General features: G+C 38.2%; 15 protein-coding genes and 3 long non-coding RNA genes across 29 annotated transcripts; 6 read left to right on the forward strand and 12 right to left on the reverse strand.

Moving 5' to 3' along the window:
* Nucleotides 1-3,116: 3,116 nt before the first annotated feature.
* On the reverse strand, nt 3,117-15,181 carry LOC108816005 (guanine nucleotide-binding protein subunit gamma 3). 4 transcript variants are annotated; one of them, XM_056990490.1, is made up of 5 exons: nt 14,744-15,181; nt 13,218-13,270; nt 13,066-13,110; nt 12,922-12,966; nt 3,117-3,635 (listed from the first exon to the last, which is right to left on the reverse strand). In XM_056990490.1, exons 1-5 carry the CDS (start codon nt 14,921-14,923, stop codon nt 3,224-3,226), a joined length of 735 nt encoding a protein of 244 aa, XP_056846470.1. In that variant the 5' UTR covers nt 14,924-15,181; the 3' UTR covers nt 3,117-3,223. The 4 variants fall into 4 exon arrangements, with proteins under 4 accessions (XP_056846470.1, XP_018444063.2, XP_056846473.1 ...); XM_018588561.2 differs by having other exon boundaries at nt 3,117-3,632; nt 14,744-15,140; XM_056990493.1 differs by having other exon boundaries at nt 13,218-13,287; nt 14,744-15,138.
* Nucleotides 15,182-18,143: 2,962 nt separating this feature from the next.
* LOC108814705 (copper transporter 5) lies at nt 18,144-18,819 on the reverse strand. The gene has a single exon (XM_018587327.2). The coding sequence runs from the start codon at nt 18,746-18,748 to the stop codon at nt 18,314-18,316; it is 435 nt and encodes a 144-aa protein (XP_018442829.1). The 5' UTR covers nt 18,749-18,819; the 3' UTR covers nt 18,144-18,313.
* A 2,861-nt stretch (nt 18,820-21,680) lies between these two features.
* Nucleotides 21,681-22,372, reverse strand: LOC108836398 (uncharacterized). Its single transcript, XM_018609555.2, has one exon. It carries the CDS (start codon nt 22,289-22,291, stop codon nt 21,821-21,823), a length of 471 nt encoding a protein of 156 aa, XP_018465057.1. The 5' UTR covers nt 22,292-22,372; the 3' UTR covers nt 21,681-21,820.
* A 4,721-nt stretch (nt 22,373-27,093) lies between these two features.
* LOC130497425 (uncharacterized) lies at nt 27,094-28,442 on the reverse strand. Its single transcript, XR_008936410.1, has 3 exons — nt 28,121-28,442; nt 27,562-27,885; nt 27,094-27,358 (listed from the first exon to the last, which is right to left on the reverse strand). It is a non-coding gene; the product is annotated as an uncharacterized LOC130497425 (long non-coding RNA).
* A 1,703-nt stretch (nt 28,443-30,145) lies between these two features.
* Nucleotides 30,146-35,509, forward strand: LOC130497612 (uncharacterized). 2 transcript variants are annotated; one of them, XR_008936615.1, is made up of 10 exons: nt 30,146-30,429; nt 30,537-30,934; nt 31,021-31,113; nt 31,194-32,577; nt 32,773-32,922; nt 33,121-33,525; nt 33,608-33,880; nt 34,024-34,100; nt 34,186-34,458; nt 34,625-35,509. It is a non-coding gene; the product is annotated as an uncharacterized LOC130497612 (long non-coding RNA). The 2 variants fall into 2 exon arrangements; XR_008936614.1 differs by having other exon boundaries at nt 30,147-30,429; nt 33,957-34,100.
* Nucleotides 35,510-36,150: 641 nt separating this feature from the next.
* Nucleotides 36,151-38,969, reverse strand: LOC130497496 (uncharacterized). 2 transcript variants are annotated; one of them, XM_056990343.1, is made up of 11 exons: nt 38,805-38,969; nt 38,530-38,723; nt 38,276-38,371; nt 38,098-38,188; nt 37,932-38,022; nt 37,636-37,760; nt 37,199-37,398; nt 36,952-37,115; nt 36,758-36,872; nt 36,516-36,680; nt 36,151-36,442 (listed from the first exon to the last, which is right to left on the reverse strand). In XM_056990343.1, exons 2-11 carry the CDS (start codon nt 38,530-38,532, stop codon nt 36,326-36,328), a joined length of 1,167 nt encoding a protein of 388 aa, XP_056846323.1. In that variant the 5' UTR covers nt 38,533-38,723; nt 38,805-38,969; the 3' UTR covers nt 36,151-36,325. The 2 variants fall into 2 exon arrangements, with proteins under 2 accessions (XP_056846323.1, XP_056846322.1); XM_056990342.1 differs by having other exon boundaries at nt 38,098-38,371.
* Nucleotides 38,970-39,688: 719 nt separating this feature from the next.
* LOC108837102 (uncharacterized) lies at nt 39,689-41,847 on the reverse strand. The gene is made up of 6 exons (XM_018610172.2): nt 41,539-41,847; nt 40,985-41,258; nt 40,820-40,910; nt 40,298-40,422; nt 40,126-40,207; nt 39,689-40,057 (listed from the first exon to the last, which is right to left on the reverse strand). The coding sequence occupies exons 1-6, from the start codon at nt 41,788-41,790 to the stop codon at nt 39,847-39,849; spliced, it is 1,035 nt and encodes a 344-aa protein (XP_018465674.2). The 5' UTR covers nt 41,791-41,847; the 3' UTR covers nt 39,689-39,846.
* Nucleotides 41,848-42,386: 539 nt separating this feature from the next.
* LOC108836397 (protein trichome birefringence-like 16) lies at nt 42,387-46,200 on the forward strand. Of its 3 annotated transcripts, XM_018586895.2 has the most exons (7): nt 42,796-42,933; nt 43,350-43,469; nt 43,646-43,797; nt 44,083-44,166; nt 44,278-44,706; nt 44,879-45,074; nt 45,154-46,200. In XM_018586895.2, the coding sequence occupies exons 2-7, from the start codon at nt 43,450-43,452 to the stop codon at nt 45,980-45,982; spliced, it is 1,710 nt and encodes a 569-aa protein (XP_018442397.2). In that variant the 5' UTR covers nt 42,796-42,933; nt 43,350-43,449; the 3' UTR covers nt 45,983-46,200. The 3 variants fall into 3 exon arrangements, with proteins under 3 accessions (XP_018465055.1, XP_018465056.1, XP_018442397.2); XM_018609553.2 differs by lacking the exons at nt 42,796-42,933; nt 43,350-43,469 and adding an exon at nt 42,387-42,506; XM_018609554.2 differs by lacking the exon at nt 43,350-43,469 and having other exon boundaries at nt 42,782-42,933.
* A 112-nt stretch (nt 46,201-46,312) lies between these two features.
* Nucleotides 46,313-50,193, forward strand: LOC108816776 (pollen receptor-like kinase 6). The gene is made up of 2 exons (XM_018589342.2): nt 46,313-47,905; nt 48,312-50,193. The coding sequence occupies exons 1-2, from the start codon at nt 46,534-46,536 to the stop codon at nt 48,875-48,877; spliced, it is 1,938 nt and encodes a 645-aa protein (XP_018444844.2). The 5' UTR covers nt 46,313-46,533; the 3' UTR covers nt 48,878-50,193.
* On the reverse strand, nt 50,013-51,326 carry LOC108818481 (FCS-Like Zinc finger 14). The gene is made up of 2 exons (XM_018591467.2): nt 50,610-51,326; nt 50,013-50,519 (listed from the first exon to the last, which is right to left on the reverse strand). Exons 1-2 carry the CDS (start codon nt 51,212-51,214, stop codon nt 50,378-50,380), a joined length of 747 nt encoding a protein of 248 aa, XP_018446969.1. The 5' UTR covers nt 51,215-51,326; the 3' UTR covers nt 50,013-50,377.
* Nucleotides 51,327-55,953: 4,627 nt separating this feature from the next.
* On the forward strand, nt 55,954-59,836 carry LOC108816551 (beta-galactosidase). Its single transcript, XM_018589119.2, has 11 exons — nt 55,954-56,174; nt 56,264-56,539; nt 56,635-56,727; nt 56,903-57,241; nt 57,380-57,467; nt 57,546-57,664; nt 57,752-58,104; nt 58,288-58,501; nt 58,589-58,822; nt 58,904-59,115; nt 59,254-59,836. The coding sequence occupies exons 1-11, from the start codon at nt 55,968-55,970 to the stop codon at nt 59,642-59,644; spliced, it is 2,526 nt and encodes an 841-aa protein (XP_018444621.2). The 5' UTR covers nt 55,954-55,967; the 3' UTR covers nt 59,645-59,836.
* Nucleotides 59,837-60,233: 397 nt separating this feature from the next.
* LOC108817134 (20 kDa chaperonin, chloroplastic) lies at nt 60,234-61,811 on the forward strand. 2 transcript variants are annotated; one of them, XM_018589742.2, is made up of 6 exons: nt 60,234-60,392; nt 60,556-60,732; nt 60,832-61,011; nt 61,108-61,263; nt 61,352-61,429; nt 61,533-61,811. In XM_018589742.2, the coding sequence occupies exons 2-6, from the start codon at nt 60,565-60,567 to the stop codon at nt 61,704-61,706; spliced, it is 756 nt and encodes a 251-aa protein (XP_018445244.1). In that variant the 5' UTR covers nt 60,234-60,392; nt 60,556-60,564; the 3' UTR covers nt 61,707-61,811. The 2 variants fall into 2 exon arrangements, with proteins under 2 accessions (XP_018445244.1, XP_018445245.1); XM_018589743.2 differs by having other exon boundaries at nt 60,243-60,392; nt 60,560-60,732.
* Nucleotides 61,812-61,903: 92 nt separating this feature from the next.
* LOC108817132 (auxin response factor 7) lies at nt 61,904-67,486 on the reverse strand. Its single transcript, XM_018589739.2, has 13 exons — nt 66,767-67,486; nt 66,395-66,507; nt 66,210-66,305; nt 66,069-66,125; nt 65,836-65,991; nt 65,643-65,727; nt 65,473-65,563; nt 65,221-65,385; nt 64,941-65,136; nt 64,698-64,836; nt 62,606-64,614; nt 62,343-62,533; nt 61,904-62,250 (listed from the first exon to the last, which is right to left on the reverse strand). Exons 1-13 carry the CDS (start codon nt 66,810-66,812, stop codon nt 62,070-62,072), a joined length of 3,525 nt encoding a protein of 1,174 aa, XP_018445241.2. The 5' UTR covers nt 66,813-67,486; the 3' UTR covers nt 61,904-62,069.
* A 19,654-nt stretch (nt 67,487-87,140) lies between these two features.
* LOC108814731 (pectinesterase inhibitor 3) lies at nt 87,141-88,147 on the reverse strand. The gene has a single exon (XM_018587356.2). It carries the CDS (start codon nt 87,901-87,903, stop codon nt 87,292-87,294), a length of 612 nt encoding a protein of 203 aa, XP_018442858.2. The 5' UTR covers nt 87,904-88,147; the 3' UTR covers nt 87,141-87,291.
* Nucleotides 88,148-89,938: 1,791 nt separating this feature from the next.
* LOC108816224 (uncharacterized) lies at nt 89,939-90,871 on the reverse strand. The gene has a single exon (XM_018588792.2). It carries the CDS (start codon nt 90,658-90,660, stop codon nt 90,103-90,105), a length of 558 nt encoding a protein of 185 aa, XP_018444294.1. The 5' UTR covers nt 90,661-90,871; the 3' UTR covers nt 89,939-90,102.
* A 7,474-nt stretch (nt 90,872-98,345) lies between these two features.
* On the reverse strand, nt 98,346-99,818 carry LOC130497527 (uncharacterized). The gene is made up of 3 exons (XR_008936508.1): nt 99,359-99,818; nt 99,090-99,204; nt 98,346-98,995 (listed from the first exon to the last, which is right to left on the reverse strand). It is a non-coding gene; the product is annotated as an uncharacterized LOC130497527 (long non-coding RNA).
* Nucleotides 99,819-100,749: 931 nt separating this feature from the next.
* LOC108816915 (protein SMALL AUXIN UP-REGULATED RNA 12-like) lies at nt 100,750-102,933 on the forward strand. Of its 4 annotated transcripts, none has more exons than XM_018589476.2 (5): nt 100,753-101,059; nt 101,202-101,234; nt 101,340-101,361; nt 101,978-102,452; nt 102,696-102,933. In XM_018589476.2, the coding sequence occupies exons 4-5, from the start codon at nt 101,987-101,989 to the stop codon at nt 102,728-102,730; spliced, it is 501 nt and encodes a 166-aa protein (XP_018444978.2). In that variant the 5' UTR covers nt 100,753-101,059; nt 101,202-101,234; nt 101,340-101,361; nt 101,978-101,986; the 3' UTR covers nt 102,731-102,933. The 4 variants fall into 4 exon arrangements, with proteins under 4 accessions (XP_018444975.2, XP_018444978.2, XP_018444976.2 ...); XM_018589474.2 differs by having other exon boundaries at nt 100,756-101,059; nt 101,901-102,452; XM_018589473.2 differs by having other exon boundaries at nt 100,750-101,059; nt 101,202-101,361.
* A 2,272-nt stretch (nt 102,934-105,205) lies between these two features.
* Nucleotides 105,206-105,855, reverse strand: LOC108834332 (auxin-responsive protein SAUR76). Its single transcript, XM_018607673.2, has one exon. The coding sequence runs from the start codon at nt 105,775-105,777 to the stop codon at nt 105,394-105,396; it is 384 nt and encodes a 127-aa protein (XP_018463175.1). The 5' UTR covers nt 105,778-105,855; the 3' UTR covers nt 105,206-105,393.
* Nucleotides 105,856-112,340: the final 6,485 nt, after the last annotated feature.

Here is a 112,340-nt window from a genome sequence, read left to right on the forward strand (position 1 = left end):
CTTCCTTCCTAGTTTGGACTCCTCTGCACAGTTTTTTTTTTTTACTCCTCTGCCCAGTTTCTTATCCTCTTGGTCTCATCTCATCATCTTTCGACTTTGTGTGTCTCTCTAACTCTCCCTCTTGCTCAGGGCATTTACTATCTTCTTCTCTTATGATTGGGGGCATTGTGATTTTAAACCATATCTTATTTTATGCAGTATATATATAGTCTAATCGTTTGTACTAGTGATGTCGTCATGTGCTATGTAGCACAAACTGATATTCTGTGATATGCGTGTGCGAGTTATAATAAGAATTCCGAGATCTGTAGCCTAGTAGCTTATACTATTTCTAATGCTGATTGTAGTCCAGAACTAAATCTGATAATATGCGCGTATCATATATGGTGACGGTTAAAAGTTAAAACGAAGAAGAAAACGTTATTTACTTGAACGCAATCGGTATGTTGTTGTTCATATGCATGGCCTGGCCTTCTTGAATCTGCTAAAGATAGGTTGTACTCTGCTAGGTTTATTGACATAAAATATCGGGCCTTAACCCAATTTAAATTAATATATAGACGTAGGACTTAAGCCCAATAAGATTAAATAAACTTAAGACTAACAGGTTTTCCTTGTTTTTCGTATACCTAAAGATTATGTATGTGCAGCACATGGATTTCTAATTCTAACTAAATTTAATAATAATTTGAAAATAATCTAGTTTTTTTTGTCAAACTGAAAATAATCTAGTTAATAATTAATTTTAAACCGTAAATAATAGTGTAGGCTAATAATAAAACATCACAGGCAAAACGTATTTTGAATTGTTTTGTTGAGATTTTTCTTTCCATCTACATTTGTATTAAGCAGACAAAGTTCAACGGTACAAAACCCACACAAAAACCAGGAACAAAAGCTAAATGCCCAAACATGAATCAATGGGCTAAGCCCAAACCAACAAACATAGACGTACCAAACTATTTTCAACAACGAAGAAACACATATCGCCAAATCCTTACATTTTTCTCAACACCAGAAATCTAAGCGGCATATCATCGGAATCATACCAGAAACAGCACATGCACCTTCAGCGGCTGAGCTCCTTTCAACAGAGAGCGTCCATCGAACCTCGTCGAGATCTTATCCAGAGCCACCAAGTCACCAATCACGAAATTAAGAAACCAGAACATACAACTCGTTCATCTTTCTCACTTTAGCTTCATCATCAGAGAGCATCAATCAACCTATATCGAAATCTCATCCAACAAACCAAACCGACCACATGAAGACAAGAGGATCACAGGAAAAAGTTAAAATCATAAAGCCAGCCATGTAGAACTTAGAAAACCTCCATCTCGAGAGTCATAAACCAGCGACAATGGAATTGTAAAAACTTCCACATCTCAGAACCAGAAGAAAAACAAATCAGACCGATTCGGTGACTATGGAAACACACTTCGTCGACCGGAAATATTATTTACGGCGATCTTTCTCTTTTCGCTCTCTGATTTCACCTCTCTCTGTTTCATTAGTATGTATTATGAAACCGTAACTCTCTTTTCTGAACAAAGAAACCATAACTCTTTATTTGTTTCTTTCTATCTTTTTCATTTTTTCATTTTTAATAGTCAAAGATTCTGAAACTAGAACTGTTTTTTGGAACAAAGAAACTAGAACTCTTTATTTGTTTCCTTTTACCCTTTTCAAAATATTTCATTTTTTTAATATTCAAATACTGATTTAGTTTTTCTCATTGGGATTGCCCTTAGAATCCCACAAAGATATAGATATGAAAAAAGCAAAATCAAGCAACCAAGTGAAAATAAAACAGTACTTTTTTGTCAACATAAAACAATACTTACAACCAGAAAGTTACATAAAGAAATGTAAAAAGAATTTTGATCCCAAAAAAAAGTAAAAAGAATTTTACTAGAGTTTTCCATTAGTCTTACTACCAGTAATCATGTTATATTTGTAGTTTCAATAATCAATCAAGTCAAATATTTGAAATATATTATTAAGATATTGATCTGTAAACTCTGAAAATAACAATTCTAAGTTGTAACAACAGGAATGTATAAACACGAGGACAACAAGCGAAAAGTGTCAGTGTATAATTCACAAGATGCATCGAGCCTTTTTTTTTTTTGCATCGAGCCATATATGATAAGTAGAAATTGACAAGTTGCATTTAATAACTCACACACTTTTTCTTTGCAGAGAGGTCCACACCTCTGTATTTTCTCTCCTATCTGACACTTTTGTGTACCCTAAATTTACTCTATTTTCGTTTTCGACCCCTTTTTCTTCCTTATGACTCAGACAACACCTTCGTTTTTCTTTAATGGGACCTCCAAATACAATAAAAGAAGAAGATAAAAAGTAGAAAAGACCTTCACTTCTGACCTCTGATCACCGGTTGGATCCGTACCGTACAAATCCAGAAACATTTGATCAATTATTATGCAAATCTACTCGAGTTTTTATATTTTTCACCATGAGATATATCTTTTTTACCTCTGCTGAGTTATTCTCTCTGACTACTTTGATCAAAAAAAGAATATCGTTTAGCAATTAATAGGACTATCTCTAAGATCTTTTCGGATAACCATTGGATAAAAGATATGAATGACATGTCGGATCCTCTGTGATAGATGTTTCGTCTCTTTTGTATACCGTTGTGACCTACGAATATCGTTACAAATTGGTTAGTATTATTTTGGTATTCATGAGTGCTGATTGAAGCAGAGTGGCAAAAAGTTTTTTAAACCAAACCGTGATGAAACATGATATTATTGTTTAACCGATTTAGCTGAAGATGGACCATGCCAACGTGGTGTGTGTGTATGTGTATATATCGTCCATTGAGCAAACTTAGTTGCGAACTTTAATAACTTGTAACAAAGATTAAAGAAGAAATATTATCTGTTGATCCCAAAATGAAGGAGTAATGAACATCATTACTGTTGAGTTTGGGAGATCAGATACACTGCGGAAAGATAAAAGACAGATCGATCCTTATGTAGCTATTGGTCAGACCATGAGAGTTATGATTGCTTAATATCTTGTTTTTCTCTGGTCAGACATTCACAGATTTTGTATACTGACATATCTCATGGGAGGCTTCCATGGTAGAAACTTAGAAATCATCACTTACAGAAAAAGACATATATTCACAAGTTTATTACAAAAATTAAACAAAAATAAGACTCATATGAGAAAATAGCTATAACAATAATGTCTAGAAAGCTAAACAATAAGGATTAGAACAAAGGTTTTTACAATTGCAAAAACAACAACAAAGGCGTACCTTGGGACATTTGAAACAAGAAGACCATCTGATCTTGCAGTTGCAGCTGCAACATGAGCTCTTCTTATTCAGACAAGACGGTCGAGAGCAACTGCGGAAACAGGTTGGTATGCAGCAAGATAAGTCCGGACACCAACAACAGCAACCTCGGAAGCATGAACAGCTCGGACAGCTCGGTTTCGGGCAACAACAGATATTTGAGCAGCATGACCCGTCACAGCATTTGGAACCAGCGCAGTTGCAACCTGTGCAGTTGCAGCACTTGGGCTTCCTCAGATGGCACGAACATTCGGATTGACAGCAGCAGCAGAAACTCGCTAGGCTCAAACACGGAACACAGCTACTGCATTGAGTTAGTTAATTAGTATCACTTTGTAACATATATATATATATAAGTAAAATACATATATATATATATTATTATTTTCATTCTATCTTATCCAAATCAAGCATTGCCTAAAAACTTGAAGAATAATTACAAGGAGTATCAAATTATTTGACCTCCTGATATTGTATGTCAAACATGTATTTGATATTGTAAGTGAATTATTTTGGAAGAATTATTTTGAAATATTTCCCGATATACATTCAAATTTTTCTTTTATAAATATAAATACTGTTGGGGTCAAAATCGGTCAAGACGAAATCGATGTCCGAAAGTCTCGGAAAAACATGAAAAATGTTAAAAGCCACCTCGAGAGACTAATTGCTAATCGAGAAACCTTAAGAAAAATTAAGTTCGAGATTCACCATCTCGAAATCAACTGTTAGAAACATTTTCTACACAAGGAAAAACCTACGGAAAACTGAAAACGCAAGAAACACGAACACGCCAAAGGAACCGAGCAGCCAACACCGAGCGTGGCCGTGGCCGCCGGGCGGCTAGCCCCGTGCTGGCCGTGGCCGCCGGCGGCTAGCGCCCGTGCTGGCCGTGGCCGCCGGGCGGTTAGCCCCGTGCTGGCCGTGGCCGCCGGCGGCTAGCGCCCGTGCTGGCCATGGCCGCCGGGCGGCTAAGCCCCGTGCTGGCCGTGGCCGCCGGCGGCTAGCGCCCGTGTTGGCCGTGGCCGCCGGGCGGCTAGCCCCGTGCTGGCCGTGGCCGCCGGCGGCTAGCGCCCGTGCTGGCCGTGGCCGCCGGGCGGCTAGCCCCGTGCTGGCCGTGGCCGCCGGCGGCTAGCGCCCGTGCTGGCCGTGGCCGCCGGGCGGCTAGCCCCGTGCTGGCCGTAGCCGCCGGCGGCTAGCGCCCGTGCCGGCCGTGGTCGCCGGGCGGCTAGCCCCGTGCTGGCTCGGGTCGTCGGACGGCTAGTCCTCGTGCGTAAATTCCAAACCTCCGGGTCGCCAGAAATCCGTGTTTCGCGACTTTCCGAGTCCTTGCAAGTAAAACTCCTTTTTCTGTTCCGGGATTTCTGAAACTCCTAAGACATCAACGGATAGGAAGACTTCGTATAAAACGGTGATGGTTATCGTACAACACCATTCACCTCAGCAATGGATCGAAGATCTTCCAAAAGACTCGACATCCAAGTAGGAGCATCCTTTCAGAGAAATCGTAGAAAAACAGCGGAAGCCCGGAATGCGGCCCGAAAGGGACCAACTCCGATCGGACGACCAGTTTACGATTTTCTAAAAGGATAGATGCGACGGTTAACAATTATCTTCGCATGACAAATGATAAACTTCCGAAAAGATAAATGTCAACTTTCCGAAAGGATAAATGTCAACTTTCCGAAAAGATAAATGTCAACTTTCCCGATAAACGCGAAAGCCGACGAAAATGGAAAAAGTCCAGCCCACGGCAGACTCAGCCCACCAAGGATAGACCGTCATATGGGAGTATATAAGCAATGCTAGGAGCAGAGGAAGGGGGATCCGAAATCAGAAGAAAGAAACCAACCCAGAGCAATTTAGAACTTAGGCGCTTATTTCCTTTTTTAGCGAGCTGCGACTCAACTAGGTTAGATCTAGGATTCGAGACTAGCGACGATCGACAGCTCTTGCGGCCGAGATCTCGACCTGTTGTCCAAACGCTCTCCGCAGATTCGGAAATAAGATTCTTTCTTTTTGCTCTACTTATTTTGCGTATTTATTCTCAAATTAGACTTGTCTTAACTCTGTCGTGCGTGGCCCAGCAGATAGCCGGGATCCTCGGGGAAAACTAGGTCAACTTAGTTTTCCTACGTTTTAACATTAACTAAAATCGACAGTGCGAATTTCGGTTCCCACAGTTTGGCGCTAGAAGGAGGGGGATTCACGGCTTTATCTTTCTCGCAACTACGCACGCCCGGTTAAGCATGTCTGTTGACGCGGAAAAAGACAAGCAAACACACGACGGACCAGCCGTCGATGTCAACGCTGAGAAGACTCCTGACGGAAACGTATCGACGGTCACTGCCGAGGCAAACACCGCGATGCTGGACCAGATGAAGGAACTGTTCGCCACCGCCCAGAAACGGTCGGAAGAACAGGAGAAACTAATGGCTTCACTCGCTAAACAGGTCAATACCTTAACAGCGAAAAGCAAACTCCCGCGCGGATCCACCAAGGTGAGGCGTGTCAGGAGGCTGGACTTCGGACCTTCCGAAGACCAAGAAAAAGATGCCCCGAGAAAATCCCCGGAACTCGTCCTTGACGATACCACTCCGACGGGGCAGAAGAAAACGACGGGCAACCTTCCACCTCCCGCAAGGGACAACGAAGGAGACGACGTCGAAAGAATTAATCTGGATGTCAGCGATCAATCGGATCCGTCCGACGAAGACGCCGACATCCACCACCGAAGGACCCGAAGTCAGTCAGCTCGACTGGCGGCAGCCTTCGAAAAACCCATGACGGAAGAGGAAGAAGACCTCTACTGGTCAGAGCAAGAGAGGCTGGCTGAGGATCAGACTCGGGCCTATCGCCGCCAGCGTAGACAGAAGAGCGCAAACGGCGCCAGCGAGATTCACGATCTACGTGAGTACATCGCCAAAACTGCAGCCGAGGTGAAAGCGGTAAAATCGCAGATTCACCACGCGACCACACTGCCCCCGAGATCGACCTGCTCCTCGAGGAGTCGAGAAAAACCCCGTTCACCTCTCGAATCACGGAGGCGCGAGTCTCGGATCCTGGGAAAATAAAGCTTCCCACCTACGATGGAACCACAGATCCAAAGGCACATTTGCAGTCTTTCCAGATTGCAATGGCAAGGTCTAAACTTCCGGAGCGGGAAAAGGATGTCGGCTGCTGTCTCCTGTTCGTCGAGAACCTCAGAGGTGCTGCGCTCGAATGGTTCTCACACTTGAAAAGAAACTCCATCGGAAGTTTCCGCCAGCTTGCTTCAGCTTTTCTGAAGCAATTCTCCATGTTCATGGACAGGGAAACTTCCGACGTGGACCTTTGGAGCCTAATTCAAAAGGAAGACGAACCGCTCCGCGACTACATAAAGAGGTTCAAACTCGTAATGTCCAGGGTAACAGGCCTCAGCGATAGAGTCGCCATCGACGCCCTAAGGAAGAACCTCTGGTACAAATCGAAGTTCCGAAAGTGGATTTCTCTTGAAAGGCCACGCACCATCCAAGATACCCTCCACAAGGCAACGGATTTCATCATCATGGAAGAAGAGATGAAAATCCTAGCGCAAAAGCATGGACCGCCAAAAGCGTCCGGCAAGAAGAAAACCTCTCGTAACGACAAGTACGTCCATCACGAGGGGGAAGACGTCCAAGGCGAACATAATTACGCCGTTAATTCCGAGCAAGGAAGGACCTCCGGAAACACCTGGACGCGGAACTCGTACAAGGACAACTCCAGCTGCGAGTTCCATCAGACGAGAGGTCACTCCACCGCCAACTGCAAAGTCCTCGGCGCTAGACTCATTATGAAGCTGCTCGACGGTAAACTAGCAACGGTCAAGAGCATGAAAGACCTGATCCTAGATTCTGACCGTCCGCCGAGGACCGACGGAGCCAATCCCGATAACGCTCCTGGAACTCAATCGGGCGAAAAACGCGAACGGAGACAAGACGGCGAAGGAAACAACAACAACCGCCAAAGGATCAACATGGTCATCGGAGGATCGCATTTTTACCAGGACTCTGTGTCGTCGATCAAAGCCTACGGACGGAAGGCTGAGACAAGCCCCGGATGGTGCCCGGAGGACGACGTTCCCAGTCACGCAATCACATTCGAGGAACAGGATACGACCGGACTCGATAAACCCCACTACGATCCTCTGGTCATCGACTTGGTGATTCAAGATCTCGAAGTCGGCCGCATCCTCATCGACACAGGAAGCACGGTCAATATCATGTTCCGCGACACTCTGCAAAGGATGAACATACCCCTCGGAGAAGTCATCCCAGAGCCAAGACCACTGACTGGATTCTCGGGCGTCACATCCATGACCCTCGGAAAAATCAGACTCCCGGTCATGGCTAAAGAAGTCACGAAGATCGTCGAATTCGCGGTAGTGGATAACCCGGCTATCTATAACGCCATAATGGGAACTCCTTGGATAAATGCCATGAAGGCAGTCCCGTCCACTTACCATCTCGGCGTCAATTTCCAACACCAACTGGAACAGCGGTAATCTGGGGAAGCCAAAAACAGTCGCGACTCTGCTTCCTAGCCGAACATAAACTTCGCAGCAATCGGAACGCCCCAGTAGCTAACCCGAAGCGAACCAAGAAGAACCTGAGTACCTCCGAGAACTCAGCAAAAAGCAACTCGGATTTGTCCGAACAGGCCACAACTCAGGAAATTGGAAAAATCCTCGAGTCCGTCGCCGAAAAAACGGATGATCCAACTCCCGACGCGACCGCCGACTTAGCTGAAACAGTCAAGGCGCCAGAAATCGTGGAGTAATAACAACCGTGATAGAAGCAGAACTACGAGATGGCTTGATCCTCGCAAGAGGTACGTAGGCAGCTCGTCGCAACCCGACGGGTTCAGCTATCCCCCTCGCCAAAAAGGGGGGGGGAGATGGGAACGGATATCCTTGTACTCCCGCAAAAACACTTTTCGCATATAGTCTACATTATAAATGATAAATCCTTTTGATTCAAATGCTTACTCAACGCATAACATTAAGGAAAACGAAAATCATATCTTTAAGGAACGCGAGACGTCGTTAGTTCCCAAAAGGTCTCGATTCTCCATTTTCCTCCAAACAGTCCATCCGCGACTCTAAAAACTCCACCAAACAGTCCATCCGCGACTCTAAAAACCATTTCCGTCGATTGGCCCCGACGAAAAATACAGAAACGTTTCACTCAATCAAATTCGTAGTCCGGCTTCTAACGAAGTCCTTTTGCATCCGACAAGGATATCATAGCGCGCTATACAAAAATCCAAATTTTGGTTAGCTCTTCGTAAAGGAAGTAGCTCGACTCGTACCCAAACGAATCATATAAGCCGATAAGCACTTCGCAGATTCTAGAACGGTACGAGTCAGGTCAAAATCGCAAACAAGCAAAACGAAAGCCGATTTGTCATCGCACAGCTTCAGTCCGAAAGTAGACCTAGGTCTTGCCCTAAACCCGGCCTTGCTGGTATCTAAGACATCTCATAGGCATAAGTATCCAGAATACGAGATCCCAAAATTTGCCTCTTATCGCTTACAAACCTAACGTTCGCTACGAAGTGACCTACGGACCTAGCGACAAAAAAAAAGAGATTGAATGCGAAGTGACTACGCGTATTCAAACCCTCTACACTTGACGAAAGTATAAATCAAAACGCATAGTTCATAAAAGGCATTTATAACAGGGATTCGAAAGCCACCAACGGCCGATCCCGAAAAACATAAAGTCACGCGACCTCCTAGGGTCGCGACACATACATACAAACGGCCACACTTGGCCTATCATAAATTATAATCAAATGCATAGCAGTCGGTTAGAGATATTCCGAACGAAGAGTCGGGCTGATCAACCTCCTCATCCCCGTCGCCCACGTTTGGGTCCTCGCCTACATCCGCCGTATCCTCCGAGACCTGGATAGGATTCCACAGTTCTCGAATTCTTCCTTCAATCGGAGGAACAAAGGATTCGGCGTTGGCACATATCCTCATCGAGCCATCCATCGTGGCAAGTTCGCCGGAAAGAGAGAAGTTCCCACGTTGCATCTTGCCGAGAGTACCAACCGAACCACGGCACTCGCGAAAATCACCTACAAAGTCCTGAGCATCTTTGTATGCTTCGAACTCAGTAGAAAAAAATTTCGGCCCTTCGGTTCATCTCGGCGGCGGCTCTTCTCCGTCCGCTCCTCTCCGCGCGAACAAGGGCCCGAGCCTGGATTTTGGCTTGCCGGCGATTTTGCTCCTCCATCTCCAATCGATACTTAGCAAACTCCCTTGCCGTTTCCTCCGCTTTAAAACGGGCCAACCGGGCGGTGCGGAAACTCCCATCAATCGATGTATTCCAAACTCTCACGGCCTGCAAAGAAGCCTAGGTCAAAATAAAAAGAAAGAGGAGTTACTCGAGTTTCAAGAACAAACCTCGTTGACCAAGCGAGCACCCTCCGCAGTCACTTTATCCCTTTCCTCGTTGTCCAAAGACTCGTCACGGGAAAACGCCGGAGGAAGTTCGTCAAAGAAGTCACCCGGGGGAGGAACATCCCGACTCTCTGAGGTAAAGCCAGGGTCGTATCTCGGCGTCGCGCCATCTCCCGACGAGGCCTCAACAGCGATCCCTTTATCTTTACGAGGTCTCCGCCTCTGTCTAAAGGGGCAAAAACGTAGGACCTATCGTTGATGCAGGGACGTGTACCACCTCGCGATCGGAGAAGCGCGACAGCCCCTCGAATCCGGTCGAGAGTGAAGGAGTTCCAGGAACAAGGCCTCGACCTAAAAAGATCCCTCCTGACCGCGAGATCGGAAGGAACATGCGCGAGACACCTGTTCTCTAAAAAAAAAAAAAAAAAAAAAAAAAAAAAAACAAACACGTTCGATATTCGCCTTTCGAATGTTAAAAGAGGTAATGCAATAATTTTTACCTCGCTGGTACGACCAGTCCGTCGGGAATAGGTGGAGAAAGCCTTCCTCAACAGACTCTCCGTCTATCCTCACAAAAAAGAAACGATCGACATAATCCTTGGCATGCGAAGTGACTCCATTGATCACCGAAAAATTGGTCCTCGCCTTCATGGAGTAAACTCCATTGATACTCGTCGCCTTGGAGTTCCATAACCCCTCGAAATCGGCAGGGCTGAGATCTATCCCTAACTCATAACTCAGAATCACAACGCCGAGCCAGCTCTCCAAAGCTGACACGTTCAGCTGGCTGATTGAGATTCCGAAACGGTCAAGGGCCTGAACAATGACCCCAGGGATTGGGAACCACAATCGACATTGCGTCAAGAACGCCTCGTAACAAGTAAAATAACCTTCCGGAGGATGCTCCGAACTCTCATTCCCCCGGGGGATGCGGAACACGACTCCCTCCGGAACTCCATAGTACTCTCGCAGAGTTTCAAGATACTCGGGGGATACTTCGCTCGGTGAGTCGATTTCTCCACGCGCCTTCAGAGGTCGCCGGGGAATCGGGATCACGGGAAGGGGAGCATCAGTGCCAAAGACAGCATCGCAGTACGCGTTCCTGTTGATCTCCGAAACCTCAGGCTTCGGATTTTCTTCCTCAGCGTGAAAACTATCCGAGGACGAGCGAGACTGCCTCCTCGAGATTTTCGATCTTGAAGTCATTCTTTTCTTAAAAGCAGAGAGAGAATTTGCAAGAGAGAGATTAACTTGAGAATCTTGGGTGAAGTAAGAATGGTAAAGAATTCACAAGTCTTTATAGGCAAAATTTTTACTATTCACCCCGACCTTCGGCACGATTTCGTCTCCATACTTTCCTCATGAACCATACCGCAAGCTAGGACCAACGAACCCTACGGCTCCTAGCTAGCTGGGGGGCTAACTGTTGGGGTCAAAATCGGTCAAGACGAAATCGATGTCCGAAAGTCTCGGAAAAACATGAAAAATGTTAAAAGCCACCTCGAGAGACTAATTGTAATCGAGAAACCTTAAGAAAAATTAAGTTCGAGATTCACCATCTCGAAATCAACTGTTAGAAACATTTTCTACACAAGGAAAAACCTACGGAAAACTGAAAACGCAAGAAACACGAACACGCCAAAGGAACCGAGCAGCCAACACCGAGCGTGGCCGTGGCCGCCGGGCGGCTAGCCCCGTGCTGGCCGTGGCCGCCGGCGGCTAGCGCCCGTGCTGGCCGTGGCCGCCGGGCGGTTAGCCCCGTGCTGGCCGTGGCCGCCGGCGGCTAGCGCCCGTGCTGGCCGTGGCCGCCGGGCGGCTAAGCCCGTGCTGGCCGTGGCCGCCGGCGGCTAGCGCCCGTGTTGGCCGTGGCCGCCGGGCGGCTAGCCCCGTGCTGGCCGTGGCCGCCGGCGGCTAGCGCCCGTGCTGGCCGTGGCCGCCGGGCGGCTAGCCCGTGCTGGCCGTGGCCGCCGGCGGCTAGCGCCCGTGCTGGCCGTGGCCGCCGGGCGGCTAGCCCCGTGCTGGCCGTAGCCGCCGGCGGCTAGCGCCCGTGCCGGCCGTGGTCGCCGGGCGGCTAGCCCCGTGCTGGCTCGGGTCGTCGGACGGCTAGTCCTCGTGCGTAAATTCCAAACCTCCGGGTCGCCAGAAATCCGTGTTTCGCGACTTTCCGAGTCCTTGCAAGTAAAACTCCTTTTTCTGTTCCGGGATTTCTGAAAACTCCTAAGACATCAACGGATAGGAAGACTTCGTATAAAACGGTGATGGTTATCGTACAACACCATTCACCTCAGCAATGGATCGAAGATCTTCCAAAAGACTCGACATCCAAGTAGGAGCATCCTTTCAGAGAAATCGTAGAAAAACAGCGGAAGCCCGGAATGCGGCCCGAAAGGGACCAACTCCGATCGGACGACCAGTTTACGATTTTCTAAAAGGATAGATGCGACGGTTAACAATTATCTTCGCATGACAAATGATAAACTTCCGAAAAGATAAATGTCAACTTTCCGAAAGGATAAATGTCAACTTTCCGAAAAGATAAATGTCAACTTTCCCGATAAACGCGAAAGCCGACGAAAATGGAAAAAGTCCAGCCCACGGCAGACTCAGCCCACCAAGGATAGACCGTCATATGGGAGTATATAAGCAATGCTAGGAGCAGAGGAAGGGGGATCCGAAATCAGAAGAAAGAAACCAACCCAGAGCAATTTAGAACTTAGGCGCTTATTTCCTTTTTTAGCGAGCTGCGACTCAACTAGGTTAGATCTAGGATTCGAGACTAGCGACGATCGACAGCTCTTGCGGCCGAGATCTCGACCTGTTGTCCAAACGCTCTCCGCAGATTCGGAAATAAGATTCTTTCTTTTTGCTCTACTTATTTTGCGTATTTATTCTCAAATTAGACTTGTCTTAACTCTGTCGTGCGTGGCCCAGCAGATAGCCGGGATCCTCGGGGAAAACTAGGTCAACTTAGTTTTCCTACGTTTTAACATTAACTAAAATCGACAGTGCGAATTTCGGTTCCCACAAATACGAAATTAAGAACATGTGAGAATGCAGCAGTTGCCTGCTCTTTTAGACGGCCCTGACAATTACCCTACATTGGCTCTCATGTGAATATAAATCGCAGTGAAAATAAGATAAACAGGCGGTAAATTCTTACCAGAGCCACTTCCAGAACCGGCAGTGTCTTCGACTCTTTCGTTGTCTATCCATATGAAGAAAGAAAAGGAAAAAAACGAAACTGTAAAAACTGGAAGAGTAAGAGAAATGTGAAGTCGTTGGAGTTAACTAGAAACATTCTTACGCAGGGATCAATGGATCAGAATTTGCAACAACAAAATCAGAGACCCTGCCACAGTAAGAAGAAAGCATACATACATGAGACTCAATAACCATATTTCTTTTCATCGAACTGATGCAATGTTTATAAATTATAAAACATAAAGATCATCTTACTCTTTGCAGCATCTAGAAGCTGGTTGTACGCCTTCGATGAATTTAATTTCTCCCTGCTCATGATGACGTTCTAAATATCAGTTCAATAAAGTTCATTAACTAAATGAAAGTGTAATTTGCTTCGAAAAATAAGTTCACAATGGGACAAAACACAACACGACGAGAATTTCATATTTCGAAAATATTAGGAGAAACCAAAAATATACAGTGTAAAAATGATTTCCTCAAATATTTATAAGATCACAACAGAAAGTAAATCATAAGGGAGATCTATGAAAGAAACATGAAGAAAAGGCGAACAAGGATACGGTCCTTTCAAACGCAAATAGCAATAAAGACAAAGACTTTCACAAATTGTTCTATGTAGAAAAGCAACAAAAAATAAAACTGCAAAGGATACTTAACCAATTCAATAATTTTTTGGTAAGAGCTATTCAGCTTTTTCTTTACCTTTATTTTCTTCTTTTCTTTATATTCTACTTCTCATACTTGCTTTAACTAAACACTCACTTTCATAGTACACATGCACGAACGAACACACACACGCCTCAGTGATGCTAACAACAGAGTAATGGGCGTCTCATCAATCAATTCAAACTACAAGATGATCAAACTTTTTTGTTTTTATATAGCAGAATACTAATTTTTAAAGTTCAAGGAATGACACTTAATTAATTTGGTAATTATAACTATGAAAAAATAAAGTAATAAAAACTATGAAAATAAATGACGTTATGCTGGAGGTTAATGAAGAGCATATGAACCCAATTAGGTTTGTATTTAATTGATGCTCGAAAATAGATCCGTTGAACCCCCTACCTAACAAAAGAGTCAATATAAAAAATCTGTTCAGGATTCAAATCAATTATTAATCAAAACATGCAATTAATTTAAAATGGAAAAGTCTTTGCATATACTTTTTTGTTAAAGGGTTTAAGTCTTTGCATATACGTAGGAGTACTTGTCTGAAATTAATATGATATAAATGTGCCTGATGACATAAATTAATTACTCTATAGGAGTACTAGTCTGAAATTAATAATATGCAATACATCTGTCTGATGACATAAATTAATTACTTTTTTTTGATAGCATCTAAGAGAATAAATAAACATAAATATCTTGATTTCTATACTTGCTGTGAAACATACACACAACGGTCCAGAGTCCAAACCAACCTGGATATAGTAGGAACCAAGGTTTAGCAAATCAACAACCTCTTTTCTCACACACACACACAAACAAAGACTAGTAATTATTTAAAACCCCTATTCAAATTTATTTATACTATAAAACTTAACTAAGAGTACTAATGATTCATTAATTGTGTAATCACAAGCTAGTACAGCACTAACTGCCACTTGTTTAGTTAGGACTAATAAAAACAAATGTATCATGAAATTCAAAATATTCGGACACTTCCTCAGAGTAATCAAAATGTAGCAGATTATAAAAAGACAGAGAGCTCGTAGTACTTAAAAAAGAAATACTAGTAATAACTAAAAAAATAGTATTAATTAACTTGCCTCGAGATAACCAATCTCTCTCTCTAGCATCTGGACTCTGGCCGCCTCTCTGCGTTTCCCGTACAAATCTGGATACTCCGGCGGAGACTTCGGACGAGGCGGCGGTAGAGATGACTTTGCAAGAGAGGAACATGTTTCACCAGTTACTTCTGCCCCGACACTGCCTGAAGTAGAAGCCATTGTCGCCAAAGATGATCTTCTATGGTAGTATAAAGAACAGAGAGAATGGTTTGAGTCAAGGGACAAACATGCAGTGAAGAGAGAAAGAAGAAGATGAAGAAGCGGCGAGTGATAAAAACAATGCAAAGAAAGAAATAGATTAGTTAGGAAGAGAGACTCTCTGTAGAGAGAAAGGAGAGAGAGGGGGAGAAGGTGGCAGGAGCAGTAATTATGGTAGCTGACAAAGGATAATTACTTACCTTCCTCTGGCCTTTTAAGGCTCCGTGTCTCTTTGATATTTGAACTTTTATTTATTTTAAAACCTTTAATTCGGTGGTGGGTATTATATAACAAATGTATACTGTTTGTACAAAAGGCTCTTATGTATATATAATTTTTGTATAAATGATAGCCAGACTTGATAATCTTCGCCTTAGTTATTCCAGTTTTTTGAATGATATAGCTTTTAGGTCAAGATTCTAAATTGCATTACTCAAAATGTGTTAGAAAAGCTCATCGTTTCTATGGAATTATGTGTGCTTCCTTGGATGCTCTAATGGACAAAACAAGAAAACACTTACCCTGCATATAAGGATCTCCAAATCCAATCTATTTTTATTCTAAAATAAAGTGATATGAATTATAAAATAAAAAAATGATTCAATCCAACTATAGATCTCATTTTATAATGGAATTTACTCCAAAAAATAGAATAGTATTTTTTTGTTTGTTCACTACAATAGTTTAGAACGAAAAATAAAATATGATTATAATATTTTTATTTCATACTCTTTGAGGAATAATGAAATTTTAAGTTAGACATATTCTTATGCAAAGACTCAAAAAACTTGTAGATGGAGACAAAGAAGCTTAAACTATTATTTGTGATTTATACATCGTACATATATATACAACTAGAGTTTAATCCGTTCATCCGGGCGAATGTTTGTTTTATTTTATTAATATAGTGATCTTTCTAAACATGTAGGTTATTTGAATATTTTTGAGTTTTTATGAACTTACCCAAATTCAGAAAGATCCGAGTTAAACCATATCTGAAAATTTATAATATCTGAATATAGTAATTTTAAATTCCAAAAAAAATATCTTAAAACATGATATGTGCCAGAACGGATATTTGGATGTTTATGTCTAACTGATCTTGTAAACAAATGAAAAATTCTTTATTAACCTGTTAAAATTCTTGTCGCGAATAAAAAAAAAAATCATTCAAATCTGTAAATTAGTATGGTTAACACGTAAATAAATGAGATTGAATTATTATGGTAAATACAATTGATAAAGAAACTAGAAAAATGTGGGAAAAAGTATAAAATTATAATAAACACTTAAAATAAGTAAGTTATGCTTTGTACTTCTGTAACAAATGATGTCCAATTATTTGAAAAATAATAAATAAAGTGGCTAAAAACTAGTTTAAAATGAACAAAGAAAATCGAAGAAATCAATTTAAAATAAGTAATTATTTTTTTGTATTTCAGTTTTAATAGAATAGATTTTTATTTTTTTGTTTATATTTGTTTTACTTAATTATTTTGTTCTCAATAAATATACTAACTTTCTTCATTAATATATTAGTATCATTTATGAATTTTAATATATATATATATATATATAATTATGTATAAATAATATTAATACTTTAACTTGGTAATTATAAATGATACAAGTATTAATATTATTTCAAAAAAATATTAGTTTTGCATCAGTTAAACTAAGTGACATAAATAAATGAAATCAATTGTTTTAATCGACACTAATATTACTAATATCATTTCAAAAAATTGATGTAAAATTAAGATCAATTTTTGTATCTGGCACATTTTAACATCACTTAAAACAACTGATGTAAATATTTAATATTTTATATCAGTTACTAGTAAAATGATACAAACTATTTGCATCACCATTTTCAGCATCATTCATACTTTTGTTTTTTGTTTATGTTTTCTATGTAAAAAGAAATACTATTCTTAGAAATTGCTCAAAAATTCTTATATTTTGCTTATATTTTTATGTAAAAGTATGATATAAATTATTGATTTAATTTAGATTTCCTTTTAGCCTTTTTGTGATAGATAACTATTGGAGATAATCCATGGTATGACGATTCCCCTTACCATTTCAATTTAGATGATAATTATATCTCCAAGAACTACAGAGGTAGCCATCCCAAAGTCTAACGAAGGTGTATATGAATTCAAAACTGAGATTGAATTGTGTATATGAATTCCAAACTGAGATTGAATTGCTTTGTAAAAAGGTAATAAAACATTTAAAAATAAGTAAGTTATGTTTTGTACTTCGTAATAAATGATGCCAAATTATTTGGAAGACAATAAATAGACTAATTAAAATTAGTTTAAAATGAATGAAAAGGATCTAAGAAATCAATTAAAATGGTAAGTATTGTTTTGTTCTTCAGTTTTAATAGAAAAGATTTTGTTTTTTTTTGTTTTTTTATATTTATGTTATTTAATTATTTTATTCCTAATTAATGTACTAATTTTCTTTCATTAATATATTAGAATCATTATGAATTTTGATATATATATATATACATTAATTATTCACAAACAATATTAATATTTTTAATTAGTAACTATAAATGATATAAGTATTAATATCATTTCAAAAAATAATACTAGTTTTGACAGTTAAACTAACTCACATACATAAATAAATGAATAAATATAGTAAATAGAATACTATAAAATTTATATACAATATAATACATATATAACAAAGGCTCTTTCGCATGCAACATGATGTGTTCAGATGGCAGAGCCATAGCTCAGGTGAGGTGATTCTTACTAGTTACAAGTTCGATGATCATTTCAAGTATGAGAAATATATATTTTCAAACTTTTAGTAATATTCTTTTTTGTTATTTATTATTGGTACTGTGTGTGGTCACTGTACTTGTGGTTGTGGGCATCCATCAGTTTCAAATTTCTGACAAATTAGGTTGGAAAAAAATGGTTTTAACTGTCTTTGTTTACAGAAGTCGTAGAGATAATTGAAGCAGAGAATAATAAATTAACAATAAATGAAAACAGGTAATAATAGATGGAGGAAGATGAAGGATATTAATCTCATAATAATAGCCAAAGCAATTATGGATCAAGCTTTCTTCATAGTCAGCCACATTGCAATACTAAACTATATTCAATGGCGAATACACTTATGTGTTGACCAGTTTGAGAAGACAAGTCTGGAGAATATATAAAGAGCTTAATCATCGAATTAAAGTAATTATACATAAACGCATTTAGATCGTCGATGATGATGATCAGTTTGATGAAGAAGCCAACAAGAAAATTATACAGGATACGTGTCAAAGATCCAACGCAACAAACACAAACCAAATCACAGCGATCTCAGAAATCATCAAGCACATGCGCATGGATTCTCCGCCGCCACGTCAGCACCGTCGTCGTCAGATCTGAAAACGAGGTACCCGACGGTTAACCCGACGACAATCGCGATGAAAACGCCTCCGTTGAAGGACATAGCCGCGAGCATCAGCAAGTAGCCGATCGCGGCGTTGACGCCGAAAAGCAGCACCGACGCGGCTTTGGCGGCGGATCTGGTGCCCGATTTGGGGATAAGAGGGGCGGAGACGCCGGAGCGAGGCGGGGGATTGGGATGGCGAGTGGACGAAAGGGATTTGAACTGGACGCGGCGTTTCTCGAGGTACTGGTAGAAGGCGGCGAAGGCGAAGCAGGCGAGCAAGGTGAGGATGTAGCTGAGCCATGAATCGGTTTTCCAGAAATCGAAGAGGATCGTGGCTTTGATGCCCCAGTAGAAGGTCATGTGCATCATCTTCGCGGCGTTTTTTTTTCCGGAGTGGAGCTAACGAGAAGAAGAAGGAAGGGGCGAAATGATTGAAGTTGGAAGCGGTTTTGGTGGTTGTTAGCTTTGATTAAAAGATAAGTATCCTTGTAGGCTCAGATTATAGTCCAGTGGGCTTACCAATAAGTCAAGGCTTTATATACCTTTAACGTTTCAACTCTTTTACACCAAGAATCTCGAATATAACATGGAGTATTACAATATCTCATAGACAAGGTCTAATCCTTTCTGAAAATTGTGAATATTATTCACAAACTTAGGGATATGACCTTGGATGATGCACTCTTAAGTATTGGATACATCAAAATAACTATACTTTTACTGTAATTTTATTAATATTCATTTCAAGATTCATAAGTGGAATACATCAGTGAGATATATTGCTGGACGGGGAGGCAAAATCATAGAAAATAATATCCGCGAAAACAAAAAGACTAATCTTTAAGCCAGTAAAACATCAACTGATAATCACATATCCAGAAAATTTCGAAATTAAACACGAGAACTAGAGATAAGCATATTAATTGCCCAAATTTTTGTTTATCTATTCTTCTTGATGACAGTTTCAAAACAAGATAGATTTGTGTTCACTTAGAGCTTATTGACATGATAATGAAATAGAGAAAGACATAGCTCATAGAGCTTTATTGTGCAAGAAGTAAATGAAAGGGAAAGACTTTATTGTCACCAAGAGATTAAAGATGTTAGATTTGATATAGAAGATGGAGAAGGAGGCTGCTTGAAACACAGCCAAAGTTACATGAAATGTTAACATAAGAGAAGTATTTATACTTCTAACTAGTATTGTGTCGCTATAACCAGGGTTGGTCGATCCTGAATTTGTCTTCTGATCACTAGTATTGTATATATTTTCCTACTGCCATTTATTTGTTTATGTCTATGATACTTCTGACTGTAAAACTTAATTAATCCGTAACTTGATCATCACATACGTGATTTTAAAATTTAATCAATTAAGGAACAATTACTTTTGGAATGATATGTACAAATCTTGGTGTGTATGTACACTCAAAGATATTTCATGAGAGAGGCTCGAGATACTTTTAACTCAAAAGTTTCCGAAAAATAAAAAAGAAATGAACAAAAAAACATGGAGTTGTGTTTCTACTGAAAACAATTAAGAAACAAATTGAAAATAAAATGTTAAGTTAGAGTGTACAGGAGACGTGAGCAACAAAGTGAAGACTAGGAAGGACCTATTGCGCCACACCAAAAGGAAACTGATGTAAAGACTTGTGTCTCCTCATCACACCAAAGCTGGAAATATCCGCATGTGCCATGCACTCACACATGACATATACATTCATATTTTTGTTTATGCAGATGCATACACATATACCTCCTTTAACTGGATCTAAAATATTGGATTTTAGTCTGTTCTAATTAGGGCTAAGTGAATGTCGTACAAACATTGCTATGGCTAACTATAAATCACCGTAAATGGAACTCTGAAGATGTTAGAACTGAGTAACATACTTACATGCATGAGCTAGCATAATCTATGAGTTTATGCTATGATTTGAGAATGATATGTGGCCTAATGATTTTTTTCTAAACTATCTCTAGTATCCTGGGGCACATGCATATGTATGATTCAATGAAAACTATAGCGTATATAATCACTGAATACTGATGAATTAAAATAACTGCTCTGGAAGTATATACATATTAGTAGATGCCTAGCTACTAGATATTGTTTTATAATCCACAAGTTGTTTTCTAAGAAAATTCTTGAATATGTATAAAATGACATATATTATTAAAGTGTATTTTTATCGGTATTACGTGATCTTTTTGTCAACAACACATTTTCTAACAAGTTTCAAAAAGGTAAAAACCTTAAATACAACACCAATGCTATACGTAACAGAATTTGTTTTTTTCACCTACTCTTTTTATTTCTACGTACGTAATATTCGTGTACTATACATATTGCATGGTTATTGTAATCCCGAAACAAGCCTAGCTAGTTATAGAATTACTAGGTGTTTTCCTGCACAATGTGCAGAAAATATTTTTTATTCAATGTATATTTAGTAATATATATGTATATATATAAAAATTACAATTTTGAAATATTCTTTAATTTATATCTTTTTGTTAAAATATATTAAATCAAATTTTGTAAATGTAAGAGAAAATTTTGTTAAGTGTATAATTATCAAAACATAAAACTAAATAATTTTCTAAAATTTATGGATATTAAAAAACTAATAGTATTGGATTATTTAATTACATTTAAAAATTGTATAATTTTGAAAAACTGTTTTAGTAATAATAATTATAAAATAGAATTAAATTTTGAAAATTCCAAAATAATATTATATTTATATTTATAACATTATATTATTTATTGCTATATTAATGATGATCTATGAGTTATTACCATATTTTATAAACTTACTAAAAATACAAATCAATAATAAATGTAAATGTTCATGTCACTATTTAAAAAATTATTCTTAAAAAAATGCATAGTATTTTGAAGAATTGTTTTTGTAATTAAAATTATAAAAATATAGCTAGATAATATTTCGAAATTTTAATTATTATTATATTTCTATTTAATTTATTATTTACCATATTTTAAAAACTTATCTTAAATATAAATCAATATTAAATGTAAATATATCATAATGATCTATAAGTTATTACCATATTTTAAAAAATTATTTTAAATATAAATCAATACTAAATGTAAATATCCATGTCATAATTTACTTCAAGCCATGTCATCAATGTTAGTGTGCCATGTCATAATTTTTTTTTCAAAATTAATATGGTGATGACACATGTCAAAATCACTTCTCAAATATAGACTAGGGGATTTACAGATTAAGTTGAAAAAAACTTAAGTACTGCAAATCCAGAGATCACATGATCACATAAAATGTGCTTTGGTCATTTACCATTTTATTAATCCACTGATGAAGAAAGACTAACGTCATACAGTACAAAATAACAAATCTTTAACAAAAATTAAAGAAAAACAAAATGCAACTTTACAACTAGCATATTTAATCAAGTAGAGAGAGACGAGAAACAGCTCCCAGATCGGAGAAGCGACCTTCGCGACGCTACGGCGTCGATCCCCGGCAAAGCCCCGCTTGAGCTCGTCCTCGAGGTGGTTCTCCGTGGAGAGCCATCGAGGCTCCGCCGTAGAATCCTTCCAATGACAGCAATAGGATCTTCCTCCTCCTCCTCGGCGCTCCATGAACGGAACTGGTGGCAGAACGTTGTGTGGCGGCGAAGAGCTTCCTCGACGGAGATTCTTGTGGGAGATCGAACCACCTCGTCTTTCACAGCCTCCGCGCAGAGCCCACAAAGCCAGTGTCCCCTGTGGCGTTCCTTGACGCGGTTGATGTAAGCCGGCGTGCACTCCTCGGCGAAACCGCACGTGTCGCACGTGACAGACTCAACAACCGGGAAAGACGACGACGACGACGGCTTAGTCATAGTATCGGTGGCAGATGATGATGATGAGGACATCATGGTTTGTGGAAAATGATCAGACCGATATGTTCTTTTTTTTGTAAGAGTCTCTAGCTTTTCTAGATTTAAGGTTATACTAGATTTTGACCCGCCCTTTAAAGGGCGGGTATATTTTTTGTTTTAATTTAATTTAATTTTCATATTTGTGTTTTTTGTGACTATATTTGTATTTTTCATTGTAATCATATTTGTGTATAGATTTTAATCAAAATTTTATTAAATAATAGCTATTTAAAAATTGATCCGGTATATTGCCGGTCGAACCCGCCAACCCGTGGGTATATTGCCGGTCGAACCCGCCAACCCGCGGGTATATTGCCGGTCGAACCCGCCAACCCGAGGGTTTCAGTTTTGTTTTGGTCAAAAATATGACCCGAACAATCCGCAAACAAATAATTTGTACCGGCACTCGCCCCATTTAATTTTTCGGTTATTTGCAAGTTATAAACTTTTTAAAGCTAATTATTTAATTTAATTAATAAAAAATATAAAACAATATATTTATAATAAAAATATATATTTTAAATTTTTAAATTGTTTTTTAAATTACCATATTTTTTTAAAAAGTGTTTTTTTAACACTTTTCGCGTTGCCGGGTACCCACAATACAAAATCTACCAACCCCACACCCGCCCTGATTTTTAAATGAACATATTCTATCATAACTCATAAGTTTCCTTAAAGTCTAGATTCTAACCCGCCTTTTTAAAGGGCGGGTACATTTCTGTTTTAATTATTTTGAGAAATTTAATTCTATATTTATATTTTCTGTAATTATATTTGTAATTAATATTAATTTAATATAATATAATTTTTGGTAACTATATTAAATATGTCAAGTTACATAACTATATACTTGTGTCATATGCATTTCAGAAATTTTTATAAAACTTTATTTCTAAAGTTTACGACATATTATACTTTCTTAGTAGTTACCTAACATAATTAGTCAAGAATATTCGTACCTAAAAACCCGATATTGAATCGACCAGAAAATCAAAGTCTCATACTCAGTGTTTTGAAACTCGATCCGTACCCGCAATTGAACCGGTAAATCTGGTGACCCAAGATAAATCCGGTTTAGATTTTGTGAAAAACCTAATATTTAAAAACTCAGTGAACCCGCAAAAAATCACTGAAATTCGGTTGCCGGTTGAACTACTGGTTGAATTAAAAGATAACTTTTACTTCTTTTTTTAGTTTTTAATTATGTTTTGAAAATCTATTTTATATAATTTTAATAAAGAAATTAGGTTTTTTATTTTTGTTATCGACAATTTATTAATAACGTTTCACTTTATGGTTTACTTTGAATTTGAAAATATTAGATATATACATGATGACATATGTCTCTGTTACGATATTTTAATGATGACAAAAAATATACCCGCCCTTTTAAACATATATAATTATGGTTAATAGTATTGATCATTCATACACAGGTGGTCTTTCTTGGATGTATATATAGATATATACATGATGACATATGTCTCTGTTACGATCTTTTTTTTTAATTTGAGAAAATTATTGTGTATAATGTTAAATAATGTGAGGTTGGAGGACGATTTGGATTCATGTGAGTGAGATAATGTGGTGAGAAACTTTTTGTTTGTTTCTTAAATTTTGCATGTGGGTTGTGGATGGATAATTATTGAATTTCGTCTAGAGTGAGTAATAAATTCATAAAATAATTATACAATTTCGCGGTTAAAGATATTCGTTTTTCCTATGAATATTAAATCTGATCTTTCATATCGAACAAAATAACACAATAAAGGATGCCAGTTGCACAAGAAAAAAAAAGGGATGCCAAATGGAAACGAGAGTTTGCCATAAACGAATACTTATCTCTTATATAGTTGCAGATTTCATAGTCTCCCTTATGAAATGTATTAATTAACTTCTGCAGTCCAGTGTTTGATGTCTGCCAATATTGAATCCTACTTTATGTGATTTTCATATATACTACAACTGCAAATACCTTAATAATAGCAGAGAAAAGTCTTCCACAGGTTTCGAAATTAGTTTAGACATCGGCCATGATTACTTAATTATAGAAACAAATCTTCGAATATTGCCTATAGGCTATAACTAGTCTAAATTGGTTCTTCTTTTGTGTGTGTGTGTGGGGGGGGGGGGTTAGCTATGAAAAGAATTCACCAAGGAAAAATAAAAAACGGATCGGATCTTCTAATGTTCGATAATTAGAATAATGATATCGAGATTGAATCAATCTATGAGCAAATAGAACAACTTGTTCTGCCGACAGGTATTAATGTGAGGCGATTTAAGGAGAAACATTTGTTACTTACTAATGACTCGACTTACTTCATCAGTTGACACTATAGTGACAATATATGGCTGCTTGAAACCAATAGGTATATAGAAATGTGGACCTCGAATTGAGGTTAACCGTCAATGGACCGATCTGAATGTTAACGGATCAAACACATGAAAAATAAGAGAGGTGGTCCATGTTTTTCAATGGGAATAGCTGTGAAGGTACCTAGTCATTGAAGCAACACTCCACCGGCGAAGTATGTTTTTGATAAGCATCCTATTTGTATTTGTTTCAATTTACTTTTTTTGTTTTCTTTTATTTCTTCTAAATGAACCAAATTTTTAAAATAATAAACAAAAATGAAATATTAATTTATTTTATGTAACCGCAGGTTTTTTTAAACAATAAACAAAAATGAAATATAATTTATTTATGTAACCGCAGATTTTTTTAAATAATAAACAAAAATGAAATATAATTTATTTTATGTAACCGCAAAAACTACGTGCGAAATAATGGAAGCATAAGTCTCTGCCCACGGTTTACCGAGATCCAATCGCACGGCAAATCGATGTTAGCTAGTGTAGGAAGAATCTAGAACACCCTAGGCGTTTTTAAGTAAATAGTAAGCCATATGCGCATTGTACAATATATACAGCAATATCACATGCTGATGCTGGGACCAAATATTCAACAGTGATATGTGACAGCTATATGATAAATAAATCGTATCAACATCTCAGAAGATTGATTTACCTAAAATTTGAGGAACATGCTATGGAGAGGCTTAAAAAGTACTGCAGCTTTGTGTTTGGATAACGATATGTCTTTGGCCTACTTTAAAATCTCTCAGTTTCGTATTCCATTTGCTCTCTTTTCTCATCGTTGTCAAAACTCTTTTGTTCTTTTCACTTTAGTTGTATGTGTGTCTTTGCTTTTTTTTTTTTATATAAATATTTGAACTTGTAGTGAAAGTTTGGTTTTCATATCTAGTTACTTATCCACAGAGTCATACTTTTCAATAATGTTATGAAGTAATCAAGCAAATTAAACCTATTAATGCCCTCGCCATCATAGTTATTGTACAATAGCAAACAAAATTAGTTATCATCGTAGATTATGCAAATTTTAACCTAGATGATAAAGTAGCAATACCAACCATATATACCAACAAAAACTTCAAGTCACCCAACAACAAATCTTTATATATGAAGTTGATACTCTTTTGAAAATAGTTTTAAGAAAAATATCTGATATCTGTGTAAGCGTACGTTGTTAATATAAGGACCAATACTGATCCAGTTTTATCGAGCTTTAGCCTGAATACCTGACACCAGCAGGCGATATTTTGTCTTACAATAATATATTAATAAATTAACAAAAAAGTTTAGACATATAGATAAAAAACATCAACGATGTTTTATATTTATACCACGAAGTCATAAAGAACATATGCCCAAATAAAACAACATTAGTCCTGAATTCTGATAAATGTTGATCAGGGTACTTTAAGCAAAGTTGTCTTGGAGTTTTGTTAAGATTTTCAGACGCCAAAGGAGATTCTAACTAAATCAGACGCTTTGACTTGTGAATTGAATTGAAGGCAAGCTTGTGCATCGTAATAGCATTATTGTCGTTTTTGTTACATGTGTGATATGTCGGTTATAAGTAGATTTTAACTCTATATATTTTGGGTGTGAGATCAGATCATTTTTTCGGTGAGATCTGATGACATACTAATATAGCATGTGTATTTTAAATATGTTCTGCAAGTAAACAATTACGCCTCTAAGGTTTCTTAAAAATTGATTCTGTCAGAAGATATATACTCGAATTTATCATTCCTAATATTTCTGAAAGAGTGATACGCAGAAAAGAGTTAATACAAAAACAAACCATGTACTTCAGTAGAAGATATGCAAAAACAAAAAGATTGGTTACAATGAATATATAGCTATCAAGTCTAGCTAGCAAATCCTTGTTTCAAAATGTAATTTTCAACACTTATTAGATCTTATTTCACATCCAATTTTCCACAGATGATTTCTTTTCTTCACTGCCTTATAATTTAAGGCCTGGCCTGGTTATAATGCCACATGTTATAATTATTTAAGTTTATTTATACTGCGTCACGCGTGTGCTCTTGAGAGATTACTTGCTTTAAGTGTTATGACTGACGGCGGAGATTCATATTGTAAATTGTGTAAGTTACACTTCATTTTTCTTTCGAAAGTTACAAAGTTTGTGTTTATTGGAGTTTTACGTCCAAAACCTACTTTTTGTTAAAAGAAATAGAAGCAAAAACTTGTGATACGTCGTTATGTTAATTAGAGCATCATTATCCTAACAACCCATGATGGGTTGCTTATTTATATTATAATAGTATTTAAGGAATTAAATTTGGTAAGAAACTTAGCTAAGCACCTTGATATTTTTTCTCCTCCATTGCAAATCTCTTATTTTAGGGTGCTTAAAAATTTTAAACAGAGATATTTTATTAGTGTTTTCAGATTCTGCAACATTATACATCTCAAATTCTTGAAAATATTTACTTAAAGCAAAGAGTACTTGCACACATACAAACAACATAAAATTGCCAAGAACACTAACTCATGCGATCGTTCTGATTATATAAACAACAGAAGTGTATGGGAAACTATAAACAAATGCTACACAATCAGAACACTAACTCAGAGGTCTTTACAAGAGAGACAAGAGAATGGCCCGAGACAAAACCTGTCTTGAATCATCCACTCCCAATGCTACACTTTTTAACTCTTCTTGACCTGCAAAAAATGAGCAGAACAATGAACACAAGAACAAGACAGAACAAGAGAATGACCGTGACAAGAAACATTTTTAACATTACTAGAACTACATGAACTCCACTACAGAACAAGCATAAGACAAATGAGAACAACCAAGCATTTATTGCAACATCATAAACTTTAGGGCTCATATAATCACAGCAAAACAGATAGGGCCATACCACTCTGCTGCAGAGCAGATACAAAGGACTCATCACTCTTAGCTCTCGTAAGCTCAAATATCCTCAATACAAGGACATAGGAAGAGAAAAAGAAAATATTTACAAGGGAGCTTCTCCATGAGAGGAGGAGCGACCTCACAGAGGATCCATGAAACGATTAAAGAAATTGCAAAGAGACCACAGTAAGAATCCTTGCGGAACGTCTGCTGATACTAGAAACAGCAGTACGGCAAGCATCGCATGCACAAGCAGCACAGCACGATGCCAGACAAAAATTTGCCCACATCTTTTATCTATTCCTCCTCCTAGGTTTGGTTTTCAATACTGAGAAGAAACAAACAAAATACATATCATAAAACAACCTTCTTCTCATCTTAATCATTACCAACAAAATCCCTAATCTTTAAATTGAAATTCGATGAAATAAGGTGACTTTTCCCCTAAATTGGAGACGAAATCAAAATTGAAATTCTAAACTTCACCCAAAGAATCTAGATTTTTAGTAATCAGAATTGAGCTATGCAAGAAAAGAAACAACCCCAAAAACAAATCAAAATACCTTTGGCTATCAACCGATCAAAACTTTGAGTTTTTCCTCTCTTTAGAGACGAGAATCCGAACGAGAGAGCGGGAGAGAAGAAACGGTAGAAACACCGATTTGCTTTCGTAGACGAAAGAGAGAAAGGAAAGAGAGAAAAAAACGCTTCAAACACCAAACCATTCCTCTACCCACTCAGATTTTGCCACCTGTCCAAGAAGCAACGTTGCTTCTCGTGCTTAATTAAGCGTCGGCCCTTCTGCTTTTTTCTATTTTTGATTTTCTTTTAATTGTAATTATGCTAAGCGCCCTCCTTAAGCTAATGCGATAAAGATGCTCTTAGGCATTACCAGGTAACTATCTGTTTTAAAGTTTGGAAGAGTCATAAAGAAGTATATTAGAAAGATAGGATTAATGCCGATTCCAGTTTAGCATCATAACTCTAAAGAAAACAAGAAATAGTTGATTTGATAAAATCAATCATTAGATTTCATAGTTAAATTACGTTTTAGAATCGTTGTCTTAAAGCATGGTGGTAACCAATCATAAATAGTAACGTTTTAGAATCGTTTTTCCAAAGAAGCAACATGTTCTTTGTCTCTATCGCTGGCTAATGTGTTCTCCTTGTATGTTGGTACAACAAATACAAACATAATTGAGCAGTACGACTAGTTTTGTCTATTTTTAGTTATATAATTACTACCATGTAATAATTTTATGTGGTACCAGTGAAAGCAAACCGAGTTACAGCTGGCGTGGTTTTGTCCTTATCATAGATGATAAGACCGCGCACTTATTACTACTAGTTTCATAGCCCCCGCGCACGCGCGGGGCCGGGTACATTGTCGACACGGAAGATATTTTTGTGTACGTGATTTTGTTATTTGATTAGGCTGATGAATATTTACGGGATATAGTATTACTATAATTTCCGGAGTTGTAAGCGATGAGAAAATTAATTAAGAGTTTGAAACTTGTTTGTTTTTTTATATTATTAGCATGTATCGGTTCATAAATTACTTGCCCGACACACTGGGCAACTTATATTTGTCCGAAGCCAATGATCAATGCAAAGAAAATGAAATTTATGCCCGCAGTTGAGGGTTGAAATGGTCACGTCGGTGTAGTCCTCAAAGCAGATGGAGCATAGATGGGTTTCCTCTTCAATTGTCGGCGGTCTATCAGTTCCTTCAAGATCAGTGATGATCAGATCTACATCAAGTCTTGCGGTTGCATTTATATTGTAGTCTGTGATGGTCAAAGTAACTTGAAGATTTTGAGGTATAATATTATTGTTTTCTCTAAGTAACCTCATCACATATTTGTAAGTCTCTTCAATTAGAAACGTTGAGTCGGGGTGATGAATATTATGGTATGATAACATGAAATCCAATGACTCAGCGACCAAATCATTGTAATTACCTACATCGTCAAAAATTCTTGGTACCTGAAAATCGATGACTGATTGCTGTGTGTTCGGTCTGTGTATATAGACTTGGAGGAATTGTCCTCGATTTGGTCCTAACGATCTTGAGAATCGATGAGTAAGTAGTGGAGTGTTGTTCATGTTGTGTTTGTTGTGAAAGCATAGCACAATATATTTTTGTTTTATAGGTGATTATTAGTTGTTTTTTTCTTAGTTGTTTTACGTTTGTTTATGTATTGTATTTATTAGTGAAACTTCTAAACATTAAACTTCTAATTTAGGTAATTTATTATAACAAAATGTTAAGTTTCTTAAATGCATTATATGGTAGTAATATTTTGTGAAGTAACTTAAACTTTATTGGATAAGTGTAGAGTATTTAATAAACGGTATTGGAATAATTGATGTTGTTAGGTTGGTTTTCTTCCCTAGTATATGATATATATTATGTATTTTTGTATTGAATAAAATGAAGATGAAATCTGTATAGTAATAGAAATAGTTAGTGGTTTGGTTAATTTCTTGATATATTAACCACCGAATTTAAACCGGTTAATTGTAATGTTCAATGGGTCTATTAGCAAACATGGATATAAAGAGGTGGGCTCAGATTAAGTTGGGTTTAAAAAGTTTTGTTATGTTTTGTTCGTGAAAATATTTTTTTTTGAACAATTGAACTGGAAAAAAATACGTCCGGCAACTTCGTTTCCTCCGTGGTCGTGTATACGTCTCCTCCGCGATACCTGCACTGATTATTACATAAGTTTTTCGAGTTTAGTGATGGGGGTTTGCTCTAGACTGTTATTGTAAGGTGACAACTTACTTCAGCTATGGTTGATCCGCATCGGCACGGAATCATTCATTCTCCGAGGGTTCGTCGTCGTCAGAATCTGCAACAATTGAGGTTTTTAATTTATTTGTTTATAATTTATGATAACTAAATCATTTTTTTCTGATTCTAGTATATATGTTTTTGGGTTAATTTCTCTGATTTCGAACTCCTAATCTCAGATGTTTTAGCCGGTATTTCATGGAGCCAGAAAATAGATGTGAAGATCTAGTCATCAGGAAACGTACCGGTCGATCGTGGCAAGCCTTTGAATGCCTCTCTGTAGACGATGTTGGCTATTGTTCTGCTCTTCTCTCCTGTTCTGCTCATGTCTAAAATTTTGAGGCCTTTCGGTGTAGTAACTCTCGACAGTGCCACGTACAGCTGACCGTGGCTGAAGACAGGTTTTGGCAAGTATAGTGACACGTTTGATAAAGTCTGACCTTGTGATTTGTTGATTGTCATCGCATAACAGACCCGGATCGGAAACTGCCTTCTCTTCAACGTGAAAGGATGGTTTGATTCTGTTGGCGACAGTATAATCCGTGGCAGGAGAATAGGCTCTCGCTTTGTTGTCGATGTAAGCATTTCTGTCTTGATAACCTTTTCTCCCATGTGTGTCACTATAAGTCTTGTGCCGTTGCATAAGCCTTCGTTTTGGTTCAGGTTACGCAGGAGCATGACTGGGACACCCACTTTGAGACGTAGCTTATGAGCTGGTAAACCTGGAAACTCCAATGAGTTTAGATATTCCAATGGGTATGACATTTTTAATTCTTCTGAATCCTGCTCATTTTCTGCAAAGCTGTCCGCACTGAAGTACTCCTTCTCTTCTCCAGGTACTTGAGACACCAGATAATTGTTGATCTCGTCAACCGTGATATTTCTTGGTGTCAAGATGGCTGTATCCCTGAGTTTTTGCCGATCTGTGTAGTCATTTGCAAAATCCGAAAATGCAGAAGAGCAAAGTGTCTCCAAAGGGTCTGAATTGACAGGGAGTAGAACAGTGTTGTCTATGAATATTTGATCTTCTGGTGTTTCACTGTTGGACATTAGCTGATGTTCTGCTTCTGCTCTGCCATCACCAACCTGAAGAATCCAGTCTGCGAAAGCCTTTTCATCCGGATCTACACGCATGTTCTGTGTGAGAAGGAATATCTCGCAGTTTCTCCATAAGAGCGAACGATTAAGAGCTGCGTTGACTGTTTCTGGTCTTGTTCCTTGTGGGATTACTGGCAATATCTGGCGGAAGTCACCTCCTAGAAGAATGGTCTTGCCACCAAAAGGTTTCGTTGATGCCGATGGATCTGAGACAGACAAAATATCTTTGAGAGTACGATCAACAGCTTCAAACGCGTGGCGATGTGCCATAGGTGCTTCGTCCCAGATGATCAGGTCTGATTCGCCTAGGAAGTTTCCTAAGACTGTTCCGGGTTTAACTTCGCAGTAGGTGTCTTCGTAAAGCTTGAGTGGGATACCGAATCTTGAATGTGCTGTTCGTCCTCCAGGTAAGAGAAGCGCGGCAATGGCGGAGGATGCTACGGGGATCACCTTCTTTCTTCTCGATCTTAAAGCTGCGATGATTGTTCGGTACAGAAACGTTTTACCTGTACCTCCTGCTCCATAAAGAAAGAAAAGCTTGCCTTCGTTCTCATACACGGACTTGATCACTGCATCATAGACTGCTTGTTGTTGCTGGTTGAGTTTATCAAAAAGCTTCTGGTGGGTCCTGGCTTCCTCGGTTATGTCAAAGTGGTTGTGCTTCTCCATTGCTTTTTTTTTCATGTCATCCATAATAGCTTTGTTAGGAAGTGGCATTCCCGTGAACTGAGTCAATGACTTCTCAAAACCTTGTAACATGCTTTCTATCTCGATGAGAGTGTAATGCTGGAGTTCGCATGGTGTCAGCTGAAGGCCAGGGAATCTAAGCACACGTCTCTGGTGCATGAGCACATCTTCTGCCATGTCCTGCCAAGAGTGTTCCCAAAGTTTTTGTGGATCTGAGACTTGACAAAAGACGAGGATGAGCACAAAAAGATAACGAAGACTTCTTGGAGATGAGAACTGTGATGCATCCGACATTGAATCATGCCAGTCCTTGTCTGACCCGAGCAAGCCTCTTGCATAGCAGGCTTCTTGGAAAGAATCATACTTGATGTCACCCACTGTGTACAAATCATCATAGCTTGTTGGGCCTCGAAGCAGGCTCACCAAAATGCCAAGGTAATATTTGTCGCCAGCTGCTGGGTTTATGTTGACGATTCTCCCAATGCTTCCTCTCTGCTTTCTTCTTGTGTAAATTTTGTTTGAATTGTCCCACACAAAATAAAGCAGCATCTCGATGTATTTTATTTTCCTAACCTCCTCGTAGAGTCTGTTCATTTCGAACCACTCGGTTAACATTGTTCTCCCATGTAGGTACCGGGTCTGGACATCCTCAAGGTCTTCATCCTCATCAAAAATAGCCGTCTGTTCTCCAGGAAGGTGGACTGGCAACTTCTGTACTGCTGGGGTGTTGTGGTGAATGTCGAAAGCAAATATTCTCCACATTGATTCACAGGCTGAAAGGTACCTACCCTCAATAAAATCATCTATCTCATTCCTTGGCTTTCCTTTTTTACTACCAGAGGGACCAGACTGATCTGTGTTCTTTACGAACTTGAATGCGGCTCTATCAACACCTTTTGTAATGTACTTGAAGAGATATTTGATGGCGCTTGATTTGTTGCACCATTCGACGTTGACATGCGCCTTGTATTTTTTCAGTATCTCGATGTTGTGTGGGACGACAAACTGGTTATCTAGCTTTATGTTTCCCTTCTGAACGAACTGATCTGTGTTCCGGCGCTTATAGACGATGTAACCAGTGTCGTTGACTTGGGTGTGCGGGACATAGCTGCGGGGGAACTTCTTAGTACAGACACCATCTTCCATGCACGGAGAATTTTTCCTGTCTTTCCCACAGGGGCCATGCATCATGTGCTGCTCCACCAGACAATAAGCTTCTGGATCTTTTTCTCTGTCGGGAAGCTCTGCCGAAACGATTCTGTCAATGTCTCTAGCTGTTGGGTTTCTGAAGTCTCCTTCGAGCCATAAAAGTATGTGACAATGTGGTAGCCCTCTCTTCTGGAACTCTATGGTGTAGACAACTGGTTGTTCAGAAATGAAAAGGTTAGTATTTTTGGAAAAACCGTTTAGAAATAGATGCCGTAATGTATAGGATTAATTTTTTTTTTTAAATTGTATGTCGCAGGGATCAAACCTGCTTTAGCACGGGGGAAGAAGACGCCTTTGTTGAAATCTGAAATCATCTCGTCAAGTTTCATCTTGAACACTCTAGCCTCCAGGTCGGGGCGGTCGTTGGGATCGTCAGAGCCATACATTTTCAGGTGGTCAGATATCTCCTCCCATTTAGGATTGGTTGTAAAAGTGATAAATAAGTCTGGATTACCTTCCCATCGACATATTGCCATCGCATCGTGATATTTTTCCGCCATATAACGGGGACTCCCTGTATGACTTGAAGGTAATATGACTCTCTTCCCAATAGATTTTGCGTCAGTGTCACCATTCATGACTGCATCTTCTACATTGTTGTACAGGTCAGCCCTGATTTTCTTCTGATTTAATCGAAACCAACGCAACCTCTCCTGTTCTATGCATGTGTAGGCGTCAACGATATACTGGTGCAATAACCTTTTCGAACCCACGATAACCATGCCTTCATCTAAGCGAGTCTGTATCTGGTAAGCAAAGAATTCTCTCTTTGTGATGTATTCCCTTTTCCTTGTGTTCCCATCAGTATTAGTGACATGTATGTTTTCATTGAAGCCCGCCTGCCCATATGGGAATAGGAGTGGATATTGCAGAGTCATAAAGAGTGGATGCATATCACTTATATGCTGCAGTCCTGACGATCTGTGTTGAACAACTATATCTCTCTCGCCCATATCCTCGTTGAAGTCACCAACGATTAAGCCTGCTATTTCATCTGTCTGAGGCAAATCATATTGACGATTACGTTTGGACTTGCCGGTCAGTTTTATGCTGAATTCCTCGCAGCCACCAGACTCATGAAGGTCTCTTGCTTTCCTGAAAATCTTGGTAAGACAGTTGTAAGTGTCCATTGTTTCCACCAGCTCTTTCACTATATTAGGATCCAGTTCACCTACTTTAGCTGTTCGACTGACTGTTGAAATTCTATTACGGATCTCATTCGCGGTATCAACGATGTATAGCTGACTGAATTTTGGAGTTTTCCCTGGTTCAGGTACTAAAGATCCGATCCTGTGTGCATTTTGACCATGGATGCGGTAAGTGAAAGGACCTGTTTTGTGCATGACCGATTGATCCATCTGAGCCCCCATAGACGTGAAAGCCAAGATGGAGTTATATGTGCGGATGTCACGTTGGAATTGTGTTGAGCTGAGGAGTTTTTTCAAGACAGGAGGAGCTTCTAGTTCAGGTGGGAGTTTTACACGTCCTTGTTGACAGCATATACTGAATAGAGGTGTCTTGTTTCTGGTTCCTTTTTTTTCCTTTTCCCAGACCAGAGCTTGGCAAAATGGGCATTCAAGAATCCCGTTATATGTCTGTTTCTGAGACTGTGGCTTCTTCGCCTTAGATTGTGACTTGGACCCTAAGAAAAATAGAAGTTGGCCTGAGTTAGGTAGATTGTTTGGAAGAAATTTGGTTAGTTTCAGAAAGCATTTCCATAGTAGACAATCACCTTTCCTATTGGGTTTTATTCGGATTGGTCTCTTTGATAGAATGATAGCTCTCCGCATAGACCTTGCTATTCTTTGGGTTTCTGCATGAACTATAGTTGTTAGTGACATCAGATTGGTAGGTATTATATAGAATCGGAGCTGACCTTTACGGTTTTGAGTTTCATTGCTCGAGCCAGCAATCATCAGAGCAGTGTCTGATTCATGTGAAGTGTTTCCCTTGTGCCGTTTGTTCCATCCTGTTGCAGATTGATCGTGTGTTTTTCTTTTTCCCATGATAAGCTTCTTCCAATGTTTATTGTAAAGTCAACTTTCTTTGATCAAGAAATGGAAATCCGTGGGAGTGATGCCGACTTCTGTGTTACCTCTCTATTTTGTAACGTACAATAAATGAGACTGTTGGGTTTATGTTTTGAAGCTTTTGTTAATGTTTGATCTCCATGTTTTTTTGTTAGGTCCATTTTCATAAGGAAATCGATATGTAAAAGTGTCTACTTGTGGTTTTAGTGAATGCCTAATAATTGTGGTTGTATTATGAAGCAAACATTTGAGACCGATCTCATGAAAATAGAATAATTGATTCTACACAGTAGATACGTGATAAAAATTGGAAAATACGAAACAGGGTGATGGACTCTTGATGGTTTCCCAAGTGAGTGATTGAAGACTTGCAGTAATTGGGCCATTATATGGGAGTGAATGTTTATAATATAGTTTAGTTATACAATTTTAAATTAATTTATTATTTTTAATAAAATTACGTTTGTTTCTTATTCAAAACCTGGAAGTAAGATGTTGAATATTAGGAGTGTTGTGTAAGGAAACATTTTTCATTGCCATGAGTAGAAAAGGTATAATAATAAGTATATTTTCTATAAAAGCAGCCACTCAATATTTCGAAATTATAACTCATTTGGAAATTTAAAGAATAAATCAATTCCGCTGTAATCAAGGGGGTTAAAAATTCCAAGCAATGGTAAAATGTAAATAACAGCTAAGAACCACTACTTATTGCATTTTTAAATCTTAAGTATGTAGGAAAAATCCAGACTGACTGCTAAACTATAAATCAAATAAAGCCCGTCAAGGATGCATTAATAATTCAAAACAGCAAAAAATATCCGTTCATGTGAAATGGCAAAAAGAAAAGCATAGATAGAGGTCTTGACATAGCTATTAGAAGCTTTTAATTAAGAAAACATAGATAAGGGGTTTGACGGGCTGAGTGGGGAGAGTCTTCACGATTACTCACGTCCACCACGCTTGCGTTTCTTCAATCCATCTTCCTTCCCTGTCCCCGAAGTTGAACCTGCCACTTCCACGTTTTCCTCAGCGTGGGGAGGGATCCTCTCAAGTTGGTCCTGAGTAACATAAACTTGAACTGTTAATAAAACGATGACACCAGCAAACATATTAACATGTTGTTTAGACAACCTTTCCATGGTTCACCAAAGTGTCATCTTCAGTCATGGTAGAGACGGTGAAGGTCCGGTGGTTAGGAGTGAAGTTGAAAGGTGTCACACGTATGTGAAACAAAAACTTTTTCCCTTCTAACTCTTCAAGACATGCTGGGAGTTGCTCCTCTCCACCGTCATGCACCTGCAGCGGATGAGCAATAGTCAGGAGTTATATTATACCTGCATAGAATGCTATAACTGATCTGATTGTTTTAGTACCACATCAAGGGCAAGAGCAGCAGCATTCTGTTTAGTCAGTTTTGACATCTCCTTATCGAAGGCAACAAACGTGGCGCTGTCTTTGCCATCATCGACGGCGAGCTCAACACGGAACCTAACACAAAGGGTTGGAATTAAGGGTGAGAATATAACTATATCTGGGTTGATAACTGTTAAAGTGTAGACCATCTTACCTGACGACACCAGTGACGTCAGAGGTTAAACATCTGGTGCAGTCAAGGGATGTTCCATTCCTCTCCAATTTCTTGTTGCAGCCAGTGCATGACACAAATGACCAGCCATTTTCCTGATTGACACAAACAATCTGTGCCTTGCAGAGAAAGTCAGCTTCCTGTGTCTGCCCAAGCGCAGTGTTTTAGTCACCGGTAATTATGGAAAAACTTCTGAATTATACCAGAGTAAGGAAAGAGAGATGATTACCTGCTCATTGGAGTTGGAGATGTACGTGTTCAGATCCCCAATGGTGACAAGCTCTTTTCTCTTGATCCCTTCGAGAGTGTCAACACAAGTGTACGCCTGAGTTGCTGTAACTCCAAGACCGCCGATAAAATCTGCTATCTCAGGGATTCTGGTGTCAAAAAAGAACATAGTTCCTTGTGTGGAGTTCAGGTATAGGTTCCCTGTTTATTAAAAACACATGTAAGTCAGTCTTTTAGAATGTAAAAAAACTTTTAAAAATGATAATTCTGTTTATACATACACACATTCAGTGTGATCAATAAACCAAACTGACTAATAGGATAGGCTACATTAATATTATTGTTTATAATTTTTCATTTAGGTGCGGTTAACTAATAGGCTAGCTACTCTTAAACAGCCTTATATAGATATTAGAAGATGCTCATATTATTTTTTACCTCCAAACAGCTTAGGATTAACAGAGGTCACCAACATCACGGATTGGGATCTATCCCCATCCTTCAAAAAACCCCTAAAGGTGGACGCAGCCTCATCCCACAAAGAAACGTACACGGTTACATTCCTGTGACAGTAGAAAAATGCAGACAGGACAACAAAATAATAAGTTCATATGAAGACAAATTTCATACAAAGTGTCTTACATTGTAACACCATTTAAACTCAAAAGACACACAAACTCAAAAAGACCATTTCACAACCTTGAGGATATAACAACATTTAAAAGATAACTTACGGTTCGATTAGGAGGCGGACAACGATCCTGGTTGTGTCCGCGGTGTTATTGAGATCAGAACCTTGCACAGAGCGAATCTCCCCTACGACATCTGGGGGTGTAAAAATAATATTAGCAACTGTGAGTGATGATTTAACTACAAACTGTTATAAGAAAGTTAACAAACCTGGAAGCTCCAAGTTAGTATTGGCGAGAACTTGAAATTGGCCAATACGTCTCACCATGAAGCTGTTGGTTTTGATCACGGGGGCATCCACCTGGACGTCAACAATACGTGTCGAAGGAAGGAATCGGATCAGAAACTGATGTTCGGTGACCTTGTACTTTTCGGACACCCTACCAACCTCAAAACGTTCCAATCTCACGATTGAACCAGACACCAGAGACGACCGGTAATAGCTGACCCGGTTAGCTGGGATAAAACAATGGATCACAGTGTCCTGTAATAAGAAAACATTATCTCATTAACTTATCATAACAATTTTGACAGGAAAAAGAAAAAATAAAGATGAAGAGTTTTCACACACGACCAATGAATAATCAAGTTCATATATCGACTTTAAAAAATTCACGCAAGTATTTTGGAAAGAACCATCACCATCTCATCGAGGAGCAGAATGGTTATTCCCAGAAGCTCCCCATTCTTATTGATGTTCTTAGCATCCCAAAATCGGATGATCCTACCGACCACAGCCTGGGCGGATCTTCCAAGTCTGAGTGAATTGAAGGTGGAGTAGGGGACGGCAGCGACGGCGGAGACGGCAGCGACGGACGGGATAGCGGCTGAGGCAGCTGGTGAAGTCATTTTCGCAAGAGAGTGAAGAAGCTGTAAACGATGTTGTGAGAAATTAAGAGAAAAGGTTGAGAGATTACCTCGAGAAGTCTATATAAATTAGGATTTGACAGGCGTTACGAAAGAGTCTTAATGATGGTCATTAAGTGATGAACAACGGAAGAGAAAAAGGAATCGTCAGGAGAACGACCTTGAACGTCACAGGCGGATGCCCTGATTAGTCCGTCGCCGTTGAGAGGAAGAGATATGGGCCTGCATAAGGACATGAATTCTAACAGACATAGCTCATTAAAACAGATATGCTCAAAGGCCTAAACAGACATAAAGCCCATTGGTTAATCTTAAATTAACTATTCAGAAATTGTTAATGAGCTATCTCTCCGATAATGACATTCGACTCGAGGGTGTAGCTTATGTGAAATTCATAGGACTATATAATCATATTCATATTCAAATACTTGATTAACCTGAATATATATCTTTATTTAATTTGGGTTTATGTAACTGATTATACATGTAAATAAAATGGACTGACCTATCAACCTAGAGAACTTTTGTTGCAATCTCTTGGTTTAGTATTAATATTATAAAAGCAGTCATGTCGATGACTACATTTGAAAGTAAATATTCTGTTATATTATTTCTTTTTATGTTACATGAATATCTAGTAATCCAACTTAAACCAAATAAACCGAGTTCGGTTTGCCCTAATCCATAACGGTTTACATAGAAACCGGTGAGATTTCAAAATAAATTAGTATTATGTGTGAACCGGGAAACGGTTAACAAATAAAGTGAGATTAAATGTTAATTATGTTCTATACCATAAATAATGTCCTAGATACCTCGTGAAACACTTTTATGGTCATGGTTTAAATCTATAAGCAATGGTCAAATAGATATGCAGCTGATAAATCACATGAAAAAGGTACACCATTCGTAAAGTAGCAATTAAATAAAGCCCGTCAAGGATTCATTAATAATTAAAATCAGAAATAAAAAATCCTTGCATACGAAATGGCAAAACGAAAGCATAGATAGAGGGTTTGACAAAGCTAGTAGAAGTTCTCTTAAAAACATAGATAAAGGTTTTGACGGGCTAAACGGGAAAAGGTTTCCCAATTACTCACTGCCACCACTCTTGCGCTTCTTCTGAGCATCTGACTCCCCTGGAGGGGTGTCTGAAGCACACTCCTCATCCATCTTGTTTCCCAACATAGCAGGCCCAGAAGATGAAGCTGCAAGTCCGACGTTTTCCTCAACGTGGGGAGGGAAGCTCTCAAGGTGCTCCTGAGTCACATAGGTGTATCCCTGAGCTGCTGTAGCTCCGATACTGCATATAATATGTCGACACCGTTAACTTACAGTTGTTGCATCATATTAATTAAGTTTGATCTTTACCTGCTCACAAACTCTGCTATCTCAGGGAGGCCGGTGTCAAAAAAGAACCTAGTTCCTTGGGTGGAATTCAAGTACAGGTTCCCTGTTTATTTTTAGAAAATCATGTAAAGTGTGGAATAAAAAACATTCACAACTAAATCAATTAGAAGATGATCATATAATTTTTTTTTACCTCCAAACAGCTTAGGACTAACCGAGGTCACCAACATAACAGACTGGGACCTATCCGCAACCTTCAAAAAACCCCTGAAGCTTGATGCAGCATCATCCCGTAAGGACACATAAACGGTCACAGCCCTGTAATAGCAACAGAACCGAAGATTTATGAAGCTAAAACTTAGGCAACACAACAGAACAATAATCTCAACCGAACCGAAGATTTATGAAGCCAAAACTCAGACAACAGAACAGAACAATAATTTCACAGATAGACATCACAACACCATTAAAATTTTTAAAACAGAACATGCTTCCCAACCTGAGAGAATATAAAACTTCACCGAAGATTTATGAAGCGAAAAATTAGACAACACAACAGAACAATAATCTGAACGGAACCAAGATTTATGAAGCCAAAACTCAGACAACACAACAGAACAATAGTTTCACAGATGGACATCACAACACCATTAAAATTTTTAAAACAGAGCATGCTTCCCAACCTGAGAGAATATAAAACTTCAAAACGACTTACGGTTCGATCAGGAGACGGACAAGAATCCTGCTCGTGTCTGCGTTGTTCTCCAGATCGGAACCCTGCACCGATCGGATCTCTCCTACAACATCTGCAGAGTTTAAAATATTTAAGAAACAGTCTGTCATGATACAACTAAAGCGGCAGTACAAAAAAACAACAAACCTGGAAGCTCCAAGTTAGTATTGGCAAGAACTTGCAGATGGCCAATACGCCTCACCATGAATCTGTTGGTTTTGATCACAGGACCAACCACTTGGACTCCGACCATTCGTGTTGAAGGAAGGAATCGAATCACGAACTGATGTTCGGTGACCTTATACATATGGGACACCCTTGCAACCTCAAAGCACTCCAATCTGACAATTGAACCGGGCACCAGTGATGACCGGTAATGGCTGACCCGGTTAGCGGGGATGAAACCGTGTATCACCGAGTCCTGTGGGTACAAAAGATTATCAATAGCTTCTCATTCAAAATTTTTACCAAAAATAAATTCAAGAAGTCATAATGAGTAGTTTTCAGAAACGAAATCAGAATCAGCAGGTCAATTCTACGGAATCATAATCTACCTAACCAATACACATACGCATAAGTCTATATCTTAATGTTTTCAACCTCAACACTAAAAACCTTCATTCCCCTAACACACGGAGTAAACGAACAGAGCTATGAAAATCATATTTCTGAATCGTATAATAATCAGAGAGGAACATCACCTTCTCATCAAGTAGTAGAAAGGTTATTCCCAATAGTTCCCCGTTCTTATCGATATCCTTAGCATCCCAGAACCGGATGAGTCTACCGACCAAAGACTGGGCGGTCCTGCCAAGTCGGAGTGAGCCGAAAGTGGTGTATGGGACGGCGGCGGCGGCGGAGACGGCGGAGACGGCGGCGTCTTCAGAGACGGCGGGGACGACGGAGACGGGGGCGACGGCAGAGACGGCGGCGAAGACAGCTGGTGAAGTCATTTTTGCAAGAGTATTAAAATGATGACAACGATGCTATGAGGAGTGAACAGAAAAGGGTTGGAAGCTAACCTCGTAAACTCTATATAAAAGGATTAGAGAGACGTTACGGAAGTCAGAAGAAGTGCCCAGTTGAGTGTTAATGAACACCATAACTGCAGAAGAACGGAAGAGGATGAGGAAGAGGAAGAGAGATCGAGGGCGATCAGAGAAAAAAAAAAAAACCTAAACGACACGTGAAAAAGAGATCGATGGGCCATAGGAGAAAACAAACAAAGTGAAACAGGTTAAAAGCCCATAAAAACGCCACGTGGCAACTTTGTGGGAGTGATACTCCCCTATTATTATATAGATTGTACCTTCGATCTAAACTCGACCGCTAAATCACATATCCTGTTTGATTAGGCCCGAGCGAGGCTTCAAATAATACGTGATCTCTGGAAGTATCAGAACAGTAACTTGGGCCTTCGTGGGCCAGTTTTGAGTGATGGTTTAGATATCGAAAATGCATATTATCATGGACTATGCAATGGATAACCATAACTATATAAAAAGTTGGTTGATTATCATTAAACCATGTTTTTTTTTTGAAGAAGTCATTAAACCAAGTTAGTAATGAAGAAATACTCTACACTTTGGTGGTGCAATTTACAAGAAAAAGATATTTTGATTTAGTCACAGAAATAGGATTCCACGGCCGACGATAAGTAGTCATTAAGGTACATTAATATTCCCTCTGTTTCATTATAAGTGTCATTTTAGACTTGTGCACACGGATTAAGAAAACATTTAATTTTGCATATTTTCAATGTAAAAACATCATTATCGATACAATTCAACTAATAGAAAAATAGAATGGAGAATAAAGTTAATAAATTTTGCACCGAAAAAAATTCTCTAAAACGACACTTATTTTGCACCGAAAAAAATTCTCTAAAACGACACTTAATATGAAACGGAAGAGTAATAATTAAGTCGAAAACTTTTAATTTTCTCTAACGTAGTTTCCTCTGAACACGCCTCTCTCTCTCTCTCTCTCTCTCTTGACGGCGTCTCCGGTTCAGTAATCACCGACATCAAGCGAGAGCCAAACACAGTGTGTTTTTTTTCTTTTTCAATACGATCTGTGATCTCAGAGATTCCCAGGTGCTTTTATGCTTATGCTTATGTTTGTGATCTGATCTACTTTCGTTGGTTTCATCATAAATATATGTCTCCTTTTTACTTTCGTTTCGTTAGCCAAATGTTGTGTGTTCCTTCCTTAATTGGTACCGTTTGAGGAAGATTGGTTTAGTGTTTGATTAATGCTTTGGAATAGGAATCAATTTTAAGTTAATAATGAGTGTTTTGTTTCTTGGGGTTTTGCCAATTATAGTTCTAATGGGACAGTGTTCTGGTTGGTGAAGAGATGCTAATTGTGTTGGCAAAATTATCCATTTTTTAAAAAAAAGACCAACAACTTATACTTTTTACTGTCTCTTGCAATGGTGTAAATTGATGTTATTATTTTTCTTTCTTTTTATTTGCTAAAGACCAATAATCTTTATATGATTTTTGGCAAGGCAATTACTCTTTAATGAGTCTAACTATTCTGAAAGGATCACACTGAACATCGAGATTCCTGGACATGTGTGTTGGCTTGATCTAGTGTGAACGAGAAGCATGACCCTCCATAGATATAGGTAGATGATATCTCCTAGTTGTTTCTAGATTATTTTGTTTGCTGACATTTTGTATGATGATTGATTTGATCTTATCTAATGCTGTCCCCTTAGTTTATATTATTCCGTGTCATCTCTCATTAGGTGTGTAACGGAATGAAATCTTACACAGCTTTACTAATTGGAATTTGTTATAGGATGAAAAGAGGAGCGCTTAGACGGAGGGCTAAAGATATCTCTCTTGTGCTTATTGTACTTGTTTGTGCAACCCTAGTTTTATGGTCATGGGATACAACTCCAACCTCTTCCTTTCTTCCACCCGAAAGTCACTTCCTAAAGCTGGAACCAGGTTTTGACTATGAACACTTTTACTCTCTTTCTCGCATGTATTGTTAAGTTGTTTGAATTGCTGGAACCATGCTTGATTGATTCTGTTGTAAAGTTGCATGACGGTGAAATGGTTTTATTTCTAGTTTCCACTGTTTATGTTTTTTGTCTGTTGTTTTGCCAAATGTATCAATATGTATATTATTCTCACTCTCTAGTTTCTCTCGTGTATTATGTTATTGAAAACTAAAGGTAGCGCAGTTAGATCTTGTTGTATCTAACTAAACCTACTTTTATCATTTGCCAGAAGAAAAGTCTGAGAGAATACCTACCGTACCGAACACTGAAACTAAGGATAGCTACTCATCAGCTACTCCCTTTGTAAACAAAGGTAATGTTCAATCATTTACAGTGCTCTTCTAAAGTTTTGCGCTGTCTGTTGTGTTCTGAAATCCCGGAAACTTAGATTTTTGTTTCTTTTTCCCGGATTTTCTATAAACAGAGCAAAGTAAAGAGGATCCAACTGATAATAAGGATACCGAAGAAGAAGAAGAGAAACAAGTGGAAGAAGTTACTGACAGTGAGACGAACCAAGGGAAGGCATCAACTATTGAAAAAGAAGAGAAACAAGTGGAAGAAGTTACTGACAGTGAGACAGATCAAGGGAAGGCATCAAATATTGAGGGAGAACAAGTGGAACGTGAAGTTAGTGTAAGTGAGCCAAAATTTCAGAAGACACCAACTAGTGAAGAAAATAAAATAGAACAAGAGGTTACTGCTGGTGAGGCCGATGCAAAGACAACACATATTAAAAAGACTAATTCAGATCCAGAGAAGAAAACTCTTACAACAGACCAAGAGAGGATTGAACAGGTGGTAGCCAAGAAAGATGATGATGATAGTAGTTCAACAGCTCGCATATCTAACCAAGGTAGAGAGAGTTGTGTTTTGTACATTCTGAAACTTGCCACCACTAAAATATTTGCATCTCTATGAAACGATTAGATTTGAGTCTCTAAACTCTATTGATACTGCCTCGTCATAATTCTGTCCTATGTGAAGTAACAGGTTTTATAATTCTTTTTTTTTTCTTTTGTTCACAGCTTGCAATTACGCTAAAGGGAAATGGGTTGTGGACAAACACCGTCCTTTATATTCAGGATCTCGTTGCAAACAGTGGCTTGCTTCGATGTGGGCGTGCAGGTTGATGCAACGTACAGACTTTGCCTTTGAAAGGTTAAGATGGCAACCTAAAGATTGCTCTATGGAAGATTTTGAGGGTTCCAAGTTTTTGAGAAGGTAATAACCATTCTGTGACATCTTATGCCAAGTGTTCCCATCAAGTCCTTAGTAACAGTACTTTGTCAAATGCCCTCAGGATGCAGGACAAGACCCTAGCCTTTGTCGGAGACTCATTGGGAAGACAGCAGTTTCAGTCAATGATGTGTATGATCACAGGAGGCAAAGAGAGGCGCGACGTCCTTGACGTGGGACCAGAGTTTGGGTTCATAACTCCCCAAGGTGGAGCTCGTCCTGGTGGCTGGGCTTACAGATTCCCTGAAACCAACACAACGGTCCTATACCACTGGTCATCTACACTCTGCGACATAGAACCGATCAACACCTTGGACCCTTTAACCGAACACGCTATGCATCTCGATCGACCACCAGCTTTCCTACGCAACTACCTTCACAAGATCAACGTGCTGGTGATGAACACAGGCCACCACTGGAACCGTGGGAAGCTCAACGGCAACAGATGGGTGATGCATCTAAACGGCGTCCCCAACACTAACAGGAAGCTAGCCGCTCTTGGGAACGCCAAGAACTTCACGATCCACAGCACGGTTAGTTGGGTCAGCTCTCAGCTTCCTAACCATCCTGGTCTCAAGGCGTTCTACAGAAGCCTTTCCCCGAGACATTTTGTTGGAGGGGAGTGGAACACTGGAGGGAGCTGCAACAACACCACGCCGATGTCTATAGGGAAAGAGGTTTTGCAAGAGGAGTCTAGCGATTACAGCGCGGGTCATGCGGTGAAAGGCACAGGGGTTAAGCTTTTGGACATAACGGCCTTGTCTCATATTAGAGACGAAGGTCATATATCACGGTTTAGTATCTCGGCTTCGAAAGGAGTTCAGGATTGTCTCCATTGGTGCTTGCCTGGTGTTCCTGATACGTGGAATGAAATCCTTTTCGCTATGATATAAAAAAAGATTTGCCTCTCTCCTCTTGCTCCATTGAGCCATAGCCAGCTTTTTGATAGTTTTAGTATTTTATTCTGGTACAGAAGCAAAACTCATTGTAGTAAAGCGTTAACGCTGTAACCCATACCCCTGGCTTGGTTCGGACCATATATTTACAAAAGAGAATCTAACTCAAACTTTTGTCTTTTGAGCCGATTAATAGAAATTTTTATGTTTAAAGATTTGATTCTTGAATCGTTTATTGTGTTCTTCTGAACGTTTAAGTTTGGATTGTTCTCTTAAAAGCATGTCTTTGATGCTCTCTTAAAGATACCTATTCTGATCCTTAACAAAACAATTTGCTATTTTTAGCAAAGATAAAGTAAGTCAAAAGAAGAAAACAAAATGTCACCCTCACCATTGGAACAACAAACACAATCTAAACAAAACTACATCTCTCAAACGACCCATACATCGTCCTTGTTTCTAGACATAACCAAGAACAAGAACGAAAAGAACAACAGCCTCTCTCTCTGTCTCTCTCTGTCTCTCTCTGTCTCTCCTGTCCTCAATCCATGGCTGCTGTTCTGATTCCCGGCTTCTTCTTCCTTCTCTTCACATGTTTCTCGATCTCCCCTTCGTTGCAACACATAAGCGAGGCGGAACCGCTTGTGCGGTTCAAGAACTCGGTGAAGATAACCAAAGGGGATCTAAATTCATGGAGACCAGGAACAGATCCATGCAGTGGGAAATGGTTCGGGATCTATTGCCAAAAGGGTCTCACAGTCTCAGGCATTCACGTCACGCGTCTCGGTCTCTCAGGAACCATCAACGTCGACGATCTAAAGGCTCTGGCGAATCTAAAGACGGTCAGGCTCGACAACAACCTCCTCTCAGGTCCTCTCCCACATTTCTTCAAACTCCGCGGCCTCAAATCTATCATGCTCTCTAACAACACCTTCTCCGGAGAGATCCCTGACGATTTCTTTAAAGACATGTCAAAGCTAAAGAGGCTGTTTCTTGATCATAACCAATTCGTGGGGAAGATCCCTTCCTCCATCATGCAGCTCCCTCATTTAGAGGAGCTTCACCTTCAAGGTAATAAGTTCTCGGGAGAGATACCTCCGTTGATCGAGACCAACAAGAACCTGAAAAGCCTCGACCTCTCAAACAACCAGCTCGAAGGAGAGGTTCCCGCGAGCCTCTCCGATAGGAAAAATCTTGTCATGAAATTGGAAGGGAACGAATACTTGTGTGGCAAGGCGGTGAACGTTGGATGTGATGCTGTTGACCCAAAAGGAACGGGCGAGGATATTCCCTCGCCCTCCGATGGACCAAGCAGGACCACGATGAACGTGGTCCTCTTGGCCCTCACGTTTCTCACCATGTGTTGTATCGTTGTCGGATTTATAAAGAAGCGAAACAAGAAGAGAAACGCCGGTTTTCGCAAGCTCGACAAAGAGCGTCCTAGCGATGTCGTGGAGGTCAAGGTACCCGAATCCACGACGGTTAAAAGGTCTACCGAATCAAGCAAGAAGCGTGGCGGAAACTCCGAAGGCGGTTCTACCAAGAAAGGCTCGTCTCATAATGGGAAAGGTGGGGGAGGAAGAGGAGGAGGCGGAGGGATGGGTGATATCATAATGGTGAATACGGACAAGGGCTCTTTCGGTTTGCCTGATCTGATGAAGGCTGCTGCGGAGGTGCTGGGAAACGGTAGTCTTGGATCAGCTTACAAGGCGGTGATGGCTAGTGGATTAGCCGTCGTGGTGAAGAGGATTAGGGATATGAATAAACTCGCAAGTGAACCTTTTGATGTGGAGATGAGACGGTTGGGGAAACTCCGACACCCTAACGTTCTTGCACCTTTAGCCTATCATTACCGTCAAGAAGAGAAGCTTGTTGTCTCTGAGTATATGCCTAAGAGCAGCTTACTTTACGTTTTACACGGTAACCTATACAATGCATTTTATATATAGTTACGGTTAAATCTTGATCTGTCTAGACTCTTTTAAGCATTTGCCTACATGCGCTAGAGGTTTGTATACCGTCTAATCAGTTTTAGAACACTAAAATAGAATTTTGATATGTCTAGACTCGTTTTTAATCATCCGCGTATATAGTTTAGTTATGCATTAGAGGTTGATATACCGCTTAGCCAGCCCCTTTACCTCATTTTAGAACACTGATAGTAGGGTTCAATCTTTCGATCTGTAGTCCAGAAAATTTTCTAAAACATGTTGGACCTTTTTAATGGTCAACATAAATTATTAGTGGATGAAACTCGAACGAGTAGGATAAATCTTGATTTAACCACAAAAGCCTAAATGAATGTTTTGTGTTCTTGTCTGAATAGGTGACCGTGGGATACATCATTCCGAGCTAACTTGGGCGACAAGATTGAAGATCATACAAGGAGTGGCGCATGGGATGCAGTTCTTGCACGAGGAGTTCGCGTCCTACGAGCTCCCACACGGTAACCTGAAATCCAGCAATGTTCTCCTCAGCGACGCCTACGAACCAATGATCAGTGACTACGCATTCTTACCGTTTCTCCAGCCAAACAACGCACAGGCAATGTTCGCTTACAAAACTCCCGAGTTTGCGCAGAACCAACAGGTTTCACACAAATCAGACGTCTACTGCCTCGGGATTATAGTGCTAGAGATCTTGACAGGGAAGTTTCCTTCTCAATACTTAAACACCGGTAAAGGCGGGATTGATATAGTTCAATGGGTGCAAACTTCCATCGCAGACCACAAAGAGGAAGAACTCATCGATCCGGAGATAGTAAACAATACTGATTCGGTGCAGCAGATGCTGGAAATGTTGCGGATTGGGGCGGCTTGCATCGCAAGTAATCCAGATGAGAGACTTGACATGAGGGAAGCTGTTAGAAGAATAGAACAAGTGAAAAAATGATGATGAGATGCTTAGAAATACAAACGTGGCCGGGACAGTTAGATATAATACTAACGTGCAAGCAACCAGGAAAAAAATAACTTGGGTATGTAAATAGGAAAGACGATTTTCCTTTTTCCAGATTGAATTGTTCTTCAGATCTCGGTAACAAAAACATATATACATATATACTTCTATGTTCCTTGTTCCATAAGTAAACAATTGTTCATTAGCATGACATATTATTTAGATTTTCTCTTTTCTTCGATCTAGCTAGTTTTCTCTTATCGGACAATGTTATGTAAAACATTTCAGCACTTAGCATTTTCACTAAAAAGTTTTCAAGAAAAAAGCTATCTGAACTAACACCAGAATGTGGGCAAGAAAAATCTGTACAATTTGTGTTGTGGTAGTTTTTTTTTAATTTGTGACGGAAAATTTACCACTTACGAGTTTACAGCTACAATGTTTGCTATGGTTACTTTGCACATAAATTCAAGTATACATCTTACATATATATATATTTGTTCACGACATCTTATATATTAAAACAAGCAATCATATATATGAATGAACATATTCTTAAAGAGGAACATATTTAACATTCATACCAAAAAAAAAAATATTCTTAAAGAGGAACATATTGATGGACCCAAAAGGCTTGAATATTGGGTAGTACTCAGTTCTAATAAAAACAAAGACATTAAATTTTTGCATGCAAGTCAATTTTAATGAAAGGACCACAAAGAAATTAGGTTTTGTCTTGTATTAGATAATAATGGAATTTTATGGGCCCAACCACTCAGCAATATTGTCCCTCTTTTGGGCTTATTCTCGTCGCTGGCTTCTTCCGTATGTGTCATTATTTATTTTATTACAATATTTATATTTGATAGTTTTCCCATTTTCAAAAGTTGATTGATCAATAAATCACATACAAACCAACACCGCATCAACCTTTTTTTTTTTACAATTATACAACATAATTGAGCTTAAATTATTTGTATATCATTTGATTTTATATAGTTTTCACCGCTCCTTTTCTATTGATGCTAATATTCGCTTTAATTATTTGATATGATGCTTGGAGCACTTATATACACCTTTCAAAACGTCCACTAAAAGAAAGGGACACACAAGAATAAGCAAGAACCAATTCGAACTTCAAAATTATTTTAATATGTTAATTACCACAAAATACCAAACATAACAATAAAAAACAAACAAGAGCATTAGTCCATTTCTTTTTTCTTTTTTTTTGAAAAACAAACAAGAGCATTTTAGTCCATTTCTCGCCATGGTAACGATCAAAAACTAGCTCTCTCTACTATCATTAACCATTTAACCCCCTCACCAAAATTTTCATGTTGTTTCACCTCCACCATATACCATTTATATAGACATACATGTCATAATTTATATATATGCTAATTTATTTCGTCCGCATATGTTGTATGCGTACTTATTTTATTCACCCCTGATCCCCCACCCATATATAATGTATACTCAGTAGAACTCCGGCTAAGTCACTAGAACTCCGGCGGAGAAAATTTGACCGGCGGTGTAAGGAGAGGCTGAGAGTTTTGATCTACATCTCTCTTTCCTTTCAACATTTGCTATATGACTCGATCGACACTCTGTGCTGCAAAATGCTTTTTCTCCTCTGCGAAAAACAAATATTCAATCAAAATACAATATCGAGTTATGAAACCACAATATAAACACACATGTTTTACTCCCAAATTATTTATACCTATAAATAAATATGTCGTGACCATGAAGTTTCTTCCTGCATAAGTAACAAGAACTGAGGAAACCCAAACCCTTAAACTCCGGCGAGTTCTCAGGAGATTCGTTACCGACATCGACCATGAAAAGTCTCTCACGACGATCCTCGTTGATCTTACTTGCCAAGCACTCAAACCCATCTCTGTCATAAACCCTTGTACTACAAGATCCACTAGGACCATGGTGACACGTTACCAACGTATACTCCTCCTCGTCCATTATGAACATCTCCTCGTCTTCTTCTTCGTCCGTGCTTCCTTCTTGGCTCATGAACTGGACCGGATCAGACCGGTTTGATTGATTCGGTTCCGATCTAGTGATTAGACGAGTGGTTGAGTTCTCGAGTGCGGCTACAATCCCTAGACCAACGGACCCACCAAGGTTGTCGTCGTAGAATCTCTTTGAGCTGTTTCTTTGAGATATCTGAGGGAGAATCTTGAAGTCAAGTGGGCTTTTAGGGCTTGTCATCAAGACGTCAAAGAACGGAGCCGCCGCGGCCGCAGATCGGTTCACGCCGACGAGGAGCTCAGATATCTTTCCGATCATGGGATGGGTTCTTTTGCTAAGCATGATACTTGGTGGAGAGAAGGGTTTTGATCAGATCAACCTTAAAACTTAAAAAAAGGAGATGAGAGAAGAAGAGGAGGAAGACTGGTGGTGTTTCCACAAAGAAGAGATGGGAGAGAGATGTGTTATTTATGGTGGAGTTGGTGGGGAGGGTTGAGAAACTTTACACTACTTTTACTTATTGCAATATTTACAATATATCACGTAAACTATTCTTATTACTGTATTTGTGAATAAAACCCTTACTGTTATCTTCGAAAACAAAACTACCATATAATAATATCTAATTAATGACGTAACAGGCCACGAAACGTATGAAGCTGGTTCGAATCGAAATCTTTTTTTATTTCCTTTTGTAAGAGAGGAATGGAGCGCCCAAGGTTTGAGAATTATACGTTATCGAATTGGTTTAGTAAGTGTATCAAATGCGGTATATTTTAGTGCCGATCTAATATTTTCAAAATTTTCTTAATACCCCAAACTCATTTAAAATTTTATGCCTTTATTACTTACTAGGTGATCCACCCGCGCATTTTTGTAGTATTTATATGTTTATTATGTAAAATAACTATTTATTTATAACATATATAAATTTTGTTATGAAAGTAGAGTTATATGTATAAAGTGCACGTTAAATCTGGAGAGAAGAAAGTGCTTGAGAATGAGATTCAGCAGTGGTTAAAATGCCCGAAGCGTTAAAGCTTCAGCAGGATGCATTTTGAAACGTTAATCGATCTTTTTCTTATTACCCATGCTCTATTAAATCAAGTTCATTCTTAAATCATCACAGTTTCCAGAATACAAAGTAGCCTCAAATACTATAATGATTATTAACACCACGTTCAGTTTCTAAAATATAAAAGATCCCAATGTATTAAACCAAAAAGTGACCATACGCCTTGAAAACAAAAGCTAAAACTTAGTCAATGTTTTGAAAGATTTCTTTGTACACGACATTCATTGTTTTTTTTTTAGATCTAATCGACATTGCAATAAACTTTGTAAAACTTGAGCAAATCTAATATGGGTAGTCAACTATAGAGCTGTCTATCATATATATATATATATATATATATATATATATATATATAGCATAATAATTGGTCAAATTGACGTGAAATTATATATTTTCTATAGTTATCTTTTTCCTTTTGTGTTTATCTATTAATGGAAAATATACAAAACAAATGAGTGAAAAAGTATTACATCTCTAAGAAGTTACCGACGTAACATTTGCGTGACATGCAAGTCACGAACTTGGAGGACACAAACTCTATAGTCGGCAAAATCTTGATTAATGCAAGTAAATAAATATAGCATAATAGGTGAAATTGACTTGATAATCATATATTCTCTATAGTCCTTTTCCTTTTTCTGTTTTTATTTTTTCCCAATTTTTTTTAATATATATATATATATATATATATATATATATATATATATATATATCCCCTAGACATTATTTGCGAAGTGATTTGCCACATGTCTTCTCTACAATCGTTTTCACAAAAAAAAATTGTGACGTGGCTATTAAGATTGATGACATGTCATATGGTTAAATATGACATGGACAATTACATTTAATGATGATATATATTTTTGGAAATCTTTGTAAAATATAGTAATAACTCATATATTATGTCATCTTATTCACAAGCCATGTCATCTATTAAGTGTGCCATGTCATATTTTTTTTGGTGAGAGTCTTTGTAGAGATGACATGTAAGCAAAATTTAAAAAATCACTTCTCAAATATAGTCCAGGGGATTTAAAATTTTACGAGATGCCCTATATACAACTAATATTAGTTAAAAACTTAAAATCATGATGCCCTAAACGATCATTTACCTTGCATATATTCCGGACCTTATAAGTATATGAGTCAATATCTTTATGAAGATAGTCAATATACTAAAGCTTCTAAATCTTTGACGCAAATACATTTTGGCATTTCTACCTGCATACAAATAATTGTGTAGGTGACACGGTGTTTAACTGTTAATACGTTGTTACTTAAAACATGCAAATCTATTGGTTTGGAAACGTTTAAACAGCGTTAGAAAAAATTAGTTTCAAATGCATGCAATGGCAATCATCCAGCCACAAAGACAACGTTTGAAAGCAATTATGTCAAAACCAAACGCAACCTTCTGTATTTGGCCAGACTTGTACATAACAGCGACACATGCATGGTTTATTTGTTATTCGACAATTAATTAATTTTAGTAGAGTGTAATGTGTGTAAGCTGAATTGACATAAACCCTAAACAATGTTTATAATAATGGTGTTTAGACTGGAAGGATTCTTTTTTGTAGGAAAATCAACAACAATATATAGAACATTAATTTAGGAATCGACTATAAGTCTATAACACGTTAAAATACTGTCAGGAGTAGCAATAACAGAGATATATTAAAACGAATATGAAGATGAGGTGAAAGAGTGGTCCACACTCCACACAACACATTTTCTCTTCAACAAAAAGACAAACAAACACAAAGCACAAAAGGTCGAGATCAACAATGTCGTAAATGGGTCCCACAAGCTAATTAAAGAGGATTCGTTACGCACTTTCATGAGATGTGATTACGTGCCATTCATCAACAGCTCCATTGTACCCTCCACTATTATTTGCTGACTCGTATTTCTGCTTTCATATGGTCACATTTCCATACTGAGATTTCTATTCATATGTATTTAAGTATTTTCGTTGTATTTTAGTCACTCAAAAAATAAATACTCCATGATAAAATGTTTTTAAAGCATATACAGTATATACATAAATATTTTGCATTTAAAACTTAAACGCGGCAGAGAACACAAAATCGATCTTACAACTTAAGCCCATTCTAGTAGTTGAGATACACAAAGAGCCCGATTGGTTGAGCCCACTTTATTAGATGCTATGTTCTACCATCACCGTACCATATAATTATAAATTATCTAAGACAGCTGATTAGGTATTCAACATAGCAGTTACTTAACAAAATAATTGCTAGGTATTATATTTAGTAAGGGAACTTCGAAGAAGTAGCCACTGTTGGAAACAACATGAGTGAGAAATAGAATCACAATGTTGTGTACTTGTGTTAAAGGAAAAGATATTTGACGTTAATAGCTAGTTATAACATTTCTAGAGGATATAAAGATGAGATGTACTGTAGTCTGTAGTGTCTAGTAACATGCATAAGATTAATCAAGGAGATGGATGATACATGATCAGATTAATAGTAACGACCAATTGTTACAGACAAGCAAAAACGAGTCTTAAATGTCAGCCACTGAATAAATGGATCATTATGAAAGTCATGCTATATGCAGACCTACTCAGTGCTAAAAATGATATGAAAGATATCGAAATGGCATTTTGCAACAAAAGCAGTGTGTTTATCGAATAACTTCAGTATTCTGAGATGACATGACCATGACCACTTAGACATTCTCTTATATCAGAATGAGTTTTCATCATGGATTTTTTTTTTCATTTTGACATTTTCACCATAAATAAAATAGAGTATATAATTTTCTACTCCTGAAAACTTAATTTTCTCTCTTCTATTTCTCTAAGCCTTCCTAAAAAATATTATAAGACAACGGTCTTAAGTTATTATTGTAGTTTTAATCAAGTAGAGCCTCAGCTGACAAAAAAAAATCAAGTAGAGCCTCTACTATAGAGGAGTGTACGATGACTTTTCTCCTTACCTCCTTTTTATTCTCATCTATCAACAAAAAAATCTAACTAACATGATCTATAGTATACACTGGTTTCCTAATTTTTTGTCTAAATGTTATCCACAAATCCTCCTTTTGCGATAGAAGTACTCTCTCTTAGATAAAGACCAAAACAATTTTTTTTTTTTATTACCTTTCCTAATTGTTCGCCTGATGCACATTATTTAAAGTATATTTATTTCTCAATATAAGTTCATATAATTTGAAAGTTCACTTAAATTTTTTAAATGACAACAAGTTATATATTTATATATTTAAAGGAAACTAGAAAAAAGTCTTCTCTAAATTATATTTGATTTAGTTTCAAAAAAATTATATTTGATTTCATCAATTTTAAAACACAAGAAAGTTGCTTCCATAAAAAATCAATAATGAAGTCACGAATTATAACAATTTTTCGAAATGATAATTCAGTGATCTAAAATAAAATAACCTAGTCAATCAGTGAAATAACAAGATAAACCTACTCAACCAGTGGAAAAATAAGAAGATAACCTAGTCAATCCTTCACATCTGAAAAAGAACTAAAATTAGATATGTAGCTTAATTTTGGGTTTTCATAAAAACTAACTTAGTTTTTTTTTCCGTGAAAATGAACTTGTCAATCATTATTTTAATTAAGTTAGTGGATAAACAATCTATAATATTTAGGTTTGGAATACCCCAAGTTAATCAAAAATAAAATAAAATAATCTATAATAAAAAACTAAAGTTAGTATATGCATATGTATGATAGCTCCAGAAAACAGATCAAAAATATTTGAATTTAAGTTATATTTTACGTTTATAAAACAGAGTAAATATTAATTTATTTATTATATAAAAAATATTTACTATATGAAAAGAACTACAAATAGTTTTTTGGTCTGTTTTATCTACTCAAATCACATTTGTTTCTTATCTTAAACTTAGTCAATCCTAGAAATCAGTTTAATTAAGATATTGAACAAACAAATAAAAAAAGTCGTAGGTTGTTATCCTCTCGAAGTTACTATAAAAACATCTCATCTCAACACAAATCCAATGCAATCATTTTCTGCAGTAGAAACACAACACAAAGCTAAGAAAATGAAACAGTTCAATCTCTTATCCTTGTTCCTCATCCTCATTACTTTCTTTGGTTTAGCTAATTCAACCATTGTCTCTCATGACGAAAGAGCTATCACCATTGATGGACAACGCCGAATCCTGATTTCAGGCTCAATTCACTATCCACGAAGCACTTCTGATGTAACTACTTGCTCGTCCACATCGTTTGTAAATTTGTTTCTTCTTCCTCAAGTTATATTTATCCTTTTTTTTTTCTTGTGCTTTTGCAGATGTGGCCTGATCTAATCAACAAAGCTAAGGATGGTGGGTTAGATGCCATCGAGACTTATGTTTTTTGGAACGCACATGAACCATCACGTAGGCAATATGATTTCTCGGGAAATCTTGATCTTGTTCGTTTCATTAAAACCATCCAAAGCGCGGGTCTCTACTCTGTTCTTCGCATTGGACCTTATGTTTGCGCGGAATGGAACTATGGAGGCTTCCCGGTGTGGCTGCACAATATGCCTAACATGAAATTCCGAACAATTAACCCAAGTTTCATGGTATAACCAAGCTTCTTCAATTTTACAGATCTTCTTATATTCATATTTCTTTTGAATTTATTCTAATGTTTTTTTTTTCAAATCTCTTTATACAGAATGAAATGCAAAATTTTACTACAAAAATAGTAAATATGATGAAGGAAGAGAACCTCTTTGCTTCACAAGGTGGTCCAATCATCCTATCTCAGGTACATCATTACAAATGTTTTAGCAACATTTTTTATGATTCTTTAGCGGTCAACCATTACTTTTAATGCACGCTACATATCATGAGAAACATTTTGCTATATATCATAATGCCTTTCCTCTACATTAATTACAATAAACCAAATTTTAAAAAGACTTGTTCGGTTATATTTTTAGATCGAGAATGAGTATGGGAACGTGATCTCATCCTATGGAGCGGAGGGTAAAGCCTACATCGATTGGTGTGCCAACATGGCTAACTCTCTAGACATAGGTGTTCCATGGCTTATGTGCCAACAACCCAATGCTCCTCAGCCTATGATCGAGACATGCAATGGATTTTACTGTGACCAGTACAAACCAAGCAATCCAAGCAGCCCAAAGATGTGGACAGAGAATTGGACCGGCTGGTTCAAAAACTGGGGAGGCAAACATCCTTACAGAACCGCTGAAGATCTTGCATTTTCTGTTGCTAGGTTTTTTCAAACGGGAGGAACTTTCCAAAACTATTACATGGTAAGATTCAGCTACATGCATAAAAATATTTAAAATTAGTTATCACATATAGTGTTTAGTAAACTCCTTTTTTGTTAAGAGATTTGGTTACTAACTTTTTGTTCATTTGCTATATGCATGTAATGTGACATTATACAGTACCATGGTGGTACTAACTTTGGAAGAGTTGCAGGAGGTCCATACATTACCACTTCATATGATTATGATGCTCCTCTTGATGAATACGGTAACAAATTCACACACGCATGTATATATGCTTAAAATGTTGGATAATAGAATCTTACCGTATATCTATGTTTTTCAGGCAACTTGAACCAACCAAAATGGGGTCACTTGAAACAGCTACACACGTTGTTGAAATCCATGGAGAAACCTTTAACTTACGGCAATATCTCAACGATCGACCTTGGAAATTCCGTCACGGTTAGACCCGGTCATGTTTCCTTACTATCGGTTCTTGACAATATAATTGAATGATATCATTAACCCACTTGTTGTATCTTTGAAAAGGCTACGGTTTTCACAACAAACGAAAAATCAAGCTGCTTCATCGCTAATGTGAACTCAACTGCGGATGCTTTGGTCAACTTCAAAGGGAAAGGCTACAACGTACCGGCTTGGTCCGTGAGTGTTCTTCCTGACTGCGATAAAGATGCTTACAACACTGCAAGAGTGAACACTCAGACATCGATCATTGCCGAAGACTCTTGTGATGAGCCTGAGAAGCTGAAATGGACATGGAGACCCGAGTTCACTACTCAGAAGACTATTCTTAAAAGCAGTGGAGACCTCATTGCCAAGGGTCTTGTAGACCAAAAAGACGTAACAAATGATGCCAGTGACTATCTTTGGTACATGACTAGGTAACATATACGAACCAATAACTAAATATTTCTATATTTTTGTTCATTCTTATGAGTTATGACCGATTAAATACTGACTCAAACATTAGCTATATAGAAAGTCGCTTGACGAGTTTTCCACTACTAGCTAGATCAACAAAATTGTATAATTTTAACTGACATTTTTGTATGGTTTTGAATTAGGGTTCATCTGGACAAGAAAGATCCAATTTGGAGCAGAAACATGTCGCTAAGAGTTCATAGCAACGCTCATGTTCTTCATGCTTACGTAAATGGAAAATACGTAGGTCACCAAATCGTGAGGGACAATAAATTCGATTACAGATTTGAGAAGAAGGTCAACCTCGTTCACGGGACTAATCACCTTGCACTTCTCAGCGTTTCCGTTGGACTTCAGGTAAAAAAACGAAACCATATAAATGTATGGATGATATCCAAAAAAAAAATTGTGAAAATTTGAAATTGTGGTCTTATTGTGTTATAGAATTATGGACCATTCTTTGAGAGCGGTCCAACTGGAATCAATGGTCCTGTGAAATTAGTTGGATACAAAGGAGAAGAAACAATCGAGAAAGATATATCGAAGCATCAATGGGACTACAAGATTGGTTTGCATGGATTCAACCATAAACTTTTCAGCATTAAATCTGCTGGTCACCGCAATCTTAAATGGTCAAACGAAAAGTTACCAGCTGATCGTATGCTGTCATGGTACAAGGTTAGTATCAATTAAAAATCTTTCTCTAAACAACATTTCATATTGCAAATAATCAAGATTCTTACAGAAGAATTTCTTCAGGCAAATTTCAAGGCTCCTCTTGGTAAAGATCCAGTGATTGTTGACTTGAATGGCCTCGGAAAAGGAGAGGTTTGGATCAACGGTCGGAGCATCGGACGTTACTGGCCAAGCTTTAACTCTAGTGATGATGGTTGCACCAACGAATGTGACTACCGTGGGGAGTATGGTAGTGATAAATGTGTTTTTATGTGCGGCAAACCAACTCAAAGATGGTAAATTATTTTATTTATTTTGATATGCTTTTGTTACAACTTTTCACAAACTTTTGGCTCATTATAAAATGGTTCAATTGACTGAAAGTAATAGTAATTTAATTAACTTACCAGATTTTAATGGTCGAATTCTTATAGGTACCATGTTCCACGAGCCTTCTTGAATGATAAGGGACACAACACTATCACACTATTCGAAGAGATGGGTGGTGACCCCTCAATGGTGAAGTTCAAGACGGTTGTTACCGGAAGAGTTTGTGCCAAGGTTCATGAGCACAACAAAGTGGAGTTGTCTTGCAATAACCGGCCAATTTCAGCCGTCAAATTCGCAAGTTTCGGAAATCCGTCTGGCCTTTGTGGGTCATTCGCGGCTGGTACATGCGAAGGAGCCAATGATGCTGTGAAGATCGTGGCTAAAGAGTGTGTTGGAAAACTAAACTGCACTATGAATGTGTCTTCCCACAAGTTTGGATCTGCTTTGGACTGTGGGGATTCACCTAAAAGGTTGTTTGTGGAAGTTGAGTGCTAGATTAGATCTGTGTCTCTAGGCTATCTAGCTAGTGATTGCAATAATTCTCTTAAATAATTTAGATAGCTTTCTGGTTGAACTATGTTTCGTGTTTTTTTTTTTGATTCATCGTAATCTTTTAGATGGATCGGATGTAAGGTTGTGGAAATAAATTTTAAGATCTAATAAAAAAAAATATCTTAAATATTTTTCCATGAGTTGTTTATTTATGCGACCTTCTTTTTACATAAGCAACGACTGATCACACAAAAAAAAGAATAATTAAGAAACTATCACTTGGTATATGATGACTTAAACTGATCACAAAAAAATCTTGTTTTGCCTAGTGTAATACTATATAATTTTTGGAATTAATTACATCAATAAACATGTTGTTTATTAAGTACTAGAATGGTTTTTTGACGTGAAAAATATGTTGTTTTGTGTATAATCTCGTTTTTAAAATTATTTTGAAATACTTAAAAAAATAAACTTAAAACAAAAACAATCTCAAACATTATTTAAAAGAAAACATCCCAAAATGTTTGATTAATCAAGAAATATCAGTGAGTGAAAAAGGATTAGGTAAGGACCCGACCCGACCCGTAAAGCACACCCGGTAGAGAGTTGTAGATAGAGTTGTTGCTGCAATAAAAAAGGGCAAGTCTTTTGTGTGTCCGTTTCTAGTCTATCTATCCATCTCTTGTGCAACTTTTTAGGGTTTTATCTTCCAAAGTCACAGTGCCCCCCTTCTTCTCTTATCCTCAAGGTATGAATCGCTTCTCTCTCTCTCTCTCTATAATTGACAACGAGAATTGAACATAAAGGTTGAAACTTTGGGGCGGAGAAACTAATTGGGTTTTGCGGAAATGTGGTGAAATCTCCATTTCTTACTTACTAACAGAGAGAGTTGTTCTATGTTTGTTTGAAAGACAGCAGAAATGGCGGCGACTCAACTCACAGCATCACCAGTGACTGTGTCAGCTAGGAGCTTAGCCTCACTCAGAGCTTCGAGTGCCATCAAGTTTGGAACTTTGAAACCAGGCACCCTTAAGCAGACTCAGTTCCGTTCTTTGGTTGTCAGAGCTGCTTCCGTCGTTGCTCCCAAGGTATTCTTAGTTGGTCTGAATGAACATTTGAATATTAGATTGCTGTTTGTATTAGCTCTGGTTCTTTTAGTTGTGACTTGTTTCTTGTGTTGTTTACAGTACACTTCAATTAAGCCATTGGGAGATAGAGTTTTGGTTAAGACCAAGGAGGCAGAGGAGAAGACTATGGGAGGTATCTTACTTCCATCCACAGCTCAATCAAAACCTCAAGGAGGTGAAGTCATTGCTGTGGGTGAAGGAAGAACTATTGGGAAGAACAAAATCAATATCGATGTCCCTGTAAACTGCCTCTCAGACCTCTCTTTCTTTCTTTGCTTCGTTGTCTGTTAATAAGTTTTATCTGAAATGCCTTTCTTTTTTTCTCTATTGGTGTAGACTGGAGCACAGATCATCTACTCCAAATACGCAGGAACCGAAGTGGAGTTCAACGATGTGAAGCATCTCATTCTCAAGGAAGATGATATCGTTGGCCTTCTTGAGACGGAGGACATCAAAGATCTCAAGCCATTGAACGACCGAGTCTTTATTAAGGTTCGTCTCTTGTGTTTAATCATCATAACAGGCAAGAAGAGTGGTAGTAACAAGATGAAGTTTTGGTTTTTGATATTTATGAGTTTAGGTTGCTGAGGCTGAGGAGAAAACAGCTGGAGGGTTGTTGCTAACCGAGACTACCAAAGAGAAGCCTTCTATTGGCACGGTAAGCACACACTTTGATTGATTATCATGTCCATCTTTATGGCTCATACACAAGTATCAACTATACAATACATAATCAATCTCCTGTTTTTTTTCTTTGGCAGGTGATAGCAGTTGGACCAGGTTCTCTAGATGAGGAAGGTAAGCGTCAGCCACTAGCAATATCGACTGGAAGCACAGTTCTTTACTCCAAGTATGCTGGCAATGACTTCAAGGGCAAAGATGGTTCCAACTACATCGCCCTGAGAGCTTCGGATGTGATGGCTATCCTTTCTTAGTTTGCATCTTTGTGACCTGCAATTTGTATCCCCATATGTGGAAATTTTTCATAAACGGCTTCAGCTACAATCTGAAATAAAGACTTGAGAGCTTATTATTTGGTTTTTGATCTGACTGCTTCCTTTTCTCTTACTGTTAACTTGTACAAAGAGGTTTATGCTAAACCAGTTGGTAGAATCATTGACGACACCCATCATAATAAAGTCTTCGTGTAAACGTAGTTGAAGATTGTATTTTACAGGTAAATGCTCTACAGTGCCCATTGGAAACTTGGTACGTGTTATCAAACGGAGGAAAAGATTATATTACAAAAGAAGGAGTCATTGTCTCTTGACTCTCTGAGAGGATGTTCTTTTTTGCCTTCACCGGTTAAACGAGTTGGCCGAGTTATCATCATACTGACCTCTCCAACCATTGCCATTGTCACCGCCACTACAAGCTTGATTAGTAGCTGGTAAACCTGCAAAGTTACCGTCTAAACTCATCTGTTGAACCTCAGCTGATGATAGGATCTTTATGCTCTGAACACAATTCACAAATTCCCTGCAAAAAAAATCAAGATTTCAAAGATTATGAAAAAAGAAATGCAACTTTCAAAACGGTCTAATGCGAATGTGATAGCTCTCTCTACTTACTCCCACGGGTCATCACCGACAAGAAGGATGTCGTTTTCATGATCTACGTAGACAAGCTTCCAATCTGATGTTAGCGGATCTTCAAGCTGTCCTTCGATCCCAAACATCCGTGCTAGGTCATGCCTCAGCTCATCATAACCTCTGTAACGGTTGACGTCTATTGATCTCCCCACTGAACCTCGCTTTTGCACCTGTCAGAAAAAAAAGTACAACATTGTCAAAACCAAAAAAAAAACCAAAGTTTCCACAAAGAGGGATCAGACCTTTGTATAAGTTCGCATCCGTTGAGCCTGAGTTGGCCATAATCCGCCACCAAGAACTCCAGCATCGTTGACAGCTAGATCGTTTGATATGGCGGGTACATTAGGGATGCCAAAAGATTGAGTTCTTACAGCTGAAGTTGACATCTCTGTACCAATGTCATTGGTCACTCCTCCATAGTTTGAAAGCATGTTCTGGAGATCTTTCTGGGAGTCGTAACCCCTCGAGAGCAACGTTTCAGGTACAAAGCCATTCTCAACATTGGCTCCGCCAAACAAACTGTTTCTTGAATCACCGTCCAGACCAAAGTTTGGAGACAAGAAATTTTGTTGTCTGCTGTTTTCACCGCCATCTAAGCCGTAAGAAGTTCCGGAGGCAGACGCTTCTAGTTGATGATCTGTTAAACTAGCTTTGGGCTTTTGCTGACTCACGAGTTCGTGTTTTAGACGCATATCGGACTTGCTGTAAAGATCCTGGACAAGACTAGCAGACACATCAACCGCTGGATCAGGTATCAAGATCGCTGGCCCGCTTTGGCTTCTGTTGAGGAAGGTTGAAGAAGAGATCTGACAGTTGTTGGTGGAAGGCGAGGTTGAAGAGGAAGGTGCATCTCCTCCATCTGTGATCCCTGAATAAGCTTTGGCCCCACCTCCAACCGGTGGGTTTTGTTTGTCCTGAGGCCGGCTCACCAGCATTTGAGGTGGTTGCAACGAGGGTAAGCCAGTGTTAGTGCAGGACGACGGAAACTGCTGACTTTGTGAGATAGAAGGTAGCTGTTGCAACTGCTGGCTTTGCAGCTGTTGGTGGAGTAACTGAGACTGCAAACTCGAGCTTCCCGGGGAAAGAAATTGCTGCTGCTGCTGCTGTTGCTGTTGCTGCTGTTGTAACCTCTGCAACAGCTGAAACTGTAAATGCGGTTGTTCCAAGAGACTCTGCTGGAATCTTTGTTGAACCTGTGACTGTTGAGTTTTCTGCTGCACGAGTGTTTGCTGATTGTGTCCCTGGACAAGACCAGAAGGCTGTTGCTGTTCCATTTGTCGTGAAAACTGTGTGTCTTGCGGTGGTTTGGACATCAGATTAGATGAAGACTTGCTAGTTTCAATTACACTACTCTGGCTAGTGCTACCACCTATGTGGCGATGTGTGTGTTGAGGCTGCGTAGACTGTTGTTGCTGCTGAAAGCTTTGATTAAGTGAGCTAGAAGGAGGAGCGATGACACTGCTTGCTATTGATCCCGAAACTACTTGGGGTTGCAAATGATGCATAGATGCTTGTTGCGTCTGATGCTGCTGCGCTGCTTGTTGACCACTATAAAGCTGATTCTGCGGAATCTGAAATTGCTGCAACATATGTTGAGGATGTGACTGGGGCTGAGATTGCAGTTGCTGCGATCTTAACTGCTGCTGTTGTTGTATTTGCTGCTGCTGATTCTGTTGCTGCAGCTGCTGCTGCTGAGTCTGTTGCTGTAGCGGTTGTTGATGATGTTGCTGCAGCGATTGTTGTTGTTGCTGCTGCTGCTGCAGTAGTGATTGTTGTTGCTGCTGCAGTGATTGTTGTTGTTGTTGTTGCTGCAACGACTGTGGTTGTTGAGGCTGTGATTGCTGTTGCTGATGGTTCAAAGAGGAGTGCAACAATTGCTGCAGCTGCTGCTGTTGAGACAACGTAGTTGGCGGCTGAGGTAACTGGGACATTGCCGCTTGTGGATTCGGTTTGTTAAATTGGAGGTTCGATGAAGAAATCCCCCCTGGAGGCGTCTGAAAGCTTAGTAACTTGGACGGATCATCAGTGCCGCCGAGATTGTTGTGCAGAGCCGCGGATGGAGAGAGCATTGACGGAAAGAAGCCAGGCTGTGCAGCGGCACCAGGGACCTGGCCGTTCTGCTGTTGCATACTCATCCACTGAACTAAACTCAGACCAGGAAATATCGTACTGGAAGGGTCCTTCATCTCTAGGCCATTGTCAAGCCACGGCATTGCTCTCTTCAACGCAGACTCCATGTCAGTCCCATCATCTGCAAGACCAATAGAAGAACTTCCCGTCTCTAAGGAGATTCAAAGATGATGTTTAAAAAATGAAACTGTACAAAGACTTTACCTGGCATTCCCGGCTGCCCAGCAAACCGAGGTCGAAAAAATGGAGGAGGACATATATAGAAAGGAGTTAAAACTGGTTCAATATCCCAAACTGAAACTCGACTGGGCCTATCACCAGCAGCTGACTCATCCCATCCAATCTTTAACCAAAAAAAAAGAAAAATAGGCATAGCTAAGATGAATGATGCAACGTATCAATTAGAAGAAAATTAGCATTCATCATGAGTTTAAAGCTTCAAACTACCTGAAGATTCCGCCACTGAGAGTTTTTCCATCTCACAGGATCAAGATCAGTGATACCAGTAACTGTACCCATATACCTACGAACTCCGCACTCTTCTGTCTCAAATATCATCCTAAACCGCATACCGAGTGAAACCTGAGCGTACATAGCTTTGGTATACTTGGCTAAAGGAACCACAAACTCAGCAGGAGCAGCCCTGCAAAATACAATACTCAGTTGTATTCTCTCTCAGAAGTTGCTCATGAGAAAAAGCATTTAATGGAGACAAAAGATCAGCCACCTCGGGTTGTAGAAAATTGTGAAAGGACTGTTGTTAGCATTAGCATGAGCTGCTGCAGCGAGAACTCCAATGTGCATGCTATCGCTAGATATCACAGAAGAAGAAAGCGCAGGCTGTTGTCTATTTGCACGTCTTATACCCAACAGAAGTTGCCCCTTTCCATCTCTTAATTGAAAATGAAAGAGAGTTAGCATCATCACAAGATTAAATAACCGAAAGAGCAATAATGGGCACATAGAGATTTGATATTACCTTACAAAAAGAACAGAGTCCCCAGCTAAGAGCCTCTTCGTGCTAACAAACACACTCCAGCCTGTGGTTAGCAGATGCCTTTTTGGTTGACCTGATATAATATATAACAAATCCAAAACCTAAGAACCGTATCACAAAAGCTAAACTATCTGTCAAAAACAAGATAAAACCTCGAAAAATATGTCTGAAAGTCCATGTGTTGTCATGAATGTCCTTAGCAACAAGCTCTTGACAAGGTGGTTGCATCGAGAAATCCTAACGGAATATTGCCAAAAAAAAATGTAAGAAGTGGAGTCAATAAAGAGATCATAAGATTCAGTTAAGTACAGATATAATAAGAAGCTAAGGGGATTGTATATACACCAGAGCTGGGAAGATTTTCTCAGCTGCTCTTCGTGGTACAGAGAATCCACCGTGAGTGCTAGTGTCACTCGCCGTGAGGGTTTTGCAGAAAAATTCATTAGGTTGTCTGTTTAGCTTAAGACCCATGTCAGAGGCAAGCAATGCTTCTCTATCATACTGTTCAACAGAATCCTCAACAACAATTAGTGCCTTACTCCTCAAACACACACCTAATAGCACAAAGTTAAACTTACTTTGTTTACTGGCTGTAGTGTCATCTGTGCGTAGACCTCCTCCGTCTCAGGATCAGCCTAGTTTTTAAAATCGATAATTGGCAAAATAAATTAGCTACTCTAAAAAAAAGAAAACTTATATGTTGAGAGATGAGGCCATACATTCAATGTAACGTTCTGGAGCATGCAAATGAGCTTAGAAGGAAGATTCGGGTAGCTTGGTATGAAATCAGTCTGCTTCTGCATTGAAGCCGCAACCTAATAGAAAGAAAAAGAAGTAAGAGCAGCATTAAATTAAGAGTCGAAGATTCATTATTAATCAGCCGTGAATGATGAAATAAACATACTTGCTCACTGTGACCTTGAGGGAAGTAAACAACAAGACTTCCCGCTGGAGGCAACGATATGAGCGGTCCAGCACAAGCGTGCCATAACTCTGAGTTTATATTCCTCCTTTCTCCTGCCACTCAAAACAACAACAAACATGTGATTGATTACTCCAGAATCTCAAAACTACTATCAAAACAACAAGATGAGAGAGAGCTGTCTGTTGGATCCCATCTTCCCACAGACACAAGCATGTTTAATACCAAATACTATTAGCTTACTTCCAAAGCAAAAAAAATGAGTGAACACAACTCGAATCAGGTAACCACAGAAGTGTGACATACAACCGAATCTATACAAAAACCAAAGCAGGGGAGGGGTTCTCTACAAACCTTCCAGTGGATTTGGAGAAACTCCATTTGATGAAGGAGCTTTCATGATTTTTACAGAGAACCCAATAACAATCTGAATCTGAGCTGAGCTTTATACAAAAAGCTGAGACCTTTGCGTTAAAAGCTTCTTCATCTTCATCTTCATCATCATCACAGACCTTATTAAAAAAGCCCTAAAAACTTTCTCTCCGCCACAATCAAAAAAGGAAGCAACTGATGTGTTCTTCTTACACCTCCACTCTTCGAATCCAAAGTCACCGCAGAAACGAACAAAAAGAAAAAAGTCGTTTCTTTTTTAATGAGTAATCTGAAGTGTTGACTCCAAGATCTCTGCTTTGTACTTCAGACAGAGCCTCCAGTTTCTCGGAATCTCAGAGAGAGATCAAAAGCACACGACTTTCTCACACGCGGAGAGAGAGACCACCAATAATAGTAGATATTAAGTCGCAAGACCGAGACAGAACAAAAAAAAACGAAGAAAGATTCCGTTTTTTCTTTTTAATTTTCAGAGAATCAAAACGAAGAAAGAAGATCGAGGAGCAGGAGAGATTTTATGACAGAGAGAGATAAGGTCATCACACGGGAGAGAAAGAACATCAGAGTTGTTGTCGGAAAGAGATGATGATCAGCGACCAGGACAACTACTACTCCAAAAGGTCTGCAAAAGCACCAGGGCCTTTAGCTTTTTCTTCCTTCTTTGCCTTTTTTTTCTCTCTTAATTTTCGGGATATTTATTTTATTTTAATGTTTAATACTAATGCTTAAGGAGCCGACATATTCACTAGCAAACTGGCCACTATTCAACTTCTTAATAATACTCTATTTGTCCTTTTAAATAAAAACTTTATTTGGATACAAAAAAACAAGAAAATTAAAATGTATTTATTGTTGGTTTTCTGGTAAGCGGAACTTTTCATTAAGATTTTTATTACTGGTGACAGTTTATTGTAACAGTTGCATAGGGTTTGAGAGGATATAGGAAAGAAATGAGTTTGACTGCCTATATTATCAGACTGCATCTATAATGTTTTTGAAGATATAGAGCCACACCATTTATGATGTTTTTGAAGATGACGTCCTGGTTATCAATGAAGCCGCCTTCACATTCAAAGAACGAAAGCACTATGCACAATGTTTTGGTACACACAAGATCACACTCTGGATACATATTAAAGATTCGAAAACTATTTCTTTTACAAGTGAAACTGATTTTCTTTAAAAAAATTGATATACTATTTGGAGATTTTGGGTTACATGTGTATTCTATTCTAATATCAATATTGTTACTGGACTAAATGGACGCTATTGCGAATGTAGTATGAATTAAGGGAGTAAACTGGTTGAACCTAACCAGGCAATGCCTGACTCTTTTTCCCTTTTAAATTATGGTTTTTGGATTACAATCTTAATTGTTGACCAAAAAAAGATTACAATCTTAATCAATTCTTTTTCAGTAAGTGTACCCGTCTTCTAATATATACTAGTTTTCTAATTAATGGATTTTAAATGTAATACTCTTTCCATCTAAAAATTAAGTATTATATACAACCTATAAACTATATATGTGCCGAACCGGTTCTGAAATTTTGGAGGTTTAAAAACTTTCAACTTATTTTATTTAAAAAAAGAAATTGGAGGTCTAAATTTTTTTTAAAGAGATCTATATGTTTATAATTTTTCTTAAACATTTTGGAGGTCTATTGCAAATATTTCATTTAGCATGATTTATGCTTGGCGTTGTTGTATATATGTCATATAAGTAGCAGTGTCATTTAAAATGTATTGTTTCAGCATATACTATTAGACGATAGAATGATCCACCATGTAGCATATAGACTTGGTACATAAGACCATTTTCGAAGTGTTTAGAACATTGATTTACACAAACATATACTGTATAAAATATATGCATGGATGTAAATTCAAATAAGTGGCAGCGACATGGTGTCCCTAAGCAATGAATGCGTGAACGCAGACGTTTGCCGATTGGATGAAGGTGGGACCTTTTGGAGTTGGGGGTTCCGACTCTTCTGAGGCCGAAAAGAACTCCCAAGTAGTAGTATTTATTTTGTCAATAACACTCTATAACAAAAGTATTAGTATCCGATTTCACTAATTATGTGAAAACTCGAAATTAAATCAATTAAACTAGTTTTGGATCTACTATATGTCTATATTAAGTTATTAACTTACCGAACGTTCTGTTTATACATTTGACACTATCTAGTATATACTACAAGTAATAGTATTAATGACGTAGGAGAATCTTAGTATTCCTAATCTATTGTTTTCTAGAAGTTTTCCTTTTATTTGGTTTTCCTTTTATTTGGTGTTTTCCTTAGACTATCTCTATATAAGAGAGTCTTAGGTATTCTGTTTTAGACATTCTTATTAATCTTATCAATAGAAGTTTCAAACTTTTATCTTTTCTGGTGGATTCCAGAGCTTTATAATTCAAGTTCTTGCTTGAGAGCTTGATTTTAACGTAAGGATTAGTGTTTGCTAAACCTTTGTGATTTCCGACTGCGTCAAGTGGTATCAGAGCAAGGTCTTCTCCTTCTCTTTTCGAAGCTTGATCAGCCATGGGTGATCAACCAGTAACCAGAGCCGACTTCGAGGGTTTTGCAGAAGGATTAAGGGAGGCAACTACAAATCTAACTGCTGTAACTGCTCAATTGGCAAATCTGGTAACAGCGTTAAATAATCAGGTTGCGGCTTATCCCAATCAGGTTAATAACGCCGGTCAAAGAGGTGGAGAAAGAATTCGGGGTCAGCAAGGTAGAAACAATCGTGATGTTGTTGTTGATAATTCTAGTTCAGATGAAGGATCAGAAGAAGAACTAGCTGAAGAATACCAACAAAACAATCATGATTATCGGGTGAAGGCCGATATTCCATTGTTCTATGGAACTATGGGAGTGGAGGAGTTCCTTGATTGGCAAATTGATGTTGATCGATTCTTTGATGTCATGGGTGTTCCTGAGAGTAAACAAGTTAAGATGGTAGCAGTTAGATTGAAGAAGACGGCTGCAGTATGGTGGGATAAACTCGTTGTCCAAAGGCAGAGACAAAGGAGGGGACCAGTAAGGACCTGGCGCCGAATGAAGCAATTAATGCTGGAGCGATTCTTACCGGAAGATTATGAACAGATTCTTTACAAGATGTATCTCGATTGTGTTCAAGGAAACAGAACGGTGACTGAATACATAGCTGAATTCTTGCGTTTCTCTGAACGCAATGAGTTAGGCGAAACAGAGAATCAAAAGGTGGCTAGGTACATCAGCGGTTTAAAAGGTTCTCTCCAAGGAAAGATGGGTTTACAAACCGTATGGACCGTGCAGGAAGCTTCCGGTCTAGCGATGAAAACCGAGCTAATAGAGAAGTCATCACGAGGGTTTTCAACATTTAGAAGAAACACGGCTCAGACCAGTTTTGAACCCACGAGTGAGAAAGAAAAGAGCGTAGCCAATAAAGACTCCAACCCGGGAAACAAAGGAGCTAGTAGCTCGAATGCTGTACAACAGAACAAAACACCAGCTCAGAGACAGAACAATTCTTATGCTAAGCCTTCTCTTGACAAGTGTTTCCGTTGCCAAGGACATGGTCATAAATCCAATGTTTGTCCTAGTCGGAAAACAGTCGCTATAATAGAAGAAGAAGATGAAGAGGATGAAGAGGATTTCGCTGGGAATAAAGAATATGAGGGAGCTGAATTCGCTGAAGAAGAATCCGGAGAGAGGATAAACCTTGTACTGCAACGAGTCTTGTTGTCATCTAAAGAAGAAGGCCAACGTAAGAATTTGTTTAGAACACATTGTTCTATTCAAAACAAGGTGTGTAATGTGATTGTGGATAATGGAAGCTCATAAAATTTAGTTTCTCAGAAGCTGGTGGAGTATCTTAAGTTACCCACGACCCGTCATGAGAAGCCGTACGGCCTTGGTTGGGTAAAGAGAGGATCACAAGTTCGAGTTAGCATGACTTACAAAGTTCTCATATCTATAGGTAAACACTATAAGGAGGAGATCACTTGTGACGTCCTTGACATGGATGTTTGTCACATTCTTCTTGGTCGACCTTGGCAGTATGATAATGATATCACATACCGAGGTCGAGACAATGTGATAATGTTTACGTGGGGCAATCATAAAATTGCCATGTCACCTGTTAAGGATCTCTGTAACAGTGCAAAGGAAAAGAAGTCAAGCTTCTTGGTTATGACACATGACGACAAGGTGTTTGATGGGGATGTTCAGGAATCACAATGTTTTTATCCCTTAGTGGTTAAAGGGGTGGTGAGCGCCGTAACAGAGGAGGCGTCTACTCCACGTGAAGTGTTAGAAATTCTAGACGATTTCAAAAAGTTGATTCGAGATTTGCATGGTGGCGGCCTTAGTGGTCATTTGGGAAGAGACAAGACCATTGCTAGCTTGGAAGCAAGGTTTTATTGGCCACATTTAAGGAGAGATGCGGGTGCTATAGTTAAAAGGTGTTATGTCTGTCAGGTTTCTAAAGGACAATCTCAGAACACTGGTCTTTATATGCCATTACCGATCCCAGAAGATATCTGGCAAGACTTGTCTATGGATTTTGTGTTAGGCTTGCCTCGTACACAGCGAAGCGTCGATTCTGTGTTTGTGGTCGTTGATAGATTCTCCAAGATGTCGCATTTCATCGCCTGCAAGAAGACTGCAGATGCCTCTAACATCGCCAAGTTGTTTTTTCGGGAAGTAGTACGTCTTCATGGGGTTCCTAAGACAATAATTTCAGACAGAGATACCAAGTTTCTCAGTCACTTCTGGATTACACTTTGGAGGATGTTTGGAACCAGCTTGAAGCGAAGTTCTACTGCTCACCCACAGACCGATGGGCAAACCGAGGTAACAAACATAACTTTGGGGAATATGATTAGAAGTGTTTGTGGAGATAAACCGAAACAACGGGATCTAGCTTTACCTCAAGTAGAGTTTGCTTACAACAGTGCCGTGCATTCAGCTACAGGGAAATCACCTTTTTCTTTGGTCTATACTTCTATTCCGAAGCATGTGGTCCATTTGGTTAAATTGCCTAAAGCTCCTGGAGTTAGTATCTCAGCTGAGGCTATAGCAGAGGATATTTTAGCAACTAAAGAAGCCGTTCGAGCGAAGTTAGAAGCAACTGGTCAAAAGAATAAAGAAGCAGCAGACAAGCATAGAAGAGTTAAGGTTTTCAAAGAAAGAGATGAAGTGATGGTGTTTCTACGGAAAGAAAGATTCCCGGTTGGCACATATCGCAAGCTACAGCCTCGCAAATATGGGCCATTCAAGATATTGCAGAAGATAAATGATAATGTTTATGTGGTAGCACTTCCAGAAGACATGAACATTTCTAATACATTCAATGTGGCTGACATCTACGAGTACCATGCTGATGGTGTTCTTTATCAAGAAGAGAACTCAGGGTCGAGTTCTTTCGAGGTGGAGGAGACTGACGTTGGAGAATCTTAGTATTCCTAATCTATTGTTTTCTAGAAGTTTTCCTTTTATTTGGTTTTTCTTTTATTTGGTGTTTTCTTTTTTTATGATTTAGACTATCTCTATATAAGAGAGTCTTAGATATTCTGTTTTAGACATTCTTATTAATCTTATCAATAGAAGTTTCAAACTTTTATCTTTTCTGGTGGATTCCAGAACTTTATAATTCAAGTTCTTGCTTGAGAACTTGATTTTAACCTAAGGATTAGTGTTTGCTAAACCTTTGTGATTTCCGACTGCGTCAGTTAAAATAATTCATAATTGATTTGACTTGAAGGTTGTATCAACGTTTTTTTTGTATCTACGTTACCTCAAAGAAAGAAAGAAATGTATTCGTCTAATAGGTCGATTATAAAATTGATTGAATATCATGATTAAAAAGTATGGATTAAAAACAAAAATACAGAAGGGCCTCTCACAGCAAATCTCACCTGACGTGGTCGCACTCACACCCCATTTTACATTGGCTCTATAATTGCTGTTTGGTGACTAGGCCTATTGGTGACATTTACCAAATCTCTTTCAAAATGGACTTGGATTAGTCAACTGACTTAACTCTATTTAACATCAAGTACATTCCACAACCTCGTTAAGAAAAAAATAAATGCGTGCAACTGCATACAATTTGTACTTTAGAAAAACATCGCAATAATCACCAACTAGTATATAGGAAGATTTATATACGAATTTATTGATTTGTAGAAAAAATACAAAGAAAGAATTTCATTCAATTTAAATGGAAGACCATCTAGAGTTTTTATCCGTATTGTCTCTATTGTTTCCTGAATATATTATGTTTTACACTTAGACAAAGTGATTCAATAAACTTCATTAAGTTAAATAAACTTCTAATCTAAAATTAACCGGTGTTAAGTGACTTAACTATGTGAATTAACTATAAGTTTCTTACATATCCTTATCAACTTTTGCTATAGAATCTCAACACGCTCCTTTATAATCATGATTTTTATCAAACACATTTTGAATCAAATTCCAATTTATGACCGATAATAAACTTTCTGGGGTCATCCTATTTAGATCAAAAGGTAGATTTTTATATCACATTAGGTCAGATGAACTTCTAGTTTAAAATAAGTGGTGATAAATGTATTGTTTGTGTCGGCGTGATAATGACTATTGCTAGAGGATGTATCTTGCCACGACGACTTGGGATCATGGCCATGGACAAAACTCGACTAAACCTTTATAGGCTGGACAGTAGCTTAAAAGTTTCTTCGAAATTGCAGTGGATTTTATTATCTTCAGTCCGTCTTCTTTGCTTTGGTCTTTTTATCTATGCTGTGCATTTTCTTTCTCCTGATCCTCGCAAAAATTACTGAGTATTAATCAGCTATAATACTTACAAGACAGTCCGATCTAATCTGGAAAATAAAAAAGAAAAATTATGCATGGACTAGAGATGTTCAATCCGGTAAAACTGATATAAGTAAAACCGAATCAAAGATGACAAAAAGTTAGAAAAATAAAATTGAACCAAAATAGAAAAACTGGTTTGGATTTGATAATACTGGATATATACCGAATAAATGTTATTTAAAAAATCGCAAGTATATGGATATATAGTTTGTTATATAACCCGATTTAACCGAATAAATTGATCAATAAAAATATAGTAGTAAAATTAAATGTAAGTTATATAATATAACTAATAATATATACATAAATTATTTTAGTTATATGATCTTCATACTTAGTTAATTTTGTAATTTAATATTTTATTTTAAGTTGAAATTTATTTTTTGTTTTTATCAAATTAAAAAGTTTAAATTTTTACTTTTTTGTTGACAAATATAATATATATGTGTGCTAATATTTAGTTAATTTAATAGTTTATGGATTGCTATTTTTCTTATTTTTACATTATAAATTGTTACTATTATTAAATTTATATGTTTACTAACTATTTAAAGAATAAAAAATAAAAAGACAAAATATTTAAAAACAGAAAGATGTTCGTGATATATTATAGATATCTAATCATATAAAGTAAAATAAACAAAACATTATAATATATTAATATATTTATGGTTTTTGGTATAAACTGAATAAATCGAAAAAGGTATATAAACCAAACTAAATTAAAGTAAATATAATTTTAATATGGTAATTATATATTTTTAAACTGAAAAGCCGAAAAACCGAAAAAAATGAACCGACATGGACACCCCTAGCATGGACCGACTAGTCAAGTTATCCAATCGGCGCACCTGCCAGATGATTCTCAAGGTGGTGGAAAGATGCAAGGAGGCTATTTCCAGTTGTTCAACGGTTAGCACAATTTATGCTTTTTCAATAACAAAACAAAAGGGCTACAAGTTTTAATGAGTAGGACCTCCGATAACGTTGAATCGACCCCTGATAATAATATGGTGGTGGACCGATCGATTACAAGCACCAGTGGTTGCAATTATTGATGTAATATAGCGGGTACATGATGGTGTTGCGTTTTGTGGTATTAGTCTTGTTATTTTGCGGCACTACGTAGAAGTCTTTGATGTGTTTGATTTTGTCCCAGCCCACAAACCCAACGACGACGAATACGGAAGCATCGTTATTCAAACCGTATGATTTTCTCCTCCACTGTTTACCAGATTCGTCAGCTCAAAAGTTATCCTCTCCAAACCAAAGACTTAAAAAAAAATAACCAAACACGTCTCAATCTTCGTGACCAGACAAACATAGTCATGCAAATTAAAATCAAACATGCAAGTAAATGAGTTCCAGGTTGTTCATTTTTGACTATACAATTTGTCAATGGCCCATTATTGCTTCAGAACTCCATTTCTCCAACGTCAGTTACTCTAAGAACACCTCCATTAGAGGTTTGTGCGCAAACTCCAAAAAAAAAAGTATTATAATATATCAAAAAGATTGAACCTGTCCCTTGCAGTCTCATTTAGAAGAGACGATATCATCAGAGTTTCGTGGGCCCCACGACACGTGTGTGAAGGATTAAACTCACACCTAGATTTAAATCAGGTTTTATGTTTAGGAAAGGTTAGGGAAAGATTATCGCGGGCTGAATCCCGTAAGAACTTGATGAATGAACTTCGATTTGTATTGATATAATAGAAAATGGGATGGTTACAAGAAGATGTATCTCACGATGAATATAAAGATTACAAGAGTATTATCATAAGAATGTTTTGGTGAATGTTGAGTGAAAATATGAGTTGGATCCTCTTCTTAGTCTTCGACCTTCTCTTTTTATAGCTTCGGACTTCTTTAGGTTGTTTGCAACTGGTCTCCGAGATCCTCTCCGCTTGAGGTGGAATCTGCAACAGCTTCCCTTTGACCGGGTCCTGCGCTTCTTATTGTTGTGACGTGAGCTTCCCCTTCGTCGTGACCTCCTTAGTTAGAGTCCCTAGCTTTCAGCCTCCGGCTCTTTTTAGGCTCGAGCCTGCGATGGGCCTGTCCCGGCCCATTACCATCTTTTATTGAGTGAAGATCAGCTACCGGGCCATATTCGGGCCCAACAGTTGCCCCCAGCTCTCGAGATTAGGTATCGTTATTCTCGGGAGCTAAACTTAGCCGCCCAAGCTAGATTCTCTTGTTGAGATCATGATTACTAGCTATCTCAACCGCATTTACTCTTATCCGATCAGATGGCTGTAATTTATCTTTGATTAAATCGACGGCTTTAGATTAAAGCGAGTTTGAAATTTAATTCCCGACTTTCGAGACGTGATGGGATATAAAGCTGAGAGAATTAACTACTTGTCTCTCCACTTCCTCCACGCCTCTCGACGGTTTCTAAGGTAACTCACCCTCTTTCCTTTATTTTACCGTTTTTTTTGTCATTCATTTTTTTTATATCTGCTTCTCGATCAAGCTAGTTCTTCATCCTGAACTTCCCTCTGAGATTCTGCCTTAGATCGATTCTCTTCTTTTGCTTTCTATCTTCCTTCTCCTTTACTATCATGAGTCGAAAAGAAGGTTCCGGCGAAGTTCAGATCTCAGCCTCCGGCGCCCGTATTATGAGGGTCAAACAGGAAGCTGGTGAGAAGATGGCGGAGGCCAAGAAGAAAAAGAGCAAAGACTCGATCGGAGCGAGAGTTAAGAGGATGAAGAAGAAAGGCGGCAAGAGCGCCTCCTCCGGTCCTCACTTCCCTTCCCTCTTGAAGGGTCAAGACGTTGTCAATCTTGCCACTCAGGCTCACTGCAAGAGTGATCTAGTTAGAGCCTGTGCTGAAAACGAGAACCCCGAGACCGCTCCGGAGGGTTGGTTCTGCGTTCATGAAAAATATATCTCCAAGTCTCACCTTAGATTTCCCCTTCCTACCCTTTTGCTGGATCTCTTAGATCATTACCAGCTGGCTCTTCCTCAACTTTGCCCGTCGGTCATCCGAGTGATAAACGGGTTCATCACTAGAGCCAAGGAGGAAGGAGTTATCGTTGGGCTATCTGAGTTAATGAGTCTCTTCTCAATAAAGGAGAGCACCTCCAAGGATGGCGGGAGCGGTACCTACTATCTCCCCTGTCGTCCAGGGCTAGGCGTTTTCAAATTCTCGGCCAGTGATGATGACTGGCGTAGGAAGTATTTTTATGTCAAGATTGATCCTTCGACGGTTCCTATAGGCCGTGTCCTCAGGAACTCGTGGTCAGATATTTCTGGTTAGGACTTTTAGGGATATGCTCACATGTTTATCTCTATTTGTCATGTTACGCTAATTGTCTTTTGACTCCTTTTGCAGAAATCAAAGATCCTGTCAAGTTATCTAGCAAACTCACTAGAGCTCTTTACAGGAAGCTACAGCATAGTCCTAACACTTGGGGGGCTTATACCACTTCAAGAGTCGGATCAGCTAGGTTTCCTGAGCGATACCAGGCGTCCTTCCCTGATTCAGTGACGGTTGCTGGTTTAGAAGGTAACCTTTTATTCTTAATTCATGACTTCTACTGCCTGGATTTGTCTTATACGACTAATGGATTTTTTTTTATGTCGTAGTTTCTGAAGGTGATTCCATTCTCGAAGTTTCCTCCGGAGCAAGCACTTCTTCGAAGACTCAATCACAGAAGATGCCAATTCAACCTTCCTTCCGTTCCAGGGGTAGATCGACCAAGGCTGCCAGCTCCTCTAGAGGGAGTGACAAGAACCAGGGGGGATCCTTCCTTGACTCTGTGAAGGAGGTTCTTGATGAAGGAGGCTCTGCCCCCGCTAAAGGTGTCGTTTCTTCGGAACCCAAGGTCCAGGAAGTTGGCCTTCCTTCTGCGGTCCCGATAACTGAAGCTGATCCTCAAGTAATGAGGGACCCTCCGGAGTCTGAGCCCCCGAGGAACAAGAAGTCCCGAACCGACCAGATTGATAGACCTTCGAGGTCTTCCTCCTCCTCCTCTAGAGGAGGAGCTGTTGGCTGGACCTTCTCTCATTCGAAGCCTGGATCGGTCTTGGATGATCCGTGGGGTTTGGCTACTCTGATGAGGCACATGAAGAGTCCCGGGTGTCCCCTCCCCTCGATCTCCAATATCACGCACACGGATGAGTACGTTGATATTGCTCATCACATGGGTCAGGTATGAAGTTTATTTCATTTTTCAGCTTTGTCTTTGGAAGATTTTGCTAAATCGTTTTCCGTTTTCCACAGCTGGCTGGAGCTATTAACAGAGCTCAATTCAAGTTTGAGGACGCTGTACACAAAGCTCCTAGCGCTGAGGAATTAGCCCAGGTCACTGAGTTGGTCAAGGCCAATAAGACTGAGCTCAACCAGACTCGGGCTCTGATCTCGGATCTCCAAGCCGAGGTGATGAGGCTTGGCTCTAAGTGTGATGCTCAGCAAGGGACGATCGAGAGCCAGCTGATTGACCTCCAGGTGAAGAATAGGAAGATTGGGGAGTTGGATGCTGCCCGGAAGATAGCCGAGTATCAAGTCAAGGAGCTGATCTCCACATCCCAGAACAGCCAGAAGAACAAGGAAGCTGAGGTCAGGCTAGCCGTCCGGAGGGGAAAGAAGGAGGTAGCTGAAGCCTACAACAAGATTCTGGTTATTGTCAAGGAGAAGTTCTCCAAGAAGAAAGATGAAGTTGACCTCCTGGTTCATGCCCAAGAGATTCAAGCCAACACCGAGCTCCTGAAGGACATACTGGATGGTGAGATTAAGAGTACTCAAGATGAGTATGATAACTTGGTGGCGCTAATGCCGGAAGCTGTTGCGGCGTACGAGAAGGCTCAGGTTTCGGACTTCTCGATTGGCAAGCTCCCTCTTCCCCAACTCTCTGAGAGTTCAGGTACTTTCGAGATTAATATGTTTAACCTCTCCTTTTCCGGAGAGTTCGGTTCTAATTTGGGATTGGTGGGTTCTTACTCAGCCCCAGTCGAAACCGCCTCTGGAGGTAGCGACAAGGAGATGGAGGAGGTTCCTGAGGAGGAAGATCCAGCTGGCAAGGGAGCTGAGAAGAGCTCGGATGATAAGGAAGTTTAAGAACTGATGTTCTTTCGTGTTTTCTAGGATTTCTGCCCGATGGGCTTTGTTTTCATTTGTTTCTCAAACTTATAGCCTGAGGAGGCTTTTAAACCTTTATCTGTTGCATTCTGAATCTTTGGTTAGCCTCGGGAGGCTTTTAAACCCTTGTTTAATTTCAAACTCGGTTTTCTTGTTTCGTTTTTAGTTTTTGACTTTATTCGTGAAATATGACAGCTTAATCATTATCGATCCTTACAATAAGTCTGGAAGACTTTGGTCGTTTTTTCTTTGTTCCTTAAGAGGATTTCTTGAAGTATCGGGATTAGCTTAGGGTTTTTAGGAACCTAAGTTTAAGCTGGACACCTTAGGTGGAGGTTCTTGGGAACCTGAACTTGTTTGTGGGATTTTAAGACCCGTTGAGACTTGCTTAGGATTTTAGGACCTTTGTGATTTGATGAGGATTTCAAGACCTCGAAGATTTATAAGGATTTTAAGATCTTGGAGAATTGACAAGGATTTTAAGACCTTGGAGATTTGGTAAGGATTTTAAGACCTTAGGTCCAGGTTCGTCGAGACCTGATATTGTCTGAAGGATTTTAAGACCTTAGGTTCAGGTTCGTCGAGACCTGACATTGCTTTGAAGGATTTTAAGACCTTTAGGATTGTTAAGGATTTTAAGACCTTAGGTTCAGGTTCGTCGAGACCTGATATTGTCTGAAGGATTTTAAGACCTTAGGTTCAGGTTCGTCGAGACCTGACATTGCTTTGAAGGATTTTAAGACCTTGAGGATTGTTAAGGATTTTAAGACCTTAGGTTCAGGTTTGCAGGGACCTGTTTTGTTAAAGAATTGAGATATCGAAAATGATTTCTTTATTGATAGTTGGATACATGGTATCATAGTGATCATACACTTGCTGTATTATAACGATCATACGTTTGCTGCGTGGGCTATGTGACTTTAGTCAGACATATGCCCCCTTTTATTGTAGTGAATGAAGTGTTGAAATGAGGTTGGGGCTGCACTCATGACGGAGTTGCCTACGTACCCAGTCAAGGGATCAAGCCTAACGTAGTTCAGGGATTTTAGGTACCTAATGATAATATCTCTTAAGATTCGTGGCATTCCACGATCTGATTTCAGGTACCCCAGTTCGCACCTTTCGGAGTTTGTAGACGCCAGGTCGTACCACGTGGACGATCTGGTAGGGACCTTCCCAGTTGGTTCCTAACTTCCCAGCATTTGATTCTTTGGTTCCTTCGAAAACTTTCCTAAGTACTAGGTCTCCAACAGCGAACTGTCGGTGCCTGACTTTGGAATTGTACTGTCGTGCCATTGCTTGCTGATAGTTCTGAATGCGAATCAAAGCTCGGTCCCGCCTTTCCTCGATTAGATCGAGGCTGTCGGTTAGGAGTTGATCATTAGCTGCAGGATTGGATGTACAAAGTTCCCGGCGTAGGCTACCAGCAATGGTTTCGGCTGGAACGACGGCTTCCATCCCATATGCTAAGGAGAAAGGAGTTTCTTCTGTAGCTTTTCGTGGGGTGGTTCGACATGCCCAAAGTACTTCAAGTAACTTCTCTGACCAGAATTCCTTCTGGGTTCCGAGGCGTTTCTTGAGGTTTGCTAGTATTGATTTATTAGCAGCCTCCGCTTGTCCGTTACCTTGAGGTCGGCGAGGTGATGAGAAGGTCAGGCGGATATTCCATTTGTCACAAAATATTTTGAAATCGTGGGATATGAATTGTCCTCCATTATCGGTTACGATTTCGTACGGGACGCCGTGTCTACATACGATATCTTTCCATACAAATTGCTCGACCTCGAACCTGGTCACCTGCTGGAAAGCTTCGGCCTCTATCCATTTCGTGAAGTAGTCCGTTAAGACTAAGAGGAAGCGTAGCTTCTTCTTTCCACTTCCTGATGGTACTAGTGGCCCCACGATATCCATGGACCATCTCATAAATGGGTAAGGGGCGGATATGTTAGACAGCTTCTCCGCAGGTTGGTGTATAATCGGTGCATGCCTCTGGCATTTGTCGCATGAAGAGGAATAGGCCTCACAATCTGCAATAATGGTAGGCCAGAAATATCCTTGTCTTTTGATTCTGATGGCTAAAGCTCTTCCTCCAGAGTGGTTCCCGCAGGAACCGTCGTGCATTTCCTTCATGAGTCTCATAGCAACGAGGCCATGAACGCATTTTAGGTAAGGTCCGGACATGCTTCGTTTGAGGAGGACAGATTCAGTCACGCAATATCTCGCGCTTAATGCTTTGAGCTTTCGAGCCTCCCACTTATTGGGTGGAGTCTTTCCCTCCAGGATGTATTGCGTGATTGGAATTCTCCAATCCTCTCTTCCTACAACTTTGTTATGAAGAGACGAGGGAGGTTCCCGTTCGGGACCTGGTATCGTGGTGCCCCCGGAGGTATTGGTAGGATTGGGCTCCAGGGAGTCTGAATTCCGAGGAATACCTCCAGATGAATTTTGGAGAGCTGTATGGCTTCTGGTTTTAACTCTGCAGATGACTGGGTCTGAGTTGGTGCCCCCGGGGGTATTTTCGAGATCAGGCTCTAAGGAGTCTGAATTTCGAAGAATATCTTCCGTGACTTGGATTATGTTCCCGGAGGTATGCTTTTTTGCGCTGCATATTCTGGTTTTTGGAAACCAAAATGTTGTGAAAACTTGGGTAGCTACCGCTTCAGGGCAGGTACCTTCGGGTTGCGCTTTTAGTTTGCTCTCTTTTTCAGCTTTAGTAGCTATGTCGATGCTTGGTTTCTCGATTCCTTCTACGGGTATGATTCGTTTTACGAGGGGGTCTGATGTGGAAGCTAAAGCAGCCAATGCATCTGCTGAGGAGTTCTCACCTCGTGGGATTCTCGTTAGCTCGAATTTGTCGAACTGCCTAGTGAGGTTCTGGACGACTTCGAGATATGCCCCCATTCTTTCGTCCCTCGTTTCGTATTCTCCGTGAAACTGGCTAGCTACTAGCTGTGAATCACTATAAGCGTTTAGCTCTCGGATTCCGAGGCTTAGGGCGAGCTTCAACCCTGCGATTAGTGCTTCGTATTCAGCTTCGTTGTTTGAGGCGCTGAATCCGAGCCTATATGACTGCTCGATGGTTTCTCCTGCTGAAGAAGTTAGCCTTAGACCGATACCGGAGCCCTGCTTCGATGAGGCTCCGTCGACGTATAGGCTCCACTTCGGAGATTCCATTTCGGAGTCTAACTGCTCGGATGTCAATTCGATGATAAAGTCAGCGAGGACCTGAGCTTTCGCTGCTGCTCGAGGTCTATACTCAATATCATATTCGCTGAGTTCTATGGCCCATTTAGCCAATCGTCCTGACTGGCTGGGGCTGTGCAAGATCATTCGTAATGGTTGTGAGGTCATTACAATGATCGAATGCGATTGGAAGTAAGGTCGCAATTTTCTGGCAGCTGTTACGACTGCTAGAGCTAGTTTTTCCATCGCAGGGTACCTGGTTTCGGCATCTATCAAACTTTTACTGGTGTAATAGACAGGTCTTTGTTCATTTTGTTCCTCTCGTACTAGAACGCCGCTGACTGCAGCAGTTGATACAGCGAGATATAGGTACAATGGCTCTCCTACTACTGGTTTAGATAGGATCGGAGGTTCGGAGAGGTAAGCTTTCAATTGCTTGAAGGCTTCCTCACATTTCTCGTCCCACAAGAACTTCTTATTATTTCTTAGAAGCTTGTAAAATGGGAGACATTTATCGGTAGACTTGGATATGAATCGATTCAACGCCGCGATTCGTCCAGTCAGTCTCTGCACCTCCCTGGTCGTCTTAGGTGACGGCATTTCTAGGAAGGTTGCTATCTGCTGCGGGTTGGCTTCAATGCCTCTTTCGGTTACGAGATAGCCTAGGAACTCGCCTGAGGGTACCCCGAAAGTACATTTAGTGGGATTGAGCTTCATATCGTACTTGTTCAGGATATCGAAGCATTCCCTTAAATGGGAGATATGATCTTCCCCGGCTGAGGATTTGACTAGCATGTCGTCGATATAGACCTCCATGGTTTTTCCAAGTTGTCCAGCAAACATCTTATTTACTAGCCTTTGATAGGTAGCTCCTGCGTTCTTTAATCCGAATGGCATAACCTTATGACAATAGGTTCCTCGTTCGGTTATGAATGCAGTTTTCTCCTGGTCCTCAGGAACCATCATGATTTGGTTATATCCTGAGAAGGCATCCATGAAGGATAGGAGTCGATGGCCAGCTGTTGCTTCAACTAGGCGGTCGATGTGAGGTAACGGGAAGCTGTCTTTAGGGCAAGCTTTGTTTAGGTCTGTGAAATCTACACAGATTCTCCACTTCCCGTTTTTCTTCTTTACCACTACTGGGTTAGCTAACCAGTCGGGGTAATGTACCTCCCGAATGGACCCAGCTTTCGTAAGTCGGTCAACTTCGTCGTTAACAGCTTGAGCCTTTTCGAGACCTAGCTTACGACGCTTCTGTTTGATCGGTTTGAAAGTAGGGTCAACTTTTAGCTTATGGGTGGTGACGTTCGGATCTATTCCTTTCATGTCGTTGGTGGACCACGCAAAGGTTTTGACATTGCTTTTCAAAAAATCGATGAGCTCCTTTTTTGTCTCAAGAGGTAGCTCGGACCCGATGCTCACCTGTCTTTCAGGATTTGAGTCGTCGATGCAAACTTTTTCGGTTAGGTTCCTGAGGGGACCTCGAATATTTTGTTGCATTTCGCGACCTTTCTGGATCTGTAATTGCTATTGGGGGGATTTTTGGTGGATTTCGAATCCTCCCAAATAGCAGATCCTGGATATCTTCTGGCTACCGTGTATGGTAGCTATCCCTTCGGGTGTTGGAAATTTTACGCACTGATGGTACGTTGAGGCTACTGCCTTCATTTTGTGGATCCAAGGTCTTCCCAAAATCGCGTGGAACGGGGAAGGTCTATCGATGACTACTAAGTTGGTCATTTTCATTATTCCGCCAGCTATGACTGGGAGCTTGATTGTTCCCAATGAGGTAGCTGTTTCTCCGGAGAAGCCTACGAGATTAGCTTTTTGGCCAATAATTTCATAGTCGTCTATTTCCATCCCTTTTAGGGTGTTATAGAAAATGAGGTCGACAGAGCTTCCTGTGTCTATCATGAGCTTGGGAACCTCGTATCCTGCGATGTTCAGGGTGACTATCAACGCATCATCGTGAGGTCTGTCAAGGTTTGAGGTCTCGCTCTCCCAGAAAGAAATCTTAGTGTTGGATTCAGGATTAGGAGGCTTAGGTCCAGTGTTAGACACAGCCTTCCGCACGTGATTCTTAATGGAATTGACGGAGTCTTGACATATGTCTGATCCTCCAAGGATACAGTCCACCCTCGAGTCGGGGTTCGATTGATGGGAGGGTTTGCTCAAGAGAGCTTCGACTTGTAAACTTTTTCCTTGGGGGAATTTCCCAAGAATCATGTCGACTCTTTTTTTGGGAACTGGAGGTGGCGAATCGGTTTCCTTCTCAGGTGACCTCTCGCGTTTCGGGGAAATGTCCCTGGAACCTCTTTTCTGATAAGGTGGCGGCTTTTTAAGGTCCACGCCCTTTATTTCTCCGGCTGCGAATTTAGCTGCCAGCTGGCGTTGGAGGTCCCAACATTCTTCGGTTGAGTGTCCTTCGCGATCATGATAAGAGCAATGTTTGCCTTTATCGAAGCCTTTTGACCAGGGAGTTTTATTTGCAGCTGCAACAGGTTTCTCTTCCTTGTCTTCCTCGATTGCGTAGGAATGTTCTCCTTGAGTTTGATTACTTCGAGGGTTACCCTTTTTATGAGGTCCCTTAGTCTCGGAGGAGTCACTTTTCGAATGATTCTGTGGTTTCTTGTGGAGTTTATCCAGTGCAGCTGTCTCCTCCTCCAAAGCAATATATTTGGTGGCTCTATGAAGAGCGTCATCGATAGTTGGAGGAGCGTTGAGTGTTAACTCTGACCAGAATTTTGATCTATAGAACAGACCTCTCCTAAGGGCCTCGATGGCGACTAGGTCGTTAGGATTCGATAGCTTAGTTCTTATTGCCCTGAATTTCTCAATGTAGACTCGTAATGAATCTCCCATACCTTGACTGACTTTCCAAAGGTCGGCCTCGGAGGCTTGCTTCCGGATATGGGTTGAGTATTGCTTCATAAAGGCGTTGGTTAATTGGTCAAAGTTGTCTATCGAGGCTGGTTCGAGGCCGGAGAACCACTCCAGGGCTGTTCCGACCAAATTTTCGGCGAATGTTCTACAGTAACCTGCTTCACATTCTTCCTGAGTGAAATGGGCTTTAACAATTGCCAATCGAAAAGCTCTCAAGTAGGCCTTCGGGTCGGAGGTCCCATCATACTCAGGAATTCTGATTTTTCGGGTATCTCTTATGTGAGAGCTGGCAATTCTGTCCGTGAACGGAGTTCCACGGGTTTCTTCGATTAAGCTATCGATTTCGGGAGCTGAACTCGTAGCTTTATGGACTTGAGCTCCCAATTTCTGGAGAGCTGCGTGAGTTCTCTCCATATATCTACGGATAGCTTCAGGTCCTTCAAATGGAAGGATATTTGGATCGTTCGCAGGTACCCGATGAGTAGGTTCCCGACGGAATCGAGTTGGCGCATCTTCCCATGCGGTTAGTGGGCTAAGTCGCTCGACATTTCTTGGGTTATCGGAGTTTATCCTTTGATAACCGTCCTCATTCGGGACCGAGCTTCTAGTTTGATAAACCGAAGCTGACGCTCTGCCTCCAGATGGGAAGGATATTCCTGCTCCGGACCTAGGATCAGGTGGCGGAGGAGGTAACTGATTACTTCTGTCAGAGACCTGACCGGGTGTGGAGCTGGTTGTCGCTACGTTACTTCCCATAGCACTGGCGTTAGGTGGATTGAATACGGGAACTGTTCCAGTATGAGGTGTCTGGAAAGCAGATCCGCGTCCTTCAGGGGCAGTGCTATCAGGGGAAAAGTTTAAACGTGCTCGGGGAAATGAGGGATCGGTTAATCGATCATGGAAGATGGCCCCCGGAGCTTGACGTTGCGGTGGTTGGGTTGTTGCGTTTAGAGATCTAGTTATCTCTTCGAATCGTTGTTGACGTACAGCCAGCTGATGCATCGTGCGCTCACTTTCCTGAGCTCGGTCTACTAATTGTAACATCATCTGGCGGATCTCAGAGAGCTGAGCCTCCGTTTGATTCGGAATGGCTTGCTGCTGAGGATTCTCGGTAACCGGGAGCTCGGAGGTGTTTCCACCTAATGACCTCGGGTTAGTAACTCCGGTTGTAGTTTGGCTCGTTCGAGCATCAACCGGAAGCTGTTGCCCAGATCGGTGGTCGCCACGTTGAGGCTCTGTGATTACGAGACTAGAGCCTCCGTCATTCGGTGAGCCATCGCTCTGAATCGGGAGGTTAAGGTCAGACGGGGTTGTTGTCTGATCAGTAGGGTTCATCCTCGAGTTAGAGTAAGGGATTCGGTAGTTTCGTCCCCTCAGACGGCGCCAATTGTGAAGGATTAAACTCACACCTAGATTTAAATCAGGTTTTATGTTTAGGAAAGGTTAGGGAAAGATTATCGCGGGCTGAATCCCGTAAGAACTTGATGAATGAACTTCGATTTGTATTGATATAATAGAAAATGGGATGGTTACAAGAAGATGTATCTCACGATGAATATAAAGATTACAAGAGTATTATCATAAGAATGTTTTGGTGAATGTTGAGTGAAAATATGAGTTGGATCCTCTTCTTAGTCTTCGACCTTCTCTTTTTATAGCTTCGGACTTCTTTAGGTTGTTTGCAACTGGTCTCCGAGATCCTCTCCGCTTGAGGTGGAATCTGCAACAGCTTCCCTTTGACCGGGTCATGCGCTTCTTATTGTTGTGACGTGAGCTTCCCCTTCGTCGTGACCTCCTTAGTTAGAGTCCCTAGCTTTCAGCCTCCGGCTCTTTTTAGGCTCGAGTCTGCGATGGGCCTGTCCCGGCCCATTACCATCTTTTATTGAGTGAAGATCAGCTACCGGACCATATTCGGGCCCAACAACGTGGTGGCCCACGATTGGTTCGGTTCATTTTTTTTTTCTTTTTTTAAATCTAACGAAAAAAAAAAAATTAATTGTTTGCATTGGAAAGCGTGTCTTCATTAGTCTCACTAATGGAGATGCTTGCCGCCCAAAGTCATATGAGGCTTAAAACATATCAAGAAAATATGCATTTTAAATGTAACTACATTTTTAACTAAAAAAAATATATCCTTAAAGAAAAAATGTTGCCACTTAAAGCCCTTGTTTTATGAGCATTAGCTCAGACCAAACCGCTTCTTTACATATATAATTCTCGTTTAGTTTAAGTCTTTTAAAACTCTTAATTTTAGTTTCATGTCAAGACAAAATCACATGCTAATCGAATCCGAACGGAACCACGTAATACGATATAGTGACATATCGTCCGAAAAGTAAGAAATCATTTATTTAGTATACCATTGTCAGAACTACTTAAAAGGACAATGTATCTCTTCGTTATATAGTAGAAAACTTGAAATGCATACACGGATAAAAACTAACACCAAATCATAACTGTCCATTAGGACAAGCACATCATAACATCAAGAACGTACTACGTGGGGCACGCCACGTGATTCACCTAGCTGGTTGATCATGTAAAGCGCGTTGCTCGTAACCTTCGCCACTTTCGTCATCCAATGCTTCACCGCCGTTTTCACCTTACCCTCGACCCCTTTAAACCCATCGAGACACGTGTCGTCATCCGTCAACGCCGCACTAGCCCACGTCTGCGCGTTGCTCATCTGCCACCTGAACTCATTCGCCGAAACGCCCGTAGCGTGGAGATGCTTCAAGACGCCTAGCGTGCGGCTCAGCTCGTCCACCGAGTCTCCAATCATCTCCACGCAGTCCACAACCGCCGCTTTCACGCGTTTCTTCCCCACGGTTTCTCTCACGGCCGCGAGTTTCTTCGCGGCGGATTGAGCGTGGGAGAGGCTTATTTTGACGGCGGCTTGAGCTAGCTCGCGACGGTTCGTGATGGTTGGACCGGAGTAGGTAGAGAGCGTACGGACGCATAGAGATGGATAGCTCGCGTGCAAGCAGGAGGAATGTACGATATCTTCGGCAGCGCTATTAGGTCCATATGCGGTGGTGGTAGCTACGATGACGGCGGAGAGAATGGCGGCGAGAAAGAGCTTATGTGGAGGAGCCATTGTTTGAACTAGAGTGTGAGTGAGAGAGAGTGACCAAGTTAGGGTTATCTCTGTAAATGAAAAAAGGAGAGCGGTGACTGGTTGGTAAGAATTTAAAGTGGTAGGTCGTTCAACGTTATAGCTTATTTATGGTTTTATTACATAAGTACCCTAAGATATTTCATTTTATTTGCGTGGTACATGCATAAGATAAGGGGTAGGATGGTGAATGTACCTCTTGATTATGGGGAAAATCTGTAAAATTTAATGCACCACAAATTACAGTAGCGAGTCCAGTGACAAATAAAGACTGTCCAGTCCAATGCATATAGATAAATTAATAACATGTGAATGATAATAATGATCCAACATATGTAAAGAGGTAACGACAGAAACAGATAAACAATGTGGAATTATTGGCGGACTGGTCACTAGACACTAGTGGCCAATTATATTTAAAAGAGGGTTCAGAAGATTGGGCCACATTTGCTATGAACTGACAAAAGAGGTTACAGAGTCGAACTTTTTATCTGCCATTTATTTTGCTCAGCTCGTGATATCATTTCAGAGTAAACTCTGTTACGTATACAACGAATTAAACTTAGGTCAGATCAATAGAAAGTTTATATATTCTGGAGTTTGATTAAAAACAGTTACTTTAATTATATATCAACATTCATTTGGTGATCAAATAACACCAAATTAAACTATGCTAAATTTTCTCCTCCACTCATTTATTTTGTGTGAAAGCCTCCTCTAATAATTCAGACGATGTTTCCCTAAGTCTAGTGAAAGAAAAAGGTAAAGATGTCCCAGTTGAACTGGAATGACCCACTTAACAGAAAACGTCCCATCTTCATCTGTTTATTTTCTTAGAGATACACATCAAGACGAATGTGTCAAAGCATAGCTTAATTAAAGTGATCCATTTGATCATGGTCTTAGCATCATGCTTGATCTTGTGCCATGAGTTCCATGGTTTCTTCCACCTACACATCTCAAGACAGTGCAGTATCCAAGTTCTACAGATTTGTCTTGTATGCTCCAATTTCCTTGACTCATTCCTCAAACAAAAATAAAAATAAAATAAAATAAAAGCATGTATAGATAGGTATAGAGGAAAAGAAAAATTCCAAAAATTGACCTCGATTGATTTACCGCTAGACAAACATGGTATCTAATCTACGTATTATTCTGACAATCCTCAATGATTATGAAATCTCGATTAAATGATCATATTGGAAGAAGGTTTTGTAAATGCGTGGGTAATATAACTTCATGGACGTAACAATTTTTTTGATTAGTAACTAGGATTTGTGGTCTGGTAATGATTAATTTAAGGGTAAAAACTCAATATGGTAAAGTCATCAGGGTTCGAATTTCGACTACTGATGAATTAACATTTCGGTATCATGGACATGAGACCGACACGTGATAACACATGATTAGTCTGTACCACTTCTGTGGAGTCGGGATATTTATGTATAATTCAAAAAAAAAATGATTAGTTTACATTGGTTGATGAAGAAAGGCTACATGGACGGCGTTAAGTAACTTGTTGGAAATGTCCAAGCTTAAAATGGGAACATGAAACCAACAGTACAAACTTGTTGTTGTGACAATTCATCATCATATATCATGTGAGTGGGTTCCATTGTTTTCATGATGATGAAGGACTAGTTGTGTGTAGTACTTGTAATCTGTATGTTATGATGCTGGAGAGTTAGTTTTATTCGCCTTTGAATGATCTTAGTCAATTTTTGTTATGAGTATGTACACAGTTTACTTTATGAGTTGTAAGTGTATGTAGTTTATCTTCTAAGTTATGAATTATGGTAAGTAAGTTTAACTTACCAGTACTTCAACTAAAAATGAAAACTACGCATACAATAAAGTCTATAGTACCTTTTTTTTTTATTAACATTCCATATACCAACACGAACAAATGCATGCATGTAGTCAAGTTTTAATGAACCAAAGTGTATATATGTAGTCAAGTTTTGGTGGGCTTAAGAAGCGTTAATATACTTGTGTCCAAATGTTCGCCCAGCAACGCTTCTGGTAGCAACAATACTTGATACTGATTTATTCTAATTCAAGAGCTCCTGGTCTTGTTTGCGAGAAATTATCTACAAATTGCAAAAATAATCGACCAAAAAATAATATACTTAAAACCAACAAGTTTTGAAGTATCTATAATGTAGTAGACACCTTCAGCCGTTACAGGCTCCTTTTGTCATCCCATAATCTTACGACACTTCCGTTTATCACCATCAAGTCCACGTAACGGTACCAATCTTCATCACCATTTCTCATCTTCACCACTCTTTCCCACTTCTCCCACCACTCTTCACAATCACCCAAACTACCTCCATAGTTAACAGCGGACGTTAACTCTCCGTCAACACCCCTCCCTCCGTCAACGTCTACCTCGTAGTACATAGTCATCTTCCCTTTTGTCACTCCGTCATCGCATATTAACGTCTCCCAAACCTCCGTTTTTGTAACCACCGTTTCCTCCACTCGAGCCACCGCCGTTTCTTTAACCGGACCAGCTACTTCTTGTGGTTCTTGTTCAGATTTCGAGGCGGTTTGTTCCTCTAACAAGCCACATCCATGACGGCCGTCGTCTCCAATGGTGGTGACTCTCATCCTCCAGAAGCTGACGGCTGCCGTCACGACAGCGATCCATGTCCAGACATTGTTGACGATGGCAAGAACACCGAAGCTAACGTATTCGAAAGCCAACGCTTCTAATGGAGAATCCAAAGTGGCCATGTTTTTCTTGTTGTCTTGATGATAAGCAAAGAGGTGATTGGTTAGGTGGTTTATATAAAGGTGATAAGAGAGATAGAGGAGAGAACATGAAACATGGACCGTCGGATGAAGAGAGAGGAATGCTAAGCCGTTGGATATTGTCAAGTGGAAGTATGAATATTTCGTAGATGCTGAGAATCGAGAAGGAAGATGCTTTTGTTTTCAAGAAAGATGCGCACAGCCAAATACTTATTCCCCATGGGGTTGGCTGGCCCTCAGAATATTAAACAATATAAGCAACTGTTGAGAACAGCCTTCTTAGGTTAGAAGAAGAATAGAGAAGAAAACGTATTGAGGCAAATACCCGTTTAGGGTTTCTTATTAATGATGTGATGTTAATTTACAAACCCTTAGACCCATATTTATACAGCCTCAAAAAACCCGATTTCCTTTTCCCAATAGAAATAGTAACTTTCCTAAACCGAAAAGGCATACCGTACCGCGGGGGCCTACGGCCCCCGCACCCCCAGATGTCAACCTTGATAACGTCCGACCCACGAGTGCTGGGCATTTTACTGGTACAACAGAGATTTAAGACACACAGATGCAACAAACACCACCTTGACGAAAAATCTCTACAAAACTCCTTATCCCGTTTATCTTCTGGGGGAACCTCCATTGCTTCTTAGCATTGGCAAACACGGAGCAGATTCAAGCAATGCTTGAACTTCTCCGTTGTAACAGACTTGGTCAACATGTCAGCTGGATTCTCTGACGTATGCACCTTCTCCAATAAGACTTCTCCAGAAGCTGCTAACTCCCTTATCTTGTGAAACCTTATACGTATGTGCTTCGTCCTTCCATGATACACTTGATTCTTAGCCAAACATAACGCGCTTTGACTATCACAGTGTAGCTGAACACCTTCTTGATCAACACCCAACTCGGATACAAGTCCTTGTACCCATACTGCTTCCTTAGCTGCTTCTCCAAGTGCCATGTATTCAGCTTCAGTGGTTGACATCGCTACAATACCTTGTTGTACCGATCTCCAGCAAATAGGTGCTCCTGCAAGAGTAAATACATACCCCGTAGTTGACCTGCTATTATCAAGGTCTCCACCATAATCTGAATCCACGAACCCAATAACTGAATCCTGCACTTCTCCACCAAACATAAGCCCATAGTCACTTGTACCTCGCAAGTATCTTAGGATCCACTTCACAGCATCCCAATGTCTCCTCCCAGGATTCGACATGTACTTACTGACTTGACTAACTGCTTGTGCTAGATCCGGTCTTGTACACACCATTGCATACATCAAACAACCAACTGCGCTAGCATAAGGAACCTCCGCCATATCTTTGAGTTCTTCAGCAGACTTTGGACTTTGCTCTGCTGTAAGTATGAAGTGCTTCGCCAATGGTGTAGAGACTGGTTTTGAATTCGACATATCAAAACGTTCTAACACCTTCTCAATGTAGCTCTTCTGAGAAAGCCATAACCTCTTAGAGCTTCTATCCCTGCGAATCTCCATTCCAAGAATCTTCTTTGCAGCACCAAGATCCTTCATCTCAAACTCTCGTCCCAGTAACCCTTTCAAACGATCTATGTCATCCATATCGTTTGCAGCAATGAGCATATCATCAACATATAACAGCAGGAATATGGGAGAATGGTCAAGGGACTTGACATACACACAGCAATCGTACTCGCACCTTTGATAGCCTATTTTCATCATATATGAATCAAACCGTTTGTACCACTGCCTTGGAACCTGCTTCAAACCGTATAAAGACTTCTTCAATCTACACACCAGATGCTCTTCTCCAGGCTTAACCAAACCTTCAGGTTGCTCCATATATATTTCCTCCTCCAGCTCTCCATGAAGGAAGGCCGTTTTCACGTCCATCTGCTCAAGATGCAGATCCCAAACAGCTACCAAACCCAACACAGCTCGTATGGAAGTGTGTCGTACTACCGGCGAGAATATCTCGTCGTAGTCTATTCCTTTCTTCTGCGAGTACCCTTTTGCCACTACTCTGGACTTGAACTTCTTAGGTTCTTTCACAGACATCCCTTCCTTCTTCTTGTAGATCCATTTGCAGCCAATTGCTCTCTTCCCTTCAGGTAACTCCACAAGATCCCAAGTCTCGTTCTTATCAAGACTTACTGCCTCTTCCGTCATAGAACCAATCCATTCATCCCTCTCATTGCTATTAATAGCTTCATGATAGGTGGTAGGATCATCCATCTCGACCATAAGAGCATAGTTGACCATGTCTTCAAACCCGAACCTGACTGGAGCCTTTATTGCACGTTTTGGTCTTCTAGAAACCAAACTCTCCTCTGTTTCACGTTGAACCTCTTTCTGTGCCACTTCCACAGACCGCTCATCACTAACTTCATCTGGTTTAGCTGCACCAGACTCCTCCTGAGTAACTTCAGAATCCGTGATAGTCTCAATGGTCACAGGCACTCGGTCTGATATCGCCTGCTGCACCATATACTGCTCGTCAAAGACCACATCTCGACTAAACACCCTTTTCCTTGCCTCAGGATCCCATAACTTGAATCCTTTAACACCTTTCTCAAAGCCTAGAAAAATGCACTTCTTGGATTTCGAATCCAGCTTTGATCTTTCATCTCCCGCAACTAGCATGTAAGCTGGACATCCAAATATCCTCAAGTTTGATAGATCAATATCTACCCCAGTCCACACCTCTTCTGCGACCTTTCCTTCTAAGGAACTTCTTGGCGATCTATTGATGAGATAGACTGCCATGTTTACTGCTTCCGCCCAGAACTGCTTTGCTAACCCTGCATTCAACCTCAAACACCTTGCTTTCTCTGCAATCGAACGGTTCATTCTTTCAACGACACCGTTTTGCTGAGGTGTTTTACGCACTGTAAAGTGCCTCTGAATGCCATGCTCCGCACAAAACTTCTGGAACTTCCCGTCAGTATACTCTGTGCCATTATCCGATCTCAAGTACTTCACCTTTCTCTCCGTCTGATTTTCTACTTCAGCTTTCCAAACCTTGAAGTTTTCGAACACCTCAGATTTCTGCTTCATGAAGTACACCCAAACCTTCTTAGAGAAGTCATCGATGAATAAAACGAAGTATCTTGATCCTCCCATAGATTGCACCCGAGTTGGCCCCCACACATCAGTATGGACATAGTCAATAAGACCTTTTGTCGTGTGTTGGCCCGTCTTAAAAGATACCTTGGACTGTTTTCCCATCACACAGAACTTGCAAAACTCCATCTTGCAATCCTTCAACCCGTCCAGAAGACCCCTTCTCAAGAGCTCTTTCAAACCGTGTTCCCCAATGTGGCCCATACGCATATGCCACAAGGTTGTACACTCCGACTCAGAAACTGCAGCTGCAGCACCACCAACAACCACATTCCCTATCAACCAATATACGCTTCCAGCTGTCATCTGTCCCTTCATCACCATCATAGAACCTTTGAAAATCTTCAATACTTCATCATCATCTGATTTGTACTTGAAGCCGTTTCTATGTAGCAACCCCAGAGATATCAGATTCTTCTTCATGACTGGTATGTGTCTGACATCAGTTAATGTCCTGATAGTCCCATCATACATTCGAAACTTGACTTGTCCAATGCCCACAACACCACACGCCTTGTCATCCGCAAGTCGAACAGAGCCCATGTTTCCAGCCTTGTACGTTTCAAACCACTCCCTGTTAGGGGTCATGTGGAATGAAGCGCCTGTATCCATTATCCAGGTATCCGAGTGATCACCTGACGTAACAGCAAGCATATCTGAATCAGCTGATCCTTCCGAGTCTTCCACCTTCTGAACCATGTTTGCAGAGTTCGACGTCTCCTTCGAATTCTGCCCTTTGTCCGGACAGTCTCTCCTATAGTGGCCAGGCTTGCCACACCTATAGCAGACTACTTTCTTCCCGAACTTTGACTTTGACCTTTTCTTGCTAGTATCATCCTGCTGCTTCCCCCGCTGCCTTCCTCTATCCTGACTGACATACAGCCCGTCACCTTGAGAGTTGTCACCCACGCCTGTATTCTGCCTTCTCTCATGGTGAGAGAGTAGTGCTGCAGAAACTGTCTCCAGCTTTATGGTCGTTTTATCGACTGTTAGAGCTGTTAACAACGTCTCATATTGAGGAGGCAGAGAACACAGCAAGATCATGGCTTGATCTTCGTCCTCAATCTTCACATCCACACGAACCAGATCCCCGATGATTTGATTGAAGTTGTTGACGTGTGCAACCAGATCCCCGCTCTCAGACATCTTCAAACCGAACAACCTCTGCTTGAGGTATAGTTTGCTAGATAACGATTTTGACATATACATCTTTTCCAACTTATCCCACATCTCCTTACAAGTTGTGAGGTCCATCACCTGATGTGTTATGTCATCCGACAAACAGAGTCGAATCGTTGAGACGGCCTTATCCTGCATCTCTTCCCAATCATCCTGATCCATCGCTTCCGGTCTCGTCTCCAACAGAGACTTCTTCATCCCTTGCTGCGTAAGCAAGTCCTTAACACGCCGTTGCCACAGACCGAAATTTCCCTTCCCATCGAATCTTGGAACATCGAACTTAAGAGAACTTCCTCCGGTCATCCTTTAGGGTTCGCAACCTAAAGCTCTGATACCACTTGTTGAGAACAGCCTTCTTAGGTTAGAAGAAGAATAGAGAAGAAAACGTATTGAGGCAAATACCCGTTTAGGGTTTCTTATTAATGATGTGATGTTAATTTACAAACTCTTAGACCCATATTTATACAGCCTCAAAAAACCCGATTTCCTTTTTCCAATAGAAATAGTAACTTTCCTAAACCGAAATAGTAACTTTCCTAAACCGAAAATGTCAACCTTGACTACGTCCGACCCACGAGTGCTGGGCATTTTACTGGTACAACAGAGATTTAAGACACACAGATGCAACAACAACATATAACAACAAATGGTTGAGTTAATTTGGACCTCAAAAATGAATAATGTAAGATCTGTGATGTTGTTTTTCGACACTATTTAGAGTATTGCACGGCTCTCTTTTTCTGCTTACGATTGTGCATGTCCTACGCATGCAACAATACTAGGTGGAGGATATATCGCCCATCACTGTATTCATAAATTCTATATCTTAAATATTAACGATAGTTTTCTAGTTTTAATCTTAAAATCATTAGATATTCATATATTATATACTTAAATTAAATAGTATCAATATTTGTGTTGACCGTCAATGAACCTTTGATCTTGGTTATTTTGGCTGATTGGTAACTGCTTGTTCATGGTCATGTGACCGTTGTTAGCATAAGCAACTAATGAAACTTAATTTATCAATTTGGAGTTAGTCTGTATCCCTGTGGTTTCTCAGTCATATCCTTTGAAATTTTGTAACTTATAAAGCTTATAAAAGAATGACTTTTTTTTTGTCAACATAAAAGAATGACTAAACACAGAATTTGGAAATCTTATAGAAATGCATAATCATGCTCTATTTTCTTCTTGTGTAATGTGTAATCACCATTTGCACCTTTTTTAAGGTTAGGCTGAACTCATTTAGAAAACAAGCTACTATTTCACAACGTTAAGAATAAATATCGATTTTAGTACATGCCCAAACAAATTAATTCATGCAACATAAAAATATCAATTTATATATAAACAATTATCACTTAAAACATTAATATATACAGCTATATCAGAGATGAAACAAGAATAATTTTTCTAAATTAAGCATATTCATTAAACATATAAATTATACCTACAATTAATCCTAATTAAAGGAAAGTAGTCAGCATATATTTGTTATTTACAAACTATTCGATCTAACACAAACCAACAAGCTAATCCAGAAGGTATTATATTATTTATTTTCTCAAAAAGATATTATAATATTTATGTATTCAGGGTCAATAAATTAACGGCCAATTAGTAGTTTTTAAGTTTTTGTCACAAAAATAATTTTCAAAAAATAAAATGACCAAAATATTTTTTTTTTTTGAAAATTTTAATATTTTTTTTTTGTTTTTTGAAATTTGAAACATTATACCCAAACCCACATTTTAATTCTAAAACCTAAATATAAATTAGTTAACACAAATGATATAAATGCATATTCTACTCTTTAGTAATTTTTTTGTCATTTTTCATCTTTAAGTATTATTTTTGTGAAGATAAACTAAAAATGGGAAATTTCTCTAAATTAACTATGAGACAGACAATTAGGAATCAAAACACCGCACATGTGAGAAGATATTGCAAAATCCATCCCTAATACTCCGCAAAATATTGTTTTTTTTTGGTAAACCCCGCAAAATATTGTTCGTCGTATAATATACGCCAATTAGAAACCATGTGCTTGTCTCATAACTGTACTACACAATACATAACTCATCGTTTTATGCTAATCATCGTATTACTGAAATTACACCTTATAGTTAATCACATGCTCGCCCAAAATTGTTTAAGTGCATCACATCAAGAGGTGGTCCATCCCAGATGTAATTAGCAAAACCATTGGTGATCTCAAGCAACGGATGTAGGCATCAAATACTAACAAGGAATATCTGTACTAGCTAGAGATCATCCTTTTCCGATTAATTGTCAACGCCGAAATAATTAATGTTCGTTGTACATTTCAGCAAGCAACTCCATCATGATGATCAATACTGTTGATTTATAGATGTTTAATTTTGGATCTCGCTGGATTTAGTTGGGCAATTTACAAGAAACATGGCAGAAAGCTAATCGCACGGTCTACTGCATTACTGTCAATCTAAAGAAGCCCTTATGAAGTGATGACCTGATCTGGAATTTTGGGGTATAAATGTTTTTAAAGTGGAAAGTTTATTTTTATATAAAATTTTCAAAACGTCAAAATCCAATTTTATTTTGCTACTAGGGTCGGCCCGTCCTATGGACGGGATGTGAATAATAAAATAATTTTAACAGTTAAAGTATACATATAGAAACATTAGGATCTGGATATTGAAATTTTAGGTCTGTATATCCGGATTTGGACCAAGTATATATTTTTAAAATATTTAAATATAATTATATCTATATATATAATATAAATAACTTTTATTTAAATAAATAAGATCTATTTTTCATTAAATTTTAGTAACTTTCAATTTCTTTTTCTATTTTTTAAATAGGAAAAATAAATGGTTAATTAGTTAGTTATTAATTTAATTTAATTTGTTTTTAAAGGATCTGGATCCGGATATCCAAACGGTACACAAATAATTGTTTAAAGAACATTTTTAGAATTATCAGCTCCATTTATGATATATCCCTTGTGATATTAATGACCATCAAGACCCTGACAAGATTTAGTTTTTTCTTCCTTACTTTGGTCTCAATAAACTTCTATCACCAAACTTGCATTCTAAATACTTACGTTTGAAATGGTGACCTAAGGAGTCATTGGAACATTGGATTTCTATTCATTCCTTAGTATTTACATCATTTACTTGGAATCTTTTTTTATTTGTTATCTATAATTCTTTAAAATAAGAATTAAATAGATCATATCTATCGAAATATCTATATGTAGTCCCATCTATTTATTTGTTTAAATAAAATTTAATGCTGTAAAACATATCAAATTTAAATCTCTGAGCCCAAATCTTTTACTTTGGTTTCGAGATGTTTGTTTTCTTGGTTTTTGTTTGTCAACCTGTTTGTTTTCTTGTTCAAAGTGAAATATATTATGATATCATTATTAATTTTAATGCTTGGGTTACTGTGTTTCACAGCTTGTATTAGTGTATGGTCCATAACAAAAATATATTTTGTTTCTTACAGGATATGGATAGCTTTCAATCATCTTCTGATTCGTGAGATCAGCTATTTTAGGAACTTTATCTCAATCGAAGAGAAAAGAATGGTCCTAACATTATTGAAATCAAAAGAAGTTCCCTTTCCCAGTAAAATCTCGTATGTAGGAATTGTGTTGATCCACATGGGTATGCACACCCCAAATCTGGATTCTGTGATGACAGAATGCTTCTTGAGTTGTCCCACAAAGTTCCAGTATGTTTGCTTAGCTAAGCTAATCAGAGTGTCTTTGTCCTCCGTAGCTTCTTCCTGTCAAGTATTATGGTCGTTGCTGACGGGATAATGAATGTCATACATGGGAGACACTGGACCGAGACAATCTGTCAAAGGTAACCACAGATGAAACGTAAGACACGAAAAAAGATTTTATCAAAAGTTTAATCAATATATACACAGAGATGTAGGAACATCCCCTTCTCAATTGGAGAGATGAAATGTTTTCACTGCTTTTTGTATGTTTTGCGATTTCCCATATCTTGTTATTGATACTTTCGTTATCACCTGCAGATAGAGTAACATTTATGTTTTACACAAATCTGATTAGCATTGCAAAATGCTATACAATCATACAGAAAAAGAGAGAATCTTTACATACCTTGGAGGCTGTGTGAAATCTTTTATTGTACCACTTTTGCCTAGGATAAAACTCCATTCAGCAATGTTAGATGATCAGTGAGAACCCAAGCATACACCTTTCTTCTGTGAACCACCTTTTGAAAAAGACATAAATAAAAAAGAACAGGTGGTTATGGTTGATGATAATCAGACCCAATCAAAACTTGTGAACTTGTTACAATCCCAATCTAAACAGAGAACACACACAGAATCAAGAAAACATTAAGAAACAAACATCGAGTCAAAAACCTGCAATTCTTCTTAGATCAGAGACTTTGACGCATTGATGAAGTTTCTTCCTTCTCTTTGATCTCAAGTGAGGCTCCTCCTCCGATACTTGCTTCATCCCGGAAACAGAGATCTGGGAAGCGGCAATCGTTCATGTATGAGTGTCTCTGATTTTTGAGTAGAGAGGAGCGATGAATCTGTGGAAACCACAAAGACGAAGATGCCTATTTATAGGTTCAAAATCGCGACGAAACTGAAGAGGACGGATGTTGTGAAGTAAAGAAACGTAGTGGAGATGTGGGGGTCGACTTAACTGAGATTGAAAGGAAGGTTTAATACGGAAGCGGATGCGTTACAGATGTGGGGGTCTGAGTTTCGAGGAGACGAAGAGCCAAGGAGAAGAAGAAGAGTGAAGGTTGCAGCCGGGACCAACCATAAACGCATAGTCAGGTATTAGATGGGCCCCAAACAATACATGCAATAAGCCCAAAAACGCAAGCCGAGACGGAGCACAATAAAAACACACAGTTTCATTAAACATCACACGTGTCGAACGCTCAGAGCTCGAATTGTTACGCTGGCATCTGATGTGGAAGGCCTAGGAGAGATTCAAAGTCTATTTTATATAAATAGATGCGCAAGATCGGGCCTTGTCCGAGTTGAGGCAGGAGACTGAAACAAGCAACGATTAATGTGTGCATGCTCGGCTATACCAACGTTAGAGCATCAACAACCACAATAAACTAAAGAAAGTTCGTCAACCATAAATTTTAATACTTAAATGCACTAACTAATGAAAATACGAATAAGTCTTACTGAATCTCTCAAAAAACCTTGGAACAGCTCCTTTCCTTCTTGTTTTTAGTTTGAAATACTAATTGAGATATCATCCATCCAATGTGTATGCTAACATTCTATGGAGAACTGAAATCGATCTATGAACTTTTAGGAGCATAACCGAGTCAAAGAAGAAATGCAGAGTTGGAGGCATATTTAAAAATGAAATTATTTACAAGACAATTTTGAAGTCTCTGCTACTTGTAATCTTTCTTTCAAGACGATACTAAGGATACTAATAGAGCTGACTTAATTAGCTAAACAATGCAATGACCAGAGCTCGGTAATCAAATGGATCATGTAACTTCATTAATTAAATATAGGCCTAATTAAATATGTCAAGTGCAAAAAGAAAAAAATGTCTAAGTGCATCTCATAATAGCGCATGGAGTGGAGATATAAGTTGCTAAATCAAATAATCAATTAATAATAACGGATCATAATGTAAATAAACGAACTTTCGGCGTAGAGAACGTGAGAAAACAGAAGAACCTGAAAAGCCGAAAGTGACGGGAAAGCCACAAAAAATCTTATGTGCAAGAGAGAATCAATGAACTGAAAAAAAAAACTATAAATCCCAAAAAAGCCAATCTCCAGTTCCTGATCTCCCAAAATTCGCTTCTCTATTCGTTTGCCCCCACCAAATAAATTTTAGATTCTATTAATTTTAATTTGATTTTAATTTTTTTTTTTAGTTTTAGTTTCAGAACTTGAATATATACATCCTTCCTCATCATCGTATTGGAACAGAAAAAAAACCCTAATAAGAACGAAGCGACAGAAAAAGAAAGAAACAAATCTTTGGGAGCCTCCTCCTCTCTCTTTTGTTCTGGTGTTCCTCATCGAGTTAGAGCTAAGAGAAATTTTATTCGTTTTCCTCTTCAGGTAAATAATATACATACATATGTAAAACATTCTGAAATTTGTTTCTAGTTATCTTCTGAGAAAATTTAGATTTAATAGATCCTAATCTAATCTGAATTCTTTTTTTTTTGCCCTGAACATCGATCGTGCGTTAATAATATAGGTGGATCTGTTGAGTTTGCTGAAAACTTTTTAGGTAAAGTGAGCAAAATTGTATGAAAACTTATTATGGATTTGATGATGCTCTTGAGATTGATCTAATACTTATTATGGAGTATTTGGTTTTGGGTGTTCCCTCTAGGACTTCGTGCTGCAGATTCCAGGTACTTACACTAATGTTTTAGTTTTGCACTGAATCTGAGATAAAACAATTCCTTTTGAAAAGGACTGCTTTGGACTCTGTTTCTCTGTGTATGTGGGTCCCCTGTTTTGGTTGATGATAATATTCACTTTGTTTTTTTGTCACAAATATACTCATAGAAAATAAAAGTTCTAAATTTTTTATTCATTTCACAAACATGATTTATGATTCTAATGTAACATTTTAGCTTATTTCTTTTATCCATATTAATTAAGACAATTATTACTGAAACATATTATATTAAATTTGCTTTTAAAATTTGTGAAAATCCTAATACTTCTATTTTCCTGGAACAAATGGAGTCTATTTTATCTGGACATTATTACTAATGATTCAAATTGATTTTATTTCTCTTTACAAGCTTATTTTCTAGTTTTATGAATGTGATTACTATAGAAGGAGTTCTTGTCATTAATGGGTTTATTCCTTTATTTTTGAGGCAATCGAGTGATGTGTTTATTCCTTTATTTTTGATACAATTTAGTGATATCATTAATGCAGCTACGAGGAGAGAAGAAGATCTTATGAGACGTTCAATCTCTCATTAAAGAAAACGTTGCTGGTCTTTTTATTATTAGGCAGAGCAGATGGATGAAAACAACGCTGCAAAGTTAGGCGGAATCAGGCAGATCGTGAGACTAAAGGAGATTTTGCAGAAATGGCAAAATGCAACCATTGGCCCCAAGTCAGATATCGCTCCATTAGCAGCTGGAAAGCAAGCGGCGGCAATGATCTCACCGGTTATCAACAAGAGGCTATTTGCCGTCAAGAATTGTGACTCGGATGAGGAAAACTGCCAAAGCCCCGAGCCTCCCATTGATGTTCCCAAAGGGTATCTAGCGGTTTATGTTGGACCGGAGCTAAGGAGGTTTATCATACCAACAACTTATCTTAGCCACTCTTTGTTCAAGGTGTTGCTTGAGAAGGCAGAGGAAGAGTTTGGGTTTGATCAGAGTGGTGCACTCACCATCCCTTGCGAGGTCGAGACTTTCAAGTTCTTAATCAAATGCATGGAGAACAATCCTAAAGATTATCACCCTGAAGACACTCCCGGTAAGCCCCAAAGACCACTCTTACCTACAATGAACTAGTCACAACCCCACCGTAGCTAACCCGTTCAAGCTCATTGGACGGGGCCGAGCCTGTTAGGACTGTTATCCTATCTACCCCCTCCCATTACACATACAGGAGACATACAAATGTTTGATGAGGAATCAAGCAAAATACTGGTTGTTTTGGACAATGATATGATGATTGAGTTGCCAACGCTAATGGGTTTTGTCTTGTGTTTTGCAGCTGGGGATGATGCAGTAGCAGCAAATGAAGACTAAATAGAAATCAAGTGATGAACAACTCTTAAAACTCTTCTTTTGTTATTATGGTATTGTTATCCTTTATCATCATTTTAATCATATGGAATTGTTAGGGATCATTACTCTGGGGTGTAATTGTAAAATCAGATTATCTTTGTATTTTCCTGGTTCTTATTTTCTTCTCCATTATTTTTCAAGGAGGGATTTAAGTTTTCTTTTTAGATATATATATGTTAGATGTGAACAGATTTGGTGGACGAAATGTGATACGAGATTAAACATGAACACAACCTCTTGTACGAAAAAATATGCACACATCTGTTCTCCATTGTTATTATCGAAAATGTTTGTCAACCAGGTCGACTAGTGAATAATGCAGTAAATGGATTGTGGTCGATTTGACAAGAATTGGTCGGATTTTGTATGTTTTCTTATCTGAGGTGTATATGGATCATTGGATCACGATCAAAGATGAATATGTAGTCTATATGTGTTCAGTTTATAGTGATGGTTAGCGCAAAATGTGTTGCCACTCGATGATGCTTTTATGTGCTTGGGCATGTAAGGACAAATCATGTGTATGTTATTTTGAGGTTTTACATCATTTTGGAATTGTAGAGCACCTTATATATAGATTAATGGGAATGGATGAAATATTTGAATTGGGTTTACAACATGTAAGCAACAGAGTCTAAGAGAGATTATTAGAGGTCCGTGGAAGACTAGTTCTGATTCACATACCAAAGCAGGCATTCAACCATAGCAGTGTTAACCATTTCTGGTGGTTTTGCGATCCGATTTCTAGGAAATATATTTGTTTAATTTTCCGTTGAAGTCGATCGATCTTTGCTTTGTTTCAGCTTTAGGTTTTGATTCCCAGTGGTTTCTTGTGTCCTTTTTTTTAGTGTAAATGTTAAGTGGTTTCTTGTGTCTTTGAATTGTAATTTTAGTTTGGGAAAATTCCACAAAAATACCCGAACTAAATTTTATTAAGCTTTTTAATACCCAAAATTTTTCACTACCCAATTTAATACTCCAACTAATTATTTTGATTATTTTAATATCCAAACTTTTAAAATTGTGCCCACTTTAATACCCGAACTTTATTTATTTTAATAAAAATACTAATAAGTTTCAAATAAAATTTTTAAAAATCTCTAAAATTTACAAAATAAACTCAGAAAATTCTAAATTTTTTTGGTGTTTCAGAAACAAAAATAACGAAATAGTGTAAAATATTAAATTTTGTAATAAATTTTCTAAGTTTTAAATATTGTATTTAGTTTATTTTCTGAAATAAAAAACTAAATTTATTTTTATCATTCAAATTCATTTATTTTTAAAAAAATAATTTTTCCATGTTTTATCTACCTTCTTTTCTAAATCTTAAAATAAAACTAGATTTTTAATATATTTTTTCTTAGATTTTTGAAATTTTATTAAGTTTTGTTTGAAACTTATTAGTATTTTTATTTAAATAAATAAAGTTTGGGTATTAAAGTGGGTACAATGATAAAAGTTTGGGTATTAAAATGAGCAAAATAATTAGTTGGGGTATTAAATTGGGTAGTGAAAAAGTTTGGGTATTAAAAAGCTTAACAAAATTTAGTTCGGGTATTTTTATGGAATTTTTCCTTTTAGTTTTGTGTTCATATGGCTCTTTTGTGAGGGAAATAGAGTTCTTTTGGTAACTGTGAACTGTTTCGTCGGCTTCTGTCTCTTAAAATTTTAATACTCCTTCCGTTTTCGAATAAGTATCCCTTTGACATTTTTCACAGAAATATATGTAAGTTGTTATTAATTGTATATTTATAACCAGTAGTATTTGAGATAAATAATATTATTTATAAAATCAATGCAATTTGCAATTAATTTTCAGTTGAAAATAATTATAATTTGTAATTGCAACGTGATATTTTTTGTGTAATAAGAAAAATGTTAGAATGTAACATAAGGAGTAAAAACCCTAGAGAAGAATAAATGCTTTTATTTCTCTTTTTTGCTTTTTGTTTTACCAAAACAAAATGATCTTACATGAAATTTATGAAATTTTGTAAGAAACATTTTCATCTAGATATTGTCTGAGGTATATATTTTATCATTCATTAAATCTCTAGTTTTCGGGAATAAAATAGGTACATCAGTACACTTCAATGTAGAGACTTTAGACTATTTCAAACTTCAAAACTGACTCTAGACTCTTTCAAAGTTCAAAACTACTTGTTTATATACATCTATATAGCATTCGTTGTATATATTTATGTATATGCAAGTATATTTATCATACAATATTATTTATAAGAACATAAATTATAAAATATTTTTTTTAAAAATTATATGGACCAATCCATCTAAGAAAATGAATTACTTGATGAGGGTTTAAAATTTGTAAACCGTGATTGATCTTGTTCGCGCCAGCCACCAGCAAAGTCTGGTCAACCCATTTGACCGACTTAGTATACATTGACGTTGCAATCTTTTTTAGAAAAAAAATATAAAAATATTTTTATATTACAAACTGCAACTCAATGTTTACATATTGAAATATTTATTTATTGGTTGTTGTATCACTTAAATGAAGAAGAAATATTTTAAAAAAGACTGTGTAAAGTATAAAAGTATATAATATACAGACATAAATCATTAATCATATATATATTTGCACCTAAACTAATCGTAAGTTAATAAGCGTAGAACTCGACAAGTTCGTGGACCGACTCGGGGCGTGACTCATCGGCATCGGCGTTCTCGAGCATCCAAAGCAAATGCTCAAACAAGACAACCTCGCACGACACTGCGATCGCACCGTCCTCGCCGCCACATCCACCATCCACCGCCGCTAGCTCCTGAAAGAGCGGGTGGCTTACGACGTCGGAGCTCACGTAGTACGGACGACGTGTCCTTCCGACGTATACGGTGTGAAGGTCTCCTGAGGGAAATGCACTCACGGCGGAGGAACGAGCGTGATTGGTCGGAGCCGGTTGCTGGTTTGGTTTGGTGTTGAACGAGTTGAACTTCTTCAAAACAGACTTTAGCTTCATCAGTTTGTTACCTCCTTTCGCCATTTTCAATTAGGTTTGGAGAATCTGAAGTAGGAGTGAGTTTTCTGGTGAGTGGGAGAGAGATGTTGGTGTTGAAGAAAGAGGGGGAGTAGGGTTCTTATACTAAGTTGACAAGGGTAGGTTCGTAATTATTTATTGGTTTTTGTAATTTTTTTTTTTTTTGTTTTAGAAAACCAAAATTGATAAACCTCAGGTACCTGATCACAGCTGATTCGAATAGCAATCGAGTGTTATTCTATATATGTTTCCTATAATTGAAATTTATTAGAAAATTAATGATTATGAATGGGAAATATAAAGCGAGTGTCACATACGCAAAGAGTTGATTGATTTTCATAATCTTTCTTTTTCTTTTATCTAAGATTGACTTTCATAATCTAAATACATATAATTGCATACTCATATCACTTCCAACAGTTTTTGTTATTACAGCCAGCCATATACATCGTTTCTCCATGATGATTCTATTTTAAGTAATTTATTCTAACGTTTTAACTACATTCTGGTAAGGAGTAAGGACGTTCCGAGTGAATACACTGTTAGTTTGCATGAATATTGGTTTAAAAAGTTAATATGAAAGTATCTGAGCTGATGCCTAATTACTCTCTCAAGAAAAATAATACTGAAGATTAGTCTGTCCATAGGGTTAGACATTTTACATGTTAAATTTAATTAGTTTCGTTATTCATTTTGATTAATCCAAAAAAATCTAGATATCCATTAATCTTTGAACCAAAATAAATATTAAAATTAATATCCATTAAAAAAAGGAAAATTACAAATACTATTAGACTATTATTATTTAGTTATGTTATTTGATGATCACAAAATATCTGCGACAACAATTAATATACAATATACTGTCAAGTTCTGGTGAGTTTGAGTTTAAATATATGAAATTTTAATATGGAACAATTTGTTATATTGCACTTCCATCTGAGAAAATTAACGTGAAAACTATGAATCTTGACCAAACTAGTGTCCAAGAACAATATAAACTAATGAAACCTTCAAATATCACGTAATTACTTAATTATACTAATACTAATAAATTAGTTCAACAACTAAAGGAGATGGTTCATGAACTTCAAAAACGGCTTCACGAGTTCTTATTTGTTAGGTATGTAATCGGCTAAGCTAGTATACTATCTAGACTATTATTTCTTTCGAATTATCAATTTCTTTACACATAACATGTTACAAAATCATATGTATTAAATTGTAGAAAATTTTGTCATGTTATTGTGGTTAGACTAGACTCCGGCATTATTCTTTTGTGCAGATTTATTTACATTGTATTTGGCGACTACTGTTACAGCATGTGAGTTCTCGAAGATTTGTCTTATTTTTATAGCCATACTGTTACAGCATATTAATTGTTATCTTAATAGGCCGACATAAGAGCATCAACTGTGTTTTAATCATTTAACCAAAATACTTAAATAACACCACCTTCTAGTTTGTCTACTTATAAATAAAATGATAAAAATATCTTTCAATCTTCTTATTAGGCTAGAGATAATATTTAGAACTTCGCGAGAAAAGATTGGCGGAAGTCGCCGGAAGAGTCCAAATAAAGATGAAATAGAAGAAAAAGAGATAGAGAAAAACTTCAACTTCATATTTTTCGGCGGGCTCTTCACACGTCAAAGCCTCAAGCTGTAAATGAACCATTTAACTCATGGGACCAACTCAGTGCGTAAACAAACCGTTTAGACGACCAAGTTTTCTTTGCCAAAGTGTTGAAGACTTTGGTTCTCCACTTCTCCTTCAAATTTGCAATTCAACAAAATAATAAAATTAATGAGATACAAAGTAACTAATCGTGTTTACATGTTGAAATAAAGTTGTTTTTCCTTCATAGAAGCCAAAGGACAATGTTATTTGGCACACTGTTTCGTTTTACATTTACAAAATAATTTTAGTACAATAAATTAAATAAATCATATTGATGGCGATTTGTTTTTATCAAATTGATGACGATAATTATTCCTTGCTATAGCCATCTTGCTAACAAGGTCACTATACGCTGTGCAATTATACAGCAGTTGATTACCTTAGTTACAATTGAATGATATAACTGGTCTTATTAGATAATGGAATACTATTTGCTGGTGAGATAGTAGACACACGAGAACAATTTTACAAGCAAATATAAATGTTGACATTTTTCATATAATTGTTAGCATATAATTAAGAGTAGTTTCTCAATGAACATTAAAAAAATTCACCAAAGAAAATTACAAAGAGGAAAATGAAGATTCGAAAGACTTTTATACATTTACTTTATAAATATACAAAATATATAAATAAAAATAAAAAATGATTTTATATAGTTTATGAATTATACGTTTTGGATTCGAAATTTTGTTTTTGGAACTGTTTATACAAATTTTATTTTAAATTTTAAGTATTTTTTATTTTAAAATCCTAAATTCCACCTCCCAAACCCTGTTTTTCAAATCTAAACTCTAAATTATATTATTTAACTCTTAGAATATAAGTATCTATTTATCTATTCAATGAAATATTTTGATTATTCTAATCACTAAGAACTATATTTGTGATAAAAAAAATTAGGGTCCGACTAGGAAATTTCTCTTATTAATTGTCTTCAATAACCTCTAATAATTGTTAGCATATGATTTACTATGATAAACAATTCATGATACACTATCCACGATCAACGATCCACATAATTATAATCTGTTAACTATTTAGAAATAATAATAATAATTCATGTATGATATTTTAATAAACCAACAATGTCTTTTTTAATAAACCTCCAACTTTATAAAGGATCTAAGAACATTATGTTCTTCGATATCCATCTGTCTAAAACACACTTTCAAAACTAGCCAATCACAAATTAAACTTTTAAAAGTACATATGACAAATTAAACTAGAAAAGTACATAATTCACTAAATATCTCTTTGCTTTCCTTTAATGATAACTTTGGTTCTTCATTACTTTTGGAAGTGCCTTAAACCAATTAAGAGAATGCACACACATGTGTGTTCCCCCACTTTAAAGTGGTGCAGGGACTCTGGATAATAAAACCAAACCTTTGTTTTGAGGAAACATTTTGAAAACAAAACCTAAAGTATAATGCTAAATAGACCGTTTTTATATATTCCCCCCATGAGTGTATGTTGGTGAGCGATGACACTTTTGGATCCTTTGATGTCTTTATTCAAAATATTATATCATTTCAGACATATTGTCGGAAACCCAAAAATTCTCCCTAAATTATTAGCCCTTTCTTTCCAAATTATTATTCCCGAACAAGGAGCACCATTAGTCTTTGTAATTCCAATATATGAATCAATCACACGGCGGAGATACATGTAAACGATTTGGACTAATCATATGTTTAGAAAATAATTCTGACACAAGGGTTATAGAAATGAGAGATGCTTCGGATCTTTAATCATCACGAGAAATAGTATCCTGTAATCTCTACCAACTTAGATTATTTGATAATGTTTTAACATATACTATATAACATCGACATCTAAATCCGTTTTGTGATTACAAAAACTAGGATGTGGACCTCCGCGGAATCGCGGAGGAAAGTTAATATCAAGTTTTTAATATTAATTTTCAATGGTTATATACAAAATGTTTTAAAAATAAAATATATGTTTTTTAAGAAATATATATAACTGATATTGTTAAACTAAAAACATTAAAGATGAAAATAAGGTTATTTGAACTTTATTATAAATAAAAAGATATTGAAAACACTAATGCCGAAAGGATACAACCCTTCAAAATATTAAATTTCCAATATTATTTTTTAAGTATTATTTATTAAATGTTCAAAGAAAAAATGATAATATATACTTGTTTATTAAAATATATAACTGATATAGTGAAAACTAAAAGTATATATTGAAGACGAAAAATAAGATTATTCTAATTTTATTATAAATAATAGATATTAAAAAAAACTTATGCCAAGTGATGCAATCCTTCAGGTTAACTAAACAATATTAAAATTTCAATATTATTTTCAAAATGATTGTATATTAAATATTGAAAAAAAATTATATATTTGTTAACTTATTCAATTTTCTATCATGAAATGGTTCCAGTGAAAATGAACAATGCTTTATTTTCTTATAAGATACAACTCTTCAATGAATGAAAATGTTTTCTTCTTAATTTATCAAATATTTAAAAGGTTATTATTATGTTCATATTAATTTTCAGAAAAGAAACAATTCTTTAAGGAATGAACACATTTTTCATTAAAAAGGAATTGACAGTTAGGAATTGACTGCTATATTGACATGTATAATTTTTTTTTTAAAAAGTGCCATTGTTATTTGAGGAAACGCGTTGGTTCAAGATGAAAAGAACTCGTTTGCCTTAATAAATGATGGTGTCACTTATTGTATAAAATTAATATGATAGTTGCATAATGGAAAAACCAATTACAGTTTTAAGAGAATATACAACTCTTATAATGAGAAAATAACTCTTAAAACTAATAAATACATTTATTAAGATATTATAACTACTTTTAAAAAAAGTTCCAATAGTTGCATGTTGAAAAAAAATGTAGGAATACACTTATTGAAACGTTTTATCTACTTTTAAAAGTTTTTCAATAGTTGCATGTTGGAAAACAAAATTAATCTCATTTTTAATGAAAAAAACAATTCTTATATAGAAAAGACACAACTCTTAAAATTAATAATTGTACAAATATACTTATTTAGATATGATAACTACTTTTGGAAAAAAAAAAATTAGTAGTTGCATGTTGGAAAAACAAAACCAATCTTTTTTTTAATATACACATAACTCATCAATAAAAATCTTAATTAATGTCTAAAGATGCAATTTTCCATTTTAAAATTGTGTCTTTTCGTTTTAAGAGTTGTATTGTTTTTTTAAGTTTTTAAAATATAGAAATATGTGTCTTTTCATTTTAATAATGTGTTTCTTCATCATAAAAGTTGCATTAATTTATTTTTATTTTGTCAAAAATGGCTAAAATGTAATTTTCACTCTAACACTATATTTTTTTCATCTTAAGAGTTGCATTGGTTTAAAATAAATTGCCAAAATGTATAAGTATGTAGTTTTTCATCTTAATAACTTTTTATCCTAAATTTTCATAAGTTTTTAATGAGTTATCTTTTGATTCTATATATATATATATAATTAATATATTTAAAAATATTAAAATTGATTACTAACTTTCTAGTGGCAACAACAGCAAGGTCGCTTGCTATAGTTATTATCCTACTTTATATTTTGGTTGGACACTTAAGTCATCATGTTTGTTTAGTATGTAATCCTAATTGCTAGTATTATTATAGTATCTTTAGATGACTTCCGTAGAACCCAATTTTTTATGTTTTATTTTGATACAATCTTCGCCATGTGTAAAATCATGAAACACTAACGATGGTTAGGTAAAACTTACGTTCTGCATATATTTCGACTTCGACGGAAAGAGAAGAAGAAAGACTATTTATGTGCACATTATCATAATTTAAATTCTATTTCTTAATTATTTGTACACTTTGTGCAACCGTTATACAATCTATAGTTAAGCATCAATAGTTAAGTTACAAGAAAATACCAAATGAATACCAAATGACATACTTTAACAGAGACTAAAAAATAGAAAATGAGATACAAGACGAATACTAAAGGAACCAAGTATATTTTGTAAAAATATTTCTGCTGTAAAAAATTCAATATGTAGATTGTGAAAAGGTAAAAATAGTTCTGCTGTAAAAAGTTCAATATATAGATTGTGAAAAGGTATATCGAGGGCCACTCTAGAAGGTATGTGTTGTTTGAGATGGAAACTCTTCGGAGGAAGTTGCGATAAGACTTAAGACATTTAAACCAAAATAATTTTAGGACCTTTAGATATTAAAACAAATAATTATAACAGTCACATCGTAACTTTTCAGTTCATTTAAAAAGTATTTAAAATTATGAAAATGTATATTTGTTAAGAGATGTATTGTTTAAATAAAAAATGAAAAGATATATTTGTTAAATGTTGTGTTGTTTAAATTAATAACTGTTTAAAGAAGAGTTGTCAAATGTAATATTTTTGATGACATCATCAAAAATGTTTTATGTCCTTTAGATCATAAAAAAAGAGAATTTGGACCATTGGATTGAAACTTTTTTTTCCTATAAAAAAAGATAATATCACTAAGTACAAGATTTGAGTTTGCTATTATATATAGATTACTACACTAACACTACATGTGAGACATAGACCATCATTAACCATACGGTCCATACCAAACAGGAAAGACATGTGAAACAAGTTGGTATGTATTGACTTATGCGTCCCTCTCCACTTGCAAAGATTAATGAGACTCTTAAAATACAATAGTTGAAGTATTGTCACTGATTCTGTTGCAATTGGCACAAGAGACTTTCACATATGTTTAGATGAAATGAAATCGAATCTATGTACCTCTACGGGTAGCAGTGAACGTGAGTGTATAATGTTATACCAAAAAAGTAAGAACACTAAGAAAGAAAACACAATCGAGGCAAATACCCGTTTGAATATTGATTA

This window comes from Raphanus sativus, chromosome 7 (genome assembly GCF_000801105.2).
Source record: "Raphanus sativus cultivar WK10039 chromosome 7, ASM80110v3, whole genome shotgun sequence".
Classification (NCBI taxonomy): domain Eukaryota; kingdom Viridiplantae; phylum Streptophyta; class Magnoliopsida; order Brassicales; family Brassicaceae; genus Raphanus; species Raphanus sativus.

Excerpts from the sequence above, each read along its gene's own strand:
- LOC108837102 (XM_018610172.2), bottom strand. The coding sequence starts at position 41,790 with ATGACTTCACCAGCTGTCTTCGCCGCCGTCTCTGCCGTCGCCCCCGTC. Across the intron at positions 41,259-41,538 it reads TTCTACTACTTGATGAGAAG|GACTCGGTGATACACGGTTT; the intron begins GTGATGTTCCTC and ends TTGTACCCACAG. Across the intron at positions 40,911-40,984 it reads TACTAACTTGGAGCTTCCAG|ATGTTGTAGGAGAGATCCGA; the intron begins GTTTGTTGTTTT and ends TAAACTCTGCAG.
- LOC108816224 (XM_018588792.2), bottom strand. The coding sequence starts at position 90,660 with ATGGCCACTTTGGATTCTCCATTAGAAGCGTTGGCTTTCGAATACGTT.
- LOC108814731 (XM_018587356.2), bottom strand. The coding sequence starts at position 87,903 with ATGGCTCCTCCACATAAGCTCTTTCTCGCCGCCATTCTCTCCGCCGTC.
- LOC108836398 (XM_018609555.2), bottom strand. The coding sequence starts at position 22,291 with ATGATGTCCTCATCATCATCATCTGCCACCGATACTATGACTAAGCCG.
- LOC130497496 (XM_056990342.1), bottom strand. Across the intron at positions 37,399-37,635 it reads TAATCCTAAGCTGTTTGGAG|GGAACCTATACCTGAACTCC; the intron begins GTAAAAAATAAT and ends TTTAATAAACAG. Across the intron at positions 36,681-36,757 it reads CTGCTCTTGCCCTTGATGTG|GTGCATGACGGTGGAGAGGA; the intron begins GTACTAAAACAA and ends CATCCGCTGCAG.
- LOC108817132 (XM_018589739.2), bottom strand. The coding sequence starts at position 66,812 with ATGAAAGCTCCTTCATCAAATGGAGTTTCTCCAAATCCACTGGAAG. Across the intron at positions 65,386-65,472 it reads GACTCTGTTCTTTTTGTAAG|AGATGGAAAGGGGCAACTTC; the intron begins GTAATATCAAAT and ends TTTTCAATTAAG. Across the intron at positions 62,534-62,605 it reads GGATGCGAACTTATACAAAG|GTGCAAAAGCGAGGTTCAGT; the intron begins GTCTGATCCCTC and ends TTTTTCTGACAG.
- LOC108816005 (XM_056990490.1), bottom strand. The coding sequence starts at position 14,923 with ATGGCTTCTACTTCAGGCAGTGTCGGGGCAGAAGTAACTGGTGAAACA. Across the intron at positions 13,271-14,743 it reads GAGAGATTGGTTATCTCGAG|GGAGAAATTAAATTCATCGA; the intron begins GCAAGTTAATTA and ends CATCATGAGCAG. Across the intron at positions 13,111-13,217 it reads GCTTCTAGATGCTGCAAAGA|GGTCTCTGATTTTGTTGTTG; the intron begins GTAAGATGATCT and ends TTACTGTGGCAG.
- LOC108817134 (XM_018589742.2), top strand. The coding sequence starts at position 60,565 with ATGGCGGCGACTCAACTCACAGCATCACCAGTGACTGTGTCAGCTAGG. Across the intron at positions 61,012-61,107 it reads AAATCAATATCGATGTCCCT|ACTGGAGCACAGATCATCTA; the intron begins GTAAACTGCCTC and ends CTATTGGTGTAG. Across the intron at positions 61,430-61,532 it reads AGAAGCCTTCTATTGGCACG|GTGATAGCAGTTGGACCAGG; the intron begins GTAAGCACACAC and ends TTTCTTTGGCAG.
- LOC108836397 (XM_018586895.2), top strand. The coding sequence starts at position 43,450 with ATGACCCTCCATAGATATAG. Across the intron at positions 44,167-44,277 it reads TACTCCCTTTGTAAACAAAG|AGCAAAGTAAAGAGGATCCA; the intron begins GTAATGTTCAAT and ends TTCTATAAACAG. Across the intron at positions 45,075-45,153 it reads GGTTCCAAGTTTTTGAGAAG|GATGCAGGACAAGACCCTAG; the intron begins GTAATAACCATT and ends AAATGCCCTCAG.
- LOC108834332 (XM_018607673.2), bottom strand. The coding sequence starts at position 105,777 with ATGGCGAAAGGAGGTAACAAACTGATGAAGCTAAAGTCTGTTTTGAAG.
- LOC108816776 (XM_018589342.2), top strand. The coding sequence starts at position 46,534 with ATGGCTGCTGTTCTGATTCCCGGCTTCTTCTTCCTTCTCTTCACATGT. Across the intron at positions 47,906-48,311 it reads CTTACTTTACGTTTTACACG|GTGACCGTGGGATACATCAT; the intron begins GTAACCTATACA and ends TTGTCTGAATAG.
- LOC108816551 (XM_018589119.2), top strand. The coding sequence starts at position 55,968 with ATGCAATCATTTTCTGCAGTAGAAACACAACACAAAGCTAAGAAAATG. Across the intron at positions 56,540-56,634 it reads CAATTAACCCAAGTTTCATG|AATGAAATGCAAAATTTTAC; the intron begins GTATAACCAAGC and ends CTCTTTATACAG. Across the intron at positions 58,823-58,903 it reads GTATGCTGTCATGGTACAAG|GCAAATTTCAAGGCTCCTCT; the intron begins GTTAGTATCAAT and ends GAATTTCTTCAG.
- LOC108814705 (XM_018587327.2), bottom strand. The coding sequence starts at position 18,748 with ATGATGCACATGACCTTCTACTGGGGCATCAAAGCCACGATCCTCTTC.
- LOC108816915 (XM_018589473.2), top strand. The coding sequence starts at position 101,254 with ATGAAAACTTATTATGGATTTGATGATGCTCTTGAGATTGATCTAATA. Across the intron at positions 101,362-101,977 it reads CTTCGTGCTGCAGATTCCAG|GCAGAGCAGATGGATGAAAA; the intron begins GTACTTACACTA and ends TTTTATTATTAG. Across the intron at positions 102,453-102,695 it reads TCACCCTGAAGACACTCCCG|CTGGGGATGATGCAGTAGCA; the intron begins GTAAGCCCCAAA and ends TGTGTTTTGCAG.
- LOC108818481 (XM_018591467.2), bottom strand. The coding sequence starts at position 51,214 with ATGCTTAGCAAAAGAACCCATCCCATGATCGGAAAGATATCTGAGCTC. Across the intron at positions 50,520-50,609 it reads CACGACATATTTATTTATAG|AGGAGAAAAAGCATTTTGCA; the intron begins GTATAAATAATT and ends TGTTTTTCGCAG.